The 144179-nt window shown below is 42.5% G+C and overlaps 2 protein-coding genes across 2 annotated transcripts; both read left to right on the top strand.

Annotated features, from left to right (window-relative positions):
- Positions 1-26013: 26013 nt before the first annotated feature.
- On the top strand, positions 26014-79481 carry HIVEP1 (HIVEP zinc finger 1). The gene is made up of 9 exons (XM_086468795.1): positions 26014-26062; positions 27803-27853; positions 28972-29025; positions 48852-54802; positions 61218-61351; positions 62723-62898; positions 65200-65304; positions 74558-75075; positions 77880-79481. The coding sequence occupies exons 1-9, from the start codon at positions 26014-26016 to the stop codon at positions 79053-79055; spliced, it is 8214 nt and encodes a 2737-aa protein (XP_086324921.1). The 3' UTR covers positions 79056-79481.
- A 38345-nt stretch (positions 79482-117826) lies between these two features.
- Positions 117827-121088, top strand: EDN1 (endothelin 1). The gene is made up of 5 exons (XM_086469441.1): positions 117827-117890; positions 118056-118191; positions 119172-119330; positions 119599-119706; positions 120950-121088. The coding sequence occupies exons 1-5, from the start codon at positions 117827-117829 to the stop codon at positions 121086-121088; spliced, it is 606 nt and encodes a 201-aa protein (XP_086325567.1).
- The last annotated feature ends 23091 nt before the right edge of the window (positions 121089-144179 follow it).

The raw sequence follows: 144179 nt of genomic DNA on the forward strand, positions 1-144179 counted from the left end.
GTATAGATTTTTCCACCTCGGTTTGGCTTGCTTTTCTCTGGCTCCCTTGCCGCAATCTGATCAGCCTGGGCTGACCTTCAGTGGTCCGCATGGGTCCGGTTGCACCATCAAAGTCCACACCTTGCCTTTCATCTGGCAGTTCACTGCCTTCCCAGGGTTATTAATTTGATGAAGTTAAATATGCAATTTTCTGCTGCACTTGTTAATGGGAAGTTGGAATGGGAGTTGCGCCTTGTTGAATGGCTTTGCTGTAGTTGGTTTTCTGTGGGGTTGGAGCGGGATAAATCTGCACCAGCTGGCTGTTGGGTGGGTGTGGGAAATGCAAAAAAGAAAAGGAGAAAAGAAGAAGAAGAAAAAAACAACCGAGAAAAGAAGAAGGAAAAAAAAAAAAAAACACAACACCAAAAATGAGGGAAAAGAAAGGGAGAAAAAGGAAAAAAGAAGGAAAAAAGAAAAAAAAAAGGGAGGGAAGGGGAGGAAAAAGGGAGGGAAGGGGAGGAAAAAGAGGGGGGTAAAAGGGAAAAGAGGGAAAAAAGAGGGGGGAAAAAGAAGGGGGCAAAGGGAAAAGAGGGAGAAAAAGAGGGAAAAGTCGGGGAAAAAAGAAGGGGGGAAAAGGGGGGGGGGGAAGGGAAAAAAAGAAAGAAGGGTGTGGGGGGAAGACAAACCAAAATATCCCCAAAACCAAAGCAACCCCCGACCCGGCCCGCAGGCCCCTTGATGCTCGGCGCGGCGGGGCCGCGGCCGTTGTGGCAGGGCCGGGCGCGCTCCTCTTGCGTAAGAGGCGGCCCGTCCTCCCCGTCGCTGCCGTTGCCATGGCGAGGTGGCGGGGGAGGATTACTGGGATCCGTAAACCGGGGAGAGGGATTACGCCGTGAGCCGGCGCTTGGCTGCGCCGAGCGGGATGGGCAGGGCCGTCCAGGTGTCCCGGGGGGCGGCCGCCGGGTGACGGGGCCGAGCGGCGGCCGCGGAGTGTGGCAGGCGTCCTTCTAATAAAGCCGGGCCGGGGCGGGCGGGGGGGGAGCTCCCGGTGAGAGGATTAGACGCGTTCGCGCGGGGGCTACAGTGAGAAAAATATGGCAAGACCTGAGGGGAGGTTGGTTTGAGGTCTGGGGCGGGTTTCGGTGGAAGGGGGAGGCATTCGTGTTTCTATTTCTGGCGTCTGCCGAGTGCTGGCTGGAGGTGCTAGGAGGGGGTTCGTTCAATTTTCATCTGCATGTTTTATTCTCACAGTTAGTTGTTAGCGCTTCTGTCGTAAGCTGTGTGTATCCCCAAAGTCTGTAAGCAGTAAGCAAGCAGGGCGTCTAAATACCAGCCCTGTGCTGATACCTAGCCTAGATCGAGTCATTGACAGATGTCTTTAACATGAGTGGAAGGAATGACAGAAGACGACATCCATGTCTGCTATGGTAAGTTTTCCTTCTGTTGTCTTTAATTATTAATGCCCCTCTCTTGCTTGGTGTCAGAACGGAGCAGTTGCCACTGCTGGGATCTTGTGCTGTTGAGCTTTTTGCTACTCTGCCTGCTTGAGTTCCTAGAAGCAGGTGAGGATTTATTGAGTCCTGTCATCGTCATCTCTTCTTTCGTCGCTGCAAGGATGTCGCTAGTGCAGGAGAAAACTTTATAGGTTCTGATGTTTGGTTTTCAGTTTGGAAGAGATGATGTATTGTCTGGAAGAAAGTATGAAGAATACTGCGCTGCAGAAGACTGTATTGTAACCATATTTCTTAAGAGAACAAACCATACCTGGGTTAATAATAATATCCATTGCCAGAAAACAAATGCGTGGGGGGAAAAAGTCTTAAGTAAATTTCACATTCTTAAACTGTGTTACAGCGGTGGGGTAAGAAATGCATTAGGGTGTAAGAGAATACACTACTGGGAAATGAGCTTGCGTTACACCCACAGAGCATTTACTGTACATTAGTTATAACCCTGTTGTTTTTGTTGTCTGCAATTAATTGAGTAATTTCTTCCAGGACTGAAACTGCAGGTTAAGCACGTTTGCTTTGAAAGACGGTCTCCCGAATTGAGGTGGCTTTTGCACTTGCCGTATTAACAAGCTCTCTCAAAGTACATTTTGTGCACTATGGTTATGAATTCCTGAAAGGTATCAGTGGGGGTTAATTCACTGTTACATAAACAGCCAATAACAGGATTTCATTGTACTGGAATTGCTCTAAAATAGTTATTAGCTTCCAGCCTATTACCAGGAAAAAGGCTCTGTTTGGTCTATGTGAACAAAGACATTTTGCTTTTGCAAATATTATTTGAATGAAAAAGACAGAAATGGGAACTTTAAAGCATTAAAGTAAGAACGCTCTTGCCTACATAGGCAAAGCCTAACCTTGGGCTGTAGTGTGGGTTTGGCTGTGACAAGATCTTTATCTCCAAGTTGCAGGGGGTGAGGGAACCCAACGAAATCACAACCAAACCAGTTTTCCAGGAGCCAAGTACTGTATGAAGACATTTGAGAAGAGCCTTGTTGCTTTAATTAGCAAAGCGTACCTGCTACTGGCATGTGCACGCGCGCAGGTAGTTTAAAAACGCCGAAGTCAGAGCTAGCGGCCCGTAAAGCTGAAGAACACAGCCGTACCAAACTGTGCAAGCCCAGGGGCAGCATGGGGAGCCAGGAGATGGGATTTATTGCAGCAGGGTTATGCAATAGTTCGGCACGCTCCGGGCGGTGCAAGAAGGAGCTGAGAAACAGTTTGTGAGCACCCGAGTGCCCTGGCTGGGAAGCAGGGGTGCCTGCTCTCACTGGAGGGTGGCAGATATGCCTGCAACCGTTTCTGGTGGCTTCTGGTTTTGAAACATCCCGTTAGGAATTTGCTAGATGCTTTTCTTGTTGGGGTGTTTGTTTAGCAAAGCAGGCCTGGTACCTGTTGAAGGAGCCTGCAAAACTGGCATGGTCATCTTTGCATATGAGCAACTTATTTGCTCAGAGAGCACGAAATGTTTGGATACCAGAACTTTGCTTGTGTTTAGACATCCTCGATTGCCCCCAGACCAGCTTACAGCTGTTCTTGTCGGGAAATGGAAATACTACTTCTACTGCACTTCTATAAGTAAAGAGTACAGTGAGGGCTGGGGTTTTTTGTGTGTAACTCAGCTGTCTTTTGCACGTGTCTGGTGTCCATTAATATTGACAACGACTTTCCCAGAGATAAAAGTAACTTACGTTTTGGTTGTTTCAGCTGTAGGGATTTTACTGTTTTTTATTTTAAAATGCAGTATCGTTCTGCATCACCAGCAGTTATTTGTTTAGGCTTGTAAGGCAAACACATGACTTTGCATTAACCTTTCTTTCCCTCCCGTCTCCCCTGACCCCAAAGTAGTTCAGCCTGAAACTTGATAAGTTAATCACAGTTACCTTGGCAAAATTAAAAACAAATGAAGATGGATGAAGCTTGACCTTAAAATTATTTTGGATAGGCTGGCCATATGCAGCTGAAAGCATTAATTGCTGCTGTTCTCACAGCTGCCTTTGACAGCATAGGGTTTCAGTAAATGCTTCCTCTTTGAAGGAAGTAAGACATGCCCTGTTGTCTGCTTTGCATCTGGAGCCTTTCTGAAGCTTGCTGGATTTATGAGTAGTCTTAATCGATGTAGTGTAGATATGCCTTTCAGATATCTTCACTTCCCTGACGTAGAACTACTGTCAGTTTATCTCTGTATCTATATTTTTGTATATGTATGCTTGTCACAGGGAATTAAGTGTTTGTCCACTGTTTAAAAGTGGCAGACCTCTACTACAGTCAATATAATTATAACAGAATTCATGACATTTTAAATTAAGAAGAATTTTTGCTCATTTGTCTGTTATGTGCTATGATTTGATTATAAATCCCAGCAGAGCTGATGGCCCTGGAGACGATAGATGACAGGATGTGGTACATACTGGAGGATCAGCTATTAATATTGGTCCATTCAGTCCTAGTTTGTTTTGTGAGAAGACATTGAGAAGGCACCTATAACTCAACCGTGGAATTTATTTAGAGGGAGACTGCAGAAGAAAATCCAAGCACAAATCTTCACATTAATATATTTGACAATCTTTTTGTGATCTTAATTCTGACAGTGTAAGTTTGTGTATCGTATTTTACCAAAACTGATCCTAAACCTTTGCAAGTTGTCTTTCATGTAGGAAGTGGGTGGTACAGGGAGATTGAGAAGCGGGGATAAGGCTTTTGGATCTTAATGAAAGTCATTCCACTAGCCCAGCCAGAGGGGAAATGTCAGGTGGGAGGCTGAGCTGGTTTTAAAGTAACACATGGGTTACTTTTAGTGTGGTCTAAATGTCTGTCTGAGACACTGTACCATAGTGTTTTGGTCTGTACTGTGTGGGTTTTGTACGTTATAAAGTGTATGGTCACAAGTCAGTTCATGCTGAGCACAGTAAGATTTTATTCTGGTTGAACATCTGTGCTTTATTATAGGTCTTTTTTTCATTGAAAGATAAGTATGAGGTTTTTATTACTTAATAATAAGTTTTATCTTTAAAGATCGTTTTTCAAAAGATTCAAATGGTTTGTTACCTCACCTAGGAGTTGTGAGTGGGATTGTCAGGAGCACTTGGAAGTCAAGTTAGATGAATGATGTTTTAATTGGCAGGAGTTTTACCATCAGCTTCTGTGGGAGAATTAGTTAAAAGCCATCACCAATGTTACAGGGCCTCTGAAAAGTCTCAACTGTATTATGAAGATTTTTGTCTTTGTAATTAATTGCTACAAGTTGGCAGAAGAGGCTACTTTCTCACTACCCTGACTTTGCATTGTCCATACAATAATCAGTTTACACTGTTTTTAGGAGACACATACAGCAGCTAGGTGTGTTTTTGCAGAAGGGTTTCAGGCAGCTAGCTTTGTGTGGGCCCAGCCTGAGAGAATTTAATAGGGCCTGATTTTCAGAAAGTCCCTTGCTGAAAACCAGACTGGTTTAAGGGAACTGTGGTTGGGCGCTTTGACTCGTTAGCTGCTTTTGAAGTCTTTGGTCTAACTATTTAGCGTAAGGTGTCAAAATGTGTAAGGGCAGGAGTTCATGCCCCTACCTTGGATGCAGTAGTAATAAGTGATGAATTGGCAACAAAGCAAGCTGCCTTTAAATTTTTGTGTGCCGCTGGAAAAGGCGCCAGTAAAGGAGAAGATCTGCTCAGGAGGGCATCTAAGGGGTTAATTCCAGAGTATGTTCTGTGTAAAGAGCTGACAATAAACTATCTCTGTAAGACTTCATGTGTGCAGCGGCTATGTTCCTTAGGAATATAAATTATCTTTTCAATAAATCCTTGGAGCATGGAAATGTTTTGTGAACTGGAGCTAAGGCATGCAGGAAGGTTGTGGTGGGCACCAGTACTGAACTCTCCTATCCTACGGCAAGTTCCTTAACCCTGAGACACAACTTCTTCCCCCACAAATAATGCCCTGCGATGTTTCACCCTCACCTCTCCAGCATCATCCCTCCTCTACCTTCCTACTGCTGGGCCATGAGGTCAAGAACAAGCATCCCTTTCCCTCCGTTAGGCATAGAAGAGGGAATTTTGTGCTGCTGGAAGGCATCTTGCTACCTGCCTTTTTTTTTTTTTTTTTTTTATTGCTCTGTGCCTGGACGATTTCCAAGGCAGCCAGTCCTCACTTTCATCTACGCCCTGGGATTCCAGAGGAGCAACGAAGAAGCAAACCTTTGTGTGAGATTTGGCTGGTTTGCAGAGTCGTTGCCATAGGGGAATGGAAGTCATAACAAGGGAGTTCCCACAGATAGGTGGATGTTGTGGGCTTGTGCCAGGAAGTTCTGGTTTCCTAATAAAATTGTAAGGTGAAATTCTGGTTCTCTTAAAATCCTTGGGAGCTTTATAGTCAGCCTGAGCACGGTCTGAATTTTGGTGAAGTAGTATGGGGGTTTCTGGGTTAACCTTTTTTTTCTTTTTTTTTCCTTTTTTTTTTTTTTGGTAATATTTAGGCTTTCCACTGCTCTGGAGATGTTGAATTTCAGAGGTTGGGCTCTTTTTCCAATATCCTCTGTTGGTAGCATATGAATGGGGGAGTCAAACATTCACCAGAGTTTGGAGCATGGGGTTGGGGAAGGAATTTCAGCTTCATCTAATTTATTCCATGCAGCAGAGAGAGATTCATCTGTACGTGGCTGTGTACCGTTGTAAGGGGCAGGTGTATATATAACAAAGAAAAAGACCAGCATTTTGAGATCCATAATCAAGTTTCTAGCTTTTCAATGGATACAACATTGTTTGTGCAAAAAGCAAAACATATCCCTGTTGAAATTACCTAAACCAGGAGTATTTTCAGAATGAGTCCTCTGAATGGTAGTAAATTTGTTCATAGATTTGAGTGAATGATAGCTATTAAATCCACATTTAATAATTCTGCGCCCAGCCGTTCCTTTTGGGTATGTCAGATGATCTTCAGCATAGATTTATATTCTGTTCAAACATCTGCAATTAAAGCTCGTTGAAATTGGATTCATAGGTCATTGGTGACATTATTTTTAGACATGTGCCTTTGTTTCCCTTTAACTTGTATTTAATGTGAAGAAGGAACAAAAACTAAAATGCCAGAAAACTCAAAACTTGTCCCATTTCTGTAATTTTTCTGAAATGAAAATATGTATTAAATCAGTATTTCATTGTTACAAATTTTAAATACTTTGTTTTGAGTTTGACTTCAAAGTCTACATGGCTTTTCTTAGAGTAAATTAATAAAAAAATTGAAAAGACGCTTTGGATAATATGGGTTTTGGGTTTGGTTTTTTTTGAGAAGGGGTGAAACTGAGCATTCTAGGAAATATTTTGTAATGTAAAACCTGCTGAAACTTGGCCTTTCCAGAAACACCTTAGATTTTGGTAATGAATTTTCTGACAGAAATTTTCTTTTTGTCAGATTCCCTCTGGCAGCATCCTCTTGTCATCAACATGGGAGCCTGTGGTTTTCCTGGGGAAGCTAGTCATCAGCCCCATATGGGCAGATTTAAGCTATAGAAAAGTAATCAACTACTACAGCCAAGCAATGCTACTGTGCCCTTTACTAATGTTAGAGTGGGAGAAATGGCTAGTAGATCATTAAATGAAATTTAGATTAGGGTTTCAAAACACATGAGTATCTTAATGAGCGTCACAGTATTGACTGGTGTTAATAAAGCTCCATGTACCTAAGTAGTGCATTTCCCAGCCATGTGTTTCAATTTATTTTGCTCTGATTTTATGGATATGCTTTACATGTTTTGGGGATAATTGTGACGATAATGTGCCATATAATGCATTTTACTCTCCAATACTAACATACAATGTCAACCTGATTTCTTAAAACCTGGTTTTTATATGGGGAATTTTAAAGGACAGCATATGGTTTGATATGCTTCATCCACTTCTTGTTACACAGGATTTGCAGTGTAATGCTTAAAGCCCTTTGATAATACAGCACAGAGTGTCTTACTGGTCTGCACAAGGTGTTCCCAAAATGTCTTTACTAGTGCGGTTTACTGCAGCCTTCTGGTTTTCGTTGGCATTATGCCTTAAGTAAGCTTTACTGTTGCACTGTTTGGTTTCAAGTTTTACTTCTTAAATATGTATTAGATGTGATGTATTTATAAAGCAAAAGTGTAAATTAATATTTCACAACCATCTCAAATCTGAACTAGAAATTAACTATTACAATTAAAATTTTGCTTTGCTTTGCCTGAGTCTTGTAGAATTGTATGAGATAGGAGGTAGCATTTCCCACTGAATAACTTCAGCAGTCAACAGTGTAAGAACACTGATTGGTTCTTTACTTTTTATTTTCTCTTAGATCTTATGTCTACAGCGTTCAAGCAGAGTATAGCATGGTTATTTTTAATGTATCTTTCTGATGAACAGTTTTGTGGAGGTTGCATTTTTCCATCCTGGCAATGTCATATTTGTTGTTGTTCCTATTAAAACATTTAATTTCCCCCAGACAACTTCGCCTTTTTCTTCCACTTGAAATAATGACAAGGACAAATATTTGTCATTATCCCTTCAACCTGCTGGTTTCACTGCTCCTTCAGTGTCTTGGAGGTCTGGAAAAGTGCTTCCGCCCCTTCTCTCCACAGTACCTCCAAACATAGTAGGGTTGTGAAGTTCCACCACTTTGCTTTGGATAAAATGATTACTATTAGTGTTTGGGGTGAAAGAATGGACGATACCTGAACAGCTACAGTGACTTTGTCAGGATGTTTCTGATCTTGAGCAGAAGTGCAGACTTTGGGAATCTGTAATGCTTGTGAAATAGAATCAGTATTTTTCAGTAGTATATTTAAGTTAAACTTCTTGGGAGAAGGGGACTAACTTTTTTCCCCCCTTTTATATGCGTCTAGCACACTGCTCTGTAAATAGGGTCCTGCTCCTTCACTAGCAGACTGTGACAAGAACACCACTGAGTTCCCAGTGTCACCTTCAGACCTGTGTGAGACTGGGATTCCTTCGTGCTTTTAACTACTCAGGTTGCCAGTTAAAAAGGCTCGTTTCTATTTACAAGTGATCAAAGATCTCTGGCACAGATCTATGGTGATAGATGTGACTGGTACCTTCACAGCATGTTGGTGCTGTCTCTTTTCCTGAATGTGAGCCCGAAGGGGAGGTTTCCACAGATTTCAAATGGCCTTTAGCTGAAGACCTAAAGCTGAAGTTCAGGAGGGAAAAGGTATTTCAGGAAAGCTGTGGCACATACAAATCATTACAATAAGGCTCTTGTGGTCTGTGTATGTGCTGCCAGACGGATCTGTATTTGACTTCACTGATGGCTGTTGAAGTGTAGAGTTAAATTTTCTAGACCTTACTGCAGTTGAGTGTGTCTTCATTGCAGGTATCTCCCCTACACAGTGTCCCATTGCCTTTTCATGGGCAAATACTCCCTTAATTCTTTGTATCCTGCTCTTTGCCACTGTCTTTCTCTTGTAAAATGAGTTAAAGTGTTTTATTTAGGAAGAATACAGTAAATATTGCATGCTGTGTAATGTCAAAAAGGGCATTTGTGTCTGGTGGTAGGGCTTGTTGGTGTAGGTAGCTGTCTTTGGGAGGAATGTTCGGCAGATACTTGATGATCTGCCGTAGGAGGAAAAAGGTGCCCAGGTGAAAATGGAGGAGGTTCTTGTGAATGTCGAGGTCTCTTGCAAGTCTGGAGCTCAGCCTACGTTCCCCTAGAGAGTTGTGCTGCCAAGAAATTAATGCCTACTTTATTGGGATACAGAGGGTCTCAGTGCATCGCATCCAGAGTGCTTCTGTGGCTTTGTTTACAGACCAACGTTTTTTTTAAAAAAAAAAAAAAAAGAGTTCCAGCTGGAAAGCAACTGATTTTTCTTTAATAAAAAAAAATAGTCTTGGAGTGCCTTGGGTGTGTTGGGTAATTGTGTACTCAAGAAATGAAGTTACATAACTGGAGACACTCCTGTAACCCTAGCCTGCCAAGAAGACAGGCGCTGCAGAAAATCCGCTCATCGCAGAAGAACTCCAGTAAGTGCAGAAGGGGAGAAGCTTTATCCTTTGCGCCGTATTTATTCACAAAGAGAAGTTGTCTTTGGCATGTCCGTCTGGCACCAGAGTCTCAGTTTTTATCCTGCGGAGCTCCTTTTTCTTGTCGGTGTTGTGGTTAGAAGTTTCCTTTTCCAGCATGGAAGAGGAGAGGTGGGTATTTTCCATAGTTCATCACAAGGCTTCGCCACCACTGATTGAAAAAGTCCAGGTAAGCACCTTCTGGAGGCGGGATGGGAGTCAGAAGCAAAGTCCTGGGCATCAGGTCTGGTGGCTTCCATCCCAGCGCTGTTTGATGGGAGAGGGGAAAAATGTGGAGGGATGTAGAGGCCGCACGCAGCAGAGCACAGTGTGTAGGACGTCGGTCTGGGTTTCCCAGGTCAGTAAGAAAGACCCACGCAAATCCTAAACAGTGGACAATGATGTCCATATCTACTTTTCATGCTTATCAGTGTTTGTTTAGGGGAGTTTTAAAAGAAAGAAGCTTTCTGGGCAAAACTAGGCTGTACTGCATTTACTAAGTACGCGCATTTTCAGTTAATGTAGTTTATGAAACTTATAAACAGGCCTTACTGTTTGCTTACATTGCTTACCGTACACATGTCAAATTTAAATGCTTATGAAACTTTATTTCGTATATTTATTTCAGATGAAATTTGATTTTACTGTGAAAACATTTCCTGAGTTAAGTTTGGGATGTGCAGCAGAACAGCAAAGATATTTAATGCTTTGCTTAATTTAGAAAAATGACCTTTCAGAGAAAAACACTGTGCTTGTCAAAAATATCCCGATGAATTAATTTCTTACGATGCCACTGTGTTAGTTGATTTTTGAAAGCAACGTTATAGATAATGAGTTTTATTTTTATCTTGAGTCTGTCTGATTGTAGTGCCTCTTATGAACGAAGTCACTTTACTGGCTTTTATGGTTATAAATACCTAGCAACATTAGGAAGCAAAAACCCAAACAAGATAAAAAACAAACCAAAACAGTGCAGAGCTGTCTGACCAGTGTGGATACCTGGAATTTTAAACAGTATTGCAGTTGTAAGATCTGTACCCCCTTTCACACACACCCGCTCCCCAAACCATCCTTGCAATATTATTTGGAAATGCCATACTTTTATTCTGTTTTTAGAAAGTATGTTGCATGTGATAGCAATGTTGTTTGCATTATGAAATACTAACTGTTTCCGCAGACTAATTTAACGACTTTCAATTTGTGAAAATAAGCAAGGAATTTGAAAGCAACTTTCGTACTTCTTCTAGGTTTCTGACTGCTTAAATTGATTTATGTTTAGAAGCTAATCTTGCTCACTTTGATAAGCTGGCAACTTCAGTGGGTTTATTTGTGCAGATAGAGTGAGAAAGATTCAGATTTTGATATAAATACTTCAGCTTTCTGGTTTCTGAGAATGATTTTCTTACAGTTAATTATGCATCCTTAAAAAATGTGTACGTTCATACACATATGTAGAGGGAGAGATGGCAGTTTAGTTTGCAAACTATTGAGCTTCGTTTTGCCTATCAACGTTTTTAATTTTAGTTTGAGTCAGAACAATCTCCAAAATGGTAAGATAGACTCAGATCAAGAGAGTTGGAAGTCAGGTCACATATATTGTCATGTGTAGCACCATATACTGTATATCGGTCCGTATTACCGGAACATCAGTATCTTCCAATATATTGCTTTAAAAGTTATTACTGCGATGGTTCAAAGTGGTCCTTTGAGGTTCATTTGGACAGGGACAGATGTCAAAACAGGAGGTTTGTGTTCTTGGGAGCCATTGGCGTCTGTGGGGACTCAGGGCAGGTAACGAGGAGAGTGCAGGAGATAGCTCAGTGTGGATGGGCTTGGGAAGGGGTTTGTGGCAGCTAAAATATTGCAAAACAAAAATTCCTTTCCATGCTTGAATTCTAATAATTGAGATGGTTTTAGATGGAGCGGTGCCAGCTTCAAAGAAACAGCTTGCAAGTTTAAAAGTCTGTGGTGTTTAAAAGAAATACTGAAGGGTTAGTGGCCAGATGTGCTTGTGCCTGGAACTGAAGTGTCTGTATCTGCAAACAAGAGAGTCTTGAGTTCATCAGTCTAAAAGGTTGCAACTTGAGTGAAATGCCACAGTAAAGCTAAAATGCATGATAAAACCACACCATTTTAGCTTCATCATTAGCAGTATTTTAATGTTCTTGTATTCAAAATGTGATCTTCATGATTTGGGTTGAGTATTGCATATGCTGAAAATACGGTTCCCTTCAAGTTGCCGTTGAAAACAGAAAAGCCGCTGTTGTTATTCTGATTGTTGGGTTTTTGCTGGAGTTGGTGGGCAGCAAATTACCGTCATGTTTTGGTGGTTACAGACAGGTCATTCCGAACTAGGCTCAGCTGAGCATTTTTGGTAATATTGTGAGTTTACTCCAACTTTGTGACTGCTAACTTACTGTAAATCTGTGTTGATCTCTTTATGGGTGGTAGTTTCTTAGAATAGCTTTAGTTATTGTTGGAATAGTGGCAAGTTTAAAGGGTGTTGCATGCATGTAATGGTATTTCATCTCAACCAAAACAAAGGATGTCAGTTTCTAAAGCAACCAGAATTGTTTTTAACTCTTTCCTCATTTCTTTAAAACAAACCCAGAGTGATTCATCAGTATCCTGCAGCCCCTGCGAAGTTTTTCAGAGGGAGAATAACAAGTGGTTCAGTGGGCAATGTTGCAAGAACCAGCTGTGGACCATGGTGTTTTGTTTCGTGGGGTTTTTTTTAACCTTTCATGCAATGCAATTAGCAGCTGGGTGGTGTGTCAAATATCAAATTTGATCTCCATCGAGAACATTATCTGTATGCCTTTACCAGGGCGTGGTGTTCTTAATAATGTGAGTGTTGAGATTCCCCATACACAGCTTCAGTATTTCATGACAAAAACCCGAGAGCTACTACCTCATTGTGTTTAAAAGGGTTTCTCTTTAGTGTTTTCAAACAGAATTGATCAATGACTTTATTTGCAGAGGGAAAGCTAAATCTCAAGCACATGTATTTTAAATATCTGCCTGAAACAGGGAGGAAGTGAGAGCTGAGATAAATTAGTAAAACAAAACCGATGAGAAGTTCAGCTCCTAAGACCTACATCTTGATGTTAGATGTTAAGACTTAGAAGGTTTCAGTTTGGTCTATTTTTTCCAGTAGTGCTCAGTTTGACCTTCCCTATAACATTTATTTTTTAATATACCCTTATTATGTCAAATATTTTCCATCCCTCTGTAAATTAAACTGCTGTAATCTTTTAGTCACTTCTCATACAGAATCATCCGCAGGCTCCTAAGCATTCGTATTGCACTTTGAACTTTTTCTATTACTGAAATAGTTGTATTTTTATTGTCTATTTTTCCTGAAGCAACCCAACATTTTATCTGCAAATATTACCCCCTCCCACAAAGAATTAAAAAAATAAATCAGGAGAGCACCCAGGAATGAACCTTGTGCGCTATGTGGTTCTTTTCAGAGAATCATCGAGACCTGTAGGTCAGTTCCTCAATGCCGCACATCAGGAGGTCATAAATTGAACGTATGAGCAGTTTAAACAGATACAGGGAATCGACCTATTTATTTCTGTCCGTATTTCAGTGCTTTGATCATGGCTTTTTGCCTCAGCCTGCTTGTTGTAACACAGCATTCCAGGTACAAACACTTGTCCGTAGTCGGCAATTTAGGCTGTTGAGTACTGGTTGGGTTGCATTGCTGTAGCTGTCCAATGAGGAGGGGACTCCTAAGGTGTCATGTAACAGACTCTAGTTAAACTGTGAATTAAGCCAGGAACTTAAATTATTTGCATGCTCAGAACTATACCCTGGTAATAATTTAAAAATGTTGTCTGTTTTTTCCATATTTGAATCCAAATTTTACAAGGGTTTTTTAATGAGCACCACTGGGTTTGGAGTAACAATTTCCAAATCTTTTGTTTACTGTAGCATGTGAGGTAATGAAATTGCAGACACCAAAATCTTCAAAATTGTCTGCTAGGATTGTGAAAGTGTAAATTTTATCCAGTTGATAATTGGTAATTAAGGTCAGATTCTGTTAGTGAATCCTGGCTTGGGTTGTTAATGAAGTTGAGTATTCAATTTGAATAAAACTTAATTTCTGCAAGTTCTTAAAAATAAAACTGTCACAGTTTAATACAGTTGGATGAAATTACTAAATGGGTTAAAACAAATAAGAACTAAGGTATTTAAACAATAAACCATAACTTGACATGAATGGGGGATGGTGGTGTTTGCTTTTAGATGTTGGGATTTTTTTTTTAAGTATTATATGCTTAAAATTTATTATAAAGCATAATGCCAAAAGCCTGACTACCTGTAAGAAATAGGTTAATCTTGCCTCAGGATTAACCTGAGGTTATCTGGTTTGTAATTATGAATTGTAGCTACAGAAAGACTGCAGAAGATGTGAAAGCATCAGGCCATCTGCTGAAAGAGTGTATTTTTTTAAATTTAATTTAATCACCAACAAAATGCTGTCCAATGTTTATTTACAAGGGAAAAGAAACAAGAAATCACGTATTTAGTATTTACGTACTTGCTGTGGTTTCTCCTAAGTAGAGTCCTCAGAGTATGAACCAATCTATCATCTTCTCAGGAAGGAGAAAGCAAAAGAAGAAAATAATTGCAGTACATAATTTCTACAGCGTAGACACTGTTGGCTTTGTGTTCTATTTCATAATTATTTTTTTTTCCCCATACTGTCTTTTATCCTGCCTTTGTTCTCCTGTCTCCTTTCCTTCTCCCTCACCTGTTTCAACGTGGAGCAAACTATTTGTCTCTGGTTTTGAGAACCACAAAGAAAGAGAGAAAAGTGCTGTCTGAGGTCTTCCCCAGCCAGAGGCATCAGAAGCCTTTGACCTACCACGATTCACGTGGGGAATACCACATATGTGCATTTGGTGGATACCCACCTTGTCCACCACTCACAACCTTAAATATCAGCACTGGGTGAATCTGGTGGCAGTAGAGGGGAGCAGGAGGGTCTTGCTGATGTGATTCTTGGTGTAGGAGGGGTTGGCAAGAGAGGAAACCTGAGAGAGGCATCAAGCCCAGCCTTGCTCCTGGTTTTTCTGCACTAGAAAATCTAGTCCTTCCAGCAGTTTTGCGTGATGGTTTCTAACAATGAACAAAGTGAATTTGGAGAAGATATGAGCATTAGGGAGAAGAATAAGTCTTTGGAGAAGAGTAAGTATTAGGGAAGCAGCACTTGTTCCTTGGCAAATGATTGCTAATGGTTTATCAAGAAAGTCCAAGGAAAGAGTACCCAAGGTGCAGAGGCAGAAGGTGTCCACCATGAGATCTGCCACTGTCTGCCTTTGTGCTTCCCAGGCAGGTGCCCAGGTACATCACTGTGGGCCTGGCTCAGCTGTGTGTATCAGTGAAGTGGTGCATCTCTGCCTTCCATTGTGGGATGCCATCAGCAGAAAGTATCAGATTGACAGCCGTGGACTGTTTTTTCCTTTCCCCCAACACTTTTTCCTTGTGTAATGCCCCTTCAGTATATACTGGGTTTGGTTGAAATGTTCCTGGTGTTCAGTAGGGCTCTCCTAAGCTTTAGTGAGACGTTGGTGGAGTCTTTTCCTTTAACCCAGCTCCAGGCCTAGGTCAGGTAGACTCCGTGATCTGCTAGCTGCTGTGAACCTCCTCAGAGAAGAGACGTTAAAGAGTGAAAGAGGTTGTCCAGTTGGCCATTCTCTCCTACTTCCCTTCTTTGTAAAGTTTCCAATGTTACCTTTCTTCCTATTAACCACACACAATTTTTGTCAGTTACCCTTTCTCTGGCTGGAAATACGGAAACTTTCAGCGGAAATGTATTTTAGCTGAGCTGTTGAAAAAATATTGAGAAAAATACTTCTGTAAATAGGTGAGATATTTAAAACTAAAATAACAGATGAGGGTGTAAATGGGGAAAAAGCCATTTAAAATCTGAATAGTTTTGGAAATTCGCGGCTGATTCTTAAGTCACTAATTTTAGTGCTACCAGGAAAATGTCCAAACAAGCATGTTGAAAACAAAACCAAAAAGCAGTTCCAGGACATTATACTGGGTTTGCATTTTCATTGTTTTAGTCAAGTAGCACATTATAATAATTTCTTCTCCCACTCATCCTATTTTCCAGAAGTCGTTGTTCCAACAAAACAAACCAAAAAAAAAAAAATCTTACTGTAAATGAGTTAGTAAAGTTGGATGCAAGTCTTTCTACTCTGTTGTGGCACAGGGTCAATTTGTGTAAAGTCTTTTTGTAAAGGCCAAAAAAAATTCATTTGAGGACTTGAAGTCCCTGGATGCTCACTTCAGCACATCGTTATTGAAGCGAGCTCCCTCCAGGCTGAATTTTGTTCACTTCCAAATGCAAGATGGGATGGTGTGTGCGGCAGCTTGCTGCGGCTTTCTCCCACACATTCCTCACCACCCCCTCATCTTCAATCAGACGACGGAAAATTGAGCGTGAATTCAATAAAAAAGGAAAAAACACCCAGATGATGTTCAGATAGCAGAGAGCCATCATTTTGTAGGTGTATAAGAAGCACCCACTCAATTATTTTCCTAAGCTTGCAAGTAGAGAAAGAATATTTCACCAGTGAACCTAGAAAAAGGGACAAAAAGGGGCGAAAAGGGCTAGGTTTTGGGTTCAGTTTAGTTTTTACTTTTTTTTTCCTTAAATAAATCATAATAGTTTGCTGTTCCATGGCAATAGGAACTGTAATTCTTATGGGATGAAGTGCATGTGAGTGGATCTATATAATATTTGCTTCATTTTTCAAAACATTGTTTAGCATATTAGTAATAACTGTCTGTATACTAGCATATTTGTTTCCTTTTTTTTTTTACTAAACAAAACCTTCTGAGCTTCTTCTAATAACTAGTTTTTTGTATAAAAATTAATTAACTGAATTTGCATTGTCAGCATTCCAGGATTTTTTTTTTTTCCCCAAGATCTTATTTGTTGTCCAAGGGTCTCTTAGAGATAATCAAAAAAGGAATGCCAGTAAGGTACTTCAGCCTACTTTCTTTTATTTCTCGGGGAGAAATTTATTCGGGGGGGGGGGGGGGGGGGGGATGATTTCGATTTTTATTTTTTCTTCAGATTTGATGCCGATTACCATCCAGCATGCACAGCAAATATTTTAACAGTAACCCCCACCCCCACAAAGAAAGAAAAAGAAACAAATTTTGGTGAGGACTCTACTTTGGAGGAGTCAGTAAAGATTACACTGTTTTATTCTAGTTCTCTACAAATTCAGCCCCACAAAAGACCTTATGGGGCTCTATTGCAACACATTTTTGTTGTCAGTGGTGCTTATAAATCGTGCTGGGTTCTTCATCTCTGCTCTCTTTTACCAGTTTTATATGATCTGAGCAATTTTGACTTTTTTGCATGGTCAGGGACAGGACAGTGCTGTCCTTTACAGGTGAACTGGGGTGGGCAGGGTGCCTTCAGGTGAGACCAGCAGTGGGGAGCCAGTGGCAGCAGTGTCCCCTGGGGTCAGCCTTGGCTCCCAGGAGCCGCTGCAGGAGGCATGGAGGAGGAGAGAGACAAGATGCGAGCTGGCTGCGCTGGAGACAGGTTTTAACAAGTGCCTTGGGACCAGCACAGCCCTGCTGCAAGTGGAAATCCTTTTTGTGGGACTTGGGGAAAGAGGAGCAACAGAGCTTGAAAATGGCTGGTGGAGGTTGCGGCATAACCAGGTAGGTGCTCAAAGCTGAGCACAGCCTTAGCAGGCTGGTGTGTAGTTGTGAGCAGAATATAATCCCTTCATAATAACGTGGGCATTTGTCCACCTGTGACGGAAGGCTTCAAGTCCTTTATTTTTCCTGAAGAAACGGATACCTGTTGAGATGGGAGGTTACTAGCTAGCAGGACGTGGGCTGAATCTGCCCCCCAGAATGTTATCCTGCCCTTCATCCCCTCTCCCTGAAAAAAAAAAAAAGGCAGTTTTTTTGTACAGCGTTGTCTTACAAAGCTCATCTGCCATTCAGCCCCTAAATATGCAATAGAAATAGTGGGACATGGAGGTTTTTGCAGTGCTGGAGGGTTGTGGTATAGGACCTGTTGCTGTGAGCTGTGGGGCGCTCTGGAAGGTCAGCTTGCCATTTCTACTTCAGTTCATGGTTGTCAACTTAGTAGCTCCTTTCTAATAGTTCTTTAAAAGTAGTAAAATAACAAAGCTGCAGCATTGTTTGTAGTTTCACTCATCCTAATTTGCTGGGAATGTACTGGTGAACATATAACCCGTTTTTATTTCCTTTCGGTACAGAATGTCTCCTTTACATACCTGATTGCCTGCTGAATGGCCCCCTCCTTCCCAAAGTCATGCCTTGGGAAGTGTCTGGCAAATTTGGGTGATTTAGGTTAATTGACCCACAACTTCCTTGCTTTGTTTAGGATTCACCTAACCCTGTGTAGGGCATGTGCAGTTTCTGCAGAGGTGGTTTACCCTGCTCCCACTGTCTTTGATGAGAATGGCACATGGACTGGAGAACGCCCAGGTGCTCAGTGAGATACTCTAGACCTAATTTTTGTCTCCGGTCTTGGGGGAGGATGGAATCAGGTGAAGGAGAAAAATAAAATACATCACTGAAGTCAGGTATTGGCTTAATACGCCTATTTTCCACCCGCAATTTGCGTTTGCCCTGAGAAGAGAACATGAACTGCCTAGGGCTGTTTTGTTTGTAAGCCTCTTAGAGTGGCTAAGCCCCTCTTCATGGCTGGAGCACGCTGTTACCAAGAAAACATCTTTGTGCCTTTGCTTAACTTTTGTGTTACAGATACACCTAGTCCTCCATCAGCTTGTATTGATGAGTTACTCAAAGGCATTTTCTTTTTGTCAGTCGAATTTCTGTTGTTGTTTTTCACTTTAAAGCTACAGCATCTGAAAAAATCAGAGCAAAAATAGAACATTACTATGGAAAAATAATCTTGCAAAGTCCACAGAGCAAGCTTTAGTGTAACAAGTTAATTGTGGATTTTTTAGGTTTTTGGTTTTTTAGCATTAGGACCCACTGATACTGTTACAGCTGTTCATATGTTGGACTGTATTCGCATGCTTTGTGTTGTGATGTTAAGACCCATTAAGTTCTTGGAAAAACAAGCAAGCAAGAAGTGAGATACTTTAGTTAAATTAATGAAAATCTTTAACTTTGCACTTAATGTTTAGTTATACTGTGGAAAGATTTTGAACTTGAAGGTGAGTGTGATTTTGCAGCCCTGTTTAAAGTGGATTTACCAAATAGCATAAAATGGCAGCTGACCATTGGTCTGGAAGAAGTCCTAAGCTGTGTGTTAGAGTCAGTCCAGTTGTAAGGATGATAGATGAAGATGCTCGATCGCTGGCAGGTGCTGGTGAGGAAGGAGTGGGCAGGGTGCCTGGAGGTGATGACCCAGAGGCATGTTCTTTGAGCTACATGTTGAAGGGACAACGGAGTTTGGGGAGGCTGGGTTTTAAAGACAGGTTGGAAATAAGGACGGGGTTCTAAAGAAGAAAACAAGAGTATCAAGTGAACTCCCCTGACACACCCCAGAAGACAGATCTCTCGTGTGTAAATTTGAGAGGCTGATATTTACACATTTTGCAGTCAATACCTGCTCCTTAGCAGACAAGCACTGCCTGCTGGTTTACAGTTAATAAAAATGTGCCTCTGTCGATTCCCATTCTTTTGAGTAATCTGTGAAAGAGCATGCGTAGTGAAGTGGCAGTGTTGATGATTTGATGGAGTTATCCACAGAGGCGAAGATGAAGATGCAAATGAAAATGCAAAGGATTTCAAAATGACATTAGGTTGCTGTGCAACCGTATTATAAAATGACAAATGAAATTCAGTGTGGATAAATGCAAAGTGATGTCCACAGGAAAAATATTCTAATTTTTCATTTAAATTGAGTTGCTTGTTAACACTCGGGTATGAGATCTAGAGGTCATATAATTGTATGGAGTAGTCAACTGTATACTCACTAGCTGTCAAAAAGCCATCATAAACATTCCTAATGTTTTATTTGTAGTAGAGAAAAACATATCTGTCATAGTAGCATCTGTGGTGTGCCTTCATCTTGATCAGTGGGATCAGTTCTGATGTCTTCCTCCTAGTTCTCTTTCCGTTCTTCACTTCCACCTCCAAAGAGGATAAAATAGTGCAAAAGCTGCAGAGGTCATAAATCTATTGAACAGCTTTTGTATAGGGAATGACTAAGTAGATGAGGCCCTGCAGATTGAAGAAGAGAAATGTGAAAAGCTTGCATGGATTCAAAGCACACTTGGAGAGACTAATGTAGGAATAACCTGTGGGACCCGTGACATTCAAATACAGCTTGTGGGGTTGCTTCAGAGTTGTGTGGTTTTAGAGTCTGGGACTTGCTAAGTGTCCTCTTCTACTTATCCCTCAACTTCTGCTCTTGGCTGCTGCTGGAGGCAAGATGTTGGGCTGGACTTTTGGCTTGACTTGTAGGCTTTTGCTTTGCTTCATTTTCTGTTAGTGTCATAAAAAAATATTTTTTTTTTCTTAGCCAGCAGTACTATTTATTGTCCATCTTTGTATCAGGTGATTATAAGAACTTCAGTATCTAAAGTCATACTAAAGATCTAATTGTTTAAACCATTTCCATCACGATTTCAGGATCTCGGTAGAGAGGTATTTTTTAAGGTATGCTAAGCTTAAGAGAATTAAGCTGGTTTTTGAGCAGGGTTGTTGGTACTTTAGCGTCCCTAGTGCTGAATTTATCTACTTAAATGATTTGTGCCTTGTAAACTGGGTAGTGTTTGAGGAACTCCAGAATGGAACAAGAAATTACAGAGTAGTTTGACCCCTCAGAGAACTTGAAGCAAGCCTCTGCTGTTGTCTCAGGTGATGAAACACCAGCTCTTGATGTTGTTCTCCCTGTCAAACCAGTTTTGTGCCTTTGTGTTGGGCAAGCCCTCCCTCAGCAGCCTTGCAGTTGAGGACGAGTGCTTTCAGAGTACCAGAAAGATGGATGGAAAGTTTTTGCCCTGTTTGGCTGAGGAGTGGCTGACTTGACTGCTACTTTGGTACAGGATCTGTATATCAGAAAATACAGAAATTAAAGAAATCTTTTTGGCCCCACGTGTTGATACTTTTACATATGTTTCTGGTCAGTGGAAAAGTTGTGGGGTTTTTTTTTTTGTTGTAATGTAAAAATGCTTGTGTGTATTTCACTGGCATTTATTTAATTTCTGTTTCCAGCTTTAAAAAAAATGAATAAATGAAAACCATGCTTTCTTCCAGTTTGGGGACATCAGATCAAAGGCCAGTAAACCTATCAGGGGGAGGGAACCTGTCTCAGTGCAGAAGGTACAAAGGTGCTCATAGCAGCTTGGAGAAGGTGGTGAACTGGAGCAACTTGTGGCTTTAATATTTTGTTTTAACTTTTAACCCCGATATTGGGTTAGGTGTACAAAAAAAAAACCAGCCGAAATTAAGCCTGGAACAGTGAATGCCCTAGAGGCTGTTAAGTAATTATTAAGCAGATTTTAATGATAATAATCACCCTGTCCTAGAATTTGGCAGTGGAGCAGAAGGATGCTCAAGCCATCAGCATAGCAATGGTGTAATTATTGTGCTATGTGGCTGATTAGGAGCTATGCAAATGAAACTACAATCAGTACCTTTGTTTGGGCTTTGTTACAGGAGTGAGACAAGGTGTAAATAAATTCCCTGTGGTGGCACAGCTCATGGCTTTCAAGTACACATAGGATCTAGGATCGCCTGGCTTTGTGGGGCAGGTGGAAAAGGGACTAGCCGTGGGAAGTGCCGCCCTTCCACACGGTGGCTTGCACAGGCTGAAAAGGTGCCAAGCAGGAGATATTTCAGACGGTGCTTCACCTGCAGTTCTGAATTTTTGTGCTTGGCAGCTGCTGTGCCTGTCCCCACAGGTGCCTTGCTGTTTGCTATACCCTTCTGTAAGGCAACAGCCATCCAGAAATCCTCTTCCCCCTGCCCCCAGTTTTTAATGCGTTTATAAAAATTCAAATAATGTAAACAAGAAAAAGAAGTGGAAAGCTCCCCAGTCTTAAACTGATGACACAGGGACTGAGTTTAGGTTCATATGCAAAGTACACATGTAATTTATGCACATACACCTTGTCAGCCTCATCAGGAGTCCTTGCCGTGCTTAAGTAATACATGTGATGGCAAGGGTAAAGCTATTATATATTTAATTTATATACAACCTCTCCATTGACTGTTATATACAGTATAACTGTTCATTGCTGATACTAATTTAATCTGCAGATTGCAAATTGTATGTTCAAATATGCAGGCCTCTTTTTCTTAAAATGAAGAATAATAAGAAGAGGATTTTTATCTTCTATTTTCAACTGGGTTATGTAAAGTATCTGTCACGGGTTCTTCATTTTAAAATGCAAATAATTATATACGGCAAGGAGTATGATGAGCTTTCAAAGTCGACTTTAAAATGAAAATGCATAAAATTTTCCTGAATAACTGTTCAAGCAGGTTGTTAGTCAAAGTTATAATGACTAGTAGAACATTTTCAAATCTTTTAAATCTCATTTAAGATGTTTAAAAAAGTAGTTGATAGTTATTAAAACGACAGCTGCTCCTGCATCATCCTACTAGTTGCTGAAGTTTTGAATTCACATAATTTTCTGCACCCCATTCCCCCTTACAGCTGTACGAGCAATCTTCAAACCTGGTAGCATCTGACAAATTGAGATTTAATCTGTTTTGCCTTGCATTTTTGGCAGGCTGGGGATGTCCATGCTATCAGTTATCAGGCTCGGTGTTTGTTAACCCACTAAGCCATGAGCCTGTGATTCTCTAAGCCCCAAACTGGAAAGGAGAAACCACAAAACAGACCATACGCTGAAAAGTGTCAAGTTCCCACACTGTAAAATTACAGAGAAGATGTCGGGACTGCGTTTCCTCATCTGATCTCTTCCTTTTAATCTTGAGCATTCCTCGTTAAATTAGGAAAGGGGAACATATGGGGACAGAAGAGTGGTTTCTAATTAAAAGTAGATTTAAATTTGAATGAGAAGAGTGCCTCGTCCTGTGGGTTTCATGAAATGACTTTGTGCTGCTGTTTGCCGACTGTAGGTGTTCATTTCACAGCAGTGGGATCTCGGGGCCATCAAAAGTGTCTTCAGGTGCCCAGGTCCGCACCTCCTGGCTTGCAGGGTCCCCTCCTTCTGCAGCAAGGGATGGTGCTGCCATCCTTCCTTCCCACTGCAAGCCCGGGGCGCAGTTGGGACCCACTCCTCAGGCTGTGGGTTCAGAGGCTCCCTGCACTCAGGGGCCTGCCAAGCCTCCACTCTTCCCAAGGGACGGGCAAAGGCAGTGTCCCGCCGACTGCCCCACCAGCTGTGCCATGTGCTCAGTTAACCTAATGGGCTCCTTGTACAGACAAGACTCTTGCTTATTCTTTGGTTGTTTTTTTTTTTTCCCTTGCCTTTCTTTTAATTAGCTGCTTAAAGGAAGTCTTGGGATTCGTCTCAGTTAACCGAAACGCGTCAGGACTACAGCATTCTTGTTTTAGCAGGTTGTAAAGAGACTTTCCTCCTCCTGGTGCGAGGGAAAAGCCAGCCACTGCCACTTCCTCGCGGCGGGGCACAGGCGTGGCACAGGCGCTTCCACACGCTCCCAGAGAAGTGCCCCAAGCTTGCGGTGGGTTGGCTGCATTCTGCTGCTCTTCCCACCGACATGATGCAGGCATGGGTACTGGGAGCGTGAGGCTGGGAGGTGTGAAATGGCTCTGGTGGGACATGGGGGTGGGCTGGGGTCCCCCCACGTCAAATCTGAGCACTTCTTTGTACGCTGTGCTGCTCTGCTCCGCACTGCCTGTCTGGTGCTCAGGGTATTTTTATTTGTTTGTTTGCCTGGGTTTTTAATTTGTTTAATAGTAAGTGCTTTCAGACACAGTTCTCATCCATTGAGATGCAAAGCACTTTGTTGCTGGCACGTTGGCCTGGTGGGTTTCAGTAGTCAGAAGATGGAGATTTCCACACAGGATCTCGGCCCCATTTCACTTGCTCTCCGAATTTAAGTAGCGATGGAAGATACAGTCTTTTGAAATTTCATCAGTGTTTTTTTCAAGCTGTGCATCCCCTGCCAAAAAAAGAAAAAGAAAACCCATCTGCAGTTCTGTTTTCGATAATATTGCCCAATGCATATAGACTGATTGCGTTAATGCACTTTAGCTGAAGAGTATTTTGTTGCTGAAGTTCTCTACTAGTGATCTACATAATCAATGCAAGAAAAAATAATTAAAGGGTTGTCTTTCTTTGTGTCTATTGGAAAAACATGCAAGGTGATTTTTAAAATTACTTTTCCAACGTCTTCTGATGCAGTAAGGTAAGAGAGTGCATTTTTTGAGAAAGCAAGAAGAAAAACTGTTGCTGTCTGAAGCTGTTTTGCAGGAGGTATTTTTAAAATTACTTAGGCATAAGGCCTGAGAATTGCTTGTGTCTTTAACTGAAGGGGAAAAAATGCTGACATTTCCTTCCAGCTGTTTTGGTTAAATATTTGAACATGTAATCCTAGCATTTCAGGAAAGATATGAGCTTGTATTTTTTAAAGTTTTGATGAAATAGCTTGTTCTTAGCATCCAATATGGTTTAAATCTGCTAATTTTCCACTTATCCATAAACAGAGTATGTGAGTTGTTTTTTTTTTTAAATCAAAACTAAATAAAGCCTTTTCTATTGGTTTAGAGAAGAAGTTTTATGTCTTCAACAAGAAGCCAACCACCCCCCCCCCTTTTTTTTTGCAGTGATACAAACACATGCAAATATGTACAATGAAAAATATTTGTGTTTAGGTGTTTTGCATAAGTTTAATGAGCATTTCTCACCCACCACCCCTATGTAAGCTTTCGTGGTGGCTTAAAAGTAGTCCTGCTCAGTGACGGCTTCTTCGTTCCTGTGGATGTTGTTTCTGTTCAGCAGGACTTGTTCAGCAGGACGACGTCATCTGGTAACACTGTCACGGGGACTCCCATGAGCAAAAAAGAAATAAAAAAACCAAAACAGAACCCACGAACAAACCCACAAATGGAAGATTTATTTTGCTCTAGCTTAAATTGGTGTCAAAAGTTACTGTGGTTTCATATTTTGCAAACCTTGCACTTTTTGATATTTCTGCTTTCCATGCTGAAATTCCTAAACCTTTCTTTTTCTTGCTTAACTGAACATATAAATAAGGTCTTTAATTTTTTTCTTGAGAATTCCTAATGCATTTCTAATACACATATGTGTATTGCATTTATTGATATGCTGATATCTTTTAAATAAAAGTAAAGATCTTTATAAACTACATTTTATTTGTGGTGTAATTAAAATCTGTGATGTTGTCTCTCTCAGTGAAGATCAAAAATAGAGAAAATAAAGCTGTTGAAAATTCTGGCTTATTTTTTCATTTACAAACTCACCAGAGCACCGCCATATCCAGCTCAGACTGTTGGTATCCATTTAGTGATCTATCACAGCAGGACGCATGCAAAACAAGAGGCATATTTTACTGTGTGCCAGTCTCCTTCCTCGCATTCCTAAAAAGCACAGTTACATTATATATTTAAAACCCCAAGAAAGTTGATGGTATTTCCACCCACAGATACCTGCTGGGAGATCTGTGTTGGACAATAATGTGAAAAGGTTTAATACTGGAGTAAGAAAAGCCATTGCACCCATGTTGTTTCATTTTATTTTACACACATGCATATATACATATAAAAATATATATAACTGTCTGTGTGTATATATATATAAAAATATGTGTGTGTATATATGTATGAAACTATTATATGATGTTATCTGTGCTTTGCTTTTTTATGGTACGCACCTGCCTGGGATAACCAAGAGCTGGCTCCGTGGCTTGTTACACTGCTATCATACGGAATCTCCTCTCTATACAGCGGCACATACGATGATTTCCTCTTTTATTGCTGTTCCACGAGTTCCCCTCTAGTAAGAACTTGGTGAGAAACATCCCATCTTAAATGAGAGTGTATTTTTCACCGTCATTGTTTGCTTTGGGATGTGTGCTACTCCAGAAGGCTGACTCTTGAAGGTTGGGGACATCAGGATAGGTCTTATAGTAGTCTACATATGTACTATTCAGTGATAAAGAAACGTTTCCTGCATAATATTTTCAGATCAGGCAGTATCTTCAGTATCACAGGTTTAAGTCTGAATTAATACTAAATCCAACTGAATATTGGATCAGATAATATTATTTGCAATTAATAGTGGACTTTGCAGTTTTGAGTTCCTCCTGGGCTTTGTAGATTATTTTTGTTTAATATATTTTTGCTTATAAAGAGTTTTCAAATGTGTGCACTGTTAGAGAATCTAGAATATAATTCTGAAAGCATATGGTATGTTGTCTGAAATAATTTCACATACAGCTAATTTAATGAGATGCAGGAGAAGGAAATGACTGGATAATGTAAATTTGATGTTCGTTAGCAAAATATTGGGGTACATGGGAGCTGTCAACAGAACTGTTTCGGGTTCATGGTGGTTCAGGATAACCTGATTCGTCCTTCCAGCCTGAAATACAGCGGTTTGTAAGGCAGTTGCCCCTATAGGATCTGTAGTTGTAAAATGCGAAAGGCTGGGAAGCAGCTCCCACGAATTTCATACTACGATCTTAAACATGCCCTGGGGTTAATAACAAGAGCAGGTAGCTGTGTGGTACAGGTCGTTACGAGGATGTAGTCCTCAATGAAACATTTAGCAAGCAGACCCATGTTAATACCCATGCCTCACAGTCAAAATCAGTGTGCATAGTTCCCAGAACCGACACTGAATTTTTTCAGAGTTCACAACGCTCAAAACTGTTCTGCACAGAGATACCTCCATAGGAATGAAGACATATACACAACAGATGCAGGAAGTGCAGACTTTCTGGCTGTGTACCAAGCACATGTTTACCTAGTTATTATTTCTGTTATCTGTGGTTCTTTGTTTGGGATTACAGTCTGACAAAGAAGGGGTTGGGAATTTCTGATAGGAACTCATGGTTTTTTAAATGAGAGAGAGAATTCAGCTAAGGAGATCAAAGCATTTAATCTTTCTAACAATCTAATGCAGTATGCTTCCAAAATACTTAAGTAATTTTTCTCTATAAAATAGTATGTTCGTGAATTTAAATGCATACATTTCTTGTAGCATTTATGTGAAATATGCAGATAATTCTTAATAATGAAACTGCAGTTGTCTGTCTACTTAAGTATAAATTTTGGTGACCAATCTTTTAAATCTTCTCAAGAGATAAACACTGTATCTTATGTGTTAGCTGCATCTCTAAACAGAGGGGAAATGAGTTTGATAGCTAATCTATAGTTTTGATTGCTTGCTGGGTTTTGGTAAATCTTACAGCTCCATTTCCAGGGTTAATTTGTTGATGTTTATTTTTTTTCCTGTGTGTTCATGTATTTCATCAGCTGTCATGCGGCTTCGCAAGTCGCTTATTCCATCACCTTCTGTAAAGCAATAATCTGGGAAAACAATGTAAGATTGTTAGATAAATTTTTCTGTAATAGTGTTAGCAGCACGTGTATATAAAAGATGCTTTGTTTATGTTTCCTCTTATTTTAGTTAGAAATTGTTTTTCACAGCCCTTTCTGTACAAAATTGTATAGATACATACAGTATTTCAGGTGTAGCTGAAATCCAGGAAGATGTTAAATATCAAAGTTGTCAATGTTTAAAGTAAGCTTGTGTAACTGGGTTGGTAAAGAGCTGGTGAAGGGTTGTTCTCTTTTTGGCTTGTTTGTGTTTGTCTTCAGCAGCCAGTAAGTCAGTACAAAAGAAGCTTGTATAAAACTTCCCTTTAAATATGTATGTATGTCTTGCTAACCTCAGAGGAAGAAGGAGGAAGTTTGGCTTTTAAAATTGCAGTGGTTGTCTTTCTCATTAGAAGCTTCATTTGCTCCGGCTCTGGGAGTCTGCATGGTTAGCATCCTTGTCAGATGTTTTGGTGCATTCTCTTGGACAACATACAGGAGAGAAAGTATTGAGCTTTAGTAAGAAGGGAAACCTGTTGCTAGTTTTGAAAGACAGAGCTGCAGAACTGAATAAAACTTGGTCTTAAAACCTGCAAGAAGGGTTTGTTTCAGTTATAATTTTTTGGTTCTACTGAGAAAATAATTGGAAAGCAATTTCAGGTTTCAACTGTGTACAAATGGTTCCAACATACTTGAGTGATTCAGCTTATAAATATTAGAGAAGTCATTTAAACCCACTGATTTAAACATCTGTTGAATAAAGGACAATTTTCTAGAAACCTTGTGTTTTATAGGATTGGTGAGTAAAAGACCAAGTAATGCCCTCCGTGCTCCTGAAGAAAGAGGTGAGGACTTTACAGAGCTGTCCTCCTCCTATCTATGGCAGCCATGAAGTCTGGTATTTCTTGAGTTGTACCAATAGAGCTGGAGAGGTTTGAGATGAATCCAGTTATGTTGTAGTCTTTTAATATATTTTGTAAAAATTGCACACGCATTCCACCAAGGAGGAAAAAAAAAAAAAAAAGAAAGAAAAGCTTTCACAGGTATTTTGGAAAATGATCAGTTATATCTGAAAGCCATGTTCCAAGCTCAAGTCTTGGTCAGTCAGGCCACAGTTTGATGTGAGGCTCAGCTTCTCCCAGTGCTACTGCCTCTTACCAACACAACCTCTAATCCTGAAGCCGCTCAAGAGGACTGTTTGCTACCAAAAAGAAATCAGTCTTAAGTTTTTATTCTTCCAGTTGCCCCTTTTCTTGCTTCCTGCTCTGCACATGCAAATGCAATGTGTGCAAGCAAGGCCCCCTCTTTCTGTGGGATCTGCTGTGCAACAGGGGCAGAAACACAGTTCCCTTCCCAACGCCAGTGTGTTTGGAGGCAGCAGGCGATCTGCGAAGAACAGGGGGAGAGTCAAGACTGGAGACCTCTTTTTGTTCCTGCTGTGTGTGTGGGAATTTTGGGGAGTTTCACAGAGGAATAAGCAGGCTACTGCTCACGCCCCGCTACTCCCGTGTGACAGTATTGGCTCCATCGCTTCACGTAGCAAATCCTGTTTGCTCTTTCTGTCGCAGTGTTTAATGCCGCATTGTCTTGTTCTAACAGCATTTTTCCAAAACTTATTAAAATACTCAGTAATGCACCATAATACCTATTCTGAAGAGTCCCCTGACTGCGTAGATTATTATAGATGGTACAAAACTACGGTGGGATTAGCTGTTGACTGCAGATCCAATGTCGGTGCTTTTCTTGCTGCAGTTCCATGTGATTTAACATGTCGATAGCCTTGCTGGTAAAATGTGCTACATTTTATATGGCTGTATTTCTCATAATGTACCACATATTTACGTGTGAATGGTATCACTCCTAAATATAAACAGATAGTTCAAGACAGATTGCAGTAAATTACTTTCTAAAACCTTCCTTTTTTTTATATATCTATTTTAATAATGATCTCTCTTTCTTGCAGACAAAATTGAAGAAGCACAAAAACAACTTAATGGAACAGAAGACCAACAGAGAGGTAATAAACAAACTCAAAAAATGAAATAGAAAAAAATTCATTGTGATTCTAGACACTGATCCAAAGCCTTCCTGCATCAGTGAAAAGACTCCACTGGGCTGGGCGCTGGATGAGGCCCCAGGCATGTCTGTCTGCAGATCAGAAGCTGTGTCTGTAATGCCCCAATTTTGCTGAGACACAAAGGCTTAACCACTTGAGTAGCTGCCTTGACCTTGCTGAGAATGCTGAAGCTGTAGCGTTAGGGATGGGCACAAGTTACTGACTACAGCCTGTGCTAACCATTGGTTCATGGTATGATTTACCTAATCATTAATAACCATATTTGCTTTATGGCAAGCATTATGTGACGATTTCTAACAGATGCTGAAGGGAGATTGATCATCACGGGTTATTTTAAGAAACAGATGACCTGTGACAGATTAAATCTGTGTGTTAGAGCTTAGAAGGCTGGTGGAAAGTCGTTGCATTTCAAGGCTGTCTGACTGCAGTGGTACCTGTTTGGTTGTCTGATAAAGCTCATCTGCACACCTGCAAAGATGCCCAGAAAGACATTGAGGGAGGAGCCCAAATGGTACTTTGTCAAGCTACTACCAAGCTCATCACAGGAGAGCCATGAAAGGTCCATCTCCACAGGCCCAGAGGAGCATGGGGCAGGGAGAAACCCAAATTAAGGACTCGGAGGAAGGGACACACTGTCCAGTCCCCTCCCAGAGCTGTCCCCACAGAGCCTCAGCCCCAGCGCCCAGGCGTGAAACCCATCACCATGAGCAATCAGGAGCAGCTCTCCAGGTTGCTTTTTGGACTAACAGTGTTGCTAGCTGCGTATGGGATATGTTGGGGAATGCAGAGGAAAAGCTTTTGGGGATTGCATGGGACTTACTGTGGAATGCCTAGGAGGTGAACCAAAGGTGGGAAAAGTGAGGGGTTTAGGTGATAGGGGAGGGAGCAAATGTGGGAAGTAGAGGGATAACTGACTAAAAGGGTCTGTTTACATGCTAGCAGAGGCTGGCCAGGACACTTGTCTGGCCATGTGCTGCTCCTGAACAGCACAGTATGTGCTGTCTCCTCATTAAACTCCACCTTCAGCTGTTTACCAGTGAGAGGCTTTTTTACTCCCTGTCTGTATGGGGGAGTCTGTGGTGCAGCAACTGGAGCAAGTATGGGTATGATTGCTAGCAAACACTATGCCAGATGAGCCAGTGAATAGATGAAGTGGGCTGGGGGCCAGGATGGGTCTGAGAGTGTCTGCTGGTCTGTAGGGGCAAGAGCATGGGAGGGTGACTCTAGGGAGCAGGGGAGTCCTGGACAGCTCTGGCTGCATGTGCGATGGTCTGTACCAGCAACTGGAGTGGGGCTGCGGCCTTGGCTCCTTGTATGTCCAGGTGTAGCGACTAGAGAGACTGGGATCCAGGGGTGGCTACTGGGCAGACTGAGTTTCTGAGCCCAGCTGCTAGTGGGGTCCACCTTGGAGAAGTAGATGTATTCCTGTTAATGGTCCTCTGTCATGCTCGGCTGGATCAGGGGGCAGGATGAGGTAGTTAGCGTTGGTGTGAGTGCTCAGTGTCTGTCTGGGATCTGTATGTCCCACCATATATATGTTTATATGTATGTATGTGGTGTATATGTGTGCTCTGCATGCATGTCCCTGTTGGGAAAACATTTTCAGTCTTGCTGCTGGTTGGACCTGGAGGCATGGAGCAGCAGCCACCTCACTTCTTCTGGGCTGCTGGATTTGGCATTAAATACTATCCTCTAACAGTACCCTGTGTTGGTGCTTGGTCTTGTTCTGCATAGATGTTCACCTTTCATGGTAGTGAGCTGTCCTTCTGGCCTGTGACACATCTGTGAACAGTGTTGTGAATTGTTGATGCTCTGTCCTGGAATCAGAGTTCATTATCTTTTGAAACAATGAACTTCAAGACTTTTTGAAGATTAAATAACAGAAGAAATACTTCAGCGGATCTTAGCAGGGTCCATCTGGTGCAGCGTTCAGCCTCCAACAGAGGCAATAGGAGGTACTGTTTAAGGACAGCGCATAAGCCTGGGTGCTTTCTTTAGTCCATTCCCCTCATGCTGTCCGCAGACATTGGATTAGGGATGTCTGCCTCATCCCTTTAGTATCGGAACATTTACGGAGCTGTTATCTATGAATACCTTTGACTAAATGCTGTCTGTATCCAGCATTCTCTGGCAGAAAACTGCAGAAGTTCACTACCAATCACATTAAAAAGTACATTTTTTTTTTTTCTCAATTTCCAGTTTTTCTTCATTTTCAACGGGTGCCTCCCAGTCCAAACATCGTGTGATTTGTTCAATAGCAGTTCTACAGTCACCTTATCCACTGCCTTTGTGATTTTATAGATCTTGTCCATATCTTGCTCAGCTTTCTTTTCTGCAAACTCATGACTTGTTTAGTTTTTCAAAGGAAGGTTTGATACAAACTCTCATACAGCCACCAGGACTGTGAGGTTGCTCTATGTATTTGTAAAAGCTGGGAGAGAAAAAAAATAAGTGGCTAGATGGTAATAACAGTCCTCAGACATTTACAGAGACTTTTCAACAAACTAAGTAGTTTTGATGTATTTTTGTTTAGTGGATCATAGATAAATCATATTGTCATCCAACTGTAAAAAAATTGGCGTGTAAAGTATAGCTGTCTGCTCTTGTTGCTGTTGGTCTTGCAGAAGTAATAATTGCTCCGGATTATGTTTTGTGATGGACATGTTCAAGCTAAAGATGAGCCAGTTCTCACCTGTGGCCCAGTAACATCTTTGCACAAAGGAAGAGAAATCCTTTAGTGTCAACTTAACAGTGAACTCTGAAAAGCATGAGGTTGCAAAGATTTATGTGATGGTAGCATTCAGTTTTCAGCATCTCAGAATCAGAGAGATCGTTGCTTAATTTTTGGCTTCTGACCTAAATTCATATGGCTGGCAATTGAAAAATAAATTTTTACATAGAAAATTGATATAGAAATAACTGAAATAGTAAGGTTACTCTTTTCCTTTTCAAATGAAAAATGTCCTTTGCCATTTTTTTTTTTTAAGTTTCTTAAATGTCTGCATAGACCTCTTGGTAACGTGAAGTAAACAAAATGATTTATTTGAAGCCTAAGAGTCTGAAGGCCACTGAAAAAAAGAAAATACATGTTTTGAGCTAAACCAGTAAACAAAAATGTGCACATATTCACATTTTAAATCACAGTCCAGTGTACACAGATTCATGTGAAGTTTTATTATATATTTTTCCTCTTTGTTAATTTATTTTGCCTTTCAGTTCATCTAGATCACTTTAGATTTGTTTATTTCCTATCCCTGTTATCCTATGCATAGGGAATGTAATTCTGTGGGATTTATCATGAGTTAACTACTGGTCTGTCAGTAGCAGAGCTGCCAGTGGCACAGCATATTTGCAAGAAGGAATTTTTCGTTAGTTTAATCATGCTGCCTTTCTGCTGACTAGCCTTGTGCACTGATCAGTCATAACGTTATACACGTGTGGGATTTAAGTTTAAATTTAATTGACTGCAAAAAGATGTGTATTTAACACCTCGTTTTGCCATTAGCTGTAGTAATCCAATTAAGTGCAAACTGGAATAGGACTCTTAAGCACCGAGCAGACAGTAAATGAGCAGACATAGTTTTCAAGTTTGCAGACTTTGGTTATTTGGTGTAAAGTTGCATCTGGAAGACCTACTTTTTTATTTTTTTTGGAGTGATAGTCCACAAATACATTCAGATTATGGATATTCAAGTGGCTTGCCACTTGGGACCAGAAACATGTTTGTTAGTGGCCATGCTCACCTTCCCACTTGGTGAGTGTGTGAGGTGGATAATTCTTGTGTTGTTTCATTTTCTCTCAACCACCCACTTGGTGCTGTGAATTTTCAGTAGGAGAAGCTGTGCTTCTCTTTAGCTTTGAAGGTATTTCCCAAGGCTGTTTTACACCCTGGAAGTGCCCCTACTTTGGGGTTGAATTTCATCTTCTGACACATATACAGCATTTCCTTACTGTGACATAGAAAGTCTTGCTCCCAGCAAGTGTTCTTTACAACCTGGAAGGGATAGTAAGCTTGAACTACAGAAGACTTCTCCTTGAGGAGGCAGTGAAAGTTTTCTCTGATATGGGACCCAGTGGGTATCGTGGGCTGGAACACAGTGAGCCAAACTGACTGCTTTATCTTTGATCTACCACTGGCCGTCCTCCTAAGAAAGCCATCCCAAGAAAGTCTCTCTGTCTTCTCCCTTCCAGACTGGTAAAGTCAAGTCCTCTCAGATCCTTGTGATTACCACAGAGGCTTCTGATTTGGTCATCCCCAGAACCAGTTCAGCCACTGAAGGCCAATATGAAGCGCTGTAAGCATTTGTTTTCTTCTTTATCTGTTGCAGCAGTTCTCTGCCTGTCACAGCAGTCTGGGACCTAGGTACACCAGTTCCACCAACAGTGTCATTGTATTCTTTAGGACTGGTGGAACTAATTTGGTTGTCTCCATACTTGGCACAGGCGGTGCTAAGACTGCCACCTAAATCTCTATCTCTGCTTCTGAAACTGTTCCGGGAACTAAAGTTGGTGACAAACTCCAGCAACACCAAGATTTGCCATAAAACGGATGGCAGATCCCCAAAAGAACGGTCTCATGGCGTGATGTATACTCTACATTGCCCACCAATTCTGGGGTCTCTCTGGCTGTTAGTAGTACTATTCTGGACTCAACTACTTCGTTTCAGGTAACTGCTTCTTGACATGTCACAGCCAAAAGGATCAATGATAAATAGCTAGATCAGATGGAATATATATTTCCTCAGTCTGTTTCTTAGTCGTGGTGATTGCTGTGTCCTCGGAGTATGAGGTGGTCTGGGAATATGTCTGTGTGTTACTCAGCCTCGTTGCAGTTTAGACTTGCAGACTGTCATGGTGAATTCATCCCTCTGAATAAGCTGCTGTTCTTGTTTGATCAAGTTTTTGACTTTCTGCAGTGTTGTGGTTTAACCCCATCTGACAACCAAGCCCCATGCAGCTGCTGGCTCTCTTCCCCTCCAGCGGGATGGGGGATGAAGACAGTTTTAACAGGTAACGCAGAAGCCGTGCACCCAAGCAAAGCAAAGCAAGGAATTCGTTCACCACTTCCCATTGGCAGGTGGATGTTCAGCCATCTCCAGGAGAGAAGGGCTCCATCACACGTAACGGGGACTTGGGAAGACAAATACCGTCACTCCAAACATCCCCCCCTTTTCTTCTTTTTTCCCCCAGCTTTATATGCTGAGCATGACATCGTATGGTCTGGGACATCCCTTTGGGCAGTGGGGGTCAGCTGTCCTGGCTTTGTCCCCTCCCAACTCCTTGTGCATCCCCAGCCCACTCGCTGGTGGGGTGAGGAGCAGAAAAGGCCTTGACGCTGGGTGAACACTGCTCGTCAATAGCTAGAACATCCCTGTGTTATCGGCACTGTTTTCAGCACAAATCCAAAACACAGCCCCATACCAGCTACTATGAAGGAAATGAACTCTATCCCAGCCAAAACCAGCACATGCAGGAGAGTGGGACATGGGTAGACTGACTGTACCTGCTTCTTCTGTTGGTAGAGTTTTAAACAGTTTACTGATTGTTGCTGCAAGCTGTATGCAATACACAAATCCATCCTGAACTCAGACTTCCAGACCCTCTAATGGCATGCAGGCCTCTGCCAGTCCCCTTTCCTGATCTCTTCCCAGGACTAGCAGGTATCTCTCTGTCTAGCTTCAAGGAGAAGCCTGTTTTCCACCTATCTTATTGGGGATCAGAGGCTTTCTATTACCTGCTGCCTCAACAGCTGACTTGACTCAGACAAAGCATGGGAAGATTTAACTCTTGAACACTACCTTTCCTTGAAGGTCTATGCTCCATAGCATGGACCAGGAGAATCCATGTTCTGGGGGCTCTTCTTCTTATAATGTTCCTGGTCTCATCCCCAGAAAAGACAATGTTGTAAACAGCAGAAAGGAATAATTTGTCAGTTAAGTTTTAGATCAATGCATTATGTTGGTCCCTTCCAATTTATCAACTCTGATAGAGTAAGTACTCATTTTGGAGTACCCACTTGAGTGGAAGGGATCAGGTCTTGCCTTTAAACTTTAAGGTCTGTTTAGCACCTCTTTTGAGTCATTTGCCGATCAACCAAGTTGCTATGCTTTCTCACTTCATGTTCCTTAAAGAGCTTTTTCAGTTTCTTGCCTGCAGCTAGGGATGCTGCACATGGAATTTGAAGCTGTGTATTCTTCTGCATCCTCATTTTCAGATCCTCACCATAGCTGTTTGCTTCTTGGTCTGTGAAGATGGATTTCTAAGTTGCTCTCACTTCTTCCAGAAGTCCAAGCAGTTGTGACAGATCTGTCTTGATGATAAGAGTTCCCTTCCAGAGGTACCACATATTTGTCCCTAAGACAGTATCAGAATTTCACCCAAATCAGTTCTCTTTCCAGAGTCTCATGCTTCGATATTACTAGTACCCTCTTCATTTCCATCCTGAGATACAGAAACATTGTTGGCAGATCCAAGAGTTTTTGTCTGACTTGATCAGCGGTTGTTTAAATGGCAGCAGGCTCTGTTGGTATTTACTGAGAAGCCACCGAGACAGAACTATTCAAAGCCCTGGTTTGGATTCCAGCAAGGTCCGGGCAACTTCTGAAGTGCTTTATTTCCAGCCTCTGTCATGGGGCTACCTAAAGCCTCCGTCTGCACTTTCAGTGGGTGCTGATCTGTCTCTGAAGCCTTAAAGTTGACACAGCATTTAGTGGGGTGGCTCTATAAGTCACTGTTTGCACGCAGGGCTGTAAGACTCTCCGTTCGCTTGCTTAGGTCCACATATAGCTGTGTGGAACCACCCATTGTGTGGATATACATTTGAGCTACTGTGTAAGGAAAGAGTAAAGAAAGGAAAGATTACATTCCAGCAGCAAATATTCTCTGAGATGCACAATCCACATGCACATATGTTCCCCTCCTACACTTGCAGTCCCTTCAGAGTAGTGTGTTGGCATGGAGGAGAGGCAACTGAAATTAAATGCCCTTTACCTTGTTTGCCCATCTGCTGCTTTTTAACTGGAATGTTATTTCTCAAGTAAATTGAACGGCACTGAGATTTGGGTGAGGAAGTTTGTCATTATAAATGGAAGCATGAGACTTTAGTTCAGAAATGTAGGTTCTGCTGCAGATTCATGGTAGACATATTTTGTATCTTCGGAGTCCTTCCAAACCCTCCGTACCTTATCTTGTTAAAGGACTGCATGTTGTTGACAAAATTATAGAGTGAGTTTCAAATACAATATTATAAATATATCAGCGTTCTCCCTAAATAAACAAAACGTTGCATATGTCTTACCTTAAAGATTGGTGCCCTTTTTATGTTGCCTTGTCCCAGCTTACAGGCAACTCTCATCAGCCCACCGTCTGGCCTCAAAAGGAGCAGCCAGGTCCCTTCCCTCCTCTCCCATCCTGCAAACACTCCCAATCCCGCATCCTCCCTCCCCACCTCTCCCTGCCAAAAAGCAATGGGAGCGCTGCGTGCTGGTGATGTACCCTGCTCCCTAGGTCATCCGCTGTGGTCAATATTGTATGCTTCCATCCAAGGGAAATTGGAAATTGAATGAGAAGGAGAGAGATGAAACAAAAGTCTGGAAACATGATGCTAAACAATTTCAGCATTTTGATTTAGCAACTTAGAATGACCGCATCTCCATGGATGTTTCCCTGCATTTTTCCTACAGGTTTGCAAGCATGTGAGCTTTCTGGGTTCTTTGCTGCTGTGGTATCCACATACTGTCATTAGCCCAAAACATTTTCTTTCCGTTTTGTATTTGTAGGAAACTGTGCCTTACTTTTGGGGCAAGACATGTAACCAAGATCCAAAGTTTCATGTGACTCTTTTTATCTTTCATCCTTATCTTGAGCAACCATATGGGCTAGAAATCAGTTGCTCTAAATGGAAGTATATAATCTTCAAAAGTTGCAAGTTACAGTAGCGTCCTGTTTGCTGCTTAACGCTGGTGAGAGGATTAGCTTGCCTTTTAATTTTTCTGTTGACATACACCAGAGCTACTTACCTTTTACTTTCCAAATGTTCAAAACTACAAGCTAGCGATGATATTTCATGTGTTTCAGTTGTGCATTTTTCCTGGTGTCTGATTTCATGAAGTGTTTGTATCTACATTAAAATATGTCAATACATGTGTCTGAGAGGTAATTTATTTAAATTGTTCTGTCTATGTCAAACTGTAAGGCTTTAAGTCGAGAGTGAATTATCTTCCTAAAATATTTACAGCAGCTCAGACAGCTGTGATTGGCTTAATGGAGGAACTATTGGTATCTGTAGCCTGTGTTGTACAAGATCTCATATTTTCATGAAGTCCCATCTATTCTTAAAATCTCTGGTCTTTTCACATTGGGGGAACATTGCATGCTGCTAACAATAACAGCGATGACTTGAAGGGTCCTTTCTGTCTTCAGGCACGTTCAATGCAGGGTTTTGTGCCCACGAAGGACAGTGAGAAAACTCCTGACTCCTGTGGGAGCAGGAATAGTCTCTGGTATAATTTAACCTCATTTTTCATTGCTTTTGTCTTAAATAGTTAAGTATATTTTAGTGTCCTCTGTTTACCCGTGGGGACAAACTGATAAAAATGGAGATATTTACATGTTCTTTGCTCTGAGAAACAACGTTAGAAGATGAGCTTAACCCAGGGAAGTTTTCTGACTCCTGTAAACCTCTTGGGTTGTGAGTCAATGTCTGTATCTGTTAATTTCTATTTTAATTTTCTTTGGTTAGTACATTTAGTTTAGACTACTAGCAGCTGAAATCTGCTTGGTAAATCCACTGCTGGTGCTAGACACAGCAAGAGCTGGTATTGTTTTGACAGGCAGACAAATAGATTTACAATTTTAAATTGAACATTTCATCCTTTGGAGCTATTATGAGAACTTGGTTAAAGCATTAATGGGATGTTAAAGTAATAGTATTTTGGCTTTTCCTGACAAATATAGCAAATTCTTTGAGTGACAGTTCAGCAAAAGAGATTCCAACCTGCAAGTATCGTTTTCAAAGGGACATTATACGAATTAACGTTGTGAAACTATTGCTGGAAAAGCATTTTCCTGGTAGTAAGTGGAAAGTGGCTACACCAAGTCACAGCACAGTGCATTGTTAAATGGCTATGTTTTCAGATGCAATAACATTTTGAGCTTGACCCTGCTTTAATGAGTAGAAAAATTTCTTGGAAGTTTCTAAAATCTGGGGCCAAACAAGCTCAGTTTTGTGCTGGGAGGATGCTGAGCTAACGAACTAGCTAATTTGAGAGGCATACCTACGCGCATGTAGTAAATGCAATAGGTTGCTAATTTTAGCTGATGTGAGCTGGGAGCAAGCCAATTGTGGAAATGCAAGATTTTTCACTTGTTAGCTTCCTTGTAGACTGCCTTGCGTATGAGTAATGAGTATTTTTTTTCATACTTTCCAAATACTCCTTTAGCTCAGGGAACTGTTAATTTCCTTTGGCCTCCTTTTAAAGGGAAAATATAACATAGACATGGATGGTAAGTTAGGTCCAGTGTACCACTCGCTGGTGGTTATAGGCTGACCTGGATGGAGTCTTTCATGGCATTTCCTAAAAAAGTGCATGTGTGTATGTATGAGAGGGAGAGAAAAGAGACTGTGGACAACTGTGGACGTGGGCGGGTGAGGATGGGGAAGGGAAAGAGCTGTGAGTAGCTCCCTGGGACCTCCCATTGGTGCCAAAGCAAACCTACCCTGGGGGAGATCATCCTTCCCACCTCTAGCACACCAGACTGAGCTTCCATGCTTAGGACATTCCTGGTGTCTAAATTTTCAAAAAAACCCAACTTCTACGGCTTTTGTCATGTTCACAGCACCATTTAGTCCTAAAAGAAAGACCTGCTGTGTAAGACTTTTCCTACTCGCTTTGCCAGAACTCCTGTTCCTGTCTCTGTTTTTAAATAGTATGGTTGTTAGGTCTGAGCTCTTTGCTGCTCTTCGTTTCTCTTCAGTTGCTAAAGGCAGTATGGAAATTGCTCCGTTTGATCCTTGCTTTTCAAATGGAGGATTGTATTAAAGAAATGCAGAGAATATGACCAAGGAGCTTGTTCTGTTTGAACATCATTATGTGCAGAGAGAGTTTAGTTAACATCTTGTTCCTTTCATTTCTGGGTTTTTTCCCCCTCAGACTCATGGTTGGGGCTTTTGTATTCAGTATCTCATCCAACCAGGTGGCAGTTGCTCTTTGCTGATAACGCTTAAACTGGTTGCTGTTTCATGAGCTGCTCTAGAATTCTGTTTTAATGGCCCTTCTGCTTCTGTATGTTAGGGGTGGAAGTTGTTCTAATGATTTACTAGCCAAACCCTAACTTTCAGTAACAACTGATAATCCTTAAATTGCAAACAGATAATTTAATAGTGAAACTGTTAAACAACATTGCCGAACATTTGAGGAAGATTTCCAGATGTCCCTGAAGTATTTTAGTTACTTTCTGGCCACATGCTTTCTCTAACTGGTTATGTTTAAACAGCTTTATTCTTACATGGATAACTGGGTGGAACTGGTTTCTGATTAGGCTTTGGCTGAGAGCTCATTAATTTGCCTTTGGGGAGGCATCCTGTCTTTTTGCATGTCTTTGGAGTGCCCAGTGAGGAAGAACAGCTCAGACTGGGATGGCTCTTGATGTTATAATGTTATTTCTCCATCTACTCATTGTCAACATGCTTCATCTTAACAGCGCTTAAGTGATGATTAGTTTTCTTAGTTTGGTATTAAGGCTTCTGCATAGATGAGAAATACAGTGTTTGCTAAATGGCTGTAATGCAGAGCCAATGGATAAACTCCATAGAGCTACATAGTGAAGTAAGGATTTGGGGTTTTTTTGATCATGTTTAAAAAAACTGTATTGTACACCTTTGCTGAATGTTCATACATTGACATTTTGTGTGAGTAGTTAAGACATTAACCATAGATTGTGTGGTTGGCATTTGCCATTCTTGTGCTGTCTTTCAATGAAATGCTCAAGTCCTATGAAACTTTACAGTGGTTCTCTGGTTTCTTATAATAGTGGGAAATCTTGATCAGTATCAAATGTCATGTTTCATTTTATATGTTTCATGTTGGGCAGGAAGTTAACTCTTTCTCGGGAAAAAAATAATCCATTTCACTTTGGTCTGAGATTTTCAGATGTTCTGAAATGTTGCATTTGACTCCTGTTCACATATGGATGTTGGCATTTCTCAGCTGAGGCTCTAGTGTTACCTCAGTGGTCAAACGCTTATTGCTGTTTGATCTTCATGGTCTTCCACATTAAGCATGCTGTTTTTATAGCTGAAAATCTGCTGGTTATTACTTTCTTCACTCAAGCCAAGAAGCTAAATGCAGAAAATAAGACCAAGCTCTTATAAAGAAGATCTTTCTTGGCCTCATCAGCATAGGGTAGTTATGTCCTTACAGCCCATCAAACAGCTCACCATCAAAGTTGTCTTGGTGTGAGCAGCCCTGATGTGAAGCCATCAGAAAGACAGTCCCAGACTGCAACTTATCATTTATTCTTTATCTATACCAAGGCCAAACAAGAGCTGGCAGGCTCTCACATCGGGGATGGAACTGTATCACAGGGGACCTTCCTGGTACGTTCCAGCTGTGTGCCTCGGGGTGAAGGTGTTGCAGTTACCTTATGCTGAAATGTTATTGCACAATTTATAGAACTAATCCGCTCTGCCCTCGGGGATGCCATGGTATTTCTTCTAGTGCGTGAGGAGTAGCCCAGAGAACACCTTTGTGGCTGCACCTTTAAACGCAGCATTTGCTGTGTTTCACTTCCTGGGTTGTATGTATTCTCGATTCTCGATGAAGAACCCTTTATGTTTTGAGTGGATCATTTCTGTATCTCTTTCCCCTAGCCTTGGTCAGCCCAGAAAGTTATTTTGCCATTTCAGCTTTAGTGCATCTTTGCCACTCAGATACTGACGAGAGTGGTGCTGAGACGTGGGGTCTGCAGAGCCCCTTGCTCACTCCCACACCAGCCCTTGTCTTTCTTAGGCTAGTTTGGAATATAGGCAGGCCTATTATTTCAGGAACACGTTACTCAAAGGCAAGAAATACTTCTTCCTTTCCCCAGCATTACCTTCAAAGTGACAATTCATTCCTGTTAATATAGAATTAGCAGAAACAGTAGATTGTATAGTTTTAAAATTTACCATTTGTATTAAACATAATTAAATAATGTTTGCCTGTTCCTAACTATTGCTTACTTTTGGTAGCCAGCATTATGGGTATTTCTTGAAATGTATTCAGCTGAAAACCTGTAAATGGCATACAAATAGACTTAGATGTAAAGCAATGCCAACCACATCTGTAGTGACGCTAAAACATCCTGTGAAACAAACTGAATCTTTTTAGATGGTGGTGTTTTTGTTGAAGTGTCTGTTAGTTTTGCCATCAGTGAGATGAAGTGTGTGCAGAATTTACTGATGTGATTTGTTTGATGGTAGAAGTTGCAAACAGGAAAAGGAATTCAGCAAGAAGAAAAACAGAAAAGCAGAATTCCTGAGGATGATGTTCCTCATGTAGCCAGGGAGTGTATCATTGGTATGTATTCTGATCCAGATGACTTAATAAAATCTATAGAAGCATGCAAACAGTGTATTGGGGATAAACATGAGCAAAAGTACTTTGCAGACCTTCAGCTTTATGTATTCCAGTCTCTTTAACAATGGAAATTGATGAAAACTGATAAAATTACTATTATAAAATAGCTTCTATTATAAAGTGACTAGATGTGGGGACAAGGGGAGAGCAGTGGATGTCTTTTTTTACCTTGAATTTAACAAGGATTTTGACACTGTCTCCCACTATATTCTTGTACCCAAGTAAGGGTGTTGAGCTTTGGATAGGTGGACAACCAGAGGACAACCAGTCTGGTTCACCAGGTACAAATGCAAAGCCCTGCACCTGTGCAGGAGGAGCCCCTGCAGGGAGACGGGCTGGGGGCTGACTGAGCAGGGAGCAGCCCTGTTGAAAGGCCCTGGGGGTGCAGTGGGCAGCAAGCTGGACATGAGGCAGCAGCATGCCTGACAGCAAGGGAGGCTGCATCCTGGGCTGTATGAGTGAAAGCACAACCAGGACATCAAGAGATGGGATTATCCTCCACCACTCAGCAATGCTTAGACCATGTTTAGGGACTGTGTCCAATTTTGAGCCCTGTGGTGCAGGAAGACCATCAAAAACCTGGAGTGAGTTCAGCATTGGGACACCACAACCATCAGGGCTGGAGCAGTTGCCCTGTGAGGAGAGGCTGAGGGACCGGAGCCTTGAGAAGAGGTGGTTTTGTGTGGGGTTATCAGAAGATGGTGTCAGGCTCTTCGCAGTGGAGCGTGGTGGGAGGATGAGAGGCAATAGGAATAAGTTGAAACAAGAGAGGCACACACTGGCTTATTCCCCACGAGGACAGTCAAGCAGTGGGAGATGTTGCTCACAGAGGCTGTGTAGACTCTCTCCTTGAGGTTGCCATGACCCTACTGGATAAAGCCCTAAGGATGCTGGTCTGATCCCATAGCTGGGCCTGATTTGAGCAGGAGGTTGGACTGGAGATTTGCTGAGATTCCTTCCCATCTGAATTATCATGTGATGTTACGAAATACTAATTTTTGAATTTGGGAAACTTTCTTAGTGGTAGAGGTATTGAGTATGATTTCTTGGTGTATATATCACTATACAATTTCTCTACAATTACCTTTAATATATGAACTTGAGATGCACTGATTTTATGGACTTCCCAGGATATGATGGTAGAGAGCATTAAAATTTAATTTGACTTTACAAAAATGTATGCCGTCATTTAGGTTAATGGCATTACTCAAATGAGCACTGGCACCACATATTAGCGTAGCTGCAGCTTTCCTGCATCTTTTGTTAGTAGGACTTCTGCTGTTTTGGTTAATAATGAGAAAGTATGCTAATAAAATAGTCATTTTAGTACAAAAACGTGGTGTGAAATGGCCCTTAAAAGAGGATTGGGGAACCTCTCTCTTGCTGACAGCCAATACAATACCTTTGATGGTCACACATCAACCCAGAGCTCAGTGTTGTATGTTAAAAACACCAAGAAAAATAATCATGTGCTTATAGGCAGTTTGAAATCATGAAACCGTACTTACCTCATCCACGCCTTATGGAGTGGTGCAGTGTTTGCTGGTATGAACATAAGGACAAACACTGGCATAGATGAATACTTGATCCAATGCCTATCAGACTGCTTTAGCCTTCCAGTGTCAAAGCTCCTCCCCTCTTTTAAAATAATTAATGTGAAATTGTGGTTTACATACAGATCGAGTGTTTTTTAAGGGTCCATTCTGCATATGTTTGAACTGGTGTCCTCAGCAATAAAAGCTCTTAAGCATGGATTAAGCCTACTGAGAGAGGTTTTCAAATATTGCTGCTTACTTGGAGTGCCCCAAGTTCTTGGACTTTCCTCCGGACCTCTGAAACAGGGAGTGACCACCCTGTGACCATCTTAAGAAGTCTGAAGTAAGGCACCTGAAAGAAGACTGTTGAAATTGTTGGTGATTGACTTTAAAGTTCTCTCTCTATTTGTGCTTAAAATTAAGCACGGCGCTTGAGTTGATCTTGTTTAAATCTTTCTGTTGACTTGTTGACTATGGACTTTTTCATAGTTGTATGTGTGCTTTATGTAATCAAGGGGATTTTATTTGTGGTTTTTTATGCTTTGGAAAAATTTAATTTTAGGAAAAATATTTACGGCTGTACTTAACATGTAGGAGGCAGTATGAAGCTAAAGAGGCAATTTAATAAAAATGAAAGTTTAGTTATTCCCTGCTGCGTTTAATATAAGTTCTGGTGGCTGTACATCTACTAGCAAGACTTATTTCTTTATCTCATGATGATGTTCTTTACTTATTCATGGAAACAGACCCAGTGGGGTGATTCATGAGTGCTTTCAATAGTTTTGGTGAAATCAAAATTAAGTAAGTATTGGATGTCAAGAAGAATAATATTTTGGATACCTACCGGGAAGCTTATCTTTAATCAGAATAAGATCCTTAGTAATGGTCTCTCTCTTTTGAAAAACGCTTCCATCTTTGGATCGCTGCCATTGTTAGGTATCAGAGTAACCTCTTAGCTATACACTTAAGGCATCACTTAGTATTCGAACACTTTCAGGAGAGGCTTGATCTTACTTGCAGTGCCCTGGGAGCTGAAATACAGATTTAGGAGCTAAAGTTCAGGCACTTGGATTTGAAAATCTGGTCTCTAGATAAGCCTACAGTGATTCTGCAACATAAAGTGAGGGCATGAGATGAAAATTACGCCTTTCGTTGGACTGTATGGGCAGGTAGTGGTTGCTTGCTCTGAGTTTCACGGGGTAGCACTGAGGGAGAAGGGAGTTTGCTGCCTTACTTCGGTTCCCTCTTATTCCCTTCCTTTTTTTTTTTTAAGTGCAAGCACGTAGCTCTGTTAGAAGGGGGAGAGAGAGAGAGAGAGAGAGAGAGAGAGAGAGAGAGAGAGAGAGAGTGGGTGGTATAATAACACGTAGGCTTTGAGACAGGCAGTTCTGGAAGTTACTTAAACAAAACCATTGAGATCATTTTGTCAAGACACTGTCTAGTTCCAAACGCTTTGGAAGAAAAAATCAGATCGCTTATACCTTTCCTTTATTTGCTGCATGAGTTACTGTGCCAGATTGCTATCTACACCATCACATTTGTGTTCTTTTGCTCTATTTCCTGTGCATAGAGCAAAGTGCAGCAGAGAAATTATAGGTGAACAAAGTCAAGTTTTTCTTACCGTGTTTTGAGGGCAGAATTTGTACCTTATTCTGTGTACCTCATATGTATTCAATGTACCTCATATTCTGAGGGCAAAAGAATTAAACAGTCTCTTGATAGTAAAGCAGAACAAAGCCAACCAGGCAAAGCATGAAAGGGATGCTCCAGTGTCCCTGGGATGTGGGCTAGGTAACTTAATCCTATTTGATGTGATACAGCTTATGAAAAAGATACTTTTTACACATCTGATTGAGGTGACAGCACTTCTCAGCAACACCACTTCACCACCTGAGAAAAAGAGGAATTGCCACCGAACAATGAGAAGGGCTTTGTAACTGCAGAGGGGGGTGAACAGGGAGAGAAAGAAAAGCAGATCAACTTCTTTTGGGTTTGCTTTTTTTTTTGCCACATGAGGATGTTTTTACATACTCTTTGTTCAGTGTCAGGTTATTGATGTGGATACACAGCCCTGGCAAGTTATCAAACTCCTGAAAGTGTATGGCTCTGAAAGGCAGAGGAGTTTTTAGCATTCTGGGACTGGTGCTTTCTGCCAGTTTTGTTGTGGCCTCTGGAAATATTGATGTGGTTGATCTTTGTGCAAGCACGTAGCTGTAGATTAACACATGTGTGATGGAAAATCTTCAACATAAACTGGGAATGCAAAAAGAAGACTTACACAAAAGGAACAAAAAGCTAAAAATAAGTGAAACAAATTTGTCAGGGATTCCTTTTTTCCTCAAATAGGCTAGAAATGTGGTTGTTAGCAAACATGAGGTGAATATTTCTATTAATAGGAAGGATTTCTAAATTATCCAGGAATAAAGTAGAGCCCAGGACTTAAACTGTTTTTAAGCCTTGTAAAGCCATTATCAAGAAAGTACGTTTTACAAGATTTTATAGATGGGTACACTGAAGCAAACCTGCAACTCCATTTCTGGCATCACAATAGATGTAGAATCAGAAATACAAATACGAAATTAGTTCTCATGGTTTCAGTAGACTGGAATTTTATTGGTATAGAAGCAGCACAATTAGTGTTGTGAAGACTAAAGAAAATTACTATTTCTGTGTGTAATGCAATGCGTAACTTGCCTTTGTTTATTCTTTTTTTCTTCCCATTCAATTTCCCAAACGATTTTTTACAGTTTGGCATGCATTGAACAGCATTTTTTAGAAGTAAAGCAGTAAATAGATTATGGAATGTTCTGATCTTGTATTCATAATGAATTCATATTTTTGTTTGATTGGTACATTAGAGATACATTTTCACTTTCTTTAAGGCTTTCGTAAGCACCATTACATCTTTCAGCTGTGTTGGTTTCCAGTTCGCTAGCATGGTGCAGGTTGAGTATGCTCGTTCCTCTGCACTGTGTGGTTGAGACCCAAGAACAGTAGTTATTTAATATTCTGAGGCATCAGGAAGCAGCATGTCATTTGACTGTTCAATTACTGCAGTATAAAACACCTTAGTCTTTTTTGTGTACGTTTGTCTGCTTGGATGTTCACCATTCCTGGCACTCTCTCCTTCCTAGCTATGCGTAATCTGCCCAGCTCTTCCCATAGTGTTCTGGTACAAATGCCGGCAGCAAGGTCAGTGTGGAGGCGTGATTGTGATGGGATAATAATTTCAATGTGTGCGTAAGAGGAACCAAATTACTTATGCTCAATTAACATGGCCATGCTTCAGCGAGATCACCAAACCACGGCTAAAAGAGCACCCTTTTATATAGTTACCTTGTTATTTTCTCTTTGATTTGTGTAAAGTTGATTTTTGTTGTTATTGAAGAAAAAACAGTTCCCGTAGACTATGGATTTTTAAGAGATCACCATTAATAATATTGATGATAACTTTTTAGTGTAAACCAGTCGCTTAATTGTGAAGCGATGGAAAGTACAAACCATTGTGATGGAACACTGCTCAGCTTCAAATATGCTAAATCAGTCTAATATGAATAGGGTTTGGTGATAAAGCAATAGCTGAAAAGTTTGTTTAAAGGTTAAATGAATGATTAGAGCAGAAATTTCTTTATAGATGTGCAAGGGGAGCACAAAGTCCCTGTAACTAGAATTCAGAACCAGGAGCTCTGGAGGGGATTCGAGCACTTTTTTTGTGGGACTGCTGCATGTGACAAAACAGTAACTTACTCTTCGCAGTTAAACTTCCTCTAGTAGGGCTGAGAGAAGAATAGGTCGGGTTCTGCAGAACTTCCACATTTGCAATACGTTTTGTGTGATGTGTAGTCTTTAATCTTCCAGTTTTCAAGGAAATATCTTGATATGTTTCATTCACCCCGATGTGTACATTAAGTTGATTTGATAAACGGAATTTGAACTTCCAAGTAACTGGCATCAGCACACATCCGAATTGGGTTATGCTCTGGCATGGAGAAAACATGACATCTTCTTGCCTTTCTTTTCCTACTGGTCACTTTGCTTTCTGTTCTGCTAGACAAGCTTTAGGCATTGCCTGGATTTCCTTTACATGGAGCAGGCATTGCACCCTGGATTCGTGAGGTCCAGTATCTCTTGTCAGATGCACACTATGCGTTGGCTTTCCTCCCGCCACAGTGTAGAAGCCAGCTGGTGTTTCTGCAAGAGGATAGTCTTTGTGCCACTCCAAGGAGGCTGTAGGGTTGATGGGTACTGGGAAGTCTGAGCTTCCTTTACTTAATCTCCTTGTTAAGTTGACTGTGAGAATTCTGTCTCTTTATACGTTGTTTTAAGGCTATTCTTTACCTAGAAGTGCACATAAACCTCTGTTCCTGAGTAACTCTACATGCAGGTGAACATTCTACATGGAGTTACTCAGTACTGCTTCCCAAAATGTGTATGCAGCTGAACCTTTTCAGAGACATCAGTCCTCTGGTCGCATCAGATTCTTCCTTTCCTTTAAATATTGGCAATCAGACAAATATGCTTTTTGGTAACAGCCTAATGAATGAGTTGTAAAAGCTTAGAGAAAACGAATTCACAGCCATTTAATATTTGGCTTCCTCTGCGCTACCAGCGGTGGTAGCTGAGGTGGTGGCTATGACTGAGTGTATGTTAGGAAAGAAGTAAAAAAAAAGTTAAATAATTAACAAACAGATTAAATATGACACTGTTGAGGTAAAGAAAGGTGTGTAACATCAGGTATCTATTAAAAAAAAAAAGAGCTTGTAAATATCAACACTGAAATTCTGTTTATATGTATTTTTTGCTATAGAGGAAATTGGACTCTGTACAAATATAAGTTCTTGCTAAAAAATTATTCTGCTGAATAATACTCCAATTCATTTGCTCTTCACTACACCCCTGAAACTCCGTGAGAATACCTGCTTAAAATCAGCAACAAGTGTAGCTAGTAATGAAATAATTGAGATTTAGTTTATTTTGTTTCATGATGCACAAATAGAAATTCATTTAAGTGTGACTGATTTATTCATCCACAGTAGTTGCTCGTCTGAAATGCTATTGAAGTTCAGTAATTGGAGCTCTGAAATACAGTATTTGACAGATGGTGTGGGTGGTTGTGCCATTTCCATGATAAACCTACTTACAGATATAACCACGAGGAAGTTGTCTTCATTCCTTGACAACAGCAATGTATAGATGGAAAAAGTGACAAACATGACATGAAAACGGATTTATGTCTTGATTCTTCATTTTCCTGCTGTAATGATTTGAATTTTTAAACAAGTGCAAGAGAGAGGTTTCGTTTTACTTTATCCGAAAAGGAGCTGCTATAAATGCTAAAATATTCCTTCAGTAGCCTTTCTTTTCTTACGTTTCCTTTGAAGCTTTTCATATAGTGAAATTACTTTTGTAATGTCTTACAGCATCAGTTAGGAAGCATTGCTTTTTTTAGATGAAAATGAAATAGATCTTCGTAAGATACATTTACTGTTTAAAAAAAAACAGTGGAGGCTGGAAAGGTGGACAGTCCTGTTAGAGATGATAAAATGGTATAAATAAAAATATACTGCAGTATCTGGATTTAATACTCTTTTTTATTCTCTTTCTGTTTTAACAGAAATCACTGATGCTGGTACTAGAGGAACCCAAGATACAATTAAGGGTGTGAAAAGAAAAAAGATTGTAACTGAAAACCATCTTAAAAAAATACCAAAATCGCCTTTGAGAAGCCCTGCCGAAGCCAAGGTTAAGCAAAATGTAGACCCGTCACCGCTAAAAGCTCTTCCAGATGCCTCTGAACACGCCACGGCACAGGATCACCTGCCCATGCAAAATGGAAATCAATGTACCAAACAAAATGGGGGAGCGCTTAGTAGTGAGATAAGTGTTGAAACAACCAAATCTGAGACACCAATGCAGACAAAGCTTTCATTGACTCATCAGTCCTTAGATTTGGGTAAACAGGCAGTGGATAATACTGATGCAAACCAACTGAGCTCACCAGAGAAGTCTCTCTCAAACCCCTCATCAAGTAAAACAAAGACTGACAGTAGTGAATGTATTAAGTTTGTTGATTGCAGTACATCATCACCATGTACACGTACTGCATTCGATGTCTTATTAAAAGCTATGGAGCCTGAACTGAACACCCTAGCACAAGAGTGCCCCCCTTATGGGATGCAGATAGAGAAACTGAGACCAAATAAAACTGTAAGCACTTCTCCTAGTCTCACGTCCAATACAATGAACGTCCAAAATCAGTCTGCTTTGTCACAGCATGAGTTTGCAGCTGGACCTCAGTATTACCCGTGTACGTTAAACAATGTGCATGTAGCAGCAACAGGCAAGACTGGACAAGCACAAGGCCAGTCGGTTTCTCATTCACAAGACCTTATTACTAAAACCAGTCAGCAAAATCACCAGGTTGTTATGTGTCCAAGTTTCACTAGATCGCTGGTGCAACAGCAAAGTCAAGAAAACCCCAAGCTCCAGCAGATATACAGCATAGCAGTAACTTCGTCTGTCGTTCACACCTCATCTTCCACTGTAACTCAGGTTTTTCCTCAAAACCAGTTAGTAGCTAATTCATCTTCACCTTTGTCAATTAGTACATCAAGTTCAACACACTTGTCTATAGGTCCCGTGTATAATTCAGCCCAGATAGCATCAGTTGTAAACCATGGTGCAGAACAAATATGTAACCTCTTGAAAGACCAGAAGCCTAAAAAGCTAGGGAAATATGTTTGTGAGTATTGCAATCGGGCCTGTGCCAAGCCCAGTGTTCTCCAAAAGCACATCCGATCCCATACTGGGGAGCGACCATATCCTTGTGTGACGTGTGGGTTTTCATTTAAAACCAAAAGCAATCTGTACAAGCACAAAAAATCTCATGCGCATGCTATCAAACTTGGACTTGTCCTACAACCAGATTCAGGTGGCCTCTTCTTATCTCATGACTCGGACAAAGCACTTAGCATTCATTCAGATGTGGAAGAAAGTGGTGAAAGTGAAGATGAAGGCACTGCTGATGAAAGACAAGATGAGCAAGAACTGGAACCTGCACAAATAGTGAAAGTCATTTCAAGTGCAGAAACGTTGCAGAAAGGAAGCCCTGGTCCATTAAGCAACCCAGATTGTATATCAGGTGACTCTTCATTACATGATACAGAACCTCAAGCAAGGGCAGCTTTACCAAAAGTAGTAGTTCATCCTGTAAATGTTTCTCCATTAAGGGCTGATAGCCCGAAAGTAACCGAACCAGCACCTGAGCTTGCTGCAGCACAGAGAAAAGCAGATTTTAAAGTGACAACTCTTCAGTCAAATTTAACACATACAGCCTCATGCAAGGAGAATGACGTAAAGCAACATCAGAAAGTAGAAATGGGCCTGTTGGAAGAACAGCTGGGATCTGCAGTAGGAGCGGTGCATGCTCAGCTCCAGAGACAACAGGCAACCGATGGTTCCCAAGATCAACAAGGAAAATGTCTTTTGAGCCCTAGAAGTTTGGGTAGTACTGATTCTGGTTATTTCTCTCGTTCTGAAAGTGCCGATCAAACAATGAGCCCACCAGCTCCTTTCATAAGAGGATTGTTGACCTCTGAGAAAGATCCAAACAAAAACCTGCCCTGTGTGCCGCAAGCAAGTGGTGTGGTAGGATCAGTGGTACAAACTGTTTGTGCCGAAAAAAATCTCATTCTCTCTGGCCAAATGCGACCTCCCATGGCAACAAAAACTCTTGAGGAGCGTATCTCAAAGTTAATTTCTGATAATGAAGCTGTTGTGGATGACAAGCAGTTAGATAGCGTGAAACCAAGAAGAACATCTCTTTCAAGAAGAGGAAGCATAGATTCACCAAAATCCTACATCTTTAAGGATTCTTTCCAGTTTGATTTAAAGCCCATGGGAAGAAGAACTAGCTCAAGCTCTGATATACCAAAGTCTCCTTTCACACCCACTGAGAAATCGAAGCAAGTTTTTCTTCTTTCTGTACCATCCCTTGATTGTTTACCTATAACACGAAGTAATTCCATGCCTACTACCAGTTACTCAGCAGTACCTCCCAATGTACTACCTCCCTCTCATCCCCTTCGAGGAAGTCAGTCATTTGATGATAAAATTGGCTCTTTATATGACGATGTTTTTGTATCAGGACCTGCTGTTCCACTGAACCAAGGCGGACATCCTCGAACCCTTGTTAGACAGGCAGCAATAGAAGATTCTTCTACTGGTGAAAGCCAAGTCCTTGGGCCGGTGCGATCTATAGAAGAAAGTTACCTGGGGTGTAACTTGTCAAATGAATCTTTGTTGCAAAGGAGCAAGTCCATAGCACAGGGATCAAATTTAGAAAAAACTAAGAAGTCCTCTCAGGTGCGAGGGACAATGTTTGAGTGTGAAACCTGCAGAAACAGATACAGAAAACTGGAAAATTTTGAAAACCACAAGAAATTTTATTGTTCAGAGTTACATGGACCTAAAACTAAAGCAGCAGTCCGAGAGCCTGAGCATAAAACTGTTCCAAACAGTACACAGCCTCAAATTCTACATTACAGAGTCACTACTTCGACTGGCGTCTGGGAGCAGACACCCCAGATAAGGAAAAGAAGGAAAATGAAAAGCGTTGGTGATGATGATGACCCACAGCAAAATGATACAAGTGTACCGTCAAAGAACACAGAAGGCCAAAGCAAGCCAGCAAATTCTTCCAGTCTGTCAAAACACAGTGCAACAACAGTGGTAAGATCACAACAGCCAAGCAACCTTCTGCTTCGAAGTTCCCAAATACAGCTTGTGGCTCGAGGCACAGATCAGACTACCGAGCCAAAAATGGCTCCACTTATTGAAAAGCAGACAAGTTCAGCTGTGCAAGAAAAGGTGGAGTTGAAAAGACAAGGGACTGGCATTTCAGTCATACAGCACACCAATTCACTGAGCAGAAATAGCTCATTTGAGAAATCAGAGTCGTTTGAAAGAGTATTGCCAGTTTCTTCTCAAGAGCCCAACAAGGTTGCAAAGCACCGCTCTTTGAACACAATTGTAATCCAAGAGGATAGACACTCTCATCTGAATACTTCCCAGCGTCATCAACCCCTGTCATCGGAAGTGCCTAGAGGGGATGTTCAGGGAAGCCAAATAGTTTCTAATGAGAGAGGCACACCGCTTCAACCATCAAGACTTGTTCGCCAGCATAACATCCAGGTTCCTGAAATACTGGTCACAGAAGAACCAGACAGGGACCAAGAAAACCAATGCAACGATCAAGAAAAGACAGAAAGGTTTAATTGGCCACAGCGCAGCGAAACGCTGTCAAAATTGCCAACAGAAAAGCTTCCACCAAAGAAGAAAAGAATTCGCTTGGCTGAAATGGAGCATTCATCTGCCGAATCAAGTGTTGACTCCACTCTTTCCAGAAGTCTAAGTCGGGAGAGTAGCTTGTCTCATGCCTCCAGTTTCTCAGCTTCACTCGATAAAGATGAAACTTTGAAGGCTGAGAACCCTTCCAAAGCAGAGCCTGTTAGTAAGTCATCAGAATTCCTCATGATTCCCGCTGGCTCGCATGCGCTGGCTGTGCCTGGACCTCATTACCGGGAAATGAGACGTGCTGCCTCAGAGCAAATCAGCTGCACGCAGCCGTCAATGGAGGTTGTGGACTACAGGAGTAAGTCTTTTGACTGTGGAAGCATGTCTCCGTCCAAACCTGGCCCCCTCGTAGAGATAGCCACTCCGAAAGTGTCGTCTGCAAATGGAGTTACTGGACATGTGCCTCTGCTAGAAAGAAGGAGGGGGCCATTTGTAAGACAAATATCTTTAAATATTGCTCCAGAAAATCATCAGTCTCAAGTTAAATCAACTTCTTCATTTCAGACAGCTCATGCAACAGATGTGCCCTCAGTGCCATTGCACAGGCTGCAGAACTCCAGCAAATCTTTAGTGGAGTTTCCTTCCAGTACTGAGCATTCACAGACTCACTCCAGACCTCACTCAGCAATTCAGAATTGTAATCCTGTTAGCCTGTCTTCAGTTCAGCAGCCTCTAGATCACGTGTTGAACAGTCAAGGACAGCCATCCTCAACTCATCAGCCTTCCCAGACATCTGCTAAAACATCAGCCCAAGGGGAACAAGTGAGCACATGCTTGCTTTCTTGTCATCTCGATGAAAAAAAGGATTGTTTTGCTCCAAAGTACCAACTTCAAGTTAAAACATTACATATAGGTCAGCCATACTCTTCTAAGTTGCTAAAAAATACTTTATCAACTCAGACTGTTGCAAGTCAAGTTGGAGTGGACCAGAACACATCCTCCTTTGATTTGCAGACTAAACTGTCTGACATGTCTAATCCATACTCTGTGCCTCCTCTAAAGCAAATTGCCCCTAATAACTGCAGCAGTCAAATACATCAGATCCCTCCTTTTGTGGTTCCCGTCCGTATTCACAGCAGTATGCCATCCTATGGCTTTGCAACTGTTACAGCCCTTCCCCACATTTTAGTGACCCAGGATCAGGTAAATCAATCTGTTTGCAAAACAAATGTTGTGACAGTGCCAACACTTGAAGGCAAAACTCAGCTGCCAAAATCCCACAAAGATAATCAGAGGACTTTGCCAAAATCATTTGAATTTGAAAATTCACAACCAGAAAGTGGAACCAGAAATTCACCTTTGTCGAGCTCTTTGAATGTTATTCAGAAACTGCCAGTTAGCGGACTCTTCCCTCAACCAGAAGCTACAGCTTCAAGTAAACGAATGCTTTCCCCAGCCAACAGTTTAGATATTGCCATGGAAAAACAGCAAAAACGCGTTAAAGATGAGAGTGGAGCTGCCTGCATGGCAGATGCTAGACCATTGCATTCACTGAACGTTAGACCTAATGACTCTACCAGTAAGCAAAAGAAACCAGTTTTGGTAAGACAGGTTTGCACCACAGAGCCTCTTGAAAATCACCTCCTAGATCTTGATAGTGTTGTGCAGCATGAAAAAAGCAGCAAAGCCAGTACTTCAGACCTGCTATTGCCTGACTGTCATTCATCTGACACTGGGGTTTCGGAAACCCTAAAGGAGTCACCAGAATCTGAAGACTTGAAGCCTTCAGTATCTCCAGTGTTTGTAGTTAGAAAACCATCTGAATTGTCTCCAGTGAATAATCAGAGTTCTCTTCTCAAGGCTGTTAGTAGCAGTCAAGAAAGAAGGTCTCCAAGTGACAGTAGTGAGAGCAAGCACATTGATAGCCAGGGCCAAGCAAAGCCTGTAACTACATTGGCTGCGATGAATGCAGGAGAAATGCAGAGGTTGTCATTTCCAAGCCTCAAGACCACAACGAGTTTTACCTGGTGTTACCTCCTGAAGAGAAAACCATTGCATCTGCTGCAAAATGACCAGAAAATCTCAGCCTATTCTACATGGACCATTAGTCCCAACAATCCCAATCCACTTGGTTTGTCGACAAAGGTAGCTCTCTCCCTCCTCAATTCAAAACAAAAAGTTGAAAAACCACTGTACACTCAAGCAAGAACTACTCATCCCAGATCTGATGTGTTGGTCTATTCAAGCAAGTGGAAGAACGGCTTAACCAAGGTACTTAAGCTATGCTTGATGTATACTGGTCACTTACAGAGGATTTGCTTTGGAAATTGTGCCTGTTCGTATTTTAGAGACTGTAATATGCCTGACATGTATAATATATATGCTTATATATTTTAGTTATGCTGGATCAAACTGCTACTGCTAAAAAGATCTTAAGTAATTCCATTAAGAAACCTGTTCATGAAGATTTATCGCTTTTCATGGAAATTAGTTCCTGGATTTAAATCTGTATACAAAGTGTTTATTGTGGCAGGAATGTGTTTGGCGATTTTTCAAATGCAAAGGGTAGAACAAAAATAGTTCCGATATCGCTATTTGTTGAACACTTTTAACTTAAACTAGGTTAATTCAAGACCATAATTGCGTATTTTGCCGTAAAAATCAGCTGGTATTTTCTGTTCTAAAAGAGTGCTCAGCCTGAACAGGTGTCCACAGATACGCCATGAAAATATTTTCACCATCACTGATCCATCTAACTGTGAGAGGACCAGTGTACCATTTCCTTTTCTCCCACCTAGGTTAATCAGTGGTGTGAAATAATGACAAAAATAGCAAAGTTTAAAATAAAATTACAGCTGCCATAAAAACACTGACAATTTCTTGGATCGATATGGCTCCAAAGATGACTTTAAATCTTGCGCAGTGGAATATACTCTGGGCAGTGTTTGTGACCCACATAAAACACGACGTCATTCCAGAGTCAGACATGGCAGAACAAAGCAGTCACTTGTTATGTCCTTCGCTGGCTGGGGACTGCATGCCTGTGATCAGGATTTCACTTATGGAACAGTTTTGCTAGGGGCGGGACCAAAGCTCTGCTGGTTTGCACAGGACTTGACATTCCTTAGTAATTGAATCGCCTCTATGAATGGGAAAGGTGGCTCCCTGCCCTACGATATGGCAGCAGGTGTCCATGTCAATTTAATGGACCCAGTACTGGCTTTTGTTGTCCCATCTGGTGAAACCATAAAGCTTTCTGATGAGTACAGCATGGTTTTGTGCTCTTCTTTCCTCTTTGCTGTGTACGCCACATCTTTGGTGCCTAACTCTTCGGAGCTCGCAAAAATGGGGCGTTAGCTGTGGACCTCCCTTTCTCCAGAATCCTTCAGGACATTTTTTTTCTGGGGGTAAAAGCAATCATAAGTTGACCTAATCCTGCAGTCTGTCATCAGCAAAACTTCCTGGGCATCGGGCTGGGGGTCAGGGTCCGCAGGGCCAGCAGTCACTCTACAGATGGACCACAAGCCTTGGGAAAAGATTTGTGTGTTTGGATGTGTTGCTGTCAGGGGTTACCCTGGGATGTTTCTGTGTTTGCTAAATGTTTTGCTGAGGTACAAAGTTGTCAGTGGGGAAAAGAGCAACAGGATGAGACAGTGTAAGAGGAAGGAATAGTTTCAGAATTACAGGGGGAGCTGAGAAGGTACGCTGAAACCCCTCAGGCCAAACAAATATTAGAGTGAACCCTGGTCCTTCTGAAATGAGTAGGAGACTTTGCTGATGTTTATATTGGAGGTCAAAACTCAATCTGTGATGTTTTGTGCAGAAAACGCACACGGGCTGCTGGCTTGGTGCTGGTGCTGTAAGTGAATTGGATGGTTGGTTCCATTTTAGCATGCTGCCTTTGTTTAAACTTGTATTACTTTTTTCAGCCTGCTCCCTCATACACTTCATGAGATGTGGTATTTAAATAGTGCCAAATTAAAAAAAAAAGGAAAAAAGGATTCCAGAATTCAGCTTTTTTCATTAAGTGATTCTTTCTAAGGCAAGTCTCGCGTCAGTTGTGTCATTGACTCATGTTTGTTTTATTTTTAAAGAACAGTCTATCAGAAGAAATTCTCTAATAACAAAGCTACTGCATGCCTCTTGAAGAACAAATTTTGTCTACAAACAAAGTCTGTTTAGAATATATATGTATATAATGGATAATATTTGTAAAAATATTTTGACAGCACCCTTTTAAACACTCTAGGAGTACTTAGATGCTGTAATAGGCAGCTGTCAGGTACGTTTACAGTGCTTCTGCCACAAGAGAACCATAGTTACTAATCTTTCTTCAGTCTTTCTTGCTGACATCTTGAATGAAGCGCATGAGCATGGTAAAAATGAAGAGTTCTTAAGCTCTGCTTGCGGTTATTTACAGGCTTTACTCAGAGCCATTATGAAGGAAGAAAGTGCAACAAGAAAGCACCAATTACAGTTTAATTGACATCTCAAATTGTACGAGCAAGGTACAGGATGGCAGAAATTAAGAATTTCAAAGATCTGATAGGTACTATGACCTAACACCTCCAGAGTTTGTGCGCTTTCCTTTCTAATGACTCAGGCAGCGGGATTTCAGCTGCTTTCCATGGTGTCGATGATGATGCTGTTACAATATGCCTCTGTATTACCAGTCTCCAGATAGACCTGGTAATGGAATAGCCGATACCAACTTGGAAATTTCCTCACAGAAGCCATGTTTAAAGAACACAAAAACTGAAATTCCTCATTCTTTTCAGGCCCAGTAATTCTACTGGTTTTTTCTGGTTGAGACTGAGGATGGAAAACATTGGAGGTCCTTTTGGAAATTAGTATTCCGTTAAAAAAAAACAAAGCCAACAAACAGATTAGCAAATAATTCTCAAAAAAAAAAATATTATTCATTTCCTGCTTAAAAGCTTGGCAGGGTCCTGAGGTCCTTCGGGAACCCCAGTTTAGATTGCAAGTCTCTGGGGGTTGTGTTTTCTCAAGTGGTTTGCCCATTTTAACCCTGACCTGACGGAGAGCTTTAAGTGCTACTATAATCCAATTTATAAATAATGAAAATGCAGCACAGTTATGCCTCGCTTCCTCTCTCATAGTCATAGCGCTTTCCAGAGCGATTCGGTGTATTTGGATCGTGGGGCTTTAACTGCTGATCATCTCACCAAGATAAAGCGACTTGCTGAAGTGTTCCTGAGTTTGCCCCCAGAACTAAGTCGTGTTTACAGAGGTCTCATGCTGCTGCATAACCGCTACTAATCGCTGTCACCAAAAAGGCAATTTCTTCAACAATAGATGCCATGGGAAATGAAGAGACATGTGAACAGAATGAAAACAATAAGGAACCCCAGGACTTTGTTTGCTCTTCACAATTCGTTGCTCAGAGGCAATAGGTGAAGTTGCCACGTTCCAGTGATTCAGAGGACAAACCACAAAATGTTATTGTGAAAGAAGCTTCTGGAATGAGTGCAGCAAGTTAAAGTGTAACAGGAGGTTTACCTGCATGGAAAAAGCTTATTTCATCCCCCTGCTCTTTTTGTTTTATTGTTCTATTTATTATTCTTTTTCACCAGTTTTCCTCACCTGAAGTCATTGGTGTTGTATCAGGAGCCCTTTCTCAAGCCACCACATTGATCTTGACTCCTCCCTGTAAAGTGCATCAATAATGTGTGCAGTATTCCAGGGTGAAGATTTTCGGGCAAGAATAGGCTGAAAAATGGAAAGTTTCTCCTAACAGGAAAGCTTTCCTTTCTTGGATGATGTTCCACAACAGTCCAGCTCACCACTGGAAAGCAGTTAAATGCAGAGGATTTTTATGTGTAAACTAGTAAAAGCTTAAAGATATTAAAAACATTTTCCTCAAGTGGCTATGTGCCAATGGGAAAAATGTTTGATGAATATTCTAATCTGAAGTTTATAACTTTGATGATTCGGGCTGTGAGCATGGTTTTTTTCCAAGGGATGTTGTAAAGTACCAGAAGTATCTGTCGAACTCTGGTCTCTGGGCAGCCTTAAGAGCAGGTTTTTTTCCAGTTTTATACCAGTAATTGAAGACAGTGGAGTTAAATTGGAGCAAAATGAGTAAAGTAGAAATGAATTACGGTCCTTGTCTCTATGGGAGAAGAGAGAGAAGACTGTTAGAAATGGAAAGCATAAGTAATCATGGAGAGGAACATTTTACAGCGCTGCCATTTTTCTACCATTTCCACCAGGACATGTGGGGTTTGGGATGATTTTAGGTGAGGTACGTTAAAGGATTTCCACACAAGAAAGCCATGCTCCACAGAGACTGGCTGCTTTTTAGAATTTTCAGAGACCCAAGTCCTCTTCAGCATCAATTTGGAATTTTTTATAAAAACAAAGAAGACTGCTTTTTCCCTTGCCAGTGAGCATTTCTGTAGATTGCTGTTGCAGAAACTCAGTGTTTCTGTTAGAGGTTCTCTGTGATAGCAGTATTTTGCATGTTTAAGGCACCGAAACAACTGCTAAAATAGCATCTAGCCAGTAAATTGAAGTACATCAGTGGGAAGTAAATAGTAATTTGAACACCTATGCTAGGCTATCTTATGTCTGTATGTAAACATGTGTGTTAAAAAAAAAAAAGAAGGTGCTTTTGTGAATATACAATTCATTATAGTGTTGTTTCACCGTAGTTTAGATGACAATGTGGGCCAAATACCTCTGGGATCTTTCCTTTGTCTTTTCATTCTTGTAAATTAAATTTGGAAAGAATACATAGTATTTAGGATTGAAAGATCAGGCACTTAAAGATTGCATTATTCCAGCTGCTGGGAATATTTATGTGGTGGTATTTGGTTTATTGTATGTATTCTGTATTTTCCACTACTCTTTTCTCATTAAATTACAAATGTCACCATGTTACTCTTTGTTTGCAGTGGAAACAAAAGCAATTCCTGTGCCAGGTAGTGTATAAGAACTACAACGTGGCTGAGTTGCAGTTACTGGAGTAGGCTCCACTTCTGATATTTCTCATCCAGAACATCATCTCCTTTCACCTTGTATGAATGCTGTTAAAACATGCAGGGTGAAATTTCTTTCTTCCTACACTCAGGCAGAGTTGTCATGTGTGCTTTGGTAGAACAGCTCAGATATTTGAAAATTCAGCCCAAATCAGTCAGAGGGCTGCATGAAGGTGTAGAGACTAGAGTAGTACTTACAGCCTGTGTGGATTCCGAGCGCTTTGAGTTTAATAGGAAGATGCTTTTCCTCTGATCTGTGTTAATTCCTCATCAGCCACGTTCCTTGTCAGATGGGAAGGCAGTGGCTGAGGCTGCGTGGAGGACTACGGGCAAGGACTGGGTGCCAGAATGATGTCACCCTTTGATATATGTAAGGACCAGTGTAATTCGCCAGTCATTTTAAGTCAGCCAGTGAAGTCCTCCTTCTTGCCAAGAATTCACAAGCTTACAGCATTAAATTTTATAATGAGTACAAAACATAAGGCCAGACTTTTTTTTTTTTCTCTCATCATTTTATTCACTTATCAATATGAGCAAATGTGGTAAGTGTGCCAGCTATGTGGGTAGAACAGTTTATAAATACAGCAGGAATAATTGCTAGCTAATTGGATCATTCCTTCATTGTTGCCCATTTTGTAAATATCCTAGACGTGGAAGGAGTAGATTTTAGTTGCAAATGTTGAGGGAATTTATCCTCCTTTCAAAAAAAAAAAAAGTTTCCTTAATTAATGATCAAGGAGAAATGTATTTTTGTTCTGCTAGACAACTGGTGTGCTTTTTCTTGTCATTTGGTCTGGCAGTGGGAATTAAGTATGGAGTCTGGCTTTGGAAGTGTTCCAGAGCCCCTGTTGATAGCCTCGCCAAATCAGGAACAGTCAATTTCCACACTGAAACAGGTATATTTTTGGAAGAATATTAGCTATCAGAAATGTTACCTATTAGTATATTTCCTTGGTACACCCCTCCTTCCCACCCTTCTCCTCTGTGCTGTGCCGCAGGAAAGCAGCTCCTGCCAGCTGTGTGGCACTGCAAGGTGATGGCGTGGTGGGTGAGACCCGAGACCCACAGCCATGGAATGGTGGGTGATCATGGAGGCCCTTCCCTGCCCCTGCCCTGCTGTGGGAGACACCAGGCAGCTAGAGCTGGGGATGTGCTGCTGAGACATCGGGACTCGAGCAGTGGGCAAAAAGCAGGTGTAACTGGTTGCGCGCTAAAGTTTCCCTGTTTTTGTCAGATTGCAGGGGGCAGCGTGTCATGCAGCTCCAGATCCCTCTGTGTAGTCCCATTGCTGCATCAAGGGCAGAGGAGCAAAGCTCTAGCCATTCAGGAAGCACTTGGGTTTGACTGTAAGCATCTGTTCTCTGTAGAAGGCTATCTGTGAGCTAAAGAATGTCTCCTTCACCTTCCCAGAGGAAGAAAGAGGCATCTCCTGCTGCAGTTTCAAAGCATTCCTGGTTTTCTACAGTGCCATAATCTCCATATAGATTTAGCAGTCCACAAATACTCAATGCATAGTGGAGAAGTTTAGCAAAAGATCTTTCTTGTTTCATGTATCCTGATATTTTTTAAAAATCAGTTATCATAGTTGTGGCTTTTATGATGCTTTTATTCATCATAACTTACAGGTGTGAATGGCATATGAAAGATACTAATTTTAATGATCTGCATATCTCATTTTCTTTCAGCGAGCGTTAAATAGAAAAAAAACGGCTGCAACTGAATTCAGCAATAAGGAAAACTCTGAATCAAGCACTGAGCACGATAAAGAAAATTCCTTTATCAAAACTGAACCAAGAAGAGTTAAAATATTTGATGGAGGGCAAGTGTTGTACTTTGTATATTAGATATTGTTGGAAAGATATTTTTTCCTTGATTCTAGACTTTGCAGAGATGTGGCTTCCTGATTGATTTATTTTAAATAATAGTTCCCATACTGCGGTCTGTGGATTTTGGTTTATGTTTTCAAGAAAAATGGAAAGTCATCAGAAGCATGGAGCCATGAGAGTTATGATGGAGGGGTAATGAAATAAAGAACAGTAGGCAGGGCGATTTTTTGTTTTTCTTCCAAAGACAAACATTAATCAGCAGTAAAGGCAGCTGGATACAGCCATAGGTGTAAATTCTTTTCCTGTATTTCTCTTGCGTGATAAATAACACCTATTCTGCAATAAGGTTGTATAACTATAGCTGGAGAGTATATAGTCCAGGGGTGAAGCACCAGCCTGCAGTACAATCTCTGTCTGGCAGTTCACTGTGGCATACACAGTCTGGAGAATGCCTGGTGTGAAAAGTGCCATGGAAATATTTACTGAGAGCCCTCGTCCATGCACTGTAATATTTCAAATCGGTTGCCTGGTATGAATAACAGTTGCTTTAGCCACAGTGTTGCGCCATGTACAACATCTTATGAAACAGGTTTTTTAGTAGAAAAGTGCCAGTGACGCTTCTAAAAATTTTGAGCACAAATGGTGCGTATTTTATTGTTCTTGTAATTGGTGGTGGGCTCGAGAGCTTTCCGTTTAGTGGTTCCTGGTTTGAATCCAGCCTAGGCCAGCAGTTAAGCCATTGCCAGCTGCCCAGGTAAAACATTGACACGTGTCTCTGCTCAGATCCAGACGTTGCAGGGACCAGGTCACGAAAGCTAAGCACAGCCTTTGGCGTCCTTGAGCGGAGAAATGAAGGATGTAATTGAATCTGAATGACTTTTTCCATCTAGAGACAGTCCCAGTAGGCTGAGTCCAGAGCACATTGATAGGGAATTTTAGACTTTCCTATTGTCGTAACTAATGTTGTTCCTTTTCTGCATCCAACGCAGAACCTCAAAGATGCTCTTTTAAAGCTTCCTCATGGTGCCCAAACCTGCTTCCAAGAACTGACACTCTTAAAAAGTGTGTTCCTGTGTTGCGAAGAGGAAATTTGAAATCTTTAAGTGCTTGGTATCAAATGGTACCTTTATTAAAAAAGATAGGTCGTTATTCCTAAACAAGTGCATGATTACCTTGTGAAAAATCTAGATATGAATTTAGCAAATAAATGCAGAAGTTGCGCAGAAAAAGAGCATGATTATTTTTTTCAGTCATTCCTTTTCCATCTTTTATATTATTTTTAAAATTCTGGTAGGTTATGGTTTCTAACTAGAGTAATTTTCCCATTACAACTGATTGCCTTATTCTTATGGTACTGTTACCAGGTACAAGTCAAATGAAGATTATGTGTATGTTCGGGGGAGAGGGAGAGGGAAGTATATCTGTGAAGAATGTGGAATACGTTGCAAGAAACCCAGCATGCTGAAGAAGCATATTCGCACACATACAGATGTCCGTCCTTACCACTGCAATTACTGTAACTTTTCCTTCAAAACGAAAGGTAGGGTTACTCTTCTGTGTACATTTTTCCCCTTTTTTCTTTCTACTTTAAGCTATAATTCTTTTCTGCTCACATTTGGCTGTTCATAAGCTAAAGTTGCTTCTCTGTGGAGTTTTACTGTCTAACGCTTCAAACACTTGTAGTTTCCGATTTCCTTCTTTTCCTTTGTCTTCTGTGTGTTTGTTCAGATTATCACGTCTTTATATGAAAGAACTGTGTGGCATGCCGCAGTGGGTAAGAAATTGGAGTGGAAGAGGGCAGTCATACGGGAGTATGATGAAAGTTACGTGAAGACCAGTGAGCTGGGTGGCTGCTCATCCTAGATAGGGTTTGGAACATAGAATTTTAAGTCCCTAGCGGTCATCTTTTGGAGGTATCATAGAATAATTGGTTTGGAAGGGACCTTTAATGTCATCTAGTCCAACCCCCCTGCAGTGAGCAGGGACATGTTTAGCTGGATCAGGTTGCTCAGAGCCCCATCCAACCTGACTTTGAGTGTTTCCAAGGATGGGACTTCCACCACCTCTCTGGGCAGCCTGTGCCAGTGTTTCACCACTCTCATTGTAGAAAATTTCTTCCTTATATCCAGTCTAAATCTGCCCTCCTTTACCTTAAAACGAGTACTGCTTGTCCTATCACAACAGGCCTTGCTAAAAAGAGGTACAATGGTGACACATATTGTACTCCTATTTGCACTCAAATAATTGCTCTGGCAAAGAAATTGGCCTTTATTAAATTGCTGTATTAAAATAGTTTTTAGACCCTTGAAGGACAAGTTTCACTTTCCACTTGCCTTCTAAGACCCAAAGATGGGCCCCTACTTTTTAAAGCCTGTTTACACCAGATACTTAAATGCATCCTAGTTTAAGCAGGCAGTATATTAAACAGTGGTAGATCCAGGACTCAAAATAAGTGAAACAGGCAGAAGTTCGCAGCCAAAATACTTTCAGCAAAAAAATTCTAAGCAGTAAAATTTTTCTTGGCTTTGAGCATCATTTAGCAATAATTCCCCCCAGCTGTAACCTCAGAAACATTTGCATTTTTAGTGGGTTCGAGACTACTCAGCAGCTGTGTGGAAAACTTCCAGGAAATAACCCAGTGCTGCAGAAAGTGGGATGGATAGTCTTTAGATGTGTCAAAACGCATCCCTGCATCCTGACACACTGGGTCGTCATGTTGCTTTTAAGATGAAGTGCCGGAATGCGAACCCCATAAATTCTGATTATGTTTTTTGCAGAGTAGGCGTGCTGGCCAAGTTGAAGCAATTAAGTTCTGGCCCTTTGAAATTCTCCCTGATTTCAATTGTAGCAGATACTTGTGCTCGCTGTCTCTTCGGCAGTTGCGATGCCCGGCTATTGCCATCACTGCTGGCAGAGTCAGTCACGCAGTTGGGTGCTTGATGCTGGGTAAACCACCCTTCGTAAGAGGGACAGCGTAGCCAGTAACTTCATGCAGTAAAGCTGGGAAATATGCTATTTGCGAGACAATATAGTCATATAGCTTCATAACAATTATTTCAAAACTTGGGGTGAATTACTACCTTCATTTCAAAGCAGGAATAAAGTACTCCATAACCATAGAAGAGTCACCATTTCACCCCCTGTAATTTCTCCCATTGAAATGCATCAGATAAGCAGTTTTTTGGGAGACAATAGGAAGTTTAAGGATAAAGTGAGCAGTTACTTGTAATAACATACATTTCACAAATACCATCCTGTACAGATCTCTGATTTACTCTTAAATTTTTCTTGATGATATTTGCCATATTTTCTTTTCAGGGCCTCTCAGCAGTTATGTATTCACTTTTAAGATTCAGATCAAATGAGTTTGTGCCCTGATTTTGAATAAAATTAATCTCTGTGTTTAGGTCAGCAGTGAAAATTATTACACTAAAGACAGAATCCATCAAATCCTAAAAGAGCTGCAAGACATGAACTTCAGTTTCATGCAGTAGTTTTCTGTTAATGCAACTTTGGAGGTTGAATCAGCTTTTTTTATACTTTGCCATAAACAAATGAGGGATCTTTTACACCAACGCAAATCATCATCTAGGATTTCCATCCTATCCTATTTTATCTCGATAAAGAACTTCAGGAAATGTAGCCAGAGAGCTAGCAGCATTCAGGATGGTGAATCTGCTGCAGCCCTTGACCACGTATGTTGAGGGGCAAGGTTCTATCAAGTGTGAAATGAAATTATGCAGGTGGTTATAAATGAAGCTGAATAAGATATAGACGTGTTAAGTGTACATTTGTATAGCCACAGGGCAGTTTGGTTTTTTTTTTTTCATTTTTTCTTCAGGAAATTTAACAAAACATATGAAGTCAAAGGCACATAGCAAGAAGTGCATGGATTTGGGAGTCTCAGTAGGCTTGATAGATGACCAGGATGGAGAAGAAGAATTTGGTAAGAAATTAAAATCTTTCTTTACTGCATTTTTGTATTTATTTTGTCATCCCAGTTTCTTATCCTTTCTTTTCCAAAGCTTTTAAATTCTTATACAGGGAAAAGATAGAGAGACAAAAATCTTAGAAGCTAGTCCAAGAGAGCAGGAAATACTGGAAAAACTTTCACCAAAAGAAATGACAAGCATATTCTAAAGATAAATCGCTGCTGAATTTTTCACAAAGTGTTATGCAGTTTAACTTTATCGGTTTCACAGATAAATATGACAAGACTATAAATACAAAAAAACCCAGCTGTTTGCCTAGAAAAAAAGGTATTCGTATTTAGTGTTCCTTTGAAAATAGCTATGCATGAAATTGTCAAAGTTTTGTGATGCACATTTCATAAAAATAATACCACTAACATGCCAGCCGAATCACAAATATGTTGCTGAGTGCTTTGCAAGGAGGCTAATCATCTTCCAGTGTAGAATTCTGTCCTCCTTTACAAATAATTGGGCATAAATCAGCAGATAGAGATCACATATATAGATTATCAACATTATTCATCTTGACCTGTTCTACTTCTCCATTAGTGATGAGAGTGTTATCAAAATTAAGGTATTTGCTAGTAATTGGAATTCTGCATTTCACACATCCCGCGACAGCTCTGCTGAGACTGAGGACAGTCAGTGAGGGCCAAACCGGGATCACGCGGGTTTTGCTCAGCATGATAAGAACGATGTAGCTGCGTCAGACATGGTGAGACTGAGACCAGGATTGTGCATTAGGACTGTTTCGGATCTCAGCGTGTCTCAATGCAGTGATGGCATTTTCTCCTTCCTCCCATTTCTCAGCAGGGGGATGAGTCGTGTCGCCTTGCCTTGTATTTTTCTTCTTTCGTTGGAATGGTTTATTAGATTGTGGATGAGATCTTGGGAAAAGAAAGCAGTGGGGATCTTTATTTAAACAGTAAAGGGCAAGAAAGATGAATGCACTTGCTCCCATATGACAACCACTAGCAGAATAAGCGAATCAGCTTGAATCTAATTCTAAATAATGCTGGCAATATGACTCAGCTGGTATGATTCAGTAGTGCGCTAGGTACAAAGAAACCTGCATTTTCCCTTTTTTGGCATTCTTCGACATATTCCTTTTTGGTAAGCTAAAACCGTGTAAGCTAAAAACATGTCCCCCTTTGCAAGTCGAGGTACCAAATAAGTAGCCCAGAAGATAAGCAGCAGTACAAACTACTGTCCTTTTCTCACAGAGGAACAGTTTTCATTAACATTTTCAGCCTTCGTGTGACAGAAAAGTCATCGCAATTTTTCAAAACAATGTTCTGCAGCTTTCGACATTTTATTTAGTTTTATAAACCACAGCTGAACAGGTATTTCCACTTACTAGGAACTGAAAACATTTTATTGATTGATAAATCGATATTCCCGATTGCATACATTAAGAACTGCATTTGTGGTCATAATGTAATGGGAAGTGTTTCAAATGTTAACAGAGTTATCAGTAACACCTGGTAGAAGTAAGCCATTTCAAATGTTTGGTGAAAGATTGTTTTTCTTTGGCTCTAAGACTATTTAATTGAGAAAGTGTCTCTCTTTTTACATACCATGTACAGGTGTGTGTTACTGTAGTATAAATATATTATATATTCCCTGAAATACATTCTTTGTTTCAGTACAGTAATTACTTAATAAAATAAATACTCTATTTTGGAAAAAAAGCAAGACAAACATTCAGCAGGATTTGCTACATAATCCATTAAATTCTTCCAGAAATTTAATTTAAGACCACAATGCTTTGGGGTTTGTTTGGGTTCTTTTTATTTTGTTTTCTAGAACAGAGCAGGTAGCACTTCTGTCTTTAACTAAGAACCCCAAAATAACGAACAACGTGGTGATAAATTCCCTACCTTTTCTAAACAATCTGGCTCGGGTACCCATAGTAAAACTAGCTGTGCCTCACAAAGCCCAGCACAGAAGTCCCATCCAAGAAGCAGGGTAATTAAGCCCATGATAAACACGCATTTGCTGCAGCCAAACCAGTCTAGCCTCTCCAGTTCCTGCATAACACAGGGCATTTACAATTATCCATGTAAATTCAGTGAGTAACTGCACACTTTAAAAGCATGATTTCATCTCTCAGCTCACCTCGACACACTTGAAGGTTTTTCTCATGATAATTCAGAAACTTGCTTGTTGGCCCATTTTTAAGGCAAAGAGTCAGGAAGGAAAAAAACTGTGAAGTATTTGCATACGCGCTGTTGCCCTCTCTGAAATCCTGTACATGCTAATTTTTGGCTCCATTTGAATGCGATTGAATATATTAATTTTTTGAGGTGTCTAGGCAGTCTCAGTTAACGAAGGGACTTTGAGCACCTCTTCGGCTGCCCTTTCCCTATGGCAGCGCAGAGCAGCGCAGCAGAGCTCTTATTCGGGGCCGGCACCCCTCGTGCCAGGTCTGGGCTCCAGGGACAACTCTGCCAGCAGCATAGCACCCACCAAGGAAAACGTGATGAGCCTTGGGTACTGAGCTGCGCTTTGGCCCTCTCACCCCTCCTCTCTCTGTCGTGCGTTGCTGGTGGGTTTGTGTCACCATCTCCTTTTGGTGCTTAAAAAACCGACGTCTTTAAACGCATACATTTTTTGCTTCAGGAGTTGCGTGGTTGTTAAAAATTATCTCTCTCTTAAAGGGTGATCTGCACAGTCCCATCTTTTTTCTCAGTTGGAAGGCAATGTGAGATGCTGTAGAGGAAGGTGCAGAAAATCTGATAAGAAATAATTACGGCCTCAGAAGAAGATTTTCTTCCCGTAGGCTGTGTGAGATTGGCCTGTTTCCTGACCTTTAGAGTGCCTGTCTGTCTGTCTCTGACTAATTTGTTATCCGAACGTTTGGAATACTGGTTATTATTATGGCAATAAAAGCGTCTGCACCTTCACTTAAAATAAATAAGCTGTTATGTTTTCCACCAGTCTTTGAATTAGAGAATTAGCCAGAAATTTAACAAAGCCAGCAACCTTCTGTTTACTAAGGAATTTGCTGTTTCTATTTTCATGTATTTTTTTTAAAGCATAGGCAGTCATGATTATTTGAATATACAATTTTTTAGATTCATATGAGAAGTCAGCTTTGACCTGACAGTCAGTACAGATTAATAGTGCATGCAGATTGAATAGGAACTGCAAAATTGTGCATAGCCCTGAACACAGGCACAGGCACGGGCACACACACGTACAGAGCCTGTTTTGTCAGTAATCTGAGAAGCTGAAGTTTTGCTGTGCTGTAGAGTCTAGGGAAAAAAGACAGAGATGCTCTCTAGCTGTCTGAGACTATATGTGATCAGAGCTTTTAACATAGCATTCTTTGTATTTGGACTTGTCATCATTTGGGTATTAGTAAATACTTTCTGGCCTGGGTTTTTGTATTCAAAACCATTTCCTCATCCATTTATCTTTCATCTTCTGCTCTGTGGAATGTTCTTATCACCAAAATACAGGGTTACAATGTGAGGAATGCTAATATCTGAATTAAATTGTCAGACGAGGTGAGCTGTTTGGTGTGACAGACTGCAACTGGGGATATCCTCTTTGGCTGTGTTGACCCAACATTTTGCTCTGCAGTCTTAAAAACAGCCATAATCTGTCTTCCAATTAAAACAGTTCTAAACCTTAAACCTGTAATATTTCATATGTAAGCTAATGTATGCGGTGTGGTACACCTGAGTAAACTTGCACAAGATAGTTATTTAATAATGAAATCAGTAGATGGGCAGAACTTATTCAAATCATCTCTGTGGAGAAATTTTATCCCAAAATATTAATTACTTTACCAGTGGAAAAAACTAATTGTAAGTTTCAGATACATATTTATATATATATATGTATATACACACACACATACATCTATATATATTTAAAAAACCCACTTTCATTTTCTGCAGTATTAAATAAAGCCTTCTGAAGATACAATGGTAATAAGTTAGCTAGCTATATATTACTTATAGTAGATCTTTAGTGAGTTTCCATGGCTCTTCATTAGCTTGATCATGACTCAGTCTGTGTTTTCACTGAACCTACATTTAAGGAGTGAAAATAAATGGAAATCCTTGCAATAATATCCTCCTTTTGCAAAGAGAATGGAAGGCTGGTTCTGTATAGCTTACAAGAAATATTTTTTTTAATCTGTTGTTTTGTTTTTTAATATCAGTGTCTAGTCTTCAACTAGATGCTGGAGCTTTATGGTCTTCAACCATAAGCATGTTGGAGCCTTACACCTACAGGGTGCTAGGGTTGATTTACAGTATACAGGTTACTCAGGAGGGCTAAGGTGTAAATAATCTCTTTAAACAGAGGTTACTTTTACTTTTTTGGTTAGTTTTACTTTGTTTTGAGACTCAGAAGCCCACAGGGTTTTTTTTTCTCATTTCTGAGGAGCACTGGCTATTACCAGTCTGAATTTAACCCAGTAGATGTCACTGTGAGTCCTGTTTGATGGTGATGAGCAGTGGACAGTAGCTGAAGCAAGACCAAAATCCATCAGGTCTACAAACAGAAAGACAAGGAGGCAGCAAGTTTAGGTATAGATGTGAGCGCTGTTTCACAGTACTTTGTTTTACCCTGTTTAAAATTTCTTCGAATGGATGTGGAACGGTCCGTTATGAGACTAATACAACAGGTGAAAGGCAAGTCTAAGCTTGTCGTTGTTTAGAAAAATAAGAGAGTGCATTGATGACATACAGACCTTACTTTGAAGTTTATGGTAATACGGTGACACACTAAAAAATATTTCTGCCTGTATTGCCATAGTATATATTTTTTTCTTGAGTTTGATGGAGAACATGTAATGCAGAACAGATGCTTTATTTTTAATTCCTTTTATGTGGGTGTTAATCCATAACTGAAGATACTTACACAATTTGAGGCAATAAACACTGCTTTGTATTACTCAGGTGCTAAAAGCCAGTAAATTTAGTAAATCTAAATTTCGATGGGAGTAGATAGTGAACAGACCAACAGATACTTGGTAAGCTATGGCTTTAATCTGTACAAGTAGAGCTAATCGCAGTCCTATAGTTATCTACATAACTGTCCATTTGCTTAGGAATGTGTCAAACTTCAGATGTCTGGACTTAGGTTTTCAGGTCTGTCTTGTCTTCCTGCCAGAGAAAGAATGAAAATTACCATGTGAAGATCTCCCTAAATCTGATTAAATTATAACCAAATATGACTGAGTTATAAGCCATTGAACTTTATCACTGGATTTGGTGCAGAAATTGCTGAATCTGTAGCAGGGCCTGATAAGTCAGGTTGTGTGATGGACTAATTGGTGATAATATTGCAATTAAAATTAAAAGCTGTAAGTTGAGATTCTGAAGAACCTGTCTTTTAATACTTTGCAGTATGATGATAATTAGATGGCCATTGTTAAAACCATATACAGTAAGGATTCCTGTAGGAAAAACTTTTAAAATAAAGAACTTTAAAATACATAGGGAGACCTATTTCAGTTACTTAATTAGCAGCATCGCAACTGGAAAAAGCAGTTCATGGATTTACCAGCCCCCAGGCGCTTCACTAATGGACATATTAGGATGCTGATAAGTCCAGCTAATGCTATTGTGCTAAAGAACTTGAAGCTTTTTCTTTCCCCGCTTTGAGGTAAAATGTCAGTATAACAGAGCCTTAGCCAACAAGCTTGACACTGCAAACACAAAGCAGAACTGATGAACTGACTGAGGACTGACAACAAAATAAATGAAGGACAAAGACAGTTTTTGCTCATGATTTGTATACAATTACTTCAATACCTAGGATTAAAAACACGATTTTATTAAATACAATTATATCTGGCGTGTGAGCAAAATCCCCAATTTTGTGCTTGTCCATGCATGTCCATGTTGTGTCCATGTTTCTATTATACTTTTATTTCCAGCTGTTTGAATTTTTGCAGAGTTCATGTCTGTAGCGAAAAGTTCCACTTTCTCCTGTGAAGTCCATGAAGAAGAAAGAGTCTTGCTAAGGGTTTAAAAGAAAAGATTGCAGCAGTTGACAGAGGATGAGAGACATTCCCTACTCTTTCAAAAACTCTTTATAAAAAATTGAGGCAGTCTTGAAGTCTTTCTGTTAAAATGGTGAGACTTACAAATTTGAAAGAGAAGTAGCTTTCATAAAGGCTTCACTTAATAGTGTGAAAATTTTTTCCTGTTTTCTTTTAAAAAAAACCCAAACCTGTGAACTTCCGTGCCAAAAGCCATTTCCCCATACGCTAGTGGCCTTTAAATTTATGACACATCCTTCATTCAAAATATCCCACACTGCTTTACAACCTCATACAAAGTGAAACACAGAAGTCATTTTGTTCCGTTTGGAAATTGAGTCAGTTGTAGTTACATATATCAGCTACATAAGCATATGGTTGTAATTGTGCATAGTTTAAGATAGGAAGCGAAGAATTAATTTTTCCCTAATTAAAACTGTAAGGGAACTTTAGCAGGCAGCGTACCATTACTAAAGTGGATCAGGGCCAATACTGCTTGGTTAACAAGACAGTGCTTGGAAAAGAGTCTTTCGCCACAAGGAGTGGTCTCAGCCTCAGCTCGATGCCTCATTCAGAGAAGACCCATAACCTGCCTGGGTCTTCCACTGCTTAAAACTCTGGCATCAGATCCTCTTGCTACTCCACTGATTTACAGAGATGCTTAACAGGGTCACTAATTACAAAAGCTTGGGCACCTCTTGTTTCAGCAGACATGCATGCAGGTGTACAAGCCAGAGCAGAGCGTTCCTTTGTGCATTGCCAGAGCAAGCAAGTCTGGAATGGGTTTTTCTCATCTGATGTTTCGAAGCAGTGTGGGAGTAAGGGAACCACGTTCATCGCTGTCACCTCGCCTACACTGCAGGCTCTGGCTCCAGGTAACCACACTTAAATAGAAGCTGCCAAATGCACAAAGGGTGGAGGTAAACAGGGAAACAATAGAGGGAAATTATATCCGACAGAGTCCTGCATGTAAGGAATCTGTGTCCCACACACGGTTCCCCTTTCCCTTTCCATGGTTTTGTTCTAGAAAGCTGGGACACATGCAGAAAATTTCTACATAAGCAGCATTTGCTAGTAAATCCTGTAACGTTTTTAAATGTTGATTTGAAAAAAGATGGGTTTTTATTATAAATCAGGGCATTGTTTGAGCATGTGTTCTCATTGCTTTACAAATGTGACAAGTCAGTCTAATCACTTCGGGTGGTTTCTCTTGCCGGTGGAGACAGTCATTCGTGATTGACATCAGCTTTCATAGAAAATGTGATTCATTTGGAGGGGGTGATAAAAAAAGAAAAGAAACAGTAGGGTTTCCCAGAGAATAGTTATATGATGTTGGTAAATAGACCAAAATTAAGGGGGAGCACAGACTGAAACCCAAGACTTCGCAATGCCCCCTGCATTACTTAAAGATCTGTAGGAAATGCAAATGTAACACATTTAGATGTAACGCATGGGGGGAAGTCTTTGAGATCTGTTACCGAGGCATTAAGGGAAGTTAGTTCCATTCAGAAATGTAACATCTGTATAGGTTCTAACATTTTAGATCTGTTCGCTTTGCAAATTAATGGTGAAGAAACACTGTTTGTGTGCGGAAGAGAAATGACAGAAGTATAGAGAAAAAAAATGTTGAGTAACTCCATCTGGTTTTGTTAATAATATTTTAAACAATCCTACTTGCCATATTTTTGGAATGGACCTTACTGAATTAATTTGTCCATTGAAATGTGTTTTCTTCTTTGAACAGCTTTGTCTGTAGACGTGAATTATAAATGAAGACTATTTAAAATTCTAAAAAATATTTTTGTTAGCATCGTTCCAATGACCTGGAGGATTTAGGGTATTTTTAATAACATTTCAGTTTCATGCTTGCTGTAGTAAATGCAGGAACTCCATAGTTTCCATATGTAGTTAATGTAGAAATTACTGTTTAGGTAAAGAGGAGCAAAGTCATTACAGAGGAATTGTTTCAAAGAAGCTATTAGTCTTGTTCCTAATTGCACTGCTCATTTGAAACCATAAAGGCTTATAATGGTGGGTAACTTATTGAGAGGTAGCTCAATTAAACCGATATATTCTACTTGGACTTCAAGATCCTTATTTTGATTTTGGTAACACAGCAGCCTAAAGCATTGGTACTACATTCAAATTCCTTTAAGGGTCTGATTTTTTCCTGAATCGTTTATTTTTATGGTAAGTTGCCGTGTACATTTCCTTAGAACAGGATCTCTGAGATTTTAACTAGCCAGCAATTATTGGTTTTCAGAGCCAAATTATTTTTATGCTGATACTTTTTTTGGAGAGCTCAGCAGACAGACCTTTCATCGAATATAAAATATTAGTGCATCTGAAGCATTTTGTCTTTTATAAAATATGATCCCAGACAGTCTGGCTTGGAATCAGATACAGCAGATGGGGTTTTCTGTCTCTTTACTAAGGGCGATTCTTTCTTTCCAAGTTACAATATAAAAGAAGGTGAAAAGCTGCAGTAGAGCTGTATTTTGTAGAGAAATTTACCACTAGACAGCAGTTTGGCTTTAAGACTTGAAGTCAGGAGGACTTCTTCATGTGAGCAAAGTTTTATGCACAGGTAAGTTTTGATAGGATTAGGGCTTTCTTGCCTCCTAGGACATCTTGGGTGATTTGTTAATAAACTTTTCAAAACATTAGCAAAGTGAAAAAATCTGGTAAGGTCTAATTTTGGTCTTTTTTGCCTGTTAGCAAGACAGATTCCTGACTAACAGCCTCCAGTCTTTCTGTTTGCATCCTTCAAAAACCTTTGCAGCAGTGATTCATATTAGGTACAAGGACACCCACTTATGAGTCAGAACCAGCCAGAGAATGTCCCACTAAGGTTGGCAGACCAGCTTCATATGTCATCACTGGGAACTTAATGAACTGGGAATCTGCTCACTTCTCCCCAGGCAAAAGAGTGAAGGGTGGCTTTGAGCAAATGGTTATAAATGGCTGAAAAGAAAACAGCCAAATCTAGAAGGTTAAAAAAAAAACCCACAGAAGCAGAAGATGAAGGTTTATGTAGCTGTATAAATAAATATGTACCCTAGAAAAATAAAAACAAAAATTAAAATTTTTCCTTTGGTGCGGTGGAATGTTACTGAAAAATGCACATGAAATGTTTTTTTGGTGTTTCTAATTACTCCCTCTCACCTCCTTCCCACTCAGTCTGAGACCTTCATTGGCCTGCCTTCTAATTCCCGCTTTTGCAGGTGAGAAGCAAAGATTTGGCTATGACCGGTCAGGATATGATGTGGAGGAGTCTGATGGTGCGGATGAAGATGAAAATGACAATGAAGATGATGATGAAGACAGCCAGGCTGAGTCAGTCCTCTCCACAACCCCCTCGGTCACGGCCAGCCCCCAGCATCACCCCTCTCGACACAGCCTGCAGGACACCGCCAGCGCTGATGAAGACATCAGACTTCCAGACTGTTTTGCTGGGGTTCACACGGACTCTATGGATGGTCTGCCAAAAGCGCTGCTAACAAAGATGACTGTCCTCAGCGCAGTGCAGTCGGTCAGCAGGACCTCCAGGTCACCAGCAGAATTCACCCATCAGGAAGCACATGAGGGTAGAGCCCAGGAGAGAGGAGCAGGTCCCCGCAGCACTAGTGTGGCACTGGAGGACAGCGCCCCTGCATCTCCCGGTCGCCAGATGTCTGTGGATTACCCTGATCCAGAGACAGCTTTGGGCCACTCCTTAATATCAACTGCGGCTCTTACAAAGGTAGGAGTGTCTGACTCCAGAGGAGAGAGCAGGATGGTAAATCCTCCTTTTAAAGATCTTTTTGGAGATTTTTCAAAGATCAAAATGTTTGCCTTTTGCTTCATTCTTAGATGACTTGGCTGATGAGTCTTTAAGAAGTGCAGGACTCTAGAAACAATGATGTTGTAGGAGCACTGCTTTTCAGATTCCTAGTCTTGATTGTATTCTCCCTGAAAGGATTAATTGTAACATGGTCATTTCAGATTAATTTTGGAGCTGGTAGATTTTATTTCAGATAAGAAGGGATATAACAGATACGTAGAATGAACATATGGTGGTGGTGAAGAAGTTTTCAGAGGGAAGTGCTAGAATTCAGAAGTCATTTCAGTCTGAAATATGACGATAGAATCATTGGTTATTTCCAAGGGAAATTAATCTAGTCTCAAAGGTTTTTTGCCTTATCACTATAAAAAATTGTGCAATTGCTTATCTCTCCTCCAAATATGCTTAGTAGTAGAATTGGAAAGTGTGCCAGATGTTCAAGGAAACTAGGAGATTGCCCTTGCACAATAACAAAAGAAGAGATGAGCGCAGAACCAAGACCTGGGTTTCCAGCGCTCTCAGTTGTTTCTCCAAGCTGAAGGAACATTTTGATCAGAAAAGGATCAATTTTGACCATGCCTGTTGCAGACACACAGCTCTTCAGAGCAGTGTGAAGAAAGATGAGGTCAGTTTGTGCGCAAGGCTGCAGGAGCATTCAGTAATTTTGGCGACTATTGTCTTTAAAACTCTGCTGAGGAAATCACAGAGGGGAGGTGGCAGGTGTTAAAGCCTTTTACGATTCAGCAGTATTTTAATGGGCTGTAATGGGAATGGGACAAGCCACATACATGACTGGCCGTAAGGATATCTCTTGGAAGTATTGAATTCTTCCTGCAGACCATGAAGACATTGGAGCTTTCCAGAATAATGCTCAGGAAAATGTGATGCAAAATGCAGTTTAAATAAAGGAGTAATTATTGCCTTCTCTGTGATGGATGGAATATTTACAAATAGTATATGCAGTTACAGAAAAATAAGCAGCAGGAAATTTTCAAAAGCATAAACAGTAAGTAAAAATTTTGTTCTAGGTTAAGGACTTACTGACTTGTTTTTTCTTTGAAAATCTGTACTACTGGATTTGGTTTTTACACAATTTAAGATAGTGAACTGTTGACAAGGAGAAACAGTAAAAATTATTGCTGCATTTCATTGTTTGACAGAGGTTCATTGCTGCCTGTAAGAAGCAGGTGGCAAATTGGCGCGATTTTGTAGTATGACAAGGAATAAAATGTAGTGGTCTCTGATCACTATATATACCTGCCACAAAAGGGGTAGGATCTTAATATTTGGATTTTGAGTTTCAGCTGTTGCCAATAGATTTCGAAAAGACATTTGACTGAGTTTAGTCCCTCATCAAACAGGACCACTGAAGCCTCAAGAAAGTATTCACACAATTAAAAATCTTGAAAGGTCTTCATTAATATAGCTCTAATAATTGTTTACATGAATATATTTTTTTAAAAAGGCATGTAAGTAATACAAGGCAGTAATTCCCTTCCTCACTACCTCCTCCTTTCCCAGACCAACAGAAGTGGCAGCCATGTGTCTGATGGTTAATCTACAGTCTGTTCCTATTGTGAATGGTTGTGGATCCCACTTCTTGCAATTGAGACAAGGGGTCAAGACAGCTCAAGAAGGCTGTTGTACGTTCCTTCGAAAGCATCCGTACCAGTTTATCAAGATTTCTTGTGAGGTGTCAGACAGGACTTAATTCTGAGAAAGATGTTGGCTTCCTTCTCACACCCGTCTTCCCTTTTAGACTGGTTGGCACTGCATAGTCAGTTTAATCATATTCTCCTTTAACCAATACGTTTCCTACCATCAGTTTTCAAAAGAATTTCTGTTAGTGTTTTGGTTTTGTGTCTGCTCTAAGGATTTCTCAAGAGTTTGATCAAAACCACAGTTACCCTTTAGGACTATATAAGCTAAATAAGGTCGCACCGCTCTTCCTGTGTTATGAATATGCCTAAAACTAAAAGACACTGCGAGATTGCAATTGCAGTTTAAGACTTCTCGGTTTAGGAGGTTTTAGAAAAGGAGTTGCCAGTCTTGGTTGCTAACAGCAGGCTGTATGAAAAGAAAAGGCAGCATATAAATATGATTATCAGTCCAGGTTTGAGCACTAAATCACAGCGAGCTGAGGCAGCAGTGGGATGTGGGTCCCACGTCTCACTCCAGTATCTGCCCATCACCCCCGCTTCTGTGGGCACTGTAGTTGTCATCCATCTCTTGGCATGGCTTACCGCCCGTCTTCCACATTAGAAGCACCCTACGGACAAATGTGCCGTGATGCTGCCTCTGCCTACCAGAGGCTGTAATGGCTCCAGGAGAGGAGCCCAGTGCATCAAAAATGCTGGCTTATGGTTATTTAACCTTCTTGCCTGAGGTGATTTCCACAAAAAAACATTCTCCAAAGCCTCCTCACTCTTAAAAAACACATACAAAGGATATTCAGCAGTGTTTTCAAGTGCTAGTGTTCAAGAGAAATTAGCCAGGGTAATTAGGAGAGGAAAATTCAATTAGTGGGAGAGGAAGGAGTTGAAAAAAGAAAGGAAGGAAATTAGTTCATTGTTCAAACTGGGCAAGTATATACTGTGAACCAGCTTGTTGTTGTTTTTTCTTAAAAGGGAGTATGGGAAGCTCTCCCAGCTACCTTGCCTTTTCATTTCGCTCGAGGATAGCAGTAGCGGCCACAGTAACATGCCTGTGTTGTTCTCTCCCAGAGCACGCCCTCCGTCAGCTCTCCCTCCTCGCCGGCAGACCGCAGCATGCAGACCACAGTACCGTCACCCCATGAGGAAATCCCAGGGGAGAAGCTGGGCGGATGCCTGCAGCACACCACCGAGCTGAGGGCTCCCCAGACTCACCTCTTCAGCCACCTCCCCCTGCACTCACAGCGGCAAGTCAAGGCACCCTACGGCACGGTACCGGTTGGGGGGATTCAGGTGGTCCCCGCCGGCCTGGCCACCTACTCCACCTTTGTTCCCATCCAGGCGGGGCCGGTGCAGCTCACCATCCCTGCCGTTAGCGTGATTCACAGAACTACCAGCGCCCTTGGCGAGACGGGCGGCGTGGCCACCGGCGCCACCGCGAATCCCATGGGAGTCGCCGAGGTGAACAGCGTCGTGCCATGCATTCCCATAGGCCAGGTGAGCGTGCCGGGCATCCAGGGTCTCGGCACGCCCAGCCTGCAGCCTCTGCCGCCGCTGGGCATGGAGACGGTGAACATCTTGGGCCTGGCAAACACAAACATCGCCCCACAGATGCACCCTTCAGGAATTACCCTGAACGCTGTGGGCCTCCAGGTATTGACCGCTGGCACGGCCCCGCAGGGCAACCCCAGCCCGCAGGCCCACATTCCTGGCTTGCAGATACTGAACATCGCCCTGCCGACCCTCATCCCCTCCGTCAGCCCTGTCGGCGCTGAGGGGCAAGGAGCCTCCGAGGCACCTGCCTCAAGCAGCAAAGCCTGCGAGGCCCAGACGGAGTCAGCTCCTGTCAGCTTCCCCGCGGCCGAGGTCGGCCAGGCCGGCAGGGCAGCTTCTCCCCAGGCGGCAGCCGGCAGCCAGCGGTACGGTGGGAAGAGCCATCCCAAGCCCGCCCCGCTAACCAATTACGAGCGACCCAATGGTGCCAGGAAGGCGGATCCCGAAAAGACTGATCTGGCTAACCCCACCAAGCCAAAGCGCGACATCCCTTCCCTCCAGGTGAAGAGGGCTGCCCCGGCAGAGCCCCGCTCCAAGGCGAATCCCGACGTGTTAACCAAGTCCCCGGTCCACCGAACTGTCTCCCCGGACAGACAGGTACACAGGCCAGCCACCTTGCCCCGGCGGCAAAACATGGTGCAGTTTAGCGATGGCAGCAGTGATGATGAGGATAGACTCGTAATAGCAACCTAGTTTTCGGGTTTTGTTGTGTTCTTATTTTGGGGGGTTTGGTTTTGTTTTGGTTTTTTTTTTATAACACTTACAGGTTTCTTTGCAAACCTTCCTTTCCTTAAAGCACATTTTTCTGACACAAACCCATTACTAATCTTTGTGCAATCATGAACTCTTGACCAATAATTGTTGTTTCTTGTCAGCTCCAGCCATTTTTGTACATGTTGTATAGACGATTGTGCCTTTTTGGAGTTTTATGTTTAGAAACCTGTACAGATTGTTGAATATATATATATAAAATATATATATATAAAATATGTATATTAAACCCAGGTAGTTGCTTGTGTTTAGTAAGTAAGCATCCTATGTCAGATAAATAAAGGATTAAATTATATGTTGCACTGTTAAATGTAAATTTTTATGGCTGTGGGACAAAGTTTCTGTGTACAGATCTAGTATGTAAAACTCCATATTTATTGTATCCATATTAGTCTTGGAAAAGGGTCTGTCCATCTTTCTTGTGTAAGACGGTAGCTTTACACTTAAAGGAGAAATACAGTATCTGTGTTATGAAATATTACAGTAAAATTTTGTTTACTGACTTTACCATTGCTTATGTTGTGCCTTCTTGATGCAGCCCGGTAGTTGGAGAAGCGCTTGACTCGTTCCTTTTAGTACCCTTCCAGCTGCGTTCAGCTTGAAAGGGTCCAGTGGTGGTGTATGCCCCCATGGTTTCACCTGCCACGAGGGAGAGAGTACACTCTGCGGGCTTACTTGGAGCAAAACCTGCCATTTAAAAACACCCAGCGTTGGCAAAGTGGGGAGGGAGTCCTTCAGTTTTTCGTAGAGCGAGCATCCATTCACCTTGTGTTTTTAATACTTCCTAACCAAAATTTGAAGCATTCTCTGAGGGAAAATAGCAAAGGGGTCCAGATGAAATATTTTTTTTATTTGTAATATTGAACTATAAAATCACTTTTTATTGACATTAAAATGTTGTTACACAAGAAGGAATAATTCTTTGTGTGTTCTTAATTGCAAAATCTGCTATACAGTTGGTGAAAATGCCATTGCGGTAATGAGGATTGGGCAGTAACAATTACTATCAGCTTCTTATCAGACCGCATTTCAGATGTTCCTCGTTTACAGGTAGACAAAGCCAATTTCTCCCTAAATATGGCTTTGTCTTATTCATGCAGGGGAAAAAATGGGACTAGAGGTCTTACACGTACAATTAATGTGCCCTTATATCAACAGACTCATCATTATGAGCATACAAGGCATGGCTGGAACCCAGAATAATGACACTTAATAAAATTCTGTTGGCACATAGTGAAAACAATTTAAAGTTACCAATACATTTTTAAGGTGTTCCAACTACTGCAGGAGACAAGTCTCACATGTTACAGGGCTACATGTTCCTGAAAGTTGCAAACTGACCGGGGATTCGTGCTGTGATTCTTAAATGGAGATGGTTTTCTGCTGTATCCTTACATTGCATTCTTACAGAAGTTTATAAAACCATTTTAACAACCAAATTCCAGTAGAAAACAGGAAGATGTAAATTAAAAGCATGGTCACCTTCATGGAAATAACAAGGATGAGCGCATCTAAAACAGCTGGAAGAAAAGGGTGGGAAGCAAATCTTGGGAAAAAAAAAAAATGAGGAGTGAACCTGAATGTGAGCTGGGCTGCATTGTTCGCAGGTTAACTCCTGCACCCAGCTCAAAGAAGTAATTCATACCTTGTACTGCTCGTATTCAAGAACAGTACTATCCTAGATCCATTTTTAACTTTGCATCGGCTTTTGTACTATACTCACATTGTACTCATTACATTATTCCATTACGGTGTGTTGTAAAACTGTAGGCGATGTTGAGTGAGCTTTATTAACTTTCAGAAAGAGCACTTCAGTACCAGAAAACCATTTATATTACTGTGATTATCAGCCAATTGTACTAATCCAGCAATTAGAAACACACGTACTAGAAAGGAGAAATTGCTCTTGGCTCAGACATGGATGTTGGTATAATTACTCGCTGTGCAGAGCCTCACTGAGGGCCCGAGCACCTGAACCACGGAGTACTCTCAACTCACATTGAACTTAATGAGAGTTAAGAGTACTCGGCACCCCACAGCATCGGACTTCAAATTTGTGAGTGTCTTATGTGCAACCACTGTGTAAAATGTCACTGTGCATTTATATGTTCTTTTTATAAACGTAGTGATGTCAATGTGTCTTATATCATTATCATTTATAGCGAACATGTGAAATTACCTGAACCAGCCAAAGTTTAAAAAAAAAAAAGTTGCTGCATTACATATGCTTTTAGAGCCTGAAACGTTTGCTAGTGGAATCAGGTGAAGGTTTATTGATAATGAACTCAAGAAACTTTGCATTAGTTTTAGCATCTTCAAAATGGACAACAGTAAACTGGGACTATGCTAATTAATTTGAGCATGTTTGCCTATAGCATGACAAAAAAAGATGACTGGATCAAACAGGTTTACAGCAAACTAAAACTATCTCCAAAATTTTGAATGCTATCACAAGTATTACTATTTCTCTGAATTTCATAAGGAAGCAATGAGTAAGAAATCGCTGTTCGACATGCCCTGAAGTCCTGATTTTGCTAACCATTTAGCAACCCCAGAGATTTACTGTATGTACGCATCTTAAATATTTATTCAACTAGCAATTTGTGCTGTGCTCAAGTTCTAAAGATTAATTCCAGGAAGTCACTAATTTAACAGAAAATCCAGCCTGGTGAATCCGGCGATCTACATGTGTCTCTTTCCTATTCTAGGTGTTTTGAAGACATCAAGATCAAAATACAGAAGCATTATCTTGAAGAATAAGAATTGACAAGACAACAGATGTGTCATAAAGAGGAATGTTAAGACGTGTCATTTGGTAAGTTAAGAGCAAGACAATTGAGGGAAAGGACGAAGACAATGGGTACTGATGGATAGTGAGCGGTCATCACACTTAGCCAGGCAAAGCAGATTGAGCCGTATTTGAAGCAGGATCTCCATTAACAATGAAAAGATTAGCAGGTAGTTGCAGATCTATCTAACCGTGTTCAAATGGAGGTGGCAGGGAAATCAGAGGAAATCACGCTCTTCTAGAAGATAGATGTGTGTGGTCCTGAACATTACGCTGTTTCACTTCCTATGTTTCCAAATGGATGTTCCTTGAGGTGCCTCTACACCTCGTGCAACAGGGAAAAAAAAAAAAAAAACAACAGAAAAACAAACTAGGAGTGTGACCAGACCTGACAGAAGGTTAAACTCCATACTTCTCCTCTGTCAGTGTCTATCGGTTTCATTTTAATCATGCATGTAACCTACATCTATGCTATATGCCAGCATACATGGATGTCCTGCATCGGCACAAGCCTGTGACCACTGTTAGCAATTATGTTTTCCTTCTGAATTAATTATTTTTATTTTAAATTGTATTGTTTCTTTATTCTTTTGGCCAGAATCATTAGTGATGGGACAACTGCACTCCCCTTGTGACAAAGTTCCTTCTGTTCAGGTCGGTAGCAGACATCTCAGAGATTTGCCGTTGCAGGATTAGGCTGCTTTTCAGATGGTGTAAATTATCGCAGCTGAATTAGAGTAAATAGCACCCGGACTGTTGACTCAGGGATCAATTTTTAACGACTCTGTCAGACACCCTCTGGCAAATCCGGAACAGCTGTTTAAACATTAAAAGGCCAGGGAAAGTGGTGCTCCTCAGTGCACCCAGGCACAGTCTGGCATCTTCACACAGCCTATTCTCATCAAGAGGGTGCAAGCAGGTGCTAGCTAAAGGCTGGGTACAAATACAGCTACAGTAAGGACACGGCACAGTCAACTTCTGTGAGACCCAAGCAGATGCTTCGTTGCTACCTGCCAAAAGCTCTCACTAGAATAAGAGCCTGTAGCTCTTCTCTTTCAATTCAGACCTCGATTGATTTCTTATCGCAGTACGCCATGTTTGCTGCTGATGTGGGTATCTGATTTTGAAGGCGGCATGTTGCCCTGCTGTCCATATAACAATATTGGGTTTGGAATGTGGACTCTATTAAATGTGTCTGCATTCCCTGTTCGGGCTTTAATAAGCTACAGCATGACCTACCTGTTGCTTCTTAGGACAACACCTAAAGCAGAGACAGACAGTTTTGCTGTGACTGGCCGGGAATCTCTTGATGTGTAGCATTACATCCCCTGAAGCAACTCCCAACTTCTGGGCTGTAGCTGAAATAAAGCAAAATTACTAGGTTGAGGGATGCTCTGCCCTGCACTGATTACTGCTGCTGTTGACACTTTTGCTCCTTTCACTTCTCAAGTAACTCGCTGTAGCTTTGGGTTGCTGTAAATTATGCTCTGAGGCTAGAGCAGCCCACAGTTGGTCCATATCAGCCAGTCCCCTTCCAGAAGGTCTGACCGCAGTGTTTTGCTTACTTTTCAAGCAAATTCAAATGCATATCACACACGTTCCATCTCAGAGGACATACTGAGGCTGAACACAGCATGGCCCACCTGAAAATCAAAGATATACCATAAACCAAAGACATACCGTGCTTTACACTTCGCTAAACATTCTGTACATATTCTTAATAAACAGATTTATCTCGCCTTATTATTACTGATATGTATGTTAAACAGAATATAGAATGACTTTGTCACTGTACAGCTTATTCCAGAAGTCCTTATTTTTTGCAAGATAATCCTCACTAAGGTTTTATAAACACTTTAGTTTAAACATGTAAGCTGCCTTTCAAACATGCGTTTAACATGAGGATGGTTTCATCAAAACAGAATAAAAAGTGCTGGTTTAGAGTGAGCGACTTGCCAAAAGCCAGGGAAACCAAACAATCTGCAAGTAAGAGTGCTTGCTCAAGATAGCCTTCAGCTGATTTATCTGACAGGCCACCGTTTCTGTTGCTTTTGAAAGATCCTCTGAGACCGGTTACATCTTGTAGCAGAGAGTCCTTACCTTGCTTTCATGGTTTATAATACAAACAATAGGTGTCATCCATCTTGGGTGACTGTTGTGGTCAGTCTCTAGTTGTGAATGTTAAATTATGAATGTCTTAAAAAAAGGTGACTAGAATTGTCCTTCCATGTCTTAAGGAATTTTCCTTTGCTTGTAAGGGGTCTCAGCACCTACGGATGGCCATTTTTAATGATACATAAAATACTTGAGAGAGATACCAAGTAGAAGCCATTTATGGCTTATATCTTTGAGAATGAGATCACTGTCTTTGATCTAGACAGTGGATTGCTAGGTCTTTCACTGGCTTAGGATAAAAACAAGGTACTTTAAAATACTTCAAATTGATTATTAAGTAATTTTATGTGGAATGTCCGTGGGTGGATGAGCAAACAGGAACAAGGATGTAACCGCATGTAATTAATTGATTTGATGTTCATGTTTCGTTCCAGAAATGCTAAATCCAAAAAAAAACGCTTATGGCAAAGATGTGGCTGGTGTTATGTTTGTCCCTCCATTTCTTCTCTCTATACTGGCCAGACTACTCAAAATGTTAGGAGGTGGCTGGTGATTTTCAGATATTCCATGGGAGATCTAAGGAGACGATGCTGGCTGAAAGACGGCAAGGCTTTACATTCCTATGGTTCAGTCATGGAAACAAAACTTGTCCTAAGATGAGTCAATTAGCTAGGCATGCTTAGTTTTCTTTGGTAATAGTAGGCTTGTTTTCCCCATTAAGGTCAAATGTTAAGGCCTGTTTGGTTTTGTGGCTGTGCTCTTTAGTGTATTTGAAATCCATTACTATGCATGAGGCATTTGTGCTGGAAACAGGCCAACTGAGGGCTGTTTGTAAAGTCGAATACCCCTAGCGCTTCCTCTTTTTGTTAAGGTGGTTACAACATCCTTTTGGGCCTCAGAAGTTCCATTTGCAGGACACACAGGTCTAAGGTGCTTTGGTGTTGGTACCTAAACACCTTACAGTTTGATTCCTCCTTCTGAGAAACAAAACATTTGACATAGGTGACAGTTGCCTCTCACGTATGGCAGCTCTCGAATAAAATCATTGACTGTTAAGAGTTGTTTCCCACCCCGTCAGCTCGCTGCTCCAGAACATGCAGCCACAGAAGTGAGTTTGCAGCCCACTCGTTTGCACAGGGCTCGTCCCCGTTGCAGCAGTGGTGGCCCCGCTTTTGTGAGGGGCTTTTGTGTGAGGCAGGAGTGATCGGTGGATGTGCACATGCAGTGAGGGACCAGCTCCGAGGGAGCATCACTGCAAACATCCACCTGTGTCCCAGGAGCAGAGGGTGGGATTTTTGGAGGGATTTTGCTCAGTGCTGGGCCTCATGCAGGTGCAGATTTTGAAAAAGGAGTTAGGGACCATCAACAGGACCTACCCAGAGCTGGAGTGGCTAAGTGGAAAGCCACCATCTTGAGACTTCCCCCTTCCCATCCCTTATGGCCAAGGCATATCAAGTCAAAATGAAGGATTCAAAAGCACCTTTTGACAGAAATTTTTGACCAATCAGAAGGAATTTTGACATGAAGCCAAAATTTCCTGTTTGAATAGAAAATTGCTACAGCTTTGTTCCTGCTAATAGTCAAAAATTCCCCAGCCTGAGCTGCTGCCTTTCTGGCACCTGGCTCTCCTCCACAGGATCTAGCAATGAGGTAGGTTGCTTCTGCGAGGCTCTCCATGCCTCAGGCACACTGTGTGCAGAGAGATCATATCCTTTACACAATGCAATCACAAGGGCTTCATTCTGAAAATGAGAGCATGAGGAAAAGGAGACGATGACATGCTCAGCCACTGAAACTGCAGTGGTGGCACCCTCTGCCACTGAGCCCAAGGGGTGCAAGGAAGGATGCAGTCACCATCCTCTCGTGGGGGGCTGAAGCATATTAGTGCTGCACCAGCTCTCTCCTCATTGTCCAGAGACTACGTAGCAAGGGAGGGGATGCCCCTCGGCTCCCCTGGTAAGCGGGCATGCCTCTTTCCCAGGAGGCTGCTCCAAGCTCCTGTGCTCCAGCCTAGGCCAGCTGCAGGCACCCGCTGGCAGAAACGAGGCCACGATACAAGAAAGAGAGAGAAACCAGGCTGCAAGACAGGGCAAGCCAGGGAGAGCAGCACACTGTAAGCAGGCTGTTGGGTTTTTGGGGCACAGGAAGGCAGCGTTCTGTATTTCAGCCCTGTTACCCAGTGTTAGGTGTGTCCCTGGTTTGCAAAAACCATCTAGGAGCCAGAACAGAAGCAAATGTTGACACAGTGCCTCTTTGCAAAACAGAAGTCATGTTTTCATCTGGACACCAGACAGTTTTGCTCCACCAAATCATCAAGTGGGTGGTTCAGAAACCATATTTGACACTTAAAGGTTTAAATTGTATTTCTCTTTTTCTTTGTTTATTCCCATACCTATAATCATCTATGACTTTCTTATTTACAGTGTTTCAGAGCAAGAGCTCACACACCTAATGGTGATTAATTCTGCTGGACTGAGTAACTGGCTCCCCTGTGGATATCCTGTTTTCCTGTGAATCATTGTTCCTCCTTGAGACATCCTCCAAGTCAGATCAAAGATCCAGAATGTATTAGATATGAAGACATCAGACCGCTCAAACAGATTAGAAAGGACACACACAAAGAAATGCATCCCAGCTTCTCCTTTCTGTCCTGCTGAAAATTGGCGTGGGGAACACAATCCTAAGCACTTGTTATAAAAGGAACAGTAGAAAGACAAAAAGAAGAAAAAAAGGAGAGAGACTTTGGAACTTCAGTATACCCAGAGTCTTCAACAAATTACCCTTTCTAAGTATTTGCACTTTTGTACTTAGTTCTCCCTTGCAGTTGGAAACTCTTCAGGCTAGATCCTCATCTGTTGGAAAATTACATCCATAAGCTTCAGCAGGAGCTGCACTAGCTGCATCAAGCAGAGGACTTTTGGTAATACCCGTTTAAGTAATGAGCCTTGCCTACAAACACACAGATTAAAGGTACATGAAAACATGTGGTCTGTTTTATCAAGTTTATGCAGTCTGTTGTGTTCTTGATGGTTTTATTCAATTTTCCGTTTAGCTATATGAACAGCTGAAACAATTCTGTACCAGTGAAATGCCAAAGCCTAAGGTCATGAGGTCAAACTAGATTGTCTTAATAGTCTCTTCTGCCCTTGCAATCTTTGAACACAGGTTTTATCTGGTAAAACAGTTGGAGTCTTTACTTCAGCAGTGTTTGATCTTGAAGATCACACAAATAATTAGTCTTTTAAGATTCTGAACTCCATTTTAAAATAGAATTTTAAACTCTCCTTTTAATGGGTGCCTTTTAATCCTTATGTTTAAGAGTAAGAGCTGTGTTTGATCTAAGACAATGGACAATGTGTTTGCATAGTCAGAGAGACCATGTTTATGGGAGCGTTTGATCAATATGTTCGTGTTTTTTCAATAAGTTGTTCCTCCAGTCAGTGGAAATAGCTGAATGAAGGACCAAAGGACTGTCCTTTTTCTGTCATTAAGCTCATATGAAAGGAAGATAAAATGTGCTGCTCTTGCATCTTAGGGTGGACTCTATCGGGCTTTTAGTCCTGGACTTCTGACTCTTCTATTAGCCCTCTGCACTTGGAGGGGAAAAGAACCACTTTCAACCTTACACACTGTGAACACTGACTTGAAGGCAGTGGAGGAAAGAATACCCAGCAGGAATACACTCTGCAAATACTCTGCAAAATCATTAGATCTGCATATTCTTAATCAATGAAGTTTTGGCAGAATTAAGCATGGTTTTTTATCCAGACTACAGTCTGTCCAAGTCCCTGGGTGGGGTTCAGCTGTTTATGTTTTCTTTGAGGAAAAATGTCAGCAAGGTCTGATGCTGAGTTGTTCTTAGCCTCCAAAAAACCTCTGATGTGGGAGTATCAGCACACAGCACAGTTGTGAGAGGCATGTGAACTGAGTCCAAAGTTTGCCCCTCACTGCAGCTTCCCTGGCTGGGGCAGCCGTCAGGGCCACCGCAACCGTGCGAGGGAGGTGGGACTGGCTTGGAAGGAATGAGAGCCAAATAATATAAAAAGATTCACCTTCTGCATAGGGACAGAAACCTCATTGTCCAGCGCTGAGGACAAACAGATAATCTGTTTTTCATAATCTGTGGTATTTCTGCTGTTTTCGTGACTTTCCCCTTTTAATTGGACCCATGTATGCAACACACATGTAATGCACTGGAAATAACAGCTGATAACATCATTTTCCAACATTTGAGAGAAGGAGGAGGGGCAATTGTTGGTCCGTCCAATCTGGAAAGCAGTCTGTAGGTGCCAGGCAGGCATGCCGGAGCATATGCTTGGAACTTCGCTGGGCACGTAGGATGTAATACCTGATGCTTCCCCTCCCCAGACCCTCCCTGTCAGTTCATCCAGGGCAGCAGCAAGGGAGCGGAGGACTGCTGGCTTTTTAACCAGGTGCTAGCTAGTGCCTCGGAAGAGTTCAAACTCCTACTGCATCCTATTGGGGACTGTTTATTGAGCACATTTTGTGTTCTGTGCATGTACACTAATGCAGTTATCCATGCTGGAGTACTGACCAGACAATAAAGCTGTCTGCACAGTGATGGTGCCAAACAGGGGGGAAGTGAGCTCGAGGTAGGTTTGCACATGTCCCTCTAGGAACTATCTTGTGAGTTCCTGGCACCAGCATAAACAAGGGAGCTGTCTGAGAAGGGGCTGGATTTTGAGGGAGAACACTTTTAAAATAATTGTTTGGGCCAGAAATTTAAGGTAAAGCCTGGCCTCAGTGTTGTCACGAGTGGTCTCCTCCTGCCTTCAGGAGGGCCAGGATTTCACTCACCGATTTTTAAGGCTGGAGCACGGTGAGTGTTTTACAACAGAGCCTGAGTATTTCTGGCACAATGGGGATTGCTGTTAATGACACCGGAAAGTGATTTTTTTTTTTTTATTTTATTATTTTTAACCCGGCATTGCTCCTTCAAGCTACAGTCTGATACATTTGCATTTCTATGTGTCATTAACCCAGACACCTACTGCAGGGCCTAAAGCTTGTGTCTGCTGGCAAGACTAAATCCTACTAATGCGCTTTTCCTAACGCACTGAGGGAATCTGGAGTCTCTTCTTTTGAAGCCGACTTGCTATTTTGACTAATTGCTTCTGGTAACAGTTAATAGCATTTTGCAAAGGCACTTCATTTGCTGGCAGCAGATTGATGTACGGAAGGGACACAGTTCACATTTCCAAAGGGAGCATCGGGAAACCCATTACCAGCTTCATTAATCTGTTAATAATAAAATTAAAGTACAAATAAAATGTGACAAATTGGGTTCTGTTGTGAAAGTCACTTTAACAGAAGGCTCCGAATAAAGGTCAAAACAGACTTTGATTTCTGCTGTGTTTTAATAGTAGAATCAGAGGAGAGCATTGTAGAAACACTGTAATTAATCTGGCAATACTATAATTGTTCCCAAATGATACAGAAAGAGTTTGACGAGTGATTTTTTTTTTTTTTCCTTGAGAGCATTTACAAAACCTGGAACATAAAGCTTTGTCACACAACATTTAAGTGCTAATCCAATTTCACAGGAAGCTTTCAATAACATAGGTACAGTAGATAGATAGGCTTACTTTCACTGCCTGCGCATCTGCGGCCGCTACCTCAGTCGAAACTCGAATTTACCCAGCACAGGGGCAAAAGGGAGAAGAAAAGCCCTGCAGGTGCTCATCTTCTAATAAGCCTGATATTGGAAACAGGCTTCATCAAAGAGTCAATAAGCCAGATCAGACATCCCTTTTCTGGCAGGGACAGGGTTGGCTTGCCAGGAGCCCTTATTTAAAAGGAAAATTGTATAATATCAGCTTATTGCCCACACCTTCTTTTAGGGCTATCCCCCAAACCCATTGGTGCCTCCTGCATCTCTAACATCAGCCTTCCTAGCCACATCCTAGGTTAGCAGGATATCTTAGTCTAGCCTCTACACTTAAATAATCCTCCTGCTGGGATTTTCAGCTAATACCACAGAAACAAAATGCTAAGAATGAGACCAATTCCAGCCTCTCTGAGGCACAGAGAGAGAAAAACATCCAATTTATCTAAGTTCCTGCTTATTACAGCTGAGCAATTGCCCCAAAAGCAATCAGTCACAGAGCACAATTTGAGGCCGCAGCTGCAATGAATGGAAGGCTTCCTGCAGCCTGGCAGAGCAGCCGTCTGCTGGGAGCACCTGAACCAACGGCACACTTATTAAAGAACCCAGCCAGGCAAACAAATATATAAACATGTTAATGTGAAGTATTTGGAGCGAATGGCTCATTAAGTCAGGCAGGATGACTATATGGAAAACTGATAGCTGTACTTTAAAAATCAGCAGGAGGAAAAGGAGAAGGCTGTCCTTTTGGTTTATGCAAGCCAAAAGGAGTCTGTACAGCCTTCCTCTCCTCTACTCATTTTAGGGATAATCTCAGACCCCAAAGCAACCAGTTTGAGAAGCACCACGTGGAGTTAGTTAAGTCAGGAAAGAAGCAAGGGGAGGGGGAGGATAAAGAGGAGGGGAAGGAAGACATGCTTGTCACCTGGTCTCAAGAGGAGTTTGCAGTTGCTTGTAGAAGGTGTGAACAGTGTGGTGAGGAGTTGCCCCAGCGTTGATGGGCTGGGGGCCTGGGAAGGGCAAGCAGCTTGGAGCAGATGCCCATCAGCATGAAAATGATGATAGACTGAAAATCGGATATAAACTGGGCTTAAAGGCCAGGAACTGTGTGGGTTGTGAGATGAGCTATTAATCAGGGAGGCAGACTATGGGAGGGAGAGGGAGGAGCAAGAAAGCAGCCTGCTCTGGACGGAGTAACCTTTCATTAGCACAATGCTCCCTCAGAGGAAGGAGCAGGAAGAGGCTCACACGGATGAGCAGATTTTTTGCCACAACATGTAGTGAGGGTCTTTCTTGTGCTCAGCCTGACTTCACTGGTTTGCTTTACTCTCAGTTTCACATTTAAGATCTATTTGTTATTAACGTCAAGTCAGATCTCTAATTCTGATTTTAGTGATTTGAGTTCTAGATGTGCAGCTATCAATCCAGTTCAGTTTGGGTTCATGGAGAGCTAAGTTATCCGTGCCTGGGGGAAGATTTTGGGCAAAGCAATGACAGGCAGATCCAGGACTGCAGATGCATTGGGAGCTGGCAGTTGCCTGAATTGAATTTAGTTAGTTGAGGACTCTCTGCTGCCTTTTGTCTGCTTAGCCAGAGCTCATGGAGCACTGCTCCTGCTAACGGTGTGCCATTTCTTACCTTCTTGTTCCCGTTTCCTATCACTATCCCTTTTCCTATCCTGAAATGGGTCTCATGCAGTGTTTGTACAGGGTGGGAGCAAGCTCCACTTGGTTTCTCTCTTCCCTCCTGCTTGTCTCGCTTCTGTCCAGCAGAAATTTGTGTGTACTTGACCCAGCATAAGCCTGAGGAAGAAGCTCAGAACAATTGTAAAAGATCATCCCCAGGGCTGTTTGATACCTACCAGGTTGCTGAGTCTTTGTTGAACTTTTGCTAGCCACATCTGCTGCATCCCAAGTTGGGGAGAGCTTCATACTGCTATTGCCTGTGTATAGGATCCTGCAGCTCCTGTTGTAAAGGCAATCATGCCCCAGGCTTTTCTTCCATTCCTCTCTATATAGTATATGCCTCTCATAATTGCTTTGTCTTTCTCCTTCCCAGACCGTTCTGCCTGGTAAAATATTAGAGAGAAGAATCCTATGCAGAGAATTAATATCAAATAGGGATGACCTCAGGCCTGAATGCCCAAACACGACTCCTGTAGTCCAGTCAGTACAGTATAGCTCCAGCACCAGCATTTGCTCTAAGTAATTGCAGCTCTGTATTTTAATTCTTCAAAGGCAGCAATTGTAATAGCAAAACCCTGGCCTTGATTTTTGGGGTGCCTCTATGCTGTTGAAACAGATCTGTCAGAACATCAAGAACACACAGGGTAAGCTATAACCATCCCAAGAGAAATCTGGCATCTATTACTTCAACAGTTTCATTGCTACCTTCTTTCTCTTCCTCTTTGGACTGTAAATGTTGACTAAAAGGCATTCTTAATCAAGGATTATGTATCCCGTCACCCGTTAAAATACATTTTCCATAAAGATAAAAGAAGATGTCGGGGAAAAACTGCCTTTGTGTTCAAATCCTCACTGCTCATGGCCAACTGCGCTGAACTTCATTTTTTGGTTATTTCTTCATACAGTAAATAACAGAGCACATGTACCATTCTGCATGGAGGATTGGGATTAGTATAAACAAAGCAAAGAGACATGTATTTCATGTTTAAAAATTAGGGATCAGAGTGTCTATTGTTTTTTCTTTGTTTTTTTCAGCAGTGGCAGTGTCTCAGCACTGTGCTCACAATGCACTTAGAGTTTCTCTCTGTTGCTCCACACATACGCTATACCTAAAACCAGGTGCCTCCTGCTCTATAGATTTTTCTTTCAACTGTGCCATGGAAGAGCAAGGGACAGAAAGGCGAGCGTGACATCAGGGCCAGTGGGCTCGGGGCTTCACAGATGGACGAGAGGTGCCGTCCCACAGCCCCAAGCACAGAGAACAGGGCAGGCCCAGGGGGGCAGCCCAGAGCCCAGACCCCCAGACAAGTCCACAGTAGCCAGACAGGTCCAAATTCAAACCAAGACATCAGCCCATGGGTTGGGGTCAGGGTTGAAAGAGTCCATGGCCAGGCAGGAGCACAGTTGCAACCAGTGCAGGTGGGGCCAAGCACCAGAGCCCCAGCTGAAGATCAATGTTCAAGCTAAGCATCTACACACATATCTGCTGTGCCGTGCTCATCTGTAGGAACAACCATTACAAAAATTCCCGTACAGTCTAAACAGCTGCTGTCTCTCCTTCGATAGGCTCTTTTTCAGCTCTCCAGGGCTTCCCTCAGTAAAACAAAAAAGGAAATAGAAAATAAATAAGCTTTTAGAAGCAAAACAGTAGCCAGCTCAAGGAACAGTAGAGAGAAGTATAGCTGTTGGTAGTTTGGAAAATGAAGCTATTAAAGGAAGAGCCTAAATGAGGGATCTTTTTTTTGGGTGGGGACAACAGGACAGGGCTATTCAATCTGACAAAGAAGCAAAGAGCAAAAGCTGGAAGCTTCAGTGAGACGTGCATTGTTACAAAGATAGAAGGCCAATATGACAACAGTTTAATATGGGATGTTCCCCATTTCTTTCAGTCTTACATCAGTATTTGGATAACTTTCTCCATGGCTCAATCAGAACTTCTGAGCTTGATGCAGAATTTGTTGAATGAGAGTCTTTGGCCTGTATTAAACAAAAACGAGAGTAGTGAATCCTAATGCTCCCCGCGGCTGTAAAATTTATGAGCATATGAATTTGGACTGGAGTTTACTTTTAAGATCGCAGTCTCTGGCTGGTTTGCTGGCAAGGGGCAGAAGGACATATCACCTGAAGGTGCATGTGTTGGACACCGAGCCATTACTGCTCTCAAGGCACTCAATCTGTCACCAGTATCCTCAGCTGAGAGCTGGCCCAATGGAGTATTTTCAACACATTTTCTAGGAGAGAGTTTCTATCCTGAAGTCCAAGCCTGAAACCTGCCATGATTTACATGCTTGACACACTAAAAGTAGGGCCACTGAGAGTCCAGGGGAATGGTCGCTAAGTCAATTGCAAATCATAAAATCAGGTGTGTATCAAGTCAAAGGGACAACTCATAGCTGCCAAGACTAAAATTCAGCAACATGAGTGAGTCTTTGAAGGCTGAGGGCCCAGAAGGATCAGAAGGCTAGATGAGAAAAAATACCATTGAGCCCTATTTGCAGGCATAGGCACTGCAGTCTCTTAACCAGATTGAAAACATAGATTATACCTTGATGCTGGAGGCATAAAGGAAGCTCTATTGCGAGAAAAGATACTAATAACTGCTGGATGGAGTTTCCTCTTCACCAGTGGTAGGTAGCATCTCCCAGGCTTGGCAGGACCCCCAGTTGAGTTACCCTGGGCAGTAACACAAAGCTGTCAGCTGAGGCATGGGGACAGGCCTACGAGGAGGGGACCACCCATGGCAGGTAGAGGCCTGAAATGTTGGCGTCCTTGTGCCTGGAAGAAGGAAGGTGTCATCAGAACCAGGACTGTGTCCAGAGGATCGGAAGAAAGGTGGGATTGCTGGGGTAAAGATCTCAGGGGTCAGCAAGCCTGGACATTTCAGAGCGAAGGAAATAAAGCCCTCACGTGTTCAAGGCAGCAGGACTTTATAACCTGTCTCCTCTCTGTAAGCAAGGTCAAAGCAGAGACACATGTGGTTTTATATATACAGATCTCTGCCTAAACTGCCTCCCTCTAAGGACAAAGAAAGCCAGTCAGGGCCCCAGATGCTTTGGCGGCCCAACAACTGCAAGAAGCATGCAGCTGGGATCCAACTAGTAAGTCTCATCAGGGCTGTGAGACTATACCTAATGGGATTCTCTTGCCCTCCTTCCCCCCCCCCGCCTTCTCCTCTTACACTTGCCAGTCTTAATTTCATTTTAGCTATAAGACTTTCTTTGCTCCTGACATTTCTTCATGTCTTTCCTAAGTAAGCCTATGTTTATGACATTACATACATTCACTGTGTATTGGTATCAAGCAATTGCTTTTAAAAGATAATCTTCTGCTTTCTGTTATTACCCCTCTATTTCCTCTGCTATTTTTCTTAGTGAATTATATGGGGAAGAAATTACTTGCTATTTTGTCTCGAGGTTTCCCTGAGGAACCTTGTCAAAAATGAACAGTCCTTTTACTAAGCTTTCCTATACAGATTGAGCTGAAATAAAACAAAATAATTAAATGGCTCCTGAAAGAATTCAGTGCTTAAAACCCTGGGGAAAAGTAATGGTACCATCTACGCTACTGTGAAAGCCTTTATTGCAGCGCAGCATTTACGTTCTGCATAGGGTCTTGCAGTGTCATCACCATCACCATCAAATCAGAGTGCTTTCCAGGCGTGTAATTAAGGGACGTGACGAACAAGTGTCATCTGTTTGTTCTCGCAGCCTCTCCCCACTGGGAGAAACCTGTGTGGTTGAGAGCCTTGTTTTGGAAGTATATAGCTTTTGTTTGAGGCATATTTTTGTTCTTGGTTTTAGTTATACTTGTTATCATCTGTTTCTGCTAAAGAAGTTTAGTGGCACTGAGGGAACGAGTGTGCCTCCTAGCTGCCCGTTCTCCCGAGTGCTTCGTTCTTCGATAGGAGATTGGGAAAAAAAAAAAAAGGTTTTGGAAAGTTTTTCTCAAGTTAGAAATAAGAGGCTGATTTTCACACTAGTGGTACACATAATTTGCACCTACAAACCAGCACAATGAATAATGTCTTGGCTCACTCTGCTGTGCAAATATATCCTGCATCCATGCAAAGTTATGGTTACCACAGCCCCAAGCATGGTTGCGGCATGGAAACCCTGAAGTCCCTTTGTCTTTTTTTTTTTTTTTCCTTTCAAAGTGCGTGAGGGTTCCTTGACTTTGGAATTTGCCCTTCTCGTGGATCAAACAGTCCGAAGCTGTTTAGTTTTTCTGGCTCGTCTGTTCCCCCCTTACTTCTCAGAGAGTGAGAATTAATGGGCTCAATCCTGAAAGACACTGATCTTTCTGGCACCAGTTCAGCAAACCACTTACGCAAGTGTTTAAATTTTAACCACGCATAGGAGCTGAGTCGTTGAGGTTAATGGGACTGTAGCAGGGACTTTCGGTGGGACCATCTTCCCTGACCCCGCGGCTTGACCTGCTGACATCCCTGTGACGCCCATGCTGCCATAACTGGGGGTTGACCTCAGCATATGTTTGTTTATTCTGGAGTTAATTGAGTATATGGGGGCTTTGCTGGGTCTGCCTTAGACTGCCCAGCCCTAAAGTTCAGATCTCTGCAGAGCAGTCACCAGGGAAAAGCAGATGGGTGGGATCAGCTCCATGATTTTGTCCCATGGCAGCCAACCTTGGCCATGAACCCCTTCAGGCACCCGTGACATGGGCAACCTCCTGGGGCAGTACCCTCTTTCTCATTGACACACTACATTTTCTGAGGGTTTTTTTTTGCCTTCCAAAGGGGTTTTGTGGTGCAGGGAGGGGAGGCTGGCACTGTCATTTGGGTACTCAGGTTTATGGGGACCTGGACCTCGGTCATTTCCTCCAGTGCCATGTTGTAACAGTGAAAGGAGAGGCCACTACCCCGAACAACGCCTGTGGCTCTCACGAGTTCTTTGTTCTGTATTGAAACAACAACAAAATTCATCTTAGACATGATCACTCACAAAACTTATAAACCTTCAGAGGCAGCCAAAATTGACCCGTTCTTGAGGGGGGTGGGAGAAACAAGCTCCAGTGGTCCCAATTACTCTGTTCGCTAGAAAAAATATTTTCATGTAATGACCTCAGTAGGGAGTGAGCGGCTCCTTTTGTGTATTAAATTAAAATCTCTGGGGGGACATTAGGCCCTGTAATTCGGATTTCTCAGATGCAATTTAAGTCTTTCATCAAAAAACTTCATAATAACTGAGCTCTGTGATACCCAGTAGATTCATTTTCATGTGAAGGATGAAAATAGCCAGCAACATGTTAACAAATTCCACGGGGAGACCAATTGTAATGATAAAAATAATCTGACGTGGGCATGACTTTGCAAACATGCTGCCTTATGGATCACTGAAAAGGAAAAGGCTGTCTTAAACACTTTCTTTATATTAAGACAGAGGTGGGGAAAAGCTCCCTAGCCTGCTCATTAAGAATGGAGTACATGAGCAGTTTCCAAAGAACAGAGGACCAAAATGATGCATCTCCACATCTTATTTAGAAAAAATCCCATGTACCAGGAAGTCTGGTCGCATAAGTTGTCATCACTTCTGCTGCATTAAATTGACGGAGGAAAGGAAAGGTCTGCAGGAGTAACAACTTTCACATACTGGTAACTGCAGAGAACACAGTTTCCTGTGCAAATAACTGATGCTGGATCAAACCTCATTTTTTGAGGAGCACATGTACAATTTCCAGGCTTTTTGGGCTTTTCCAAGAATTGCCTGTGAGTGTAGGAGAGCCCCAAGCCTCAAGACGCTTCCTCCGCTTGTGTCCTGGGAGAGCACTGGTATGTTAGAAAACGTCAGCAGAAATGGGCCTCAGACACAACTTAGCCCCTAGGGTGGGTAGAGCTTTTCTGGTGGGAAAAGCCGCATTCCTCCCCCTCCAGCTGGAAACTTTATCTAACACCATTGCTTAATAAAGCACGTTGATGGATGCATGCCTCTGCAGCGGTTCACCTCCTAAGGAGAGGCAGAGCCTTTGGTAGGACTCCCAGCAATACCGCTCAGAGCGGGGGCTGTTTCCGTGCAGCCATGATCTGAATGTAAAGCTACAAGCTGAAAGCCCAGGTCAAGGAGAGGGAGAATATGGCTGGATGCAAAGAGGGAGATGGGAGAGTAGAAGAAAATACAACAAATTATTTATCAAAATAACAGAATCGGTCTTTGCATTACATTGCAGTTCAAGTGACAGTAAAACATCTGGCAGTCTCAGAGAAGGATAGTGACTTTGCCAGTATATTAGTAGCTTTGCCTAAAATAATTTTAATTATGATTTTAAGCATAAAACCTGTTTTAGCAGGATTCATCATCTGTTGTTGAAACATTTTCCACTGGAAACCTTGGATTTTGCAGTCCCTAGATATTTACTGTTATTAAAGTAACACATGAAAAAGTGCTTATCAGTCCCATCCAACACCTATTTTGTTGCATACGAATGCTTTTTCTCTATTTTTGTATTTAATCACCTATAAGCAAACTAAGACCCAGTCCCATAGTATACATACAAGCTGTGTGTACATCAGGTACTAAGTTTCAGCACACACTTGGTTTGTCAAAAAAACATTGAGCAGAATAAGCTTGCTAAGCACTGGTTAGTGGGAAATCAGACTGAGGCAGAGTGCAGTTACTGTGGCCGATGAAAAGCAGAACAAGATCAGGCCTGTGTTATGTATTTTTCCTGATGGACTTGTGAAGGACAGAGTTTGCAAGGAGATGTGTCTGGTGAATACTGCAGCTACACTACAAAAATTACCTGGAGCAGACTTAACTGTACATCATGGGCTACAGCCTACAGGTACGGGTTAGTCTGCTGAGGTAAGTTATACAGGCCAAAAAATAATTGTGCCTCTGTTGAAAGTCTTTTCCAGAGATAGCACAGACTGAGAAGACCTAACACACACAGACATGGCCCAAGTTACGCAGTTAATCCTTTAAAGAGAGACCATGACTCACTGTCGTCCCCTCCTAAACTCCTTATCTTTCGCAAGGTAGTGAGTGAAAGCATTTGTTTTACCAAATCCTGTCAAATCACTTTATCCCCAGAAAGCTGTCTCGAAAACCATGGAGGAAGTGTAACAGGCATGTCCACAGACCAGGCAGAAGCCAGCTCTCATTCGCTCAGGGCAGGCCAGTTGCAGCCACCAGAGAAAGAAGGGGCAGAATGTTGTCACGCTGCTAGTACTGATAACAAGTTCTTGTTTTCGTCATTGCAAGGGATATTAGCCATTTCCTTCTGCTTTCTTCTTCTCTCTAACTGTGGATACCTTAATGTTGAGTTTATGCAACTCAGTTTATGCAGAGCTGATCAATGGCTGTTCCTGCTGTAATTCCCTCCACGACCTTGCACTGGGAGAGAATCAAGGAACAAGCCCAAAGACCAAGAAGAAGGTGAACTGGCAGAGAAAAAGGCCAGAGTGTTATACAGGAATTTCTTTGTAAGCAAGAATATTAAAAGGATAAAAATCAATTCATAATGAATTCAGGAGGCTCTCTCTACATATTTTAACTGCTTGGTACTATCTCATTGAAGAGACACTCCAGGCTTACTAACGTACATTGTTACACAAGCAAAGCACTTCAGCATTGATTTTTTCTCTTGCAGAGGATTATGAATCAACATGATTTAAGCAACTCCATGGCTGAGAGTAACGACCAGACCCTGAAAGTTTAGCCAAGCGCAGGAACTTTCCGGACAGAAGCAGTTTTGTATCAGTGCTTTTAATTCCATTTGAAGACATGGAGTGTCCATTAATATTTGACCTCCAATTATGTTTTTAAGAGGTGGCTCTATTGAAAAACAGTTATATCATTAAGATATGTGCAGAAGTTTAAACCAAAGCAATTTGTTGGGTTGTTTTTTTTTTTTCCTCTGTAGCCCTTTCAGGAACCTTTGCTTGAATGAGCAGATCTGCTTTTACCAGAGGGCCTAACATATGCACCATCACTCACTTGTGAACCTGATGGGGATGTTGTAGTATTTACATGTGCTACGAAGGTCTAAACCCAAAACCAAGTAGCTGCTGCCCTGGCTTACATCTGGACACACTGAAAGGATGCAACCGCAAAGTGGTGACTGTGAGGTGCAAGAGCGGCAGCGGGCTCCACTCTGCCTGCATGCTGTGTCCCATGGCTTTCCTACTGGCAGGACCGAGCAGAAGTTGCTCCAAGGCATCCAGCACCTGCCCATTGCACAATACTGCTTGCTTAGGCAAGAAGAGGAACAAACCCTCCCTCCACAGATTCCCAAGAGCATAAATACAAACTGTAGCTATGGAGTAAGCATTTAGTGCTGGAATCACAAACAAATGCTTGGCCTTGCACTTCCCACTGCGGCAATCAGTAGCTATTTGCTGTCTGTGATGGCTGCCAAATTCGGTGACCTTTTGGACAGCAGAGAGCCAGGCAGAGCCCTCCTGGGGCTGGTGGAGTTTGTAGTTCTCTCTCAACCATCCCACTACCTGCCCCAAGATGAGAAAACCTCAAGTTTCTTTTCTGTTTGGCTCCTCTTTCCTCAAAACTCCCAAGTGTCTGAGCTGTCCAGATGTGCTGGTAGCGTCCAGCAGGCCTTGCGTAACTTCCCTCTTGAAAACAAAAATTAAAAAATAAAACTGCTGCAGTAGCAGTTTCTACAGAAATTTATTATTTTAATAAGATCCTCTAAACCACTCAAAGCCAAACTAACAGCTGTTCAGAGACCAGTTGTTTCCTCTGAATTCATTGAATTTCTGGGTGAGCATGGACATTTGGGATATATATTTGAACACTTCTAAAACAGAAGCTCAGAAAACATCCAAACCAGAAACAATATCATGATGAAGCTGAAAACTGACACTAGCATTCAGGTCCCTGTTTGGTTTTCCCTCTGGACAGGAGAGAAAAGATCAATGGTTTATTGCTCTATTACTCATGACATCAAATACTTTTAGATGTCACATAAGGAAATTTCTTGTGTTAGATTTAGGCAAATTGCAGGGGTACGCCAGAGCTTGCATTAAGAAACTGCACAGCCATATTCTCTTCTGTGCTTCCTGTACAGCCTCTGTAGACTTCACCATTGTTACTTTTGACTTACACCAGCACAGGAGAAAGGGAAACCAATCCCAGTATGTCAGGGATGACTGCGAGTCTATAAAGCCCTGCGTGTCTGTCCTGGGTTACAGTGTAAAATGTGCCAAAAGAAAAAAAAAAATATATTCTATTACCATCTTCAGGAGCTGTTGAGACCAGGTGGGGCGGTGCTCCCTGCCTCCCTCCTCTGGACTATCTCCTGTTACTGGGCACAACAATGCCTTATCGCCTGACCCATCGATAACTCGCTCCTGGGCTATCTCCTGTTAATGGCCCATCAAGGAACTGCCTCACGACTCCCCATCCCATTGTGAGATGCTCCGCCCGGGGAGGGGGGGGAAGGAGCCAAGCAGTCCATGCCAAATAAAAACTGAGATCTCCAACACCCTAGCAGCCTTTTCTTCCCCTGGATTCCCAGAGGAGCTTTTCCCCCCACTGGAGTTCCAGAGGACAAGAGCTACCTGCCGACCACTGGACCTTCGGAGGAAGACCAGACTCTTTTACCTGATTGCTGCTTCCACAGAACTACACCCATCACTTCAGGAGGACTGCAGCCAGCATCTTATCGGACTGCTACTGCCACCCTAACAGGGTGTCAGGTTGTATTCCTGACTCTGTCAGTGTAAACCAGTGGGTTGTTTGTTTTTCCCTGCCTTGTGTTATATATATATATATATATATTAGTAAAGAACTGTTATTCCTATTCCCCATATCTTTGCCTGAAGGCCCGTTAATTTCAAAATTATAATAGTTTGGAGGGAAGGGGGTTGCACTCTCCATTTCAAGGGAGGCTCCTGCCTTCCTCCACAGACACCTGTCTTTTCAAACCAAGACAGTGTCAGGAAGGAGGCGTGTAAGGGTCCTCCATGACAGGAACTGAGGATCATAAAGCAATGACCAGGCAGCAGATTTGAAATGAACTAAAGGAGATATTTTCTTCACATCAAATACAAGTGAGCCATAGAAATTGGACATGAGATGTTGTGAACACTAAAGCTCATCTCTTTTCCGAAAACTAGATAACTCAGTGGAATAGAGATTATAAAGGGCCACTATATTCAAAAGCATCATCTCTGGCTCAGGAAGCCTTTGAGTCACAGACTCGTGGGGGTGTCTCAAGCTATCACTTGCCCTGTTCTTATACTTTCTCCTACAAATCTGCCATGGGCTGATGCTGCAGGCTTTTGGTCTGAGCCAGCACAGCTGTTCCTGTGTGTGGAAAGGGAGTGTGGCAGCATGGCACCCTTTCCATAACGAAAAATCCAGGCCAGAACAGGAGGCACAAAAGATTTGAATGGATGCACAAGGGATCTGAAGGGGAAGCAGTGTAGCACCTGGACCCTGGGAGAGGCTGAGCAAGGCAAGACAACCCTTTGGGGCAGGAGTCAACCCAAAATCTCATGTGCCTTTTTGATTTCCCGACTGCTGATGGACACAAGCTCTCCACGATCCCACTGAGGACCCCCATGGCAGCTCAGCCCTTCTTGGGTTTTGACTTCAATGTATGAGCTTCAAAGAGCTGCCAAAATTTCAGTGAGGTTTTTTTTTTTTTTTTAAATGCATACAGTGCTCAAGATGGTATTTACCATGTTTAATTTAACTGTATTTCGTGCAGAGACTGTAGAATATTTTTTCACACACAGACATTCTTAAGAATTAATCAGCCTGGAAAGACCTGGAAAGATCAAAAAGCATCCTGTCTTAGGACCTTTTTGTGAAGATTTTTTCCACGTTGTACTTTGTTTTGTTTTTCAATTAGACAACTCACTGGACAGCATGACAGATGTGAAAAGGCTGTTTCTTTCACATTGTACATTCAGATGGGAATTTTTTCCCTATGTGTCACATGTGATTAAGCCCAAAACCTTACAGCAGGTCTGCAATGTAACTGCCATAGATTTGTGCCCTCCTTCCTTCACAGGTATGCAAAGCAGTGTGAGAACTGGCTACTGCCTTTGCTCACATAGAAAGTGACTGTGTGAGGGTGTAATCTGTTCAGAAACTTTGGCCCTGGCACACGGTCCTTATTTGTAGAAGGAAAGTGGACAAACTTTCTGGGCCGTGCAGGGAAATATCTGTGCCTTTTCAAGTCCGGCAGTTATGTCCTTGTGCAGGGGTGTGGGATGAGCTACTGAGATAACTCTGCTCCTCTCTGTTCCCTTGGGTGGATGTCCCTGGTTTGGGTTGGATTGGGCATTGCCTTCCTCCTCCTCCACATTCGGCTCTTGCACCATCACACACTGAATAAAGAGTTGTGCAGCTGCTGTCCTCAGCTTTCCAATTTCTTTTCTGTGCATTCCCTCTCCAACAAACTTTCCCTAGAAGAGAATGGGAGAAAGATGACAATCCCCAAAATGCTGCCGGAGTGCCACCCTTTTTTTCTCTAGAGCCAAGGAAACACCTCAGTATATTTTCCCATCTAGTAGTCAGCCTACCATAAAGTCACTCAGTTTTGTATACAGCAATTGTGAGTGACAGGGATAATTCCAATATGCTTAACCCATCTTTCTTGAGAGAAAAACTTCAGTATATACTTAACTTTAAAGGCAATGTTAATTCCCAAGGATCTCAGATAACTATGAGGCTTGCATGAATTTAAGGCACTGCACAGTTTTCTGAGTAGTCCTTGCTCTTCCTCCACACATGAGTTTGAAGATGAACTGCAGAAGGAAGCATATCAATCTGTCTGCATAAAGACCTAAGCCCAGAAGACTAAGTATGGACTAATTATTCCTCTCCCGCACCAGTGTGAAATGCTTTTAAAGAGCTACTTATGATCCTCTTATTTCAGCCACCAATGGCAGAGGAAGCCAAGGAGACAGCCAGACCTGGCTGGAGACAGAGTATGTTACCCATCTTTGGGAAAAAACACAGCATTTGCTCATGCTCTGGCTGAAGCCAACTGAACCTCCCTATGGATCCGCCATCAGTTGGGTTGCTTCTTCTGGGCCCCCAAAATTATGTGAGCTGAATCAGGGCCTATGAAAGGCATCCTCATGCAGCTTTTAGTAACCATACTTGCAGTGGTTTTAGGAGGTTCTGCTTCTCCCCCACACTCCAGGTCCTTAAGATACTTCATCTGTTATGTGACTGCCTCCGCAGCCATCTCCTCCCCAAGGCCCTCTCCAGCTTTCTTCTTTTTCTCCCTGTCCCATCCAGACCACAGTTATATCTGGACTTAGTTACCGGCTGTAATTTTCTTTTTTTTTCAAGTTCCTTTTCATCCTCTTTTAGAACTGCATAACCCTTTGAGTCTTCCAGCTGCAGCGAGGGATGAAGAAGTTAAAATAAGGGAAAAGAAGTCAGAGATATTCCTTATTATTTATCATAAAAGCCTATGTTTAGATTTAGCCCTGAAAAGCTTTCAAATTGCAAGTCTAAGACCATCGTCAAGCAGCACCCTGAAATAAGCATAGCCCCAGGTACAGTTCAGTGGGAGGAAGGAGCCAGAGCTGCCAGCTAATTACCCAGCCCACCTGAAAAGCTGCTGCAAGCTCTCAAAACACATCCAAGGAGAAAAACAACAAAAAGCGATCTGGTGGGATTGGGAGTTGGGGGCAGGGGGGGGAGAACAGGTTATTTCAGAAGGATTAAAAGGTCAAAGGACTTGATGTGGAGAAGTCAGCCCAAATCCACCCAAAGCTGTTAGCATGGGATCATCTGAAAAGCAAATCCAAGGGCTAATCCTTTAGCCTGTTCAGGAGAGCAGTGTATGTCAGAGAAGATGTTCTCCCTCCTCCCGCTGGGCACATCCTGCTTCAGGGATGAATTCCCATGATGACCCTCCTCAGATGTCCCTCCAGCTGTGACACTACCTCCTCCTTTGTCTCACGTTTGCTCCCTCCTTAAATGTAAGTACATGGAAACCTGTAGGGGCAAGGAGGAAGCCCAAAGGCAAATTCTTCCTCCTCACACCAAATACAGGGCACTGTCATTCCTCTCAAGAGAAGGGTATAGCAGGAAAGAAAATAGCAGGCCTCCCAAGACAGCTCCCATCTTCCCAAGCAGGAGTCAGGGAGCTGTGTTATTGCAGAGTGAGGAACACATATGAACACACTGTGAGTAGGTGGGAGCTGGGGTGTCTCGGCCGTGTCAGGGCTGATTTGGACTTCGCATGGCTATGCACATCAAATAGCTTGCTTCAAAACACAGGGTATGTTCTGCTTCCGAGCTGCATAGTGGAAAAGGAGGAGACATGACGAAGAGCTGTGCTGTGATCATCCCAAACTTGTGAACCTCCCCAGTGAGTGTCCATCACCTCGAAGGTGTAAAGAGAAATACCAAGAACTGCTTTCTCCACACTAAACTCAGTGTATCTTTCCAATTCCAATCCCTAATGTTGCCCGTCCTCACAGTCGAGGATAGGGAACAGCTCCATACCACCTTCAGGCATCCTTTGCTCCACAGGTGTTTCCAAGAGTCGCTCCTGCCCCCGCCACAGACTTTACAAAACCCAGGTTAGCAAAATAGGCTGCACAGCAGGAAAGAAACAGGCACCTGCTCCTACTGATGAGCCATGAGCCTGCCCATTTCATTTTTCTCTTCTAACACTTCAGTCTGAAGGTTACAAACTTGATTATGTCTCTTTACAGACACCAGTTCTCTAGATGACAGGGCTTTTCAGCAGCCTCAAAGCAAAGTGACTGATGGTTTTCTCAGGGATTAGGGTCCTGGCCCACAGTGGCTTTAAATGAAGGTGTCTCAGTCAGCTCTGGATAAAGTATGTGGGGTCTGGGTGAACTGCAGACATGTCTGTTGCTGGGGGGGATCCCTCTAGTTCTAACTGTGGCTCCTTTGCCTAAAGCAAATTCGCTTTTCTAGCAATACTTTGGTGAAAAGGGCTCCGCAGGACTGCCTGCTTTGCTCCCTCTGCCACCTTGGGAATGGCACGGTGGATGATGTGACTGAGGGCATCACTTGCTGGGCAAAACCCAGCCTGAGGCTGCTGCTCCCCAGCTCCCGGCGTTTAACTGTAGAGCGAGGCACCACCTAGAGGCATGTGGGCTGCGGGAAATCTGAAGGAGACAAGCACGGCCAGGCTCCAGCTCTTGTCGGTGACAGTAACACTGTAGTACGACACCTATCAGAAACTAAAAGCCTCTGCATTCCCGTTTTCTTTATTTTATCAAAGCAAGTTGATTAGTTTGAACAATAAATGCAAACCTGGAAGCCTCCTGAAAGAGCAAGTTGTGGTCAGATGATCTGGGAGGGGAAGTTCAGCCAACAGCAAGAAGAGTCCAGTGGGACACTTTAATTGGTGTATCTCCATAATCCAGGCAAGATGTGCTCAGTTTATGAGTAACTTGGTTTAGGCTTTCTTTTGTGTGTGTGTGTGTGTGAAAGTCCTAGCCTCAATTTTTAGCTATTAAACAAATGCAGTGTTTTGCAATTGATTGTTGTCACCGATATCACAGCTTTTTAGTCTTGAGTAGCAGAGCAGTCTCTCCAGACCAGAATGGACTGGGATTATAGCACTACTGAGGGAAAGAGCTTTCTCTCTTCTTCTCCAAAGTAATTTCCTTTGTGACCTTGATGCTGAGGTATTGACACCCTGCACTGAACCATCTGGGCTCCTCTCCCTGCACTCAGATCCACTCTTCAGAACCTGGGGAACAAGTTCCTTCAGAAAACAGATCCATATGTCTTAACTTTCTACCTCCTTCTCATTTTCTTCTTTCCAGGCTGTCCTTTTCCTTTTTGCAACTTCTTTTTCCACTGTGAACATGTTGCTAGCCTCTCCCAAGTGGGAACTTAAAAAATAACTGCTAGGTCTATGAAGGCAGAGTTGGTTTTGTTTGTTTTATGCCATAGGTTTAGTGTATCACTGAAGTCTGCTATTATAATGAAGTAGTTCTGATAATAGCAACTGTATCACAACGGGAGACTAGCCCTGGAACTATCTGTGCTTCCAAGTTGACATTTTCCTTCACTTGGTCTCCCTGACCAGGGAGAAACGTCTGCAGAAATGCCAACAGCCACTTCTAAGATCCAGAATAGCGGCCTGTGTAATATTTCTACTATCCCCAGACATATGGAAAATGTCACTAAATCCTTGTGGTGAGAGAACTGCACCTCTGACAGAGCTGAATGGGGAAAAAAAAATATATATTCCCTCAAGGCCGTTAGACTAAGATCAAACCTCCTAAAAGGGAGAAGTGTCCTCTGCTCAATGAAGCTCCTCAGCTTTGGATTTTATATGCCAGGGGCAGCCTCCACAAGAGGTAGGTGACCACAGCAGGCTGACTGTATGCACCTGTGAGCCCAGAAATATGAGTTTCCTTCCTTAGCATTCACAAGGATGCAATACCTCTAGAGATGTTTGAGATACTTCTGTCACCTGCACCCTGCCATGTATGGGCACCCCACAACAGGAGACACAAGACCCTCATTCTGCAACTGTTCAGTACGTGCTTAAAGATATTGTCAAAGTCAGTGGAACTGGTCATGCAGTTAACACCACTGAGCCCAGGTTACGTGCTCAAATGAGCCCAGCAGTGAGGGACCTTGCAATTTCGGCAGCTACATGGATCTTCTGTTGGAACTGTCTCTCTTGAATAGCCCCCAAAAAGTGTATTTGCCCCATTCTAGGCCTGACCCCCTGAGATTGTCATCTTTCATGGTTCGTGCTGCTCTGGGACAAAGTTAAACGTCACTGTTACATTGCATAGAGGATGCAATACTCTGCAGTTCCTTCATTGCTTAGCTGTGTTTCTCATGCAGTGGGCCAACACGTCTGCTTCAAGACTGCGGGCTGCCAAATAACCTTTGAGAAAACCATGTCCTTGGTGATAAGACCAAAGAAAAGGAAGGAAAAAAGAAAAGGCTTTTTTATTTTAAGGAACAGCAGTTTAGATTGCATGCAACTAATCAGCACCTTCTTTTGGTCCTGTGTACTTTGCTACAAGGAACCGTACGGCAGGTTCCCTATCTTGAAGCAGCAGTTTACTGTAACTGTTCTTCAGGAGGAGGACGGAACGGGGGGCATCGGCTCCAAGGGCTCCGCTGAACAGCTTGCACTGCTGCCTGCTTTTGGGGAGGTCTCGCACTGTGGTCCTTCGCAGTGATGGCTTCCCTGCCCTCCCAGCAGCAGCTTTGGAGATGGGCAATGCTGGCCCCTGTTCCTTATTTCCCAGAATTTCTTGTAGTGCAGTGCCATTTGCAAGGTTCAAGAAACCAGTCCATTTACTCCAGCTGAACGTCCACTGGTTTATTTTCCATACAGCACATGCATAGCAAGCGAGCTCTTAGCTGAAGATGATTGTTTCCAGTAAAAATCTCCTTTTCCTACAAGTGTTGGAAATCCCACCTTCTCATTGTAAGGAATATCTTACACAATCCCAAACAAACTGCAAGGAAACCAGGATTGAAGTGATTTCATTGAAGTATCACAACTGATATTTATGGGGAGAGAAGTGACGGAATGAAAAAACTCTGAATAGTAAGTGCAGCAAAACGTCGGTGCCCTTAGGTGCCCTGTCTCCTCCTTTTCTTATAACAAGTGCAGTGAAAGAAAATGAAACAGTCATCTGCTAATTAACAGATAGTGTAATTTCTCTAGAAAAAGGAAGTGGGGATTTCTGGTTTGCCTAATCCTGAACCAGTTTCCTGTGAGATAAGTGGATTTTGAGACAGTCACTTTGCCTTGTTGCTTTTGACTGCCACTTTGACAGGGAAGCAAGCAAGCTGCAAATAAACAGACAAAGCTTTAAGCTGTGTCATGGAGCACACATCAGCAAAGGAAGCAAGTAATTTTATTTCTCCTTCCCATTATGCAAAATGAAACATTTCCAAATTTAGTGCCAGCTCTTCTTCTGGGAAAAGCTACAGTTCTGTCACTGGTGGCTGGAGAAAGGTTAAAAAAATTGGTGTCAGGAGAAAAGCTCTTGAGATACAAGGCCTTTGAATCATACCCTTGCTGTTCCTTGTGTTTAGCCTGGACTTTCTCTTAATTAAGTTTCACTGTTCTAGAGAAAAGTATGATTTTAAAGCCAGTTTAAAAACTAGGAACAAAACTATATGGGTAACTCACAGCTGAAAGGTACTAAAAACACAATGCTAAACTTCGTTTCAGTCAGGTTTGGACCCTCCTTAATATTCCACTCTCCTAAACTAAAATCAAACCACTTCTGCCCTGTTTCAGCTGGAGTGAAACTACCTTAACTTTTCAGAAAGAGTCTTTTCACTGGAAAAAAAAGAAATATATCTGCAAGAATTTGAGGAAAGATGGTCTGCATCCTGGGCTGCATCGAAAGAAGCGTGGCCAGCAGGCCAAGGGACCCTCTGCTCTGCTCTGCTGAGACCCCACCTGCAGTGCTGTGTCCAGCTCTGGGGTCCCCAGCACAAGAAAGACGTGTAGCTGCTCAAGCAGGTCCAGAGGAGGGTCACAAAGATGCTCAGATGACTGGAGCACCTGCCCTGTGAGGGCAGGCTGAGAGAGTTGGGGTGGTTCAGCCTGGAGAAGAGAAGGCTCCAGGGAGACCTTCTAGCGGCCTTCCAGTGCTTAAAGGGGGCTACAGGAAAGGTGGGGAGGGACTCTTGATCAGGGAGGGTAGTGATAGGACAAGGGGTAACGGTTTCAAACTGAAAGAGGGGAGATTGAGATCAGATATTAAGAAGAAACTCTTCACTGTGAGGGTGATGAGGCACTGGCACAGGTTGCCCAGAGCAGCTGTGGCTGCCCCCTCCCTGGCAGTGTCCAAGGCCAGGCTGGATGGGGCTTGGAGCAACCTGGTCTAGTGGGAGGTGTCCCAGCCCATGGCAGGGGGGTTGGAACTAGATGGTCTTTAAGGGTCCTTCCAACCCAAACCGTTCCATGATGATACGATTCTATGCTCTGCCAGCTGATGGCATGAACTCTGCTGTGCAATATATGTTCTTTTCACAAGACTCATCCTAAACTCAGGGTAAGAAACAGCTGTTCCTGGCTGTGTCTGTTGAAATTGAAACCAATACTACAGGTTTACAGCATAATCCTGTTAGGAAAAGTGGAATATGTTTGCCTTTAGATAAGATGTCATCATAAAAAACTGTAAAGAGATGATAAATGTTGGGGAAAATTACACTAGGGAGCAATTCTGAAGGCAATAGCTGCTCACAATAGTAACAGGGTAACTACAACTCAGAGTTAGCTAATCTGAACAGGATTAGCCAAAGGATGATGAGTGGCTTTCTGCATGTACAGTACTGGTAGTAATGGTGGAAAAAAGTTGCTGAACTATTTTTGTCAAAGCACAGCCCTGCATTTGCTCTGCACTGTGCTATACCAGCCCACCAGAGCAAAGGTGCCATGTGATACCTTTCCTACTGAGGCTTCCACCACTTCAACTGAATGCCTACAACTAGAACACTGAACACATATAGGAAACTGAGGAATTTGCATTGCCTTTTTTTGCCATAGCAAGTAAATCTGTTTAGCATAGCAAGAACAGAAAGGTCTGGCTGCAGGCTTCAAGCCTGCAGAGGGGTTCCCAGTGGTACCAGCTCAGGTTGTGCAGAGTAGCCAAAATGGAAATGGATGGTGAAAAGTTCCTAACAGAGACATGTCTCAAGGATGCTTAGTGAAAGCAGCTGGAAAAGCTGGCCTCATTCCTCTATGCTATATGTCATATACAGCAAATGTCGATGTACAGCCCTGTTAGGCACCTTGGATTTCCAGCTGCTCACAGGGACCTGGAGTCATATAGCCACTTCCCTTCCAGTGGTTTCTCACCCCCTCATAATTCCCAGGCACTTTGTTGTGTGCTGGTGGCAGTGCCGATGCAGCAGCAGGCTGCACGCGCACTTGAGAACAGGCTCGTTCTTGCAACTGAAGGCAGAGGGTGGCAGACGTAAGGTGATCTTAGCTCAGTGCTGGGGCACTGGTGATTCTCAAGCTGCTGTTCCTGTATTTCTGGCAGGAAATTAAATCTCCTTCTTGTCAGTGTCACCAGCGAGTAATTGCCATAACAATACCTGGATCCGTGGGGCCCGTATTTTACCTCAAACACAGCGTAGATATTTCAATGCGTCTATGTCCCTCGAAAAATAAGAGGCTGTGCCTCTTATTATCCCTTTAAAAATAAGGAAAGCTTCTGAATTTTATTTATTTTTTGTTTATTGTAGTTTGTCTCCAGCTTCTCTTCTCTGACAGCTTTTGGTGTAACTTGTTCAAGCTGTGACTGGGTGCAAGAAACAGCTGGAGCATGTTTAATGCAACGTTTCCTCACAAAGCTGCCTTCTCGGGGGAGAAACAAGGGCAGATAAAGACTAGGAACTGCAGCTGGAGAGAGACGGTCAGCATTTCTTTTACAGGCAAAGTATGCCCTGGCCAAAAAAAACAAAACAAAAAAAAAACAAACAAAAAAAACCAGACAGACACAAGCGTCCAAGCGTCTGCCCAAATGGACTTTAATGCTAGGAGCACTGGTTTGGATGAGGCTACTTTCCTACCCACCTTCCAGGCATCAATGCACAGAAGCGTAGTGCTAACGGATCTGGGAGCAAAGCAAGTATCTGGAACAAGTAACCAAAGAAAAAAACAAACCCCATACCTACGGCTCAGGCTGCACATGAACCCATGGTGTTTCTAGCACAGACTCATTTTTCTAACAAAGAAAACGGTGGAACCAGCAAGCTCGCTCATCTAACCCCAGCCTCGAAACGGAGGTGGCAAAAGAGTCCCAGGGGGTCTACATGTGGTAGCAAAAGGGCTGTGCTGCAAAGAAAGTTCAACATCATTCTTGGAACAATGCGTTTGCTAATTACCTTCATTTCAGCAAGGCTTTCATGCACCCAGGAAAGGGTAGAGCCAGCTAGCTCTCAGAAGTCTTGAGTCTTTGGAGACAGTCTCATTCAAAGGTGGAGTGAGCCACGTGACAGAGGAAAAACCTAGGCATGAGAAATCAATTAAATTCATTAATTCAAAGAAGTGCCTCTGAGGGAGCTGCACGAAATGAAGATCTTACAAGTACCTTTTCTGAGAAAAGCAACATAAAATCCAAGAAATGGACAAATCAAAACTGCTAAAAAGTTAGTTTTGATAAGCAAACCTCTGTGTACTGGAGAGGGCTGATAATGCAACGGGCAGGATACAGGTTTGAGGAACTTGGCTCATTTCTCCACCCCCCCAGCAATTTCTCATTGGACCCTGGGCAGGTCACCAACTTGGATTCATCCCCAGCTAGACATTCAGAGGAGGATGGCGCCTAAATTTAGGACTGTCAGCACCTTAAGACCCCTCTCCTGTCTTGAGGAAAATTCAGACACCAGGTGAGTTAAGATGTTCGTCTAATTTAGAAACTGCAGCAGAGTATCTGCTGTCAGATAGGATGAGCACTGGCCTCCTTGCTTCAATTCCCGGCTCTGGATGCCGGGATGGCATCACTGATTCTTTGCCAAGACTATCGGAAAGTGGTATTTACCAAAGAACACAAAACTCTGAAGTGCAGTGTTGATAGGAGCAAGATGATCAGTCAGAGAGCTGTGCACTGCTCTTAGTGATTTGCTTTGGAAGATTTTCTAATTGGATGCATTGGGTTTAACTTCCTCACAAGCCAGACTTGCCAAGAAGTCAGTAAACAAACCTGATAAAGCACATTTTCCACTAACTGTTGTTTGCGAATAAGTATTTTGTCATATGCTCCTGTATTCATAGAAGGTTGTATACAGAACCAGATCAGGTTTTCTACAAGTGACACTTTCTGTTCTGTATTTTCCTTTTCTTCACTTTTTTTTTTCTTTCCATTCTGTTGCAGTCTTTGCACTATCTCTTATATTTATTGATGATAATCTTTATTGTAGTTCAACTCTTACTTGCGTAACCCATTCTTAAGAGGCTGATTAGTGACACATGTAAACTTTTACCATCTTTTCACACTTCTAGAAGACATAATTCATACTGTATTTTGAACTGGACTGATGGAGCTGAAGACCATGCAGAAATACTTTCCCCCCCCCCCCCCCAACATACTTAGAGTCCAGGCACAGCTGTGAGAATATATGACAGTCCCATGGGATCAGACTATCCAGCCCAGCATTTTGTGTCTGACATGGCTAATGGCAGACATGTCCGCAAGAGCACAGGGATAAGACATAGAGCTCCTGCTCCAGAATATTTCCCCAGGCTTCAGCAATGTGAGATTTTCTGGGCCGGAAGTGAGGTCTTTGCCTTGTAACTTCTAATATTGTCAGTGACATGAGAAAAACTCAGGTCAATTAAAAAAAACAAACCCACCCACCTACTGTGTTAAGCACCACAGTAGAAACTGTAACGCCAAAGGGCTAGGGACTGAAATCCTTCGGCGCCTCTGTGTGCAGGATCCTGAGCTACCACAGCAAGAATAACCACCCGCCCAAGGCTGTGGGTGAGGGTGACATCCTGGCACCACGCAGGGCGTTCCCTTGCAGTACAGGTCACCCAGTCACCCACACAAGGCCAGCCGGGAAGAGGGGGCTCCGGGCATCTGCCCCCGTGTTACGCCCATGGAGCTTAACCCTTTGCCTTGCTCCTGATAAGTCTGTTTGCTGCTCCTGCACGAGAGCAAACGCAGAGCAAAAGATAGAAACAGGAGGTGCTGCTACAGCTTGCTGGGACAGGGGGGGCCGAGCACCTCCAGCACCCTTGTGAGAAGTGGACACTTTGTCCCACAACATCCAGGCAGAGATAGGCAGTAAAAGTAGGGGGAAAGTTCCTGTGTAACTCTCACCTAAAAGTTAAGCGAATTCTTTATTCACGGACTATTTCAGCCTTTTCCCACCTGATATTTCCCCTCATTTAAAAATCGGCTTGGCTTCTAGCAAAACATTTCCCTGATGCTTCCAGTTCTTTGTTCTGGAAAGTATAAGCTGGAGGAAGGTTTCACAGCCTCTGAAACCTGAATCTTTGCAAACCGTCCTTCTTGTGTTTCTGGTAATAACAGTTTTAGCCCTGGGAGAAACTGTGAACTTTGCTCAGTAAAGTTGATTTTCTCCTCTATTTGAGCTCTAATCTGGGTTTGATTTCTGTGTTTTAAATGGTATTGAGTCACTGCCACCTGGTGCCAGGACATGCATAGTCTGGAAGAGCTTTCTTTTCTCACCTGATGATGGCTCCTCTGTGCCAAGCATCATACAGCTGTCACCTTCCTCCCTCATTTAAATAGAGTTTTGTATGCAGAGTGAATTTTGGAAAGAAAATGCCCATTGGTGGTATTGGGACGGGGAGAGGATCCAGCCATATGCTACAAACAGGTGGGGGCTGAGGTTGCTGGATTTGCAGCTGACCTTCCTTCTCTCCTCAGCACTATAACAGGCACCCACATCCTTTGATAAATGTTATTAAGCAGAGATGGGGAGAAACAAAGGAATTTGGTTTGCAAGTGTCTACGTTCAACCTGTACCTGGGGCTAAACTATAACAGTCGCTCTATCACCCAATAACTCCTCACCAGCCAGGGAGGAGAATCAGGGAAAAAGGAGAGCAGACCCACGGGTGGAAGTGAGAACAGATTTTAATGACATGACACCAGTATCAAGAGAGATATACAGAGTTATACTCAGCCCAACAAATATCCTGCCATCACAATCAATTGGAGAACAGTCCGCAGGGAGAAGCCAGAGGAGGAGCTGAAAGAACCCCAGCAGGAACTCCACAGGAGCTCCCCTTCCTCAGCAAACTTCCCCCTTTACAATGACCATGACATTATGGTATGGGCTACCCCTGTAGTTAACTCAGGTCAGCTGCCCTGGCTGCCTTGAGCCTGCTAATGGCCTGCCTGGCGTGGCTGGGCTGGGATTCTGTCCCAGCCAAAGCAGGACAGCAAGAAATTATGCTTCTGCCCAAGGACCCTCATATCTGCAAGGGGAATTAAATCCATTGTAGGCCAGGTAGTGACAGATGAGAATAAGGTAATCTCCAAGAAGCTTAAATTAGTTAGCTCTTTAATTTGCATGTTATGTAAAGGAGGAGGGGGAATCTCCCCCCTCCTCCTCTTTTGTAAGAAGGGGCACATGGGGACTGGACAGCCCCTAAGAGGTAAGTAAGGTGCTAGAGGGGCAGTGAGTGAAGTGAAGTGAAGGGGCAAGTTATGCAACTTCACTTAATTAAGAACTGTGTTTCAAATCTGCAGAAAACAGCATGTTGCTCCCCTTGTTCCCTAGACAGAAAGGCACAGTTTTACAATCTCCTTTTATTGTTTTGCTGATAAGCAGGCATTTCACATTTCTGACACTATACAAAATGTCCTTTAGAAAAATCAGTCCGTGCCACAGCCTTTTCCAGCCGGAACATGAAAACTAGAGCCCGGCTGGCCAGCTGAGTTTTCACCCCATAACACAGTGTCTAGGCTGTGGCTGGCCAGGGTACCCCAGCCAGAGAGGTGCAAAAGCCTGCTGCAGCAGCAGTCAGCTTCAGCTCCTGCTTCCACCCTCGCCCAAACGGGTAGCAGTGCAACGACAGCACAAACGTCCCGGCCCCTGGGGCAAGCTGGCTTGGCGCGCACCGGGACGGCTTGTTGAGTACATGACTTTGTACGATAGCGCACGACTTTGTATTTCCGTTCTGCAAACACTGACTGCCAGCCAAAGCTTAGTCCTGTTCTGCTTGTTTTATAAGACCCCTGCTGTGACCCATACTCCTACAGACTCCTACTATAAACAGCTGTAGAGTGAGCAAATCTTCCTTCTTTGGCAGAACTCCCAAAGGGTATTTCTGCGTGGCGCAGACCTGCCCGGTGCCTCCCAGCATTCAAGGAAGGGTCAGGGGGTTACCCCTTCCTGGGGAAACCCACCTCCTGGCCTGGCAATCCCTGCGGCCTGAAATGACCCACTTGGGCCACCAGCAACTGAACATAAATTTGGTTTTGCATTGCTTGAACAAGGAAGAGGAATAGCTTGACTCTGGTTAGTCTCAAGATCTGGAAGTAGAAGTATCAGAAATCGCTGATATGGATCTCTGACAACAACAATATTTATGAATTCTTACCAAAAATTGCTGAAGATGTGTTTGTTTTTTCAGGAAAAAAAAAAAAAAAAGAATAGCACCTTCAGAGATCCCTGCGATATGTTTGTGCTTTGTTACTCAAAGGAAACGTGCATGCCATTTTGCTAGCTAACAAAATACTTTCTAACAAGGCATTTTGACAAAGCTGAAAATATCTTACACCAATGTGAGTCATTTTGGCTTCGAGTGCACACCTTAGAAAAAGAAATCTCAAAAAAAAATCTCTTTTAAGTAAGTGCTGGCATGAAATATGGTCTTTAAGTGACAGGCCTGGAAAGGCTGTGCATATTTGTATTCTGTACAGAACAATAGCTATCTTTCGACCCACACAACTGCTTTGTGGTTTTTTCTTCCTTTTTTTTTTTTTTAAACACCAAGAAGCCAAAAAAAAAAAAATCTAATTTCTTTCCCAACTTTTGGGTACTAATAAAGTACATTACTTCAGTGGGCTGCAATTACATTTTACATGTAACTAGGTGACCTCTGCTGGTAGATTCTTATCGTAACTGCAATAATTCACACACACAGGTACCGATACATTGGTATTCTGGTAAGTGCTGCCCTACATACACAAGAAGACATAATACACAAGAAGATACAATCCCTGCTCTGAAAAATAGACTCCCATGCTGGAAAGATGTGAAAAAAACACTGTATAACCCAGCTTTCTCCACTCACAGATGTTTTATAGGGCAATTTTTAGTGAACCTTTGATAAAAAAGTACGACCATCTCAGGATGGGGCTACTGGTGTTTATTCAGCATAATGGTTTAAATGCTCACTATTGCTTGGAAAGCCCCTACAGTTCATCCTGTCAGAAGCAGGGAGGCTATACCAAGGAAAGGATTACCCTCCACTTGCATTCCTTTATTGTACTCTTTCTCATACCATCTGCTGACAGCCATTGTGGGAGAAAGGATACCAGGTAAATGGACCTTTAGTCTGACTCAGCACAGTTGTAGACAGCCTGTCCGCTATGATACAGCAGCACAGTATAATTTGATACTTTAAAAAAAATGGCCATTCACCTGAGATCACAATGCAACTTGCAGTTACCAGCCTTGGTCTTTGTTATATCCAAGGTCATTTCTATTATTACAGCACAGTGCACGGAAATACCACAAATACCAAGAGAGTCTTATCTATTTATCATAGGTGAAATTGGCACACTTTGCAGCATGATGGCTCCTCATCGGAACACACGCATTTGAGTTCATTTGAGTTTATATTCAGAGGCTGGCTTTCTCAGTTAGGAGCTCCGTGGGTTTCATGCATGTATATATCTGCGATGGCATTGCCGCGGCCGTTTCTCAAGTGCCCAGCTTCCACGCTGGCCGCTACTGCACCTCAACACATGGCAGCAAATACAGACGTGGCAGAAAAATACCTCACCCTGACCTTGCCAGAGTTAGCGGTAGGAGGCAAAGGCAAGGCACAGGTCTTCCCTCCTCCCGAGCACACACCCCCTGCTTCACACACCTGCTGCTGGACCCCAAAATGTTCTGTGGCACAGCACCCTGCCTCGCTACGGGAGAAAAGCGGGGTTGTACCCTATCACCCCACCGCTGCCGCCAAACCTAAACCGCTTGAGACCGCCAGAGCCCCCCTGGCTGGGCCTGCGGGGAGCAGGCTGGGGCCAGGCGCAGCCAGGCCTCGTTCACCCCTGCCGCCCCCTCGGCAGCTGGGGAAGGACAGGAGGGGAAGAAGGAAGGACAGGAGGGGACACTCACCGCGTCCTTCCCCCGAGGCGGCGGGAACCCCGAGCCCCGGCCTGGCGGCGGAGGCTGCAACGGGCGCCCCGAGGCCTGAGGGACAGCCACGACACTTCCAGCGCGCCTACCGCCGCCGCCCGGCCCGCCCCGCTCTTATAACAACAACAACGCCGCTGACAAGAATCACCATAATTAGCGGTGTTAGGGCGAGGGTGCCCCGCCGGCCGCCAGGCGGCTGAGGCGCCCGGTCGCCCTCAGAGGTGCGAGGCGCGGGGCGGCACGGCGCCCCCTGGCGGCCCGCCCGCGGCGCGGCTCGCGGCGCCCCCCGCCCCGCCCGGCCCCTCCCCGCCCCCGGGTCGCCCCCGGCCCCCCCTGGCCGCCGCCGCCGCCGCCGCCGCTCTGAAGTTCGCAGGCGATTTCCTTTCCAGCCCGGCCTTATCTCGGCCCGCACGTTGCCGCGCGGTGACTAATAGCAGAATAACATTGTCTCGGGATAAAATAGCGCCGGGGCTGTTTACCCGCTCCATGGGGGTTCGCTATAAAAGGGCGCCGGGGACCGCCGCGCCAGCCAGACGCGCCGGGGCGCACCGAGCCGCTGCTTGCCCCCGCACGGGACGGCATATCGCTCTCCGGCCCCACGCTGAGAGAGACTTTTCCCGCTTTTATTAATTTTGTTCCTTTTTTTAAATTTTTTATTTACACACACACCCCGGCCCTTTTTCCGTCCGCTCTCCGCTGCCTGCTATGGATTATTCCCAGATGATCGTCTCGCTGCTCTTCGTGCTCTGCCCGGGGCTGCTGTCCGCAGGTAGGTGCCGGTCCCCATCCTCCCGCCGCCGCTGGGGTCCGGCCCCGCAGGGGGGCTCCGTGCCGGCCGGGCGGGGATCGCCGCCGGGGAGGCTGAGGGATGCGGCGGAGATGCGCGGGATGCGTGGTTACCGCGGGTGCTGAGCTCTGCCGCTCCCTCCCGCAGCTCCCGGAGCCGAAGCGGGCGCCGAGCCTCCCGCCGCCGCGCACCGCCGCGCCCGGCGCTGCTCCTGCTCCTCGCTGCTGGACGAGGAGTGCGTCTACTTCTGCCACCTCGACATCATCTGGATCAACACCCCCGAGTGAGTGAGCCGACTGGAGTGGGGGGTTCGGCACCTGCCGAGCGCTGGGCTCCCCTTCGGTTGGAAGAAGAGGGGTGGGAAAGGGAAGGGGCTTAAGGAGAACAAACTCCCTGCAGAAGTGGGAAGGGGAGGAAGGGACAGGTACTTGCACGGTCTCTCCTATTCCTTTCCCCCCATCCCTTTCTGCAGAGCTCAGCAGCGAGACTCTTCACCGGGAGCAGGATTTGACCACCTAGATGGAGCAGATAGCTCCTAATAGCCCTAACACACCTGCGTTCCTAGTATCTGGGCAGAAATATTTCCTCTGGCTGTTGCTCAGCAAAGGCTGCAGGATACTTTTCACTATGAATCAGAAGCAGACAAAATGCCAAAAGTATGATTTTTGCCAGCCTGAATTTGTCTGACCGTTCTGCTTTCTGACAAATTAAGAGGCTAGAAGAATTACTTTGACACGGGGCGGCTCCTCACCACCTCTTGCTGCTCTCTGCTGAAAATTAACGCATCCCATGTGTTAACAGTGTTATGTACAGTGTCCATTTCTACGCTCAAACTTCCTTACCAAAAAGTAGTGGGCCAGAGCCTCACCTAATGCTGCAAACGCTGACACTGGTGATTTGTTCTGCTGCTGGGTTTCCTCTGAGCACAGAGGATCTGTTCCTCACTTTTATCGCTTCTTTCAGTGTTGGCAGTTACCAAAGTTCAAAGAGATGAGGTTTTATTTCTTTCTATTGCACAGGGAGGCACAGCAGCCTTATGAAATCACAATTAAAAGGTCATTAGCCTTATCAGTAGCATTGCTAATGAATATGTTGCAGGATCATCAGAAGCATTTGCATGGAAACTGTGACCAGTGAGGCATTCCCAATCCTCCAACCTTTACTCATGTGATCAATCCTATTGATAAGGTTGCCCAACATACCCCACTGTTTTGAAGCCACAGAATTATTTGAATGACTTTCATATTGTCTCTTTGATCATAGGAAGACTGTTCCATATGGTCTCGGAGGCCCTTCTCGATCCAGAAGATCACTGAAGGACATGGCGCAGGAGATGCTCCCTGAACCTAGCAGCAGATGCCGATGTGCCAACCAGAAAGACGAGAAATGTATTAACTTCTGCCAGGCAGGAAAAGATCTCTGGTGCGTCTGTTGTTGCTACTTTTTAACAGGCAGTGCATGTAAAAGGGGCGGATTGTGGTAGGCTTACTCATTTTGGCATTTGCTGAGCGAATCATCTCCCCAAAGCCTTGCCTCCTACCTGGATGCTCACACTGCTATGATACATACCATGGTTTGGCCCAGAAAGATTGCTTATTACCTACCTTGAGAAGTGGTTGATGAGATGCCTCGCCTTGTGGACTGCAGACTTGTTCTTTTTTTAACAGCAGCGCCTTTTCACTTTCAACAGGGCTCAGTCCACAGTGGAGAAAACCTCACGTCACCGCAACAAAGCTGGCACTTGCATTGGACCCAAATGCATGAACTGGCAGCTTCTTGACAGCAAGAAAATGAAACGGTGAGTTTCTTCTCATCATGTTGTAGTTCCTCGGAGGAGCAATAGAGAGCACAGTTCACCTGCCTTCATGTCAGACTGGGCTTAGCTGGTGATTTCAGCTTGAGAGTTATGGAGGAATCGGTGTGGATATCTTGAGGGCTTTTCTTCGCACGGTGGGTTTTTAGCTTGTGAAGACACAGGTGCTGAGCTCTGCCTAGCATCTTGCACTTGCTTAGAGGAAGGGGGCTTAGTTGTAGGCCTACAGATACACCGTACTTCAGAAGAGTATGAAATCATGAAATCCTGACAGAAATAAAGCCTGTCATTTTTGTGTGTTCATGTACCGTCTTAACTACCTAAAAATACTATGTCCCAACTATTCTAGTATGAAATTGAATCAGAATGCCTTTTCTTAAATACTTTGGTCCATTTTACTGGAGGAAAAAAAAAGACTATTGATCTATCCAGATTTTGAATATATCTTCTGGCTGGTGTAGCTGGCTTTTTAGAATGCAGGAGGCAGATTTCTGCCTGCTTTATCGCTTACATTGCCAAATAAACCTGTGTAAAATAAGTACAGGATGTTAGTGATGGAAGTGACTGCAAAAACGTTGAGGGAAGGGAAAATGAAGACTAAATTAGTATTTGAGCCCAATTTAATGTTTGAGATTAGGAGTAAATTTCAGGACTGCCCTGTATGAGCTCTAGCGTTCAGTGTTTGGCTATATGCTCATGTAAAAGTATGGCATACAGAAGTTTGCCTTTACAAAAGAAGACTGCTTAGTGCTACTTTCAAAAGCAGGACAGGATTTATGGGAGCAGGCAGCCTGATGATTTTGAGTGAGACTTAGGCCTTGTAAGTCTTAAATAATTTTTGAAAATGGGGCTGGCTTGTACGCTTACTTGAAAAATGCACCCAGTCATTGGAACCAGGATCAGGTTTACCTAAAAGAAACAAAACAGCTGAAAAGAATAACACTGAAGACCTCTTGATTGGATACATGCTATTTAAGGAAGTCTAGGGCACCTATATTTGAATTAATATTTTAACTTATTGGAATGTTTGCGTTTAATTTCTGAATCCTGTATTTCAAGTGGCTGAAGTTAGTGTAATTCTGACAGAGGTATAGCAATCAGCAGTTTCTGAGGATCCCATGGCAGAAGTTTAGGACTGAGGCTTTATTTAATCAAAACCTGCATGTCTGCACACTGAAGACGCATCTTCATTATTGTAACAATGAACATATCTTTCTTATTTTTGCAGGCTGGAAGCCATTGGTAACAGTATCAAAGCTTCCTTCAGTATTGCAAAGCTGAAGGCTGAGCTCCAGAAAGGGCAGAAGCTGAAACATAACAGGGCAAACAAAAGGCAAAGCATCTGGGAAAGCCTGAAAGCATCCTAGTGGGAAGATCACCTGAATCTTTCTCCGTCACATTTGCTGACAAAGCATCACCAAAACTCTCTCTTGACTTCTAACATTCCACGATGGCAAAGGGCTTCTCTGTCCAAGTGTTTGTACAGTAGAGCAAAACCACTAAGGATGTCCCGTATTTGGACGTATAAAAGCTAAGGATTTCATCATTTTGGAATTCAGATGGATGGGTAGAGGGGGTGAAGGGGAAACTCCAGTAACATACATGAAAAGTGTGAAGAAACATTGAATATTGCTTCTGGAATGTTACCCATCAATTGAGCAGCTTTCAGGGTCTACATCAAAAGCATCTTGCAAGGAAGACCTCACAGATGTGCTTAGAAAAGACAGAAAGCAAGATCTGAGTGGACAAACTTCAAAGCAAAAACCTCTACCTTTTGATTAAAATGCAAAAATGAAAGCTGCAGTGCTACTTTCATCAGGACTTACTGCATATATACATGTCTACCTCGCGTACTGTTTGTTGCACTCCTGCTACAGTATTTTTACACCTTGTTATTGCCTTTACTAATCAGCTGCAACCCTTTGCCTTTTTTCAGAAGTCTAGTTTACTTGTACAACTGGAGTTATCTGAGTATGGGTTAGACACTGGTTGTTTGCATAGTCAAAGTCCTTTGGTTTTGGATACCAAAGGGCTCTTCAACATAAAATAAAAGTTAGAGGGCTCTACTAGGTTTCCCACAACAAGGATATTTGACTAACTGAAGTTCCAATAATAGAGGTTGTTGTGTCTTACATGCCACCAAAAATGCACTGAAATGGGGATGTACCAGAGGCTGTTGTGAGATTTATTCAGTGCCGTGTTTGGTGGAAATGCATTGAGACAAAGGGTTGTTTTGAATTATGTCAAAAGGCTAATATTAGGTGAATGTTTATAGCAGTGAATTTGTTCACGTTGTTGAATTTGCTGACAGGTTGAGTCTTATGTGCTTATTTTTTGTGTTTTGTATTTATAGTCACACAAATTCTTAATTATATTTACCATGTTGAATACACATTGAAGTAGGCCATATTGGTCTATGCATGTTTTATGTATTTCTGTATGAAATTGGGAAATGCTTTATGCCTATCAAGGTAAATATCTTCAGAAATAAATATTTTTAATTACTGTATTGGCTTGTTGTTAACATGCCCCGCTTTTTCCATAGGCTGTGGCTCCATGATCATGGAGGTAGATTGCCCCATGTACAAAAGCTGACCTAGATGAAGTGTGGGCACGTGGTTGCCTCTCTGTCAGTTAGCCAGATCACAACACAGAAATTTTGTGCCAGATGTGAGACAACAGAAAATACTTATTCTAGCTTCAAGATTGCTCATCGAAACTTCATGATGAAATTTGAATTGGCCAAATGAATTTATCCTGGAGCGGCATTCTCACATGGCTGATGTCTTTTTCATCCAATAGTACAAATTCTAATGCTGAATTTACTGTACCATTGAAATACGGCCAATAAGGGGTTGGATATAGATGAACTAGAGGAGAAAATGCACATCCTAGATACTTTGTGTGCTATATTGGACTAGGCAGCTTTGTGTTACTTATTACCGCACTATCCAAAAAGCCTCAGCCCAGCCCATGCAAGTTAAAGACAGAGACCTCAATGGAGCCTGGCTCAAGCCCAGGAAAGAGCTAGAGCAATAGTCAAACATTGGCCTAAAGTGGTTATAGCTGGAAAGACGCTTAAAGCAAATAGATGGATTTAATCACCTCTGATCCTATAGGGAATAAAAGTACTAGAGTTAGTCTGTGGACAAAACTGAGTATTTTGGGGTTTTTTAAAAGCAAACTTTTACAAAAAATTACAACATGAGGTGTGTGACACTTACAAATGCTGACAGCAGCCACTTAAAAAATTCTGAAATTGTTCTGGATTTCTTGACAATATTTATTTGTTTGCAGCACTTTTCACACCCAAATGCTGTAAGGCTGAATAAACCCCATATCATGTTTCCTTCATGCTGTTCTTCTACGTTTTGGGGCACTAACTCAGTGGAGAGATGGCAGTGTTGGCAGCGCGGATCCAACAGGACAGCCTGGCCTAGGCATCAGGAAGGAACCAGGAGCCCCTGTGCCTCTGTGGGCAGGATGTGTCCCTGGAGCCACCCTTTGATCACTGCATCGCCCACACAAACTGCTTGGGACGCACGTGGATCAGTGACCTCTGTCAGGTGTGAAGAGACCTCGCTAATGCTCCCTGTTTTTCCATTTCTTCCCCTACCTGTGATTGCCTCTGTCAAGGAAAACAAACAAGCAAATAGTCAAGGCTCTGCCTCTTGCTCAGCTGACGTGTCAGACAAGCGGGTAGTGTGGCGTGCCCCTGCTCTGGAAGGGGCCGCTCATCAGTCCCTGTCCCAGTTGCTCCTGTTTTCTCTCCTGGGACACAGAGGGAGGAGAGGAGCAGTTCTGGGAGCGGAGGAGTGCCACAGCAGTGCCTGTGCTGTAAAGGCTGGCTATCTGCATTTTGTAGGTGGCCAGGCTAAATGGTGCTGTGTGAGGTCTTTACTAGCCTAGATTCCTGGCCAGCTGCTTAAGGGTTTCTTGAGAGACAGTCCTAAAAATAAACCTGTTCCTTCTAGGGTTTACTCTGCTTGTGCCTGGACTCAAAAGCTGGCTTTCATCCTCCTTTCCTTTCCCCTAAACTGACCCCACTGCTTGCTCACGATGCAGCTTTGTGTAGTAATGGGCATCCGCTGCCCCTCTGGGGAAGGCCTGGTCCCCAGAGCCATGCGAGGTAAAGTAGGAGTCCCACACAGCACCAAGCCCAAGCAGCAATGCAAAGAGCACAAGGAGGGTGAGATGCTCCAATGCCAGGGGCTTGCAGGCTTTGGGAAGAGTGGCCAAAGCCATTTTGAGCATGAATTGCAGCTTACCCTGGCTTGCATTATAAGCTGGACCAAAAACCAGAATTTAACAGTCTGTTTGTCTCACTGAATAAGCAAAAGGGAACATGAAGCATCTTATCTTAAGGCTGGCTCACATACAAGTACCAGGGTCTGTCCCAGAGGTTTGCTCCTTCTCAAAGGAAGCTCCATGGCAGAAAGAAATTCAATAATGCAGGCCAGAACCCCCAGTGAAAAAAGAGAGGCATGGTATGTGTTGGGATTTATGGCACTGATCACAGACCAGTGTAAAAATACATTCCTACTTATAATAAACGACCTGAGCGAAAAAATATTCTACCTGAAGCCAATGGAAACATTGTGCTGACTGCAGAAGCAAGACTGCGGAGTCAAGGCTCTCATTCTTCTAACTGGAACTGATCTGACTTCTTCTCTCAAAAAGTAAACCTTTCATGGCCTTGATCTCTCTCTTTTTTAAGTGAGAGGTTCTTCTAATCCAGGGTGAAATTTGAGAAGGACGAAGGGAAGCATACAGAGAAAGGGGCCACCGCTTTCCAGCTTGGTCATACTCTAATGGTACCAAAGTACACCTCATGTATGGCTGAAGTTCCAGCTTGGATCAAGACCTAGAAAAAGGCCCCATTCCCAAGCTGTTACCAAATTGTGTCTCCTTCCTTTGATTTTTTCCTGGGTTCAGCATGGCCATTTCTGAAATTGCAAAAAGTTCCACAGGAGAAGACAACTGCTTCTCTCCAAAATTAAGCTTGCTTTACTTATTTTCATTCAATGCTGTGTGTAATTCTTTCTTGCTCAGCTGGTTTATTTTTATTTTCTCTGGATAAAGGCTGTTTTGACTGTATATCAAAACAAGGTATACAATAAAACAAAGCTTTGACATGTGAGTCAGGCTTAAGTCAGGAAAATACTACAATGCTACTGAAATTCTTTCCATCTTATCTACATAATTCTGACCTAATTTTTCCAGAAATGGCAACTCTAATCTGTAGCATGTTATCATGAACTGCCCCAAAATAATTCACACAGGATGTCCTAATGTTGCCTATAGAAGTTACCAAATACCAGCCTCTTTGTTCATGTTTCTTTACATTAGGACAAATTTAGACACTGCAACACACTTCTATATTTACAAACACAGAATGAGCTGGATAAACCACTGTTTGAATGCTATCTGATGTTTACTTTCTTCACACTCAACTGTGTGACTTTGTGTATATAAAATGATATCAATTTTGGCTTCGCCTGCATCATGGTGCTATTATTAGCTTCCTTGGATAGAAATCCAGCTTCCATGCTCAGCCGATACCTTTGTTTAATTTACTGTTCTTCATTTGTGACCTAGGAAACAAAAGGATGGAGTTTTTGATTAATTAGAGGAGAATGCTTGGAAGCTGTGATGGTGAATCTAAGTATGCAAAGAGACAAAAAGCCACAGATAAAGTACAAAGATAGTGGCAGGATCGTTTTTCCTGAGTTAAACGTTGTGCAAATGACATTTTGGAAACTTAGTCAGAATGGGTGTTCGTGTCTTTATTTTATATCTCTGATCATATCTGAGCTAGGTGAAAAGTGATAGGGAAGCCTATTTTGCTATTTCTCAATATGGTTAAACAATCAGCTGTTATGTCTTAGCAGAGTGCTTGGGACAAGTTCCTCTGCTCTGATCAGGTCAAGGAGACCTGAATTCTGCCTGAAGTCCACCAGGTCAGTCGGTCAGCCAACAATTCCCTCAGCTTTAGAGGCATCATTTGTGCAGTGAAAATGAGAGCAGAATTTGACTCAGAAGGGCTTCGTTCTTTCTCATGTCACCGTGATGGGGGCAAATGGACACTGGTTTGCTGATGCTAGCACAGGGCTCCAGCAGCTCTCACTGCTCTTGGTCTGGGTTTGGGAGGTTTTTGCTGTTTTTTTCACCCTGCAAGCATTTACTAGTAACAGATAAATATCACTTTGGTAAGCAATGGGGCAGTTCGCCTCTGGCTCAAGAAAGCTGCATTTAGAAATGGATGAGCCCTGTGGAGTTTGTGGTTTCGTTGACCTCTCCAACTATTTTGGGGGCTGCAGAAATTATTTGAGTTCACCAACTGTAATTCAAGCCCACACTGTTGTGTTTTTTCCCCCAAGGAAATTTAAACAAAAAACAAACCAAAAAAACCCCAAAAAACAAAACCCCACCAAAAAAACCCCCACAACCCTAAACCTACATTTTTCTAGCTGAAGGAAAAATGTATGTTATGTGCCAGTCACTAGAAACAAATCCAACCTCTAGTTTGGCAAGAAGAAAGCAGCACTATATTCTGGTCATGTATATTTGATTTACATTTTCCTCTGCTTTCTCCATCTTTTCGCAGACACATTACAGCCAAGCACTTGGTGAAGTATCCATGATGAAAAATTAGCCAATGTCATAAGGACTTCTTGTGCAAAGGTAGCGACATGCACTGAATGTTTTCATGGACCAGAGCTTGTCTTCTTGTCATCTTTCTTACCTTTATTTCAGTCCTGTATTGTTGCAAGAGATCTATTTTTCTTTTGCTTCCTATTTTCATCTTTTCTTATCTCTAAAAGGAGTATAAAACAGCAATATTCACAAATTAGATAGCAAACTAAATTGGACAGAAAAACTTGCCTGTCCTGTTCTTATCAGAAATATGCAGGCCTTTAAGTTGTGTATTTGCCTGTGGAAGTATTTCTGAGTAGCTGAGACCTCTTACAAGTGGTTTAACCAACAACAAAGCTTGGCCCTGCAAAGAGTTAAGCCCTGTGGCCACCAGCTGCACACGAAAATGTTGTCATGTAAATATGCACAGATTGCCTGGGAGCTTTGAAGGATCCAAGGTGCTGGATGCTTTGCAGGACCAAACTCCCTCCTCGAGGAAGTAAGGACTTCTGTAGTTTCTCATACCCTGAACTTGTTTACCCACTTCAGTGAGCACCCCTCAAGTAGCATAAACGAGCAGAAAACAAGAACCATTATATTATCTGCAGGAAAGGTGCCTCACAAGTGCCTTCTGAGTTCTTCCCTCATGACTGTACGTCTCTTCTGACCTCAAGGGAGACATCTCTTTCCTCACACATGGGTTGCCCAGCACATCCATCAGGCAGCTGACTTCATTATGTGGCAAGGCAAGCAGAGATCAAAGAACCCATGCTGCTGAAAAGAGTGATCATTGCTGGGCTGCGCAGAGCCTACCCTGCACAATGGTGCCGTAGGCGGGCTTCTCGGGAGACCGGAGAGAGGGTGGCTGCAAGTCACAAGGCACACCAGCAGCCCTTCTGTCCCCTGGAAAAGTAAACCACCCATCCTACACAGCTGCAGGTTTACCCTGGGGAATGCCGTGCAGGTTGCTTCACGATGGCAGCTGCTCTTTCAATACGTATTGTCTCTAAGTGACTCCACAGGTTTTATCAGTCTCTTATAGATTTTTCTGAGACAGTGTCTCAGTTGGGAGGGCTGTCCACTCATCCCGGTTTCCCTATGAGTGGACTAAACTGACATCATTCAGGTGAGTTTGCAGGAACACCACTGATTACACCAGCCCTGAGTTCAGCAATAGTATACGACTGTGAAATCCACAGATAACTCTACAGAGGTCCACGATTCATAAAAAGAATATTTTCATACTTTTTCCAGAAACATTACTCCTCTATCTTTCTAAAATCTTATGACTTTTCCTGAGGGCTTGGCCTGCTGCTTTTCCTCCTGGGTCTCTGCTAACTATTACGTCGTTCTCGGTACACATCCAGCTGGACGCTTTGCAGCAATGTGCTTTCCAATGACTTCCAAACAATGTGCATTAAGGCTGTTAATTTAATTTTAATTCGCCCTGTGTCTGCTTCATCATAAGCACAAGGACGTCTTTCACCTGGACGAAAAGTGAAGTGCCTGGGAGTGCCATCCTTTGCCCTGAATTGGCAATGGATTATGGATTGCTGGTTTCGGTGTTGACCCTTTAGGCAAGTCAGAAAGTTGGCTGGATATTACTATACAGTAAAAATTTATTCTTTGAACTAATCACTTTCTGCTGAGTAATTATTTTTCTCCGCAAAATTTTCTATAAATACCTATATATGCACGGGGTCAACTTTCTAAGCACACTACAACTTTTCCTTCCCCACCCCTTTATTTTTCTTCTCTCAAGCATTTCTGTGCTGTTCCTGTGATCAAACACAGCTTTTGTGACCTGCTTCTGTATGAAGCCTCGATCATAGCTGTTTTTTCAGCCTGTGATCAATGAACATCTGAAGAGCCATGAAATGTGATTAAAGGATGCAAGTTCATATATGCTTTATAACAACCTGCATATGTGAAATTCTTGGAACCGTTTGCACTCACACTGGAAACTTTTTGGTGGTCCACATTACAAATTAATTAAACCTGTGTCTTACATATGGAAAGTAGATTTGAAAAAAGTTGCAAAAGAAGTTGTCAGCACAGGAAAGTGCAGAACCAGGTCCAACCACATAGCAAAAAAGAAAGATACCATTCTGATAAAAAAAAGTATGTGATTGTACAACTACATTATCAGGTGCTGCAAAGTGTTTGTGCAACAGGGTACATCAGGAGAAACTTGAAGCATTTACCAAGCAAAGGATGCTTTGCAAAGGGTGCTACTGTTCATAGCACCCTGCCCAGGCACTGTTACGCAGAACAGTTTCTTTTGCCCAGGCTTCTAGTCTGTTCAAATAAGCTCATGTTGTTTACACGGATTTTTTTACTATGAGGTCTACAAGGAGTGAGTATATTTGCTCTCAGTTTTCCCTCTCCGGACAGCACGATTGGAGAGCTCTGAATGGTTTATAGGCTAATTAAAACCAGACCACAGGTTTTGGTGGTTTTTTTGGTTGATTCTTTTTTTTTCCGCCTTCTTTTTGCTGCATTCCTGTTTGTTTAGCTGCTCGGCAGGGATTTGACAGGGGCATTGTTAAGGAGACAAAGAACCTCTGTCTTGGGTGGCATTAGTGTGCTAAGAGACACCTCCTTTTCACCTGACAGCCTAATCAAACTGGATCAGATATCCGAAAGACTGACAAAACATCAGAGGATATGAAATATTTAGCAAATGACTGACCTGCGCATCCTACCTGGCTCTCGCTACAGTAACAACTTTGCAGGGGAGCTGATGCAGAACTGCCCTTCTCTCTCCACCTGACAAGCTCAAACAGCTGATAAATTACCAGAACTAATTGTTGCCCTGACAGGCCTTTGATCCCTGGAAGAGTCAATTTATAAATGATGAGCTCCTTTTACATGCCACTGCTGAGCTCCTTTTACATGCCACTGCTGATGGAGCTGTTGAAATAGTTATAAAATCAATAATCCCTGAGGTCTAAGGATGCTTTACTTCTCTCCCATTTATTCAGGAGACAGTTCAAAGTGTCTGCAAATGGTCATTTCTATCTCTCCCCAGCACTCTGCCCAGAAAAATTCAGCCATTGCTGCAGGAGTGAGGCTGGGTAAGGAGAGAGAGAGCGCATCTGAAAAGCAGACCAGTCCAGATGAACATTGAGTAGTAGGCAGGATGGTCTCCAGATCTTACTCTCAGCCACTTAAGATGGTCTCTCCAGGAAAAGAAAATTGTCAAAAACCAAGGCAGAAAGGCAAGATGGGAAAATTTTGGATGATAAGCTGCATCATGGGGAATGGCAGCATCTTCGTGGTGGCATTGGAACAGAAATCCCATTTATGGCTTCCAGTGTCCAGCCTCTACAGGGAGCCCAACCGGTCTGTTCCCGGGGGCACGCTGCCTCTCCCAGCGGCAGAGCTCTTGGTGGTCTGCTGGCACACACCTCCTTCACCTGCAGCTGCCTGGTTATAGCACAACAGAGTGCCAAGAGCTGGGGTAAAAATTCTGCTATGGCCTCATCTGCATATGGCTTTAAGTGGCCTGCGTTCACCCTACCCAGCAACGATTGTACTTTCTGGTTTTGTTGAACGCAAAACTGGTTTCACCGATCCAAAGTAGCAAGCCAATATTTAGTCAAGTCGACTCCCTATGGGTGGGATCTCAGGTGCAGAATTTGGTCATAGACCTGTATTGCAAGAGCGTATCATGACCACCACATGATGGTGAACCCAATGAAACCTTGTCCTTGGGCTGTTTGAGCAGGTTGCTAGCTCTTTTACGATAGACCCCTTTACAGAGCAGTCAGGATACTCCAGAGGTCATATAATGTGATAGCTTCCTTTTCCCTTTTTTTTTTTTTTTGTGGAAAAGATATACCTAACTATAGAAGAATACTTAAATTAAGAGGTGATGTGTGAGGGCTGTGTCCTCAGCTCTCATAAGTCGGCATAGCATCAATGATTGGAGCTTGCTGGACCTCGAGCAAGAGGCAGCACCAGAGTGGAAAAGGTCCTCCCATTCAACAGGACTTCCATGAACAAGAGGCTCCTTCGAGGCCTGCAAGTGTGAGAGGGACTATGGCTGCCACCAGTGGTGGCCATGCAGAGAGCAGGACAATGTTGCATTTCAACCTGAAGGAAAACTTAGCTGAATTCTAAAGGTGGGGTCCTTCACACCAATGCCTGTCATTTTTAAGCAGGAGACAGAAAGGGTGATGCTCACTGCTCAGTACCCAGGATCATGAGCACTTGGCTTCCAGCAGCCCTGTCACAGGGAGTGTCAGCACCTCCACCGGGGTCATCTAGGACCCCATTTTCCTTGGGCCATTAGAAGCAAAGGACAACTTAGAATAGTGCAATAATTGCACTTGGGTTGGAAGGAAAGTCCGTGGCCTGTTCTTGCTGGTGTTTGCTCATTTTCCAGTTGTGATAACAAAACGGGAGCACTCCAACAGGGCCTGGCTTACTCCTGGGAACAGAGTTTGCAGGCTTGGACACAGCATTGTTACTGCTCACCAATTTTGAAAACATAGCCTAGAAGCCATGAATCTGCCTCATATCTGGAAAACTTATTTGCAAGCAATCCTGTCTTTCTGGTGAGAAAGTCCTTGTTAGAAAAATGAAACACCACAACCCAAGTGCATGCATGAGGCTGGAACAATAGGAGGTGCTGACTGATGCTTCACTTTCCATTCTTCCCTGAAAGCTTGTACAGAAATGTGAGTTTTTGTGATGTGGTTCAATGTGGTTACTCCAAAGCTGTCTGGGGCCTGGCCACCAAGTCTTGTCCTCACCCCAGGCAGGAGAGCTGCTCCCTAAGAGTGAAATTCCCCTCTGTTGTCCTCCAGACTGAGGAACACTTGGACTGAATCACAGCATCACTTACAGAAAGAAATAACTGAGACATTACTAACTGTAACTAGCTGTTACTAACTGAGTGAAGGAAATGGCATGTGCACACGGCTTGTACAGTGAGATCCTGCTCTTGTCCAGTCTAGTTCTTCACTGTCTTACCAACCTTGGAAGTTGTCCAGACTTTCAGCCCAGGCAGTGAGCAGGTGATCCATAGGGAGATTTTTCTTCAGGCCACAAGAAGGTCTTAGGGCTAGGAAATAAACATGAAAAAGTTACTTGATTAATGTTGAATCGAGTTAGATGCACTATGCAGTCTTCCACTGGAGGGAGAACTAAAACTTTTTGTGAAGTGAAAAAGGGGTTGGGGGTGACTTTGCATCACCACCTTGTGTAGTAAACTGACAGGAGGCTTGTGTCAGTTGACAGCCCCAGAGGAAAACTGGAATCTACTTCAAAAACTATGGTTTCTGAAGATAGGTCTGGAGGACAGCCTTAATCACGCTGCACTCTAGGGAGCTACATCTTGAAGAGGCAACAAGACAGAGGTAGGAACAATGCAAGAGCGAAATGAGACTGAAGAGACTCAGTCTGCACATCCTTTTGTTGCAAGTTACTTTCTGACCCTAAGGGTCCCAGGAAACACCCAACAAGGAAGTGCCTTCTAAACCAGAAAGGGCAACAAGAATGCATGAAGATGAGCTGAGCTATTAATTTAGTGGCAATTCAATACTGAGCAATTTATTCTCAGGATGCTCTTCACCCTGAAGTACGAGTGTGCTTCCCAGCTGAGTAAAGGTTTTAGAAGCAGACACATTTTCAGATTAGTTAGCATTCACTAAGCAAGCAACGAAGGTGGAGTAAAGGAGAGGTATAGCTAGCCTAATTTTAGGAGAAATGGTTAAGTGCAAAGAGTCAGGAGATCTTCTTCAAGGAAATGAGATTGCTCCCAAGACATCATACCATGTGTATATGATACAAGATGTGGGTAAGGTCCAGGACAACAGGTTGATATGGAGAGGCTGGAAATAGGACAGTGGGGTAAATGTGCAGGATGGATGTACTGGCAATATGGAGATAGTGGGGAAAAACTGCCTAGTTTAATCCTACCTAATTTACATGGCTGATTCATGCACCTACACTGAAAGTAGTTTTCCTCTGGAGGCATCTGGCTTTCTCCCCTGACTTTGTGAAGGAACCTATGGAGGGATGGTGGTCACAGACATGAAGTTTGGATCACATCGACCTTATCTTCATGAGGTAGCATTTCAGGGATGTAACCATATTAAACAGAGGGAAATGGTTTTGGCCGCACTGTACTGAATATCTAATTTTCTTATGGGAAAGATGAATTTCCCACAGAAGAACAGCAGGGCATCTGTCTATCCATTGTATTCCCATAGGTAAATAATAATCTTCCAATATGTTCCAAGAGGTAAGGAAGAGCAAAAAACATCTTATATGTTATTGTATAACAGCTATTCAATAACTGAAGGTGTGGTGAAGAAAATGGCATAAAGGAAGCTCTTGGCAGAAGAAAGTCATCATCTTAAGCTGGGTTTCTGGGAGAGGCTTAATTACTGTGAATTAACTCTAGGACATCCTGAGGAGGCAACAAGGCAGAGGGAAGAAAGACGCAAGAGAAGCCAGGCTGAAGAGAATTTGATTCCCATGAAATATTGAATGAGGCTAGAACCTGCAGCCTGGCCTACCACCCTCTCATAGCTGGGCTGACTCAAGAGGAATAGATGGCTAGTTTTGATTATCACACTGAGAAAAAAAAAAAAAAGAAAAAGAAGAAGAAAATTTCTTCATGATCTTTTCTGACTTAGTCAGCTGTTTGGAGAGCCTGTCACACCCAGGAGATGTTATTTATATTGTACACTTCCAGGACAACATTTCATTGGGAAATCTTCTGCCCTGAAAAAAGGGGAAGGGTAAAATAAATAGAGGATGCAGTTCAAAAATAAAATTATTGGAAACTGGCACTTTCAGTGTGGTTAGAAAGGATGTACTAACAGCACTGAAGCTGTTGCTCTCAATGGCGTTGCAACACATGCCAGGATCTCACTGAAGATTAGTCCTCACAGTACTCACTCCCAGTTTGAAGAAACCTTGTGAATGCATACCACATGTGACTACAATCAGAAAGTCAGACCATTTAGACAGCACTGGCATTCCTTGACAGAACTGTTTCCTAATGTGAGTCTGGCTGGTAAGAAAGTTGAAGTCAGGATAGGTCAGTTGAAGTTTCCGGAGTGGTGTCAAACATGAGGACCGAGCAGGTCCAGGCCCACCATGCTTTGCCCTGAAATACCTAGGTGACATCAGTGAACAGTTATGCTACCTTTGAGCCAGGTGAGTAGTCAGTGAAACCAGATGAAGTGACTTTCTGTGCTGAAGACAAGAGAACAAAGTTGTGAGATGGGGCCACCTGGGTTTGAATGGATTTCTCATTAATGTTTGACAGCAGAGGGTACTGCAAGCTGCTGCAAAAAATAATTGTAATGGCAAAAAAGTGTTTTCCTCAGGTACCTAGTATTCGCAGTCAATCACATGTGAGAAGGGATTATTACTTTGGATAAGCTGAAATGTTCTTCACTGAAAGAGATGATCAAGATACAGCTAACTTCTAAATTGATCGTGGCCTTTCACTGCAGATGAAAACACGGGAGAGGATAACAGTCTATCTCTTGTGCTCTTATGAACAAATGCACATAAACTTTTGTTGACTTGTCTCCTAATCCAGAGACCTGTATACAGCTGGAAAGTTGGAGCAAGCTTAGCTTATCTCCTGTTTGTTTAATGAGCAGTTTACCTGGTAGAGATGCTGCCCTCAAGTTCACAGGGACTCGTGTTTGTGTTTCACAGCATTGCAATGACACAAATTTTGACTCAGCTCTGCTGAGGTACAAGGACCTGTGTTACTCGTCGTTGGTGGCTGTTGAAATGATTTGGGTAATGCCCATAGAATTGAATGAAGAATAACAGTAAGGGTGGCACTTGCTAGAAGTGAGGTTTCTGGTCAGGCATCGTCTTCTAGCACCTCCCAGGTTCGTGGTGGCACTAACACTAAAAGCAGCAGCAGGTGGCTAGAGGGATAAAAAATTCGTGTCAAACCAACCCAACTCCCAAAACATTTACAACTATGGGAAAGAGCAGAAAAGAAAGGTAGACAGGGAGTTAGACACTAAGATGCCAGAGGTGTTACGAGAAGTCCAAGGTACTAGAGAAATGCTGGCTGTAAATAATGGTACTAAAGCATTACATTACATAGGAAATATATCGGTATGGAAATCTTGAAGGAAGCAGATTTCTTTCGAGGTTCAGAGTAATGCCTAGTCCTAACCCTCTGGCAGACAGTAAAAGTTTTTAGCTGGAAGCCAGAGGTCTGCAGTGTCTTAAGCAAGGCCTGCCCCTCTTGTACTCTTCAAGTCACGTTGACTTCAGTGGGACTTTGCCCTGTGCCAAAAAGTATCAGAGGTGGCTTTTCATGGAGGCTTCAAGAATTCACTGAACTTGGGTGCAAAGTTGGGAGAACTAGACAGACCCAGCCCCACCGCTTACAGCTCCCAGTGAAGTGCACAATTGCTGAGAATTTATGTCACTCTTTTCTAGCTGCTGATACCAACCCTTCCGTACTTATCTGAGTAATGCCAGCATTTCGTCAATGTTGATACTTCTCTGCTTTCCAGGTTATTGATTTATCTTTCAAGAATTTAATTTTGCTAACACATTCATAACAGTTTGCCGTTCAGTTCCAGATATTAACTAGTGACAGAGATAGTCAGTTAAAGGGATACTTGATTCTTCAGCCTTGGCTCTTAAATGCTTGTGGTGACACCTCAGATATATATAGCCATCTTCCTGGCAATATTTCAGTTAAGAAGTGTGATTCAAACTAATTTGTTTGGGAAATCTGGTTTTAAGCTCGCATTCTTCCTCCAGGGTTTCACTGATTTGCGTCACAAAAGATATATTTCATTATGTAATTTTGCATCCAGACATAGATGAAAACTGATGTGCAAAGCTGAGTGAACTGAAATGCTTCTGTGTTGCATCTCCAACACGTGATGCTATTAAGGGAAAGAGAAAACTGGTGAGAAATGGATGCTATCAATAAAAGAAAGATTTCAGTACCACAGCCCTTAATTTGGAACAAAGTAATGTTGACATTAGACGTAAAAATATTTTCCATTGTGAATCAGGTGCCTCAGCCAAGTCTGGAAAGATCTGAATTCTTTTTCTCTTTATATTTGAAAATGAAAAAAAGTACTGTTATCAGGACTTGACATACAAATAGATGCATTTTATTTAATGTGTCAGCAATCTCTTCTTTTACAGCTCTGCAATATTCTGAATGTGTTTTTTCTGATTTGCTAACTAAGTTTCCAGTGCAAATAAGTTACAACTCAAGAACTTGCTATTCAAGGTTACTAAAATTTCGCTATGTTGTGGTATATGAATACACTATCTGTTCTTAATAAATAGCTATTTTAAAATTATATTTCACAAGGTTTCTGCTGTTCTTTGACAAAGAACCTAAGAAACAGTGCAGTAAATTCTGACACACCAGACAGAAAAAACTTCAAAAGAATTTTGATGTGTGTTTCCCTCCAAATACAGAAGTATTCAGTCACATTGTGTTATTTATAATGTATGTTGTTTAGCAGATACTTACATATTTACAAGGTACAGAACTTATTTTCAGTGGTTTATTTAACAGAACTGGTGCATGATTTTCAAACAAAATACTTTTTATTAGGTACTGGATTCTCTGCAAAATAAAAAATATGCCCCAAAGTTTGGTTTTCAAAAGGTTTTTGGATTTTTTTTTATGAAGTGGAAGAAACAGGCCCTTCAGAAACTTCCCTTATGTTGCTTGTTTCCTCTATATTCTTTTGCTATTACTTTCACGCTTTTTCAGTAATGAAATGGTTAACTGTGGGCCGAAGGAAAGGAAAGAAGAATAATAGCTGAGAATAGAGAAGGGAGAAAAGTTTCTGTCCCAGTTTCTTGTTAAAAATAGACTGCTCTGTTACTATGATCATCTCCCTTGTTGCAATTACTGGTGTAGCAACAGCAAGCTTTTAGAGCACTGATAGGAAAAAGTCACTCTATTGCTACCATGCTTCAAGGACTCTGCTCCTATTTTAGGTTGTTTTGATAATTTTGCTTAAGTAGACCACAGAGACCTGGGAAATTTGATTTGGAATAGCTGTGTAAGATTCAGCTTGCTGAAGATCTCAGTTTTCTGAGAAAATGAGACAAACTAAGGGTCCAGTCTTGCCTCCCCCTTTTTCTCAGCTGATGTATCTCTCTGTTGCAGTTTTTGGGAGGGTACCATCTCTCCCCTATTGCACTCTTCATCCTATGCCTTGCCCATCTGTTTGTGATAGAGGCATCAAGCACATGACAGCTTGATTCCACCTTGAGAAATGCTCTGGCCCTCAGGGATGCCCACAACTGGCAGGAGCTGCAGGGAGCCCACCACACCAGCAGTGGGACTTGTTGAGGTCACTCCCAAAGGACTGGGAGGTGTGTGGAGGAATAAATCAACAGAGCTCAGAGAACTGGAGAAATGAGGCGGGGATGCAACATACCCATCTGCAGATTGAGCTGCAGTGCCGATGGGAACCAGAGGTGAGACACTCAGGAAAATTAGGGCATGGAGCATCTATCACTCTTTCTCCAGCTCACCTGAAATATGTCATTTTCTACTCAGCCTGCCATTTCACAGCTGTGACTTTTTCATCATGTTCTTTTCAAAAGGAAACAAGTCTGGCCCCTAAAGAAGACTTACCACAGTCCAGCCCCCAGTGCCCCCCTCTTGCTGGTCTGTCTCTCTCTCTTCCAGCTGTCTGTCTCTCAGTTTTAATGAACTGAAGACATAACAAAGTCCGGACAACACAAGGGCAATTCAGTACTGGATTTCTTTCAACAGTGCTAATTCCTCTGGCCTTTACAGGGGCATTGAACCAGAAACACACCTCAAATGGGTAGAGGGTAAAACAACCCAAACAAACAAGTAAGAGAAACAAACTGGAAGGTTAAAGAAAAGATAACCTAGGCCTGTTCTTGGGAAAGTAGGGTGTTTTCTTCCAGCTCAATTCACCCCATGGCCAGGCAGGTCAGGACTGCTAGTACTGGGTAGTTCACCTATGAAAACAAATATTCTGCTGTTGGATAAAGTGCCACACTGTTGATATTCAATGCCTTTTGAGGTTTTAAGGCTCTCCAGACCAAAATCAGCCAGGCTAATTAGGATGTGCAAGTCTTTTGTCCTGATTGTGTTTAGTGTACCAATGTACATGTAAGAAAGCAGGACCTCCAGGAGGATGCAGGATCATACGAGAGAGACAGAGAGAAGAGGAGAGGAACTCATGAATGTACAACATACAGTTAAGTGTGTGTGAGAGAGAGAAAAGGGAGACCAAGGAGCCTTTTCTTATCATTCAAGATATATTAGAAGATTTCTCCTTTTTAAAGAATGACCAGAATGACTAGTGATAAAGAAATAAGGATAATGGGGCATTTAATTTCTATAACTCATTCCACTGAGCTATATAAATCATGTTGCCTGTGCATGGCTTAGTCTGGAAATTATGAAGAGAGATAACGGATGAGAGCACAAGTCAGCAGCTTCTGTAAAGTGATACGCAGGGCTGTAGATTTCCTTCCTGGCTGGAAGTCAGGCATGCTGAGAGACACTGCGTGTGCAGCAGGAGCTGCTGTCTTACCTGGAGGAAAAATGCCACCAAACACAGCACAGGTTGAGATATAGCAGCAGCAGTGCACTCTCTGCCTGTGTGCAGCAGCTCCTGGCTCCCACCAAACCGAAAGCTGAGCAGAAGCAGGGAGCTAAAAGCTGCCAGCTCTTACAGACACCAGTCACAAAATACAGTGACTCACAGCTGATTGCTGGCCCTGCTGGGTGTTGTTTAAAATCTGGCCAGCCTTTGGCAGTCCTGTGGCAGGTTGCCTGCTATTGCAGGGCATTAGCTTTGGGCTACCCATAATTTTTTGGACAAGAAGTGACTCAATGTTAAGACATGCCTCTATAATCTGTAGGAAATACAGTGTGAGTTATTGTCTTTGCCTGAGATCATCAACCCGGTCTACATAGTCTGACGAAGAGCTATTGGGTTAACAGTTTAATTTTTTCTCAGTTCAGCTTGGACCTGACACAGTATCATGTAAGGAAATTATTTCACTGTTGGGTTTCCACTGTATCCTTTCTTGCCAAAAGAGGACTCTTCTGCATACATAGGCACAGATTATCGTAAGTAGATCAGCAGCTTTTTGGAAAACACCACAACTCTTCACTGGCAATACAAATCTGTGAGCTCACCTATGGACTTCTTAGGCAAGTCACTAAATCTGGGGAGCTTGAAAGCCAGTCTACATGCAAAACTGCAGGAAAAAAACCCAAAATCAGTCTACTATAGTGCAAGTCTACAGCTGTTCACAGGCGGGAGGATTCATTCATGCTATTTACTGCATTTCTGAAAGGCATGCACTGGCCAAGGAAAAAAAAAAACACCTCTAAAATGAGGAAGGAAGCTCTTATTCCAGAATGAAATATACCTTTTTTGATGTAACTGAAATTGATAAAAAAAAGTCAAACTGAGCGCAGAGAATCACTGAGGCAAAGTAGCATGCAAGTAGATACTGAGCAAAACAAACCGAGATGTCAGTTAGAATGGTATTTTTTTCCAGCAGTGAGTGTCTTTACATTGACAAAATCCTTAAAAAGGTGCATATGCTGGAACTGTCACCCCCATTACATTCCAGTTTTACACACTGCATGCTGGCACAGGCCTGCTCAAGAAGGGTGAAAAACAGTTTTTCATATCCATACTCAGGTTTCTACACAGCTGGCTTGGATATAAAACATCACAAAATTGTAAGGGCCATAGCAGAGAACACTCAGACCTGTTTCTCTTCACTGTTTCTCCAGAATGTGCTTGATGGGCATGTCCCAGATGAGTTTGGACTGAAACACCAGGGGTGGTTGAAGGCCCAGCTGTTTCCTTGCCTCTTGCTGTCTGAAATGAGGCTGATGGAATCACTTGGTCAAGCCGATCAGCTGAGCTGTGAGCCTGCTTACTGTCAGGACAGCCAATCACAGATATGAGATCTGCCTGGAAGACAACTCCTAACGACTTCCTCCTGTCAGAAGCCTCAAACCAGAAAATCTTCTTGCTAGGGGAAGTGAGGAGTAGCTTTTTGTTTTACTTCCCTTCCTATGCAACAGTGACTTGATTCTCCATAACAAAATAATTATACTTTGTTGAAATGCTGCCCTTAAGTGGAAGCCAGCTCTGTCAAGATGTGCAGAGCATGTACCTGACCACAAATACATGCATAAATACATTTTAATGTAGTTATACATACTTATGTGCATGCATATATATTTGTGTGTAGAAACTGTGTGCATTGGACCTGACCACCAGTTCACTGAGGGAAAAAGTTCCATGTCTCAAAATGTTACTTGCAGTTATACTTTAGACTACATCTGGACCAGGATTCAGGCACTTTCCCAGCTACAACATGAATTTACTAGTGACCAGAGGGTTTATAAAGTATCTAAGACGGAGTAGTTGAAGTGCAGAATACAGATATAAGCCTGGGATCCATAGTATTAACTTCATTTTTAGAACAAAAGTTAAGGCTCCTTCATCAGAAGCATATTTTGTCATTCCTGTCCCTCAGCCCAAAAGCAACAATGAGGTTATTTAAAATTCACGCTGTTTTGGGGGTCTGCTGTTTGCCAAGGACTCAACCATGTCTCCCTGCTTTGTACATAGTAACAGTGGGCATTCACACAGGGGCTCTTAAATAAACTGATTTCAGATGTTTTTGTCTTCTGTAATCGGACATTATCACAGCCACAGATATTTATTAGGAACATAGTACAATTATAGTTGTTCCCTCTCTTGAAGACCCTGTTTCACAGTCCGTATGGATTTAGTCTTTAGCAGAAGTCATGGTGAAATCAATGGATGCTTTCCTGGAACAAGAAATGTAATAACAAAAGAGAGCGGTCTATGCTTAGTTATCCAGTTATTTCTGCTCTGTAGAAAACCTGGCATAATCTGAGCACCAGCTAAGCACATACCTGGTCCACACTGTAAGAAGTTGCTCATGCCCCGCATCACAAACATGGTAAGAATGCTTATACTCTCCTGTATCCAAAGTGGGTTTACCCTAGCAGAAAATAAGTACATGAAAAAAGAGACAGAGAAGAAATAGAAAAGAATTGAAACAAGGTGCTAACAGGAAGAACAGAGATTTACGTAGTTTACACCCTTTTGGAGCCTCCTGGCAGCTTTCTTAACTTAATACTTTTTTTTCCCCTGAATTGTTGCTATTTCAGCATGAAAGCTCAGCCTGGGCCCTATTAATGTCTTTAAGCAATTTTGGCTCTGCTTAAACGTCAAATTCTTCAGCAGAGGAATTTTGTTCATTTGCAGAAATGACAAAATGTCATTCCTGATCAAGGATACAAGTTTCAACAAATGTTGGCGGGAGCGTTATCCTGTGCAAATGGCAAATACAAGAGCCCTGCACACCTTCAGTGTGTTGTCATCATTCTGCTCTGTTGTGCTGTTTCTGAGAAATCTCTTAGCTGGCAATATGGAGCTCAGATAATTTGTGAGTCTCACCTGTGTGGTTGAAACAGCTGCTGTACGTGGCCTTCTGCAAGAAAGCAGCACAAAAAAAGGGTGGTTTTGCTACTTTCACCAGCTGACAGTCCCTTGCAAGAAATGTGGGCACGATTTCCTTGTGTATACACATACGTACAATCAGGGACCTAGTCAAAGCTTTGTAATTTTCTGTTTCACCCCCAGAGTATCCTCAGTTAGCAAAGCCCTCTGCTGCTATGTTTCCAGGTAGTTTGACCCTTCCTCCAGCACCTCCTTTTGCCCGCATGGTGTGTAAGGCTCACAACATAGAGATTTTTTCCACCTTGTTCAGGGATTCCCCCATTTCAGGAAGGTCCCCAGAAAACTGCTTTCTTAGCTGGTGTTGCAAGAGCCTCATGGTACAAAAAGGGAGAAGCAGAGGTGGGATTCTTCTGTGTTTCTGGTTTTTAATGCAAGAAGTCATGATCAAGTGACTCAGACACTTTGTATTATCGTATTTTAGTTAACTTCTGCCCTACAGTAGTTTAAAAAAAAATTAAAAAATAAATTCTTTGTCAACACACAACAGCCTTCCACCAGATTTGGTAATCTGGGAAATATTTGTGACTGTCATGTATGACCTCGGCGAAATGCCTTGGGGAAAGCTATCCAAAGTTATTATGCTGGGGCTTGCACAGGTAAAGAGCCAGCTCTTCTCTCTGTGGGAGGTCTGAAATGTGTTGACTCAAAGGCTGTGATGCAACTGCTTTGAGGAGGAGCAGAAAGCATCCTGTTCACCTCCGCGCCCCCCCCCCCCCCCCCCCCCCCCCCCGCCCCGCTCTCACCCGGATCAAGTTCCACTTGGAGGGCTGAATCCAGAAAGGCACATAGGTACCCTCAGAGCAGTGGGGAAAAAACATTATTAGCTGGGACAGCCTGAATTTGAGCGTGAGCCTTTTGGCATACACCGATCATAGTAACTGTCTGGTTTTCTGGCTTTTTCTGTGCTGCTTCCAAAATAACACAGATTATGTGTGTGTACAGGGCTGGCTGCCTGTCATTGCAGTTGGTGATTTATTCTCAACAGGATGTGGTAGATAATGTTCTGCAGTAAGGTCTGCTTAACAAAGTGATGTAAAGCACTTTTTCCACCTGAACTTACTAGGTTTGGTATATATAGGTAAAACATGATTGCTCGAGTTGTTATTTATCTTAAACCCCAACACAACCAGAGGGTGTCCCTGTATACCACTGTGGTTCTGTTGACTTCACACACAGATCACCCTCCAGATGAGTAATGAGGTATCAGCAACAAGAAGAAGCAGTCAGAATACATTCTGGGTTGTATTTTACCTGGAAGATGGTTATAAAATAAGGACATCAACTTGTCTCATGCAGTTAGTCTATCCACTCGTGTGGTCAGCAGCAAATGTTCAGGGAAAGAGTGTAGAACCGGGCAAGCACACAGCTATCTGCCTCTCACAGAGGCTTCTACCTTCAGTCAGTTCAGTTTATGGTTAAATAGCGGGATGAATCTTCTAAGACTTTTGTTTTTGGTGAACTGCTTTATACCTTTGGCTGCCACAAATTCTGGAGTGGCAAGGAGCTCTAAAGTTTAGTTAGTGCGAGAAAAGTACTTTTGTTTGTCTTAAAACTTCTGCTTGGTAAACTGATGTAATGTCTGATAGTGGGTCAGATACAAGCTTATCAAGGAGTCTCTTATGGTGGTTTAAACATCATAGAGCATTTTTCTAGGTTCTATCCACAGACCTACAATGTAGTTCCCAATGTGTTTTTGCAATCTGTGTGGTGGATGCCAGAAGTCAATTTGTCAGCATGCATGCATGTGACTGTATGTGTTACACTGGCTCATGGGTGAAAGAACAATCAAAACCTATTGTACAGTAAACATGGTGTAAAACAGAGGTGAGCACAGCCAGTTATTTGTCCAATATATTCCTTGTAGGAAACCCTACTTGAAGCTGCTGTGTCACTATGCTTTGGAGCCTGGATGCTATGGGATGAATTTCATTACCTGGGAACGGCAGACAATATCCGAGTCCACACCTGGGAAGTTTTGGAAAGGAGAGCAAAGGCAATCTTGCTGAGGTGAGTGCTCTGCTCTGAAAAATTATTATTCCTTGTCCTTAGATATCACTACCCTTAAACATGCTGGTTGATAGCTTGTCAAATACAAGATAGATGCACCCAGTTAATCACAGTTTATTAAAATATTATGAAACACAAAAGTAAGTGACACATCTCCATTAATTGTTATGCACTAACAATTTAGAAGAGGTAGGGTAGGGAGTCCAATGAAAGCGTAGCACAGCAGAATATCCACAGCAGGCTGAGGAGTCCCTAGTGCACAGGCACAGAGACAATGTTGTCATTAAAACCAATGCAGTGGTGCTTATGCCTTACATGGCGTCTGTCCTCACTTTGTTAACTGCCAGTGCCTCGTGCAGCAGGGGTAGGGAAAGAGAGGTGAGTGACACCTGATTTGGATGTTCTTATCTTGTCAGATATCATCCTGAGTGCCTAGATGTGTGTCTTTTTGTTTGTCCTGCCTATGCAATGCTTATCTCCTCAGTAAGAGGGAAGGAGTGCCCACCTTCGTTAGATGCCACTTCCAGGGCCCAAGAAGACAAGGCATGCACTCAGTAGTCCTGTCACTGGTATTATTAGGATCTCCTGTAACAGAGCTCATCAAAGAGTGCCTAGATGTGTGTCTTTTTGTTTGTCCTGCCTATGCAATGCTTATCTCCTCAGTAAGAGGGAAGGAGTGCCCACCTTCGTTAGATGCCACTTCCAGGGCCCAAGAAGACAAGGCATGCACTCAGTAGTCCTGTCACTGGTATTATTAGGATCTCCTGTAACAGAGCTCATCAAAGAGTTTTGTGCTGGAGGATAGAGAGCACCGCTTTGAGACCATGTGCTCTCAGGCTAAGTTGGTCCTCACTATGAACAGGAAGTGGTGCCGACAGGGCTGGTTTCCCACCTGCTGAAAAGCAGAGCTTTGCCAGTTTGCATAGGAAGAGAAGACCAGCCAGGTCCCTGTCATCACAAACAAGCCAGGCAGTAAATGTTTAATCTCAACAGGGCCCTAGAGCATCACCTCCACATGCCACTGACTGTCAGAGGCTTCAAAATTGTTTCCTAATATCCTCTGACAGATTAAGACCTATGGTAAAGACTGGGAGCCAGTACAAATAATGTAGTACGTAAAGGAAGAGGAAGAGACCCATGGGAACGCCATGTCAAGGAACGACGCGGTAGGAAAATTGTTACTGAAAAGTCTGAAATAGCCCTAGGAAGCAGGTTGTATCTCACACACCACAGAAGAAAGCAATATTCCTCTTCCCATAGGCTCTT

This window comes from Leptosomus discolor, chromosome 8, assembly GCF_034619465.1.
Source record: "Leptosomus discolor isolate bLepDis1 chromosome 8, bLepDis1.hap2, whole genome shotgun sequence".
Lineage (NCBI taxonomy): Eukaryota > Metazoa > Chordata > Aves > Leptosomiformes > Leptosomidae > Leptosomus > Leptosomus discolor.

Bases quoted from the DNA above. Each gene is read 5' to 3' on its own strand.
- HIVEP1 (XM_086468795.1), top strand. From the start codon at position 26,014: ATGGTGGTTCAGGATAACCTGATTCGTCCTTCCAGCCTGAAATACAGC. The intron at 65,305-74,557 runs GTAAGAAATTAA...CCGCTTTTGCAG, and splicing joins GGATGGAGAAGAAGAATTTG to GTGAGAAGCAAAGATTTGGC. The intron at 75,076-77,879 runs GTAGGAGTGTCT...GTTCTCTCCCAG, and splicing joins CAACTGCGGCTCTTACAAAG to AGCACGCCCTCCGTCAGCTC.
- EDN1 (XM_086469441.1), top strand. From the start codon at position 117,827: ATGGATTATTCCCAGATGATCGTCTCGCTGCTCTTCGTGCTCTGCCCG. The intron at 117,891-118,055 runs GTAGGTGCCGGT...TCCCTCCCGCAG, and splicing joins CCCGGGGCTGCTGTCCGCAG to CTCCCGGAGCCGAAGCGGGC. The intron at 118,192-119,171 runs GTGAGTGAGCCG...CTTTGATCATAG, and splicing joins ATCTGGATCAACACCCCCGA to GAAGACTGTTCCATATGGTC.